We start from the raw sequence: 136,619 nt of genomic DNA on the forward strand, positions 1-136,619 counted from the left end.
CACTCACTTGAAGCTTTCCTTGCAATATTCAATTTCAGTCCATTAGTAGAAAGGCCTCCTATTGGACATACTACCCAATGGGTCCTTGGGTCAAGGAAAACTCACTGTGGCTAACTTGCCAAGCCAACTCACCGTGGGACAATTCACCATGGCCAACTCATTGCAGGGCAACTCACCTCAGGACAAGAGTTACACTAATATTGAAAAAATGGTGGTATAGAATAATAAAGAAAGGATACCAAAAGAGGGACAAAATGAAATGTAAATGACAAAAATTAAAATATTTGTTAAATTATTTTAATTAAATTGCCATGTGACGAGTTGTCCCATAGTGAGTTGGCCATGGCAAGTTGTCTCACAATGGGCTGGGCATAACAAGTTGGCCAATTGACTGCCAAATTGTCTCATTCCATTCTGTATAGAAGCAAAATATCTCTGAATGCTAGATGTTGAAGATGAAAGACAAAAATTGTTGAATGTCAAGCCATGCCATTATGTTATTACAAGTGTAGGTGTGAAGCATGATGTAGGCGGTATGAACACATACATGCAAGAGCAGCATAATGCCCCATTAATTCAGATCAACAGCCCATTCAGTACTGTACAGTTTTTTACCTAGAAACAAGTACCATAGAATACATCAGTGCTTACTCCTGCAAAAATTCAACTTGTAAAATCTTGAGGATTTCTTTAAGTTTATCCAGGTATTCTTCCAAAGGAGTTTCATCATTTAAACTATTAGTGTGAAATAGGAACACCATCAAAGAAAAAGAAATTATTCAGACTGTGTCCCAAAGAACACAGCATTGAATTATGTAATATGTAACATGATTTCTAGGATTGGGCAGTTGTAAATATTGTATTATTAAATAATTGTTTTATTAAATAAATAAATGATGAGATTCACTGCTGCAAAATATTGGATTGGCTGTAACACATGGTATGTAACAGAAATGGCTAAAAGATAGATATATCAATAACTGATAATTATGGATAAAACCCAATATTCAGAAATATAGATATACTATTTCAGCACTTTAAAAGTTTGTAAAGCAACTTATCCACTGTTGAAACTGGCTTTTGGATAAGACTAATTTTGGATTCATCCAGTACTATTATTATGTTTAAATGCAAAAATGGGCTTCTGTTGTCTTCTAGTTCCCAGCAATCCTGAGTAAAATGGTAGAATAATATGAAACAAGAAACCCAGCATCTGGAGGTCCATCACTTCCTCATACTTGATCTAATACAACAACAAAATCTCAAATCACCACTACAGTGTACTGTATATAATGAAAATGTATACTGTAGATTCACATAAAGTTAGAAATAATCATTTAACTCATCAAATCAAATGCAGAAATTCAGATTGAAATATTCTAGATACATAGCTGTTCATCCTCTGCTTAAACACAACCAATAAAAAGGAGCAACCACATGCTTTCTTTTGAACTACATCACACTGCTTGTTTGTATTCCATATGCAATAAATGTTTCCAGATCTTCTAACAGGTATTCTTTCCAAGGAATTCTTCATACTTGGTATATCAATAATTATTTTAATGCGTGGACAAGGAGGTGTACTGAGGAAGAAGAGATGGGATGTGAGAGGGCTGCAAATATACACAAATTGGAAGGTACCAGTGGCAATTGTAATCTGTTTAATCACTATTTCTGTGAATGAGACACAGCCTTACTATATCCCTGCCCATTCTCTATTAGCAATCATTCAAGATCCCTCTTGGCATGCTGGAATTATCCATGGAGCTAATAACAAAATACATGGGTTGATTCTGGACTGTATACCTATAGCAGGTTATCAGTGCTGGAATCATTAATATGGACAAGACCATTATTTGCAGACCTTAGCTATGTCTGCTTCTTCCCTTGAGATTACAATCAGTATAGTGCATTAGTTTATCTGATTCTAAAAACACAGGAGCGTGTGGAAAAGGAGAATTGGGCTGGATTCAGCCGGTTCGGACCAATTCGGGCAAACCAGACGCTAATTTTACATCTGATTTGCCGAATTGGTAGTTGCAAGGACTGGCTGGCCCCGCCCACCTTGCCCCCCTCAGGAGTCTCCACATGGCCTGTTTTGGATGCCAGGTAAGTGCAGGTTCCCCGCACAGACACTCTGGGAAGGTGAAAAATGGGCGTTCCAGAAGTTCCCGACATCTGGAAACTGGCCTGTTTCCAACCTCTGAAGGGCCTCCGGAACCCAGGGGAGGCAGTTTTTGCCCTCCCGTGAGCTCAAGGTAAGCCTCCAGAGCTTGGGGAGGGCGAAAATGTCCTCCCGCCACCATGGTGCAGGAGACTGAGTAGGCCATGCCCACCATGGCCATGCCTGCCCAGCAACCGAGCAGAGAACTGTTTGCTAAAATTTTTGAATCCCAACCCTAGAGAGAATACTATGTAGTTCAAAAATAAATGATATGATTTGAACAATTTATTATCTTTGTGATTGCTTTAAGCATTACTTAAGATCTACATTTACTCTATCCCAGTTAATTCCCACCCTAGATATGTTTGTGTCTTCAAATGTTGTGTACTTTCTTTTGGTACTTTGGCAGGATTTTCAGTTGGGCATATTTAGAATCCATGCAATGTGCTAAAAGAGACGGAATCATTTCAAACTTGAAAGGAATTGAATTGAATTACAAATTCAGCATTGCTGACTTTATTCAATTCCTCTTAGAAATAATAGAACTGTGGTTTTCTATGAAGCACGGATTGGCCACAGTTTGAAAAAGAATGTACAACTATATTTTCCATGCTGAATTTAAGACTAGACTATATTATAATTGAGTCATCGTAAGATATACATGTCTCACATGCTGAAAACAGAGATAACCAAGTTTTGTATCTTTAAGTTTTATTCTCTAATTGCTGTACTTTTCAGAGTATAAAATGCACTTTCCCCCCCCCCATCGCAGTGCATCTTGTACACTGAATGTTGCCGAAGCCCCGCCCACCCACCGGCCCCCACCCTTTAGCCATTTTTAACTTCCGCATATCGCATTTTTGGCCTCCGCATGCCCCATTTTAGACCCATTCCAGGCTGCATGGATTGCCACAGCACATCGCCGCCAATCACCTCCTCCAAGTGTCATGTTTTTAGCCTCTGTGCGTCACATTTTTGGCTGGTTCCAGGTGGTGGGGATTGGCAGCCATCCCCATATGGAGGCCAAAAATGGGGTGTGCGGAGGCCAAAAACATGATGCATGGAGGCCAAAAATGGGCTCTGGCGATCCCTGAATCCTGGAACAGCTGATTAGCAGTATTCCATGAGGCCAATCCAACTGCCAATCAGCTGCTCATGCTGAATCAGGCTGCACTAATGTGCTGAAGTTTACCAGGCTGTTTGCTATTTGCTGCAAGGACGCTACCCAGATGAATGGATGCTGGTAGGCAGAGGCAGAATTTTTTTTCTTGTTTTCCTCCCCAAAAACTAATGTACATCTTATAAACTAGAGTGTTTTATACCCCCAAAAATATGGTGGTATTTCTCAAACTTCCTATTTAGAGAAAAACCAATTCAGAAGAATATGTATTGAGGAACTAATGATGGTCTATCATGGCATCTCTATGAAGACAATGGGGTGCAAATTAATTGCACATGGAACAAATGCTAGGCCTGTTGGACTTCATTATTGTCTCACATATCCTGATAACATATCCAATAGTATTTTCTGTACATTGTAGAGTCAGCTGGATAGTTTGGGGCCATCTGAGTTTCAGAAGAGTTTATCCATAATTACTAAACCAGCAGTTTGAAATTAGTATACTTTCCCACATAAACATATTTATTAGTAACCATAATAAAATGTAAATAATGCATATTATGTCTTTGTCACACACAGTTACTATGACCAGTATTATGATCATCACAATGTAAGAAGGACAATATTGAATCAAAGGGAAAAAATCCATCTTATCTATCCTTTCACAATGGTCAGTGGCTGCTATAAGATGCCTACAAGGAAAAACTCAGTACAGTACTAGCTGATACCCACCAACTGGCATTCACTGACATATTGCTCTAAAAGTGGAAGAGATATATAGTCATCACAAATAGTAGTTATTAATATTCATGTGAATTTGCCCTTTTCAAATCTTCCAAATTGATGGCCCTGAGTATATCTTGTGATTGGCTAATTCTGTGCTGTGTGCGGATGTATTTCCTCCTTCTCACCTTTAAATTCATTGGATAACCTAGGTTGTAATATATTCTCTTTGATCCATTTTAACTTATGCATAATTTAGAACAACTCTCCATCATTTTTAAAGCTGAAAGATTGTAACAATTCCTGATAGAGGAATAATTCCAATTCCTGATAGTGGAGTTGTTTCATTAAATTTGATGGTAGTTTTATATCTGTTTCTTTTTTCTAAGAACACTTGACATTGATTGATTGGTTGGTTGATTGGTTGGTTGGTTGGTGGGTTGGTTGGTTGGTTGGTTGATTGAAAAAGACTTGTATCACTGTCGATATTGTAACCACAACCCAACTCATAAAACAGTAAAATACAGCCATTCCCAAACAATCAAAATGAAAACTCAATAAAAATTCATCGTACCTTGGGGCAGCACTCTCCCACACATTTACATACTACCCTGCTGGGCACTAGCCTTATCCTAACCCAATGTTTGTGGGAAGAACCTTCTCTTCAAGGCCTGGAAAGTAAAGAGGATGAGACTCTCCTATATATCTGCAGGATGGGTGCTCCATAGAACAGGGACATCTCTGAAGAAGATTTGCTTCTTACGTCCTACTATATGACAATATTGAAATGGAAGAGACCTGGAACATACCCATCCCAGCTGACCTGGTGGGATGGGCAGATAGCCTCAAGGGGAAGTGATGGCATAAATAACTAGGCATATTGGGTTTTATCTATGAGAGCTAGCACAAGAATTAGCCTTTTTTGCAGTCGTTATTGTATTATAATATTTATTGACCTAGTCCATCAACCGTTGCTTTATGAATGCAGTTAAGATTTTACATCAGTATTAATATTTTATATGTGCTTCATTGAATAGCATTTGCAGAGCTAAGTAGTTCCCCAACTTGGAGAATTTTACCAATTTCACCATCTTTTATTATTGTTATTGTTAGAACAGCTCCAAATAATTTAATTGCAGCAGCAAAGTTTGTGCCTTTATTCCTCCCTATCAATTATAGATAATTCATTGACTAGTTAGAAAAATACAGTTCTATTGCTTATATCTTCTGTTCATAATATTCACCATTGATTCCTATTTTCTACTTCCTATTTTTTAACCAGTCACCAGAATATAAATACCTTTCTGTCAGGGGTGAAATGCTACCGGTTCGGACTGGTTCAGCCAAACCGGTAGCGGCGGCCAGTGGTTCGGAGAACCGGTAGCGGCAGCAGCACGAGGCTCCGCTCACCCACCTAGACATCATTACTTCCTGGTTTTAACCAGGAAGTAACCTGTTTTTTACCCTCTGCGCATGCACAGAGGGTCCAAGCGCACACTTCCGAACTGGTAGGGAAGGTAAGTAGATTTCACCCTTGCTTTCTGTTTATATCTCATGACTGCTAAGGTGTTCAGGAGTTTTCAGTAAACAGAAGAATTATGCTGACTTGTCTTCTTCTTTTGCTAATCCCTTCACTTTCTATGACATTTTTCTCACATGTGATGTAGTTAAGACTTGATCTCAGGCTGTCATCCACAAACAAATTACATTCGAGTCATCCTACTGGCATCAACGTGCATCAACAAATAGTTTCCAGTGTAATAACTTCAAAATATGCCTTCACGATAACAGATTGCAAATGTGCCTTAAACTATTTTAAGTCTGCCTTAAAATAAATGGTTTCTAATGACAAGCCAATTTTTTTTAACATGAAGATAATTGAAGTTGCAATCCCAATGTCATGTCAAAACCCACATAGGTTCACAATGTGGTAGGGATGTTACTACACTGCTATAGAAATGATGGCAGAAAGGTTGGATCTGTTACATGTGATATACAGATACTCTTGTGACACAGCAATAAACAATAGGAGAAACAACCAATTCTTTGTAATGCTCTACAAGATGAGAATTGCACTGTGTACTTGTTTACTTTTGCAAAAGATGTGCAAAAACTAATAGGAGTTGCCAACTTCTTTTATGTGTCTGCAAGGGGTTCCCTTGCTTTATCGAATAGTTAAATGAATATTTTTAGAAGCCATCCCTCAGAAAAACCTGATCACTATTTTTTTCATATATTGCATTGAAAAGCAATATATTGCTTACTGTATGTGCTGCTTTTGGTGCTACTTAGAGAGAAGTAATTTGCTTTATCATATTCTTTCTAGACAAAAAGAAGTGTGTTCCCCCCCCAAAATATGTGATGAGTCCGTTTCCAGAACAGGCTCTTTATTTATGTTTCTTCTCCCCCACCAACCCCACTGGGTCATATTGGAGATCCAATGTCTTTGTTCTACTGGCATATAACCAGGGGTGGGCTGCTGGGGGTTTGCAGGGGTTCGGGAGAACTTCTAGCTAAGTTCAGAGAACCCACAAATCCCACTCCTGGCTGGCCCCTCCCATTGCACCCTGCACCCTTCCAGCAGTCCCCACGCAGCCTGTTTTGGAGGCAGGTAAGTGCAGGGTGCTTGCAGAGGCTCAGGGAGGGCGAAAAATGGGCCTACCAGAAGTTCAGGAAGAGGACCTCCAGAGGGTCACCAGAGCCATTTTCGCCCTCCCAGAGGCTGGAGGAAAGCTTCCGGAACCCAGAGAGGGCAAAAACACACCACCACCACCACCATGGTGCAGGAAGCCAACTAGGCCAACCATACCATGGCCATGCCCACCCAGCAACTGGGCGGATAACCCCTTAGTAAAACTTTTTGAAGCCCACCCCTGCATATAACTATGTCCCAGATGACTTTGCCACATTTTCCTGCCATGTCTCTATGATATACTCTTCCTCTTGTCACCAGTTCATGAATGAGACATGCTTAAGGTATTCTTAACCATATGCAAGTTTATGTAACATTATTTGTTCCCTTATTCTGGTTGAATCCAAGGGTAGCATTGAGGGATGTAAAATATCTCTTAAAAAGCTTTGTCCCACCATAACTTGGAAGCAAGTCAGATGACTGGTAGTGACTGGAACAAAACAGAAGCAGAACAGGTATTTCCAACTGAGACAGTACATTTCATTCTGGTGTAATTTTTTGCTACCTCCAGGATAGAACAATGGATATTATTTTAATCAGTAATAGGGAAAGATCCAATGTTTCATTTTTCTCATGGTCTCCTTTCACCCTTGATTATTATTTTTTTGTCTTTACTACTGTTCACTCAAAACCCTCCAAAAATAACAACAACAACAACAACAACAAAACAACAACAACAATAATAATAATAAAGCTTTCTGAGTACTTGAGAGGCCACATTGAAATGAAGAGTAGAAGAGATAGATGACAAGGCAAAGTATTACATTGCCAGTGCATTAAAAAAACAGCAAAGAAGATAGCAACAAGAATAGAAACATGTTTCAAACAAACAGCTAGCACATGTATTAAAAGATGCCAGTACTGTAATATAGAATATACACACCACTTCACCACAAGAAACAAACCAACTAATATAAACCACAGCTGCAGTTATAACTGAATATTTTGTATGCAATCAACAAACAAGATAAGAAGCCAAACAGCGCACCACCAAAATGGAAGATCAGATTAGAAAATAAGATTAGCAGGTTAAGATCAGATGCAAGTAAGTTAGAAAAGATGAAAGAAAAGAAGCTAACGAACAAGAATAGCTGATAAAAATATCACAAAAAAATAAGAAAGATTAAGGAAATACTGGACATAATAAAGCAGCAAATAACAACTATAGCCAAGATCATTTGCAGATATAAAGCACACTATTGGTAGAATCTCCAATGTCAGTCAAATCAGAAAGTTTCTACCAATCCATCGATGGAGAGACTGCAGTGAACTAGTCAGCACCTGACAAAGAAGAAACAGTGCAGTTCTGGGACAATTGGAAGAAATAAAAGAATGCAACTTGAATAAAGGTGGTAAATAAGAATAAAAAATAAGCTAAAATGAAATAACATAAAAGCAGCTGAAATGGTGGAGAAAAGGGCAAGGAAAATCAATTATTAGTCAGAATCAGGTGATGAACTGTATGGTTTCTGATTGAAACATCTGACCCATCTACATACACTCATTGCCAAGCAATTTAACAACATCCTGCAAGGAGGTGAAGTTGAAGATTTGTTAACACATGTTAAACCTACTTGGTAATGAAAATCCAACAAAGGGGCGAATTACATGCTTATCAACAAATTTCTAATTGCTATCTGGTGTGGTAGCTGATGCAGTCCAACACCATCTAGTTGAAGACAAGTTCTTTCCACCTGAGCAAAAAAAGAAAAACTGATCAAACACCAGAGGAATAAAAGATCAGCTCTTAATTGACAACATGATTTTGGAAAACTTCAAGAGAAGAAAGACCTATATAAATGTAGCATGGATTGATTACAAGAAGGCACTTGCTTCCTTGCTACATGATTGGATAATCAAGTGCCTAGAAATAACAGGAGTCAGTATAAACATCATAAGCGTTGTGCAAAGATCAATGGCACATACTGTAAGAAGATATAGTTGTTGGTCAATGGTGACTAGAAGAGGTCAATATCAAGAGAGAAATTTTTCAAGGAGACTCACTATCACTAGTATTGTTTGTCATTGCATTGATTCCTCTGTTAACAATACTGAACAAGTCAGGCCATGGCAATCAAACTTCCAAAACGTCTGACAGGCTATCCTTTCTCCTTTACATTGACAATCTGAAGTTGTATGGAAAAACACCATCTGAAATAGAATTGATACTATCCTTATATACAACCAAGATATTGCAGTGGAGTTTGGACTGCACAAATGTGCACTCCTCATCATCATCAACAACAACAACAGGAGAAAAATAGTGAAAACTGAAGGATTCAAGATGCCCTGTAGAAATAACATCAATCATACCTGGGCATCCTTCAAGATGATAACATAAGGCACACTAGTCAAGAAGGTTAGAAATGAATACATAAAGTGAAGAAAATATGAAAGTCCACATTCAGTGAAGAAATACCATCAAGGCAATTAACAACTGGGCAATTTCAGCACTTAATACACAGCTGGAAGAGTGGACTGGATTCAAGCAGAATTAAAAGCCCTGACTAGGTAGACCAGAAAAATAATGATGATGAATTGTGCCCTTCAACCACACAGCAATGTTGATAGACTCTACTTACCAAAGAAAATAGGTGATTATGGGATTTTGCACGTACACCAGACAGTCAAAGAAGAAAAAGGGGCATTGGAAAAATACTTGAAAGGCAATGAATAAGGATGCACTGAAGTGAGCATACCGTGAAGGCTCGCTGAATACTGGAGAGGCCAAACTGGCTTACAAGAAATACCAAATGAAGAACAAAAATACAGACATAACAAGGAAAAGCATTACATAGCCACTACATAAAAAATAGCAGGCAAAGCAGATAACAACAAGATCTGGCAATGGCTCAGAGCAGGAAAATTGAAGAAAGAGTCTGGCGGATAAGACCAAGCCTTAAGAACAAATGCACACAAAAAAGGCAGCAACAGATAGCAAATACCATCTCTGCAAAGAAGCTGACCATCTAGTGAGCAACCTAGTAAGAGACTGTAAGAAAGTCACTCAGACTGACTACAAACTATGGCATGGCAAAGTGGCAACACGAGTTTATTTGAACATGTGCAAGAAATATAAATTGCCTGCAAGCAAAAAAACTGGTGAGACTACAAAATAAAGTAGTAGAAAATTAAGAAGATAAAGTGCTCTGGGACTTTGAACATTTGAAACCATCAGCATTTACAAAAATCTCCATTGGTCAATTGCAAAAGGCAGGTTTACTTGGAACAACTTACATCCTGTGATGATACCTTTAACAATAAGATCTGCCTATCTCAGTTCTTTGGGAAGGACTCAATGGGTGGATAAAAATGTCAAATCAAGTCTCAACATCTGGCTGACTGTGCAAGCAACCATAATAATACTGATTCTCTGTGTCCTGTAAGTTTATTGTTTAAAAGGTTTTTTTATTATTATTATTATTTACTTTATTCATGAAACATGAAACTCAGTCAACTGAACATTCAAAAATGCATCACAAATACCATTGACTGGTGCTAATGGTTGATTCGGGTTGCTGCCGGTGTCCTAGATATCAGCCAAGCACCTCCTTAAGATGTACGATGTTCCAAGTAGCACAGTTTTTTGCAGTTCCGCTGGTGTTATTGCAGGAAGCTGCAATTTGTTGATGTATCTTATAAAATTTTTGGACATGATACCAAGTGCCCCGATGACAATGGGTATCACTGTTACATGTTTCATCCATAGCCGTGTAGTTTCGATGGCCAGGTCGTGGTATTTCATGATTTTTTCCAGTTCTTTTTCTTCAACTCTGGCATCTCCTGGTCCTGCAATTTCAATAAAATTGTACATTTTGGTTTTCGACAACTGTGATATCTGGCATATTGTGTTCCAAATGACAATCTGTCTGTATTCTAAAGTCCCACAAGATCTTCACCTTCTCATTTTCATTAACTTTTTCCACTTTATGTTCCCATGACTTTTTGGTTACAGGTAAGTCATATTTTTTATGTAATGACCAGTGGATTAATTTAGCAACTAGGTCGTGTCTAGCTTTGTAATTAGTTTGTGCGATTTTGCTGCACTCACATATTAAATGTGAAACAGTTTCAGCTTTGTTGTTGCAAAGTTGGCAGTTTGGATGGTGATGATGATGATGATGATGATGATTACATAATAAAAAAGAAACTGGGCCAAGAAGAGGAAGTATCCTCATTATTGTCACTAAGGCCATCCTATCAAAATGGTGCTTACCAGAAAGGAAGCAGGAGTAATTACTTTCTCCATTCTCCCTCTGGAAAAAAAGAAGTATTTTCCCCACAAAAAAACTGTGGCAAGACTTTTTCCAGAACAAGCATTTCATTCATATTTCTTTCCCTCCCCATCAAATCGCACAAACACAAAGACACATATTTGTTGTTTTTTGAAGCCTTCTTCAGACATTCTTCTCCTGAGTGGACTGTTAAAACTTAAATAGAAAGCCTGTGATACTTTATCTTCTGGGATTGCAGAGTTTATATAGAAAGAGAGAGACACAATTGTTAATATCAGCACTAAAGTCTATGGATTCGGGGGGAAAAACTTCATTATTTTGGTGGGGTTGCCAACAGCTCCACCCTAATTCCCTAAGAGAGACTCTAACAATAATAAACTTATGTGGTATGTGTATACACATGCATACATATACACACATTATACTTAATGTAAATTGTGTGTGTGCGTACACATATATGATCATCTGGACATGTGTCTTCCATGCATGAACATCAGGTAACCTACTTTGGCTGTACATCTATCCGGCTGAAAATGTCTCTAAGAGAGAAGTAACAAATAAGTTTTCTAGAAGGTTTAATGGTGCAAAAAGCATCACTGGCAGTTTGCATTTAATTGACCCCATTTAGATGAAAGGCAGATCCCACTGATTCCTGGATCAACTCTCAAAGGGTTAGGCATGGAGCATTATATTGTGCATTGTTGGCTGTGATTTTAAAGGCCCCATGATGCCTCTGGAAGGAAAAAATGGAGTGGGTATTAAGAAAGGGCTTGCATGACTTAGAATTGTACTGTTAAAGTTAATTGATCCTAAACTTTTTGAGGCATAAATGAGAAACTGCATGACATTATCCTGAGCTTCCTGAAGCAAAAGTATATGAGGATCCACTGCATTCCATAACAATAAACCTGAATTTGTCAGTTGTAGTTAATCCCCTATTTCTGAGAAATGTACCAAGTTTCAGGTTCCTGCGTCTCTCCCTCTGCTAAGAAACGAAGAAGAGCACTGCCCCTAGTCAGTTAGACAAAGCTGCACAGGGGAATCCGTTACTTCTCACTAGCGACATCCTGGAGGAGAGTGGCAAAGAGCAGAATAACAATAGCATCGTTGCAGTGTTGTGACATAAGCTCCACCCCTTTTCGATATGCTTTGTGACATCACTTCTACAGACGTCTATGCTTCTCACATGCTCTCTCACATTAGCTTGCCAGCTGTATACTGTAGAAATCTGAAATAATATAACAAAGGAATGTAATTAAACGTTACCACCAAATACATACAATATGTATATTTAAAAGGTGCAGGATAAGGAAATTTTCTACATTTCATAACTATACATATTTGTTATTTCTACCTTTGAAGAAGTAACCACTTTTGCCTAGTTACAACCCTGTGAAGTTGCAAACAGAAGTAAGTGCCAAAAGAAATAACTTATAAAAACGTTGGCAGCATCAGACGACATATAAAAGAGACACTGTGCCAAATATCTGAAATGAGATGAAACTTTGCCAATCCTAAGACTGAATAAAGATTTCAGCTGCTGTCAGAAAGTTGCCAGTTCTACTCACTCAGTACAAGGATACGAGTCATTCATGTTTTTTTCTGTCTTATAAAATGGAATAATATTGTATTGTATGTCTACTATTCTGAATAGTTTCTAGAATATCTTTAGCAATTACCTATATGATCACCTATCTTATGCAAGGTAAGGCAACTCACACTTAATATTAAACAAAAACAAACAGAATGAATAAAATAGTCCAAAATGAACAAGAACACCAAATATCCTAATCACAAGGCCACAGCATCATATAAATTCTGCATATTCTTCCAGTTGCTGGGTTCACTTTTATCATAGCCAAAAGCCTGGGCAAAAAGCCAAGTCTACACAATCCTCTGGAAGTCTAAGAATTTGCCTAAAAATGATCATAAGGCAGCACTTCATGCATGGTGTATGGATTAGCAAACTTTACAATATCTTGTAGAGTAAAACAATACAATGGTAATAATATAAGGATGTGTTCTTTTGTACCTTCAGAGTATATAGTCAATCTGTTTTCAGGAGAATATTCAGTCAACCGTCTTTTACTGTTTCTACTTTTCATCTGTATGGTTCTATTGGACAATCTCTTCAACTTCATATTATGGGATACTTTAGACTTTTTTGGGGGGAGGGGGCTTTTTTAAAAAAATCATTTAGTACATTTATATCACTGCCTGTCTCTGATATATTTCCAAAGACTTGAAATCGATCATTCCAGTTTGCAGACAGTTTAATTCTGGTTGCATTTCTAAGCTTCCATTTTTGACAAAGACAGCCAAATATCTGCCCTATCACAAGATGGGCTATGTTGGCTTTCTAGAACAGATCATCAGTTCTTCTTGGTTTTCATTCCTGAACCATGATATTATGACATTTCTAGGTGCTAATATGTGGTTTGGCTTTTCTCCCATTGGCTAGGTGAAGAGTTTGATCACCTGACTGAGCAATTATTTCCCAATCATTTCCCAATTATCTGTCCCCACTGCAAACCAGGGGCAGGGGTAACAAGGTCTACAAGTCATGATGGGGATTATACCACTGCCTTTGTAGCTCCACCCTTTTTGTGCATACACCAACGTGATCTGCACATACAAAAGGGTGGGTCTTTGAATATGCTGCCATGACCCCTGTCTAGACCTTTTTATCCCACACCAAAGACACCATTGGGCAGTTCCACAATCAAATGCAATTGGAAAACAGAAAAAAATGGATTAACAGAGTTGGAAAGGACCTTATAGATTATCTAGTCCAACACCTCCTCAGGCAGGAGACCCTACACCATTTCTGACAAATGGCAGACCAATCTTTTCTTGAAAGTCTCAAGTGATGAAGCTTCCACCACTTCCAAAGGCAAGCTGTTCCATTGGTTGATTATTCTCACTGTCAGAAAGTTCCTCCTCATTTCTAGGTTGAATCTCTCCTTGGTCAGTTTCCATCCATTATTCCTTGTATGGCCTTCAGGTGCTTTGGAAAACAGCTTGATCCCTTCCTCTCTGTAGCAGCCCCTCAAGTATTGGAAGATGGCTATCATGTCTCCCCTGGTCCTTCTCTTCACTAGACTAGCCATGCCCAGTTCATATAACCATTCTTCATATGTTTTAGTCTCCAGTCCCCTAAGCATCCTGGTTGCTCTCCTCTGCACTTTTTCTAGAGTCTCAACATCTTTTTTATAGTGTGGTGACCAAAACTGGATGCAGTACTCTAGGTGTGGTCTTACGAAGGCTTTATAGAGTGGTATTAGTATCTCACTGGATCTTGATTGTATCCTTCTGTTAATGCAATTTAGGATTGCATTGGCTTTTTTTAAGCTGCCGCTGCACACTGCTGGTTCATATTTAGATGATTGTCCACTAAAACTCCAAGATCCCTCTCACAGTCACTGCTATTAAGACTGGTTTCCCCCAGTTTATATGTGTGCTTTTGGTTTTTCTTACCTAATTGTAAGAGTTTACTTTTCTCTACATTGAATTTCATTTTGTTAGATAGGGCCCAGTGCTCAAGTTCTAGGATGTTAGCTATTCCTGCCAGCTTAGTATTATCTGCAAATTTGGTGAGTTCCCCTTCTATTCCCTCATCTAAGTTGTTTATGAAGATATTGAAGAGTACTGGGACTAAGGCAGAACCTTGTGGCACCCCACTGCTTACTTCTCTCCATGTAGACTTAGACCCATTAAGTATTACTCATTGAGTATGGTTTGTCAGCCAGCTGTGAATCCATCTGGTGGTGAAGCTATCTATCCCACTTTTTTCTAGCTTACAAAGAAGTAGGTTGTGGTCTACTTTGTTGAATGCCTTGCTGAAGTCTAAGTATATTATGTCCACAGTATTTCGCTGGTCTACTAATTTAGTCACTATGTTGAAGAATGAAATAAGATTGGCTTGGCATGATCTGTTTTTAACAAACCTGTGCTGACTGCTAGGTATTACTTTACTCGTTTCTAGGTGTTGGCAGATCTGTTTTTTTTAATTATCTTTTCCAGTCTCTTCCTGGGTATTGGTGTGTTAGGCTGATTGGTCTGTAGTTTCCTGGGTCTGGTTTTCCCCCCCCCTATTTTAAAGATGGGAACCACATCAGCTCTTTTCCAGTCCTCTTTTAGTTCCACAGGTGTTCCAGGATTTTTGAAAGATGTGGTGCAATGGTTCTGAGATGACATCTACCAGCTCCTTTAGAACTCTGGGATGTAATCCATCAGGTCCTAGTGATTTGAATTCATCAAGATCAGACAGGTGTTCTCTTACTATTTTTTTGCTTATTTTAACTTTTATTTCCAGTCTGTTTTTTACAGTTATATTTCTGGTAGGTTGGGCTATAGTTTCTTTTTCTGTGAAGACTGATGCAAAGAAAGCAGCTCTGCTTTCTCTCTGCTGCCTGTTATTTCCTTGCCATCTTCTCTCTTTAGTGGACTGACTTTTTCCTTGATTTTTTTCTTGTTATTTATATTTATTTATTTATTTATTAAATTTTTATACCGCCCTTCTCCTGAAGGACTCAGGGCGGTGTACAGCCAAAAATAAAATACAGAATATGTACAGTTAAAAACGAATTAAAATATAGCAAAATTACGAAAACGGCTGATAATTAAAATTTAAATTTAAAATATTTAAAATATTAATAAAACCCCAATTTAAAATCAAACTATTATGCCAGTCCCGCTTGAATAAATAAGTATGTTTTTAGCTCACGACGGAAGGTCCGAAGATCAGGCACTTGACGTAGGCCAGGGGGGAGTTCATTCCAGAGCATCGATGCTCCCACAGAGAAGGCCCTACTCCTGGGGGCCGCCAGCTGACATTGGGGGCCGCCAGCCGACATTGTTTGGCGGACGGCACCCTGAGGAGACCCTTTCTGTGAGAGCGTACGGGTCGGTGGGAGGCATAGGGTAACAGCAGGTGGTCTCGTAAGTACCCGGGTCCTAAGCCATGGAAGAAACTTTGTTAACTTTGACTTTTGTTGCAAGTCTTTGTTCATTCTGAGCCTTTGCTTTCCTGACTTAGTCTTTGCAGATTCTGGCTGTCTGCTGATATCCTGCCTTAGTTATGTGTCCCTCTTTCCATTTTTTGTACTTGTCCTTTTTGTCTTTCTATTTGTCAGAGAGATCTTTGTGCAGCTATGTTGGTTTCTTCTTGGATTTCTTGTTTTTCTTTCTCAGCGGTATTGCACTTTTATGATTGTATTTTTCAGAGTTTCCCAAGACTCTTGAGTTGTTCTCCCCTTTAGGATTTTCATCCAAGGAATCTTTCCCAAGTTCTGAGTTTATTAAAATCAGCTCTTTTAAAATCTAGGACTCTGGTATCATTTTGATCTGCTGCTTGTGTTTGCGTTATGTTGAATTCTAGTTTGACATGGTCAAACCTAAGGTTCCTGCAGTTTCAACTCCCTCTATCAGTTCTTCTCTGTTTGTAAGTATTAAGTCCAGTATGGCTCTCCCTCTGGTTCCCTCCTCTACCTTTTGGTCAACAAAGTTGTCAGCTAGGTTGGTTAGGAACCTATTTGATTTTTCACTTGGTACAGAATTACTTTTCCAATTGATATCAGGGTAATTGAAGTCCCACATACTATTGTAGTGTGCTTCCTACATATGTTTGTTAGTTGGTTGACAAAAAGATATGTTTGATGCTCAGATTTTGTGCATTTGTATATAGGCACTTGAGGTATTTATGCCTGACTCTGGGTATGCTTCCTATGTCTCCTATTTGGTATTTGAATTTGTCTTCCTTCCCATCCCTCCTTACTTCGTTATTTGCCTTCCTTTCTAGAGGTTTTTGTTTGGAATTAGGTCCTGGAGATCCTATGGACTGATCACCCTCCCCCCTCAATTTTAGTTTAAAGCCCTCCTGATAAGTTGAGCTAGTCATTTTCCAAAAACATTCTTCCCAGTCTTTGTGAGGTGCAACCCATCCCTTGCCAAAAGCCCATCTTGGAGGTAGTATAGACCATGGTCCAGAAATCCAAAGTTTTTTCGGATAGTAGACAAATTATTAGTCCTGATCAGGGATGAAATCCAGCAGGTTCTGACAGGTTCTAGAAAACTGGTAGCGGAAATTTTGAGTAGTTTGGAGAACCAGCAAATGCCACCTCTAGCTGGCCACAGAATGGAGATTTTGCAATATCCTTTCCCCAGGAGTGGGGTGGGAATGGAGATTTTGTAGTATCCTTCCCCTGCCATACCCACCAAGCCATGCCTACCAAGCCACACCCCATCCACCAAGCCATGCCCATAGAACCAGTAGTAAAAAAAAATTGGATTTCACCATTGGTCCTGATGATGTATTGTCTGCGCAATTCATATATAGAGTTAGAACAAATACATATGGGGAATATGATGTATGACAGAACAAAAGAAAGACTTCATATGCACAAGCCATCATAAAGTCTCACAAAAATATAGTCAAGGGTTAATTCCAATAAATTACTTATATAAATTAAATTATTTTAGGTCAGCGGAATCCAATTAAGCAAGAAGCTTCTCAGTAAAAGAGAAGTGAGACTCTCATTTAGGACAGTGCATCTATAGATTCCACTAAATCATTTCTGCTTCTTTCTTTCTGCCTTTACATTCAAACATGGGAGAGAAACACTATGTTGTTTTCAGTGTTGTACTAGGGCACAATTTCTCCAGCTGGGTGCTTAACCTATATCCTATGGTGTCTCATTTATTCTGACATTCAAGTCAAATGATTAAGAAACCTAGAAATTAGGCTTCAATCTTTTTCATATGCTAGCCATTTTAGATCTTTCCCTGATCATGTAAGTTGTGGAAAAGAAGAACATAGGTTTTGTCCAGTCCTCGGAGTGGTGGGAGACAATTTTATGTCACTAGTAATGTATGGATTGGTTTAGAATTCAGAACACCTTTTTTAATGATGCAAGAATTATTAAAACAATTGTTCATTTATCAATAATCAGCCCAAAGGCTGGTGAACTTTATCTGTTATCATTATTTATTTATTTGCCACTGGGAAGGAGAGAAATTTATGCAATGGTAATTAAAGCAGAAGCTATTTACACCTTGAAATTAATGAATAATGCATGATTTACAGGGCTGATAACAGATAATTAGATGGACCATAAAAAAAAGAAATCTGAAAAGGGGCTGAGAACCCAAGCATCGCATATAGTGTGTGGGCATCTTAGAAATGCTTATAAAGTTGACATTAACTATTTCTGGGTCATGAAGATGATTAAGATAAATGTGGGTGTCATATATAGAATGCACACATAGAAACCAATCTAAGCAAGGAATTGTTCCCCTAGATTGGCTAGTTTATTATAGAAGTTCAAAACACAATTGGCAGACGCCCACAGTGGACATGATTGCCCTTTCATGCGTCTGCTATTGATTTTGGTAAGATGCCAGAGTTAAAATGATGTCTTTAGCTCATTGGTTGACAAGTTCCTGTCTGGAAATCTATCATGGCAATAAATGCCAAACTATCTGCTGAAGTTCTAAGAATTTGCTGTGAACACGGATAGTCAAAAAGTACACCATTCCATGGACAGAAACAAAATTGGGTGGGGGATGGGATTTTATCAAACTGGGCCAGACTCAGGCTTTCCAACAAATGGAGTTTGAGAAGAAGTATAACCATCAACATTCCCAAAGTGTTGTATTAGCACAATAGTTCACCTACAGAGTTTCATTGGCCCTAGGCATATTCAAAGAGCTATGGAAAAATATTTAAAGGGACATCCATGAGTTAGTAGTAAGGATTCATTAATAACGTTCTCATCATGGGCAAAAGGTTATGAGGAATAACTTTCCACACTAAAGAAAGTGCTTTGAAGACTAGAAGAGTTTTTTTTATTATTATTATTTAACAGGCCAGAAGTACAAGAAAGAAAGCTGATAAAGAGGAGACTAGGACAAAGTTGTACCTAGTAAAAAAAAGTTCATTGACACAGAATCCCATGGTTCATATTTATTAGGGTTGTTAAATTGTTGTCATTTGGGGCAAATCAATCCTTTGACAACTTTTGCACTACATGCTTTTAAAAAAGCTAGCATGGCAATGAGATTGAGACACAAGAAAAGGCTTTCTGGGATTATAAAAGGCTCCTCAAATTCTCAGAATTCATGCTTCACTTTAATTTTAGCAAAGAATTAACCACATTTCTGCACTCAAACCCCACAGAAAGCATCTCTAGGAGTGGAAAATATTCTTGCAAAGAAATCAGGATAGGAAGGCAGTGTCTATTCTGACCAAGGATTTGTATGGAATCTTACATGGGTGCTCACAAAAGAATTATGAAACTGAGTATCCCCCCCCCCTTTTTTTTTTTTTTTTTGTATCCAACTGACCAAACCACATGAAGATTTTATATTGTGGGGCATGTGAGTGGTGGATCCTCCTCAAGACATCAGAAATTTCCATTGCAATTATAGGAAGAATATGCTTGAATTTAGCACAGTCATATGTGGCAGCCAAGTCTGGAAGGAGACTAGGGCAGGATGGTCAAGTATTCCCCATTGGTTTGGGGAGAGATAATTTATCTTTTGATTGAATTACCAGAATATCTATACGGTTATGCATCTAGATAAAAATTGTGTCATGCGTCAAATAAAATTCCACATTTTTCCCAGCACTTTCCTAACTGTTTGTATATGAGAGCTCTAGTGATAATAACATGGGAAAACTGTATAATATGTTACAGAAGACTGTAATAAAGACTGCTAGACTAATCAACCCAAATGTTGAGGCTTGAGGGAACAGAGCAGGACTGTTGACCAAGTTGTACAATCCAGGTTAAGATATTTGGTGTTGAGCTACTAAATGGTACAATGATACACTGTACTCTGATACCTTTGATTTGCAGAAAGTCCATTGCTGTTTGGCAAGATGTCTTAGGTCTATAGGTCATGGAGTTTAACTTGGAACAAGGAATGAGCTTTCTAAAAGTAACAGATTCAAATGCAGATGATTTCTGCAGAAAGTTTTTCTATTCTGTACTCAAGGTTGATTCAGCCTTCCATCCTTCCGAGGTGGGTAAAATGAGGATCCAGATTGTTGGGGGCAATATGCTGACTCTAAACCAGTTAGAGAAGGCTGTAAAGCACTGTGAAGCCGTATATAAGTTTAAGTGCTATTGCTATTGCTATTGCTATTGCTATTGCTATTGCTATACAGGACAAAAGAAAGTGACCTAAATGTCCAAATCACTAATGCCATTCTAATGTTGGAAGACACATATCTCAATCAACAAACTATATAACACACTTAATTATATATATGCAGAATATATGTCTGTTTGATTAGTGACTCATTTTTAGCTATCAAACAAGACCCAAAGCACCTAGTTACAGGATGCATTTCATATCACAATAACCATTAGAATAGCAGTATAAGTCAAGTATGTATCAAAACATAGTCATTAAGAAAGTGCCATTTCAATGGTTCCATACAACTCAATACATTGGGAATTTCTTCTATGCCAGAAGTGCATATTTTTTCTTAAGTGAACATATCCTTTGAAAGTTTGGACAAGAATGGGTCAGAGTTGAAGTACAGAGCCCCGGTGGCACAGTATTGCAGGCAAACTTTGCCCATAACCTAGATTTGATCCTGACAGGCTTAGCCTTCCATCCTTCTGAAGTCAGTAAAATGAGGATCCAGATTGTTGGGGACAATATGCTGACATTGTACACAACCCAAAGAGTGCTGTAAAGCACTATGGGATGGTATAGAAGCCTAAGTGCTATTGCTATGCTATTGCCACAGACCAGTGATGGTTAACCTTTTTGGTGCCAAGTGCCCAAAGTGCCCAAACCCCCAAAATGCATGTGCCCCACACCCCTGCACATATGCTGCACCCACCCCCCACGCCCTGTTTTGGCTTCCAGGTTGATGCAGGCGGCTTTCCAGGCACAAAATGGGGGGCCCTCACATGGCGCCCTTGCACCCTGTTTTGGCTTCCAGTTTGGTGCAGGAGGCCTTCCCAAAATGGGGCATGGGGGGGCACACACAAACCCCCCAAATGCAATGTGAGCATCCCACACGTATGTGCACATGCATCCCTGCACATGCACACGTGCATCCCCGTATGGACACACACACACATATACACACTGTGCATGCGCAGCAGAGACCTGAAGACCAGCTGGCCGGAGGGAGGCACACCCGCAGAAACGGTGGAGCTGGCCTGGGGCAATAGCACACGTGCCATAGGTTTGCCATCACAGCTATTAGGCTCCCATTTCCTCTTTCATTTCTGAGTATTATTTAATGCCTACTTTTTACCTGATTCACCTTTTGTAATGGTATGTGACCTTGAAGGCAGGGCAAAAAGATGCTGCCAAGGGACTAGTCAGAAAAGAGATAGCATAGTCCACAGCTAGATAGTGGATGGGGCAAGAGGTTCAGAAAAGACACGTCCTAGTTTCTCAGGCTGAAAAGGAGACCGGGGGTGTGAAGACGAATTGTACTTTCATACTTGTGACATTGATGTTAGTCTTATATGAGATAAACCAGATAGGAATCACAACCAAATGAGCTACTTTTACTTTATTGTAAAGCTACAGTGAACCTTTAAAAAAAATCCACATCTTTCCCTCTCCCATAATAATACAGCACTTCATAATATACTGTCTAAAGTGAATCATGTCACCCTGCTGACTGATCTACCTCCATAATGGCTTTTAATTCTGGCTTTGATGTTACTTCAAATGAAAAAAAAATCATTTTGCTGTTATAAAGAGATTGTCAATGTTACTTGTCTGTATTGATTCTATTGACATTACCTAGCCACGATGAACAGGCATAGCTGTAGAATATTTCTTCCACTTGGTGCCAAAATTATTTGGCTGATCTTGGATAATACCTCACAATGAGATTATATTGGTTTTTCAAGTTCTGATTCTGACATTAAGTAAGACTTGCTGCTGTATTTGATAGGAACAGGATAATGGTTTAGATAACCCTTGACTCTGTTCCTATGGAATATTATGAACTTTACCCCTAATTTACTTGATGGGAAAATACAAGGGTAATAATTTAGAAACAGCAGGAAGGGAAAGGGAAATAATTTAGAAAGCAGGAATCTTTCACCGATCTGTGGAAGACAGCATTTTTGGCAATCCAATCTCTGGTGATTTATGAGTCTTCAAGGCTTCTGAATATCAAATCATCTGCATTTTTATGAGTCAGAGCCTTTTGCTGGTTTGCAATAAATACCAACAGTTATCCAGCAGCCCATTGGCTCATTTCAAGTAGCAGTGCAGCTGCTGAAGCTGAGGTCTTCACCCATATTCTCACAAGCTTTCTTTAAAACACGCACACACAATCACACCTGTTAAATATTTTCCTTTGGTTGGTATTTAATTTTAGGCTCTAATAATACAATTATTGAATGCATAATGTATAATGAACTAAGTGTTAGTAAGATGCAAATTAGGCTGATTTCAACACTTCAACGCTCTGATGCAAATGTGGGCAGAGCTGGTAAATGATACAACTCCCATCCCAGAATTCAATATGTTAATTTACAAACGCTAATAGAAAAGCATTTTAGAAAACTGAATGTTTCCAGCATCATTCTTCATTGCCTGGCTAGTTTGGAACTGCTGGGTATTGAAAAGTCTGTGGAAGTCAAAGGTTCCCCATCTTACCTGGGCTATTGGATGGTCTTGTTTTGGTCAAGAGATGGATCTCTTCTGCAATTTAACTGGGTATGATTGAAGCAGAAATATGAGCATCCTATGTAAACTATTCCTAACCTCTTCCATCCTTTCCCATCAAATCCTGTTTTAAAGCACTCTGTTTAATTTGAGCATATGTTCAAACAAATGGCAACTTAGGAGCTGGCCAGGAGTGACACAGTAAGCTTTGAGGGGCATCTACGGGATAGGAACAGTGCAGTGGTGGGTTTTACATTTTTATACTACCGGTTCTGTGGGAGTGGCTTGGTGGGTGTGGCAGGGAAAAGATACTGTAAAATCTCCATTCCCTCCCCAATCCAGGGGAAGGTTCCTGCAAAATCCCCATTTCCTACCTATCAGCTGGGACTTGGGAGGCAGAGAATAGATGGGGGCGGGCCAGTCAGAATTTTTACTACCGGTTCTCCAAACTACTCAAAATGTTCACTACCGGTTCTCCGGAACTGGTCAGAACCTACTGAAACCCACCTCTGGAACAGCGGCCATGTAGCCATACTTCAGGATAGAGGTGCACAGCATCCATGAGTTTGGTGGAGCCCATAGCCCATTTTAGGGTGGTGTTTCAGATGTTTTCAGAGATAAATAGGTACTTCTACTAATTGCTTAAGATATTCTTTTGGGGCATATCCCCCCAGCAATTAAAAGAACTTTATCTTATTGAACAAATTAACGGAGATTTAATTTCCACTGTTTTCAATTAAACTTATAACCAGGCAAATGTGTATAGAACCCTTGTTATCTTTCAGATTCACTGTACAGGAAGGAATTCTAACACAATCAAGACCAACAGTGGATAAGATATGTAGCTCAGGTTTAAATTGTTGGGTTCTTGATGTTTTGGGAAATTGTTTTTCCTATGGCAAATGTCTCATCACCCAATTAGATAACATATAGATAGTGAGATTGGTGGTATGTAAATTAAATAAATAAACATCAGTGCATGGGGGAAGTTACGTTTATTGGCTTTTTATATGTGGTAATTTGTAAACCTTGATTGGGGTATTGTTTCTTTCTTGATTGCTGCATCTAGGTTGAACGCTTCTTTTGAGTCACCTTTCTCTGCAGGAACGCTCTTCAGACCTTATGGATTCTAACTTAAAATTAATAAATTGGAAGTTTTCTAATTCTAAGCAGTTTTACATGCCTTAGAATGTAGAGGTGTAAAATAAAAACATGCAACTTTTAACAAACAAAACAACCTATTTCCAAAGTTATCTTGTCAACCACTATCCTAGTAACCTGTTCTAATAGATAATAATTAGATAGTAACTTATCTAATCCAGAAAGGTATTTGAAAAGAAGAAAAAGCTGCCTTTCTGGGATAAAAATACAATATAACAGTAAAATTAGTCATCTTACCTTCTAATTTTTCATGTTTTATCAATTGACCAGACAAATGATTTAAATTTGAGATACATTTTGGGATTATTTGGGCATGCAATCTTTCTCATCTAAATGGCAATAGTATGCTATGTTCTGAGGGGGGTGGAATTTCTCATCCTCAGATCCATAATATTTTAAGTTTAAGTTTGAAATGCTGCAAATGATCTATTCTATTACATCAAATTAAGGTTCATGTATGAAAGGATGTGAGGAGGCATTCTAAACCTCAAGGCAATAGCACAAGATAAATGCAAACTTTTGGCACGCTAGGTAAGTCTAATCAAGTTTAGGATGTTCAAACCATAGGGTCACCACAGCTGACCTGCAAAAATCTGGAAAATCTATAGATGGCCAGCCAATGGATGTAACGAAACCTATCTATTTGCTGCCATCCAGTGGTCATCTTGATTGTTGCAGCTCAAATGTGGTGGGCTAGACATTGAACAATGCCCTGGACCATGGTTCCCCAATCTCTGGGCTGTGGCTCACTACTGGGCCATGAGCCATTCAGAACCAGGCTGAAGAAACAGCAGGAGAGCCTGTGTACATCCCCACTTGCACAAGCAGTGGGTGAACACATGCACACATGCTCCATTTGTGCAAGCAGCATGTGGGCATGCCTGCTGCTGCTGCAAATAGAGCTGGGAATGTGTACTTGCCTGCCACTCACACAAAACCATCTCCTCTCCCCCTCCCCATCAGCCAGCAAAGCCAGAAAGGTTGGGGAACTCTGTCATGAACCATTGAAATAGCTTGATGGCTTGCCATATAATTTACTTGTTATAACAATTCTGAGGAGATTTGTGACTTAGGGGACACCTAGAAAGCTAGAAGGGATGTGGTGGCTCAGTGACTAAGGCGCTGAGCTTGTCAATTGAAAGGTCAGCAGTTCAGCGGTTCTTTTTTTTTTTTTTTGTTTACATTTATACCCCGCCCTTCTCCGAAGACTCAGGGCGGCTTACAGTGTATAAGGCAATAGTCTCATTCTATTTGTATATTTTTACAAAGTCAACTTATTGCCCCCACAACAATCTGGGTCCTCATTTTACCTACCTTATAAAGGATGGAAGGCTGAGTCAACCTTGGGCCGGGCTTGAACCTGCAGTAATTGCAGGCTTTGTGTTCTTAATAACAGGCCTTACCAGCCTGAGCTATCCGGCCCCTCGGATCCCTAGTGCCGCGTAATGGGGTGAGCTCCCATTATTGTCCTAGCTTCTGCCAACCTAGCAGTTCGAAAGCACGTAAAAATGCAAGTAGAAAAATAGGGACCACCTTTGGTAACAGCGTTCTGTGCACCTTTGGCATTTAGTAATGCCGGCCACATGATCATAGAGACATCTTCGGACAGCGCTGGCTATTCAGCTTTGAAACAGAGATGACCAATGCCTCCTAGAGTCAGTAACAACTAGCACATATGTGGGAGGGGAACCTTCACCTTTATCTTTTAGAAAGCTAGAATATATTTACAGGAAAAAGTTAGAGAATTTTTGAGGAAACTGTATATTTGGACTTATATATAATATAGTTCAGGATTCTCTTTTGAAGATACAAAGGATGTTGACTGCCATATAAACATTCCACATATAAATATTCAAGTAATGTTTGTTACATTGTTTTCATACTTTTAACTTCATCCAGTGATATTTTGCCTTTAATAAGGGAGGTCCACAGAGGGGTACAAAGACTCCTGAAAGTACCATCAGATAGCCCTAATTGTGTTTTCAGAAGGCTGTTTTTCCCCCAGGCACTGGGACCCAGATGTTCATGGAGCTCTGTCATGAATGTGCCTCTGTTTGGTATTACAGGTAATCCTGGTTTAGCCACTGCCTCGGTATTTCAGAGGCTGTCACAAAGAAGGGGACAACCTATCCTTCAAAGCACCTGCGAGCAGGACAAGTAATGGATGAAAACTTATCAATGAGAGATCCAACCCAGGACTAAGGAGAAATTTCCTGACAGAGAGAACAGTCAATCATTTGAACGGCTTGCCTTCAGAAGTTGTGGATGCTCCAACACTGAAACATTTTAAGAAAAGACTGAACAGCCATTTGTCCAGAATGGTATAGGAACTCCTGCTTGAGCAGGGGCTTGAACTACAAGATCTCCAAGACCCATAGCCACTGATAGCCACATAGATTTTTAAATTAATGCTAACTTGCCTGTGTTAAGTAATCAATGAAATGAATGATAGCATACAAAAGAATCAAGAAAACCCTTGGCCATATACGTAGCAACAAAAGGCAAGCCTCTGACCACAAGCCGTATGTATTGGCTCAAAAGAATAATGTGGTTTGGATTAGTTTCCATTTGGAATCCAAACATTTAATTTTTAGCAGTGCCCTGATACTCACATTCTAAAAACCCAAATATAGTCTCATTGTTCTTGCAACACTCAGAAGTAGTGAGTGAGGGAAATGCAAGGAGAACCTCTACTATATCTTTCTACTTGCCTATTTGTCTCAAGGGCCTGCAATCCCAATTGAAATGGTTGGGGAGGGGAGAAGATGCAGGCTGGGAGGATCCACCTGAACCCTCATAGAGTTATAAACCACTTTGTCCCCACTGTGAAATGAGATGTTCAGGACTTCAGGCAAAGCTTTGTGGAAAATTAACCTGATTGGGGGAATTCGGAGAATGGTACAGATGGAATGTCACATCAGAGTAGGGGGTCTCCAACCTTGGTCCCTTTAAGACTTGTGGACTTCAATTCCCAGAGTCCCTGAGCCAGCAAAGCTGGCTGAGGAACTCTGGGAGTTGAAGTCCACAAGTCTTAAAGGGACCAAGGTCGGAGACCCCTGCATCAGAGGGATGGGAGGAAGCTGGCGTGTGGAAATATGAGGAAGGCAAGAAAAATTCATTCCTTGCTCTTTTCACCTCTCAAAGAAGGAAGTTTCTTGATTCAATCAGAGAAGCCTAGGAGAAGATTCACTCTATAACTATATGCGGTATATTCATTCAATAATTCTACATACTCATCCAATAAGTCTTTCACCAAGCAAATTTTAGATTCAAATTTAGAAAGGAAAGTGTCTAAAAAGGAAAGGTGATTTCCCCCTCCTTTGTTACACAGCATCTTCAGCTACATTTGGCTCTTTTCTCCTGGTGGTATACTTACTTTCTGCTTGCAACTATAACCTATGATTAGAATTGCTCCTTCCTCTTAACAGAACAATAACAGAATAACAGAGTTGGAAGGAGCCTTATAGGTCGTCTAATCCAAACTCCGCCCAATCATTTCTGACAACTGGCTGTCCAGTCTCTTCTTGAAAGCCTCCAGTGATGAAGCACCCACAACTTCTGAAGGAAAACTGTTCCATTGGTTGATTGTTCTCATTGTCAGAAAATATCTCCTTATTTCTAGATTGAATTTCTCCTTGGTCAGTTTCCATCCATTATTTCTTGTCTGGCCTTCAGGTGCTTTGGAACAGGGGTCTCCAACCGTGACAACTTTAAGCCTGGTGGACTTTAACTCCCAGAATTCCCCAGCTTTGCTGGCTGGGGAATTCTGGGAGTTAAAGTCCGCCAGGCTTCAAGTTGTCAAGGTTGGAGACCCCTGCTTTGGAAAATAGGTTGACCCACTCCTCCGTGTGACAGCTCTTCAAATATTGGAACACTGCTATCATGTCTCCAAAGTGAGAGGATGCAATCCTCTCAAAGGTTTTGGACACCAGATACTTTGTTGTCTTACTAGACACTTGCTTTCTAATGCCACCCAAAGCGCCTGTAAGTAATCTAGTAACACCAGTGAAATTAATTCCAATTCCTGTGAGATATGAGTGCAAGAGTGCAAAGGCATGAGGTGTAACTCTGCCACACACGGATGAAGCTGAGAGGATTCCTCATGTTATGGGAGTCACTATTGCCTGGAACAAATTAATCTTGTATAAACTTTCCTCTTGGTTCTCAGTTGAAAATCTGTATCTACTGCAGCTGCATTTCATTTCACAGAGCTTTTTGATACCACCCCAGTATGGTTTAGGAAATCAAAAATCTATACTATATTAATTAATTGGTTCTCCCAGAAGGTCTTTTTTTTACAATGACATAGATCTGGGGGGGGGAATACAAGCATCAATCTGTTTGCTAATATATTACATTTCAGGAAAGCAAAGCCTTATAGATACAAATATATATATTTGAAAATGTGTACTTGATACCAAGAAAAATTTCAGAAGTTTCGTTTCACACCACCTACCGAGTCTCAGGAATTCCCAGAATAAACAATTGTGAAATGAAACAAATTGATGCATATGTGCTAGTTTGCAAAACACGTTCATGTGCTGCAATTATTATTGGTACAGGTAACAAAATGTCCGAATGGAAAAGATTTTTGTCAGAGACAGCATGCATTTAAACAGCAAAGATTTTACCTTACCACTTAACTTCTGACCACTAATTTTAAAAAAAAGGTTTTATGCAGAAATACGATTGATGCACTCTCAAACAATGTATATAAAGATCTGTCTCATCCAGTAAAACAGAACTTTCAATTTTTCAGTAATGTTGCCACTTTAGCCTGTGGAGGTTTGCTTAGAAATCCCACTGAGCTAAAAATATTTCAACTGATATAACAAATTGTGTGCAATCTGCTAAAATCTATGCAGTTTTAATTTAATTTTACACATGCTAGCACTGCAACCAAGTAACGTTCTGCAAGGAAGATATACCTAAGTAAGCACTGTTATTTTGGTAACATCTTGAATATCAGTTGTTGAAAATAACTGATGATAGCAGGGGCTGTTGTGTTTAACTGTTTTAACTTTCAGCTTTCTGGATTTTACCAGTATGAAGCATTTCATGAATGCTTTGATATACATCCAGATTTTACTTCACTAATGAACTCCCGAAGTATTTAGAAAAGGAGTTTGAATCAGGATCTTGGACATTAGATTTGGCCTTATGTCATGTCTTTCAAAAGGGCAAAATCTCAAATGCCAAAGTCAGAACAGGTACAAGTTTAGGCAAATGATGTCGGCTTATTAACCTGGCAGTAAATTTGAGCAATTACCACCACTTGCTTAACAACTGCAAAGTAAAAGAGTTTACTTTGGGTAGATAGGTATCATCTTATTGCTATGCAAAGCCGGTATTGTGTTTTGGCTCCGTTATTTAATAAGTCTCTAGACAGGGAACTTGTTTCAAATTTCCCACAATAAACAAAATGCTTACCTTTCTTTGATAGATATAAGGATTCCCACAACCACACTTTTAGAATATCTGAATACTAAACTATAGGGACGAGGAGGGGGGAGGAGGAGGTGGAGAACTTTATGGAAAGGGAATAATATTCATGATTCTTTAAGGCTATCAGAAGAGATTCCCCTAATCAAAAACTGATATTGTGCCATAGAGTCACAAAAGAGACCTTAGGGGCCACAGATTAAAAGATGACTCCCCTACAAAAAAAAATTATAGAGATAGTCCACATTTAGTGACTACATGTTTAGCCACTGTTCGCTATTATGATGGTGATAAAAAAGTAACCTTACAACCAATCCATTTACAATCTTCTTAGGCCTATAAAGCAAAGGAAAACTGAAGAAAGCTCATAAGCATAGTTGAGGTTTCACTAGTGACTGCTTCGCTTAACAACCAAGTTGCTGATCTGAAATGTCATTTACCTGTGCCTTTTGTTTTTATCCACTTTGTAAACCAATGGCACATGGATTCCATGAGGAGAGTATGGATCATAATTTTGGCTGATGTGAAAGTCTTTACAGGTAATCCTATTAATATTTACTAAAAGGTAAAATCCAATTCAGTGGGACAATTCACTTAGCAAATGTGATGGAAAGTCTAGCACAGGGGTGTCAAACTCAATGCCCGGGCTACTTAGATATGGCCCATGGGTTCACACTGGAAACAGTGAAGGACCAGCCCATGGTGCCTCTGCCAGCAAAAACAGACCGCCTACGGCATTCCTGAGCTCCATTTTTGCTGGCAGAGGGTTGCAGGAGGCTGTCACAGCTGAAAATAGAGCCCGCAAGGGCTGCACATGGCCCTCCCAAGCTCCGTTTTCACTGGCAGAGGGCTTCAGGAAGCTGTCGCAGCCAAAAACCGAGCTCAGGAGCCCATTTTCGCTGGTGGAGCACTCAGGCTGCCACAGGTGCCACCAACACGAGTGACGTCGAGATGCCCACGGCCACCCTGGCCACACCCACCCTGGCCTCTGAAGTCAAACACAACCCTGATGCGGCCCTCAATGAAATCGAGTTTGACACCCCTGGTCTAGCAGAACCTGGTAACAAGAAGGCAGAAACACTCCAGCCCAAGGCAGAGGAGAAGCAAGAGAAAGAGGCTTAGAATAACTTTGCTTAATTACTCTAGATATAAACTGATCTGGAGAGTTGCTTTAGCAGACTTTTAAGATTCTGTATCTTACCAGCAATAACATTCCAGAAATCCAAGAAGTCTTTCTATCTTGAATTGCCTACCTTGCAGGACTTGACAATAAGTGTAGAGCTCCAGTTTCATGTTTTGAGATGGAAGTGAGTGATTCTAAAATGAAATACATTACATATTATCCAGATGTATGTCATTGTGACAGATAAGAGTGCAGTGGCTTATATGGGTAGAACCCTGGGTAGGAGGTTGGAAGCCTGCGTTAGAGACCCTAGTGCTGCTGCATGGCAGGGCGAGTTCCCATTATTTGCTCCAGCTTCTTGATGGGGACATGAAAGGAGACCCCATGGACCTGCCTTGGGCAACAGTGATGTTACCGGCATATCCGTTCAACTTGGAAGCACCTTAAACAGCGCATCCAACACAAATGGGACAGGATTGTGACACAAATTTTCCCCCTTTTTATAGATGCATGCTGTGTCATAGCATATGTGCAAAAAGGGTAGAGCTTGAATTATAATACATGTGATGTTAATTTTGCCATTTCTCACCCCCTTGTGGACACCTCTGATTCTAGGTGAGATAAAATTTGTGTCATGAGTCAAAGGTGTTATAAATAAGAACTAATGAATATAACCAACTCATGTATAATCCTGAATAAATGTATAGTTTTTTCCCCATTCAAATGTTTGTTAATGAAGAGTAAATTATGGGTTTTTGAAAGTTTGGGGAAAGGGTGGAGAAAGTTTGGAGAAACATTCTCATGGGAGATTTACCTAAATATGCCAATAGCTTGAGAGATTTTGAAAGTTAGAAAATAGAATAGCCAACATTTGTTATGTTGTCACATAAATCTATGGGACATAAATGAATATTGTATACAATTCTGTTTGCTTCATTTAAAATAGGATACAACAGAGCTGGAAAAAGTGTAGAAGGCGGCAACCAAAATATTCAGTAAAAATTAATTTCTTTCTTATAAAAAAAAAGGTAACTGAAAGAAGACATTTTAAAAAAATTATGAATTCATAATCCACTTCAAAAGACTCTAAAAGCTTTAGAGATGCAACAGCTGGATCTAATGCAACAATAAATAACACAATAATAGGGCACAGCGTTAATAATAATTCTATATACATTACCAAGAAGGATCATACATGACTTGCTGTAAAAAGAATGGTTAGAGAAAAGTTTACTAATTTTCTCAAAACACAAATGAACCACATTGGAAACAGATTCAGAATAGTCAAAAGAAAAGTCCTTATTCACACAGCGCATAATCTGGCCCCGGGACATTATTACCATTTGAGATGGTGATGGCCACCAACCAGATGGCTTTAATGAGGACTGGATAAATAAACAGAATGCAGGAAGTCCTCGACCTATGACCACAATTGAGCCCAACATTTCTTATGCTAGGTGAGTTTTGCCCCACGTAAAGATCTTTCTTGCCACAGGTGTCACATGAATCACTGCAGCTGATAAATTAATAACCTGGCTGTTAAGTGAATCTGACTTCCCCATTGGCTTTGCTTGTGCGAAGGTTGCAAAAAGTGATCACATGACCTATAGCAACGGTCATAACTATGAGCCGGTTGCCAAGCATCTGCATTTTGATCACATGATCATGGGGATGCTTCAGAGGTTGTAATTGAAAAACAGCCTGGAATCACGTTTTTTCAGTGCCATTGTAACTTTGAATGGACACTAAATGCACTGTTTTAAGTTGAGGACTACTTCTGCAGGTTTATCAAGGGCTAGCATATACTTGTAATTTGGAGGCACTATGTTCCCATATATCAGTTGCAAGAGAATAAAAATAGAAGAGGGTTTTATTACCATCTCCTGCTTGTGGTTATCAAGTCAAGACTTAACTTACTCCAGCATCTTTCTTACAGATGTTTTAAATCTGTAAGAAAGATGCTGGAGTAAGTTAAGTCTTGACTTGATATGAGAAGCCCATTATTAAGATCTAATGACAATTTTTGAAATAATCTTCACTCATTTTTTTTCATTTTGGTTGATTGATTAGAGTTTAATCATATTTTTACTGAATCTAATTATTCCTGTATTAATCCTTGTTGTGTGACCTTTCCCATTTTGCTCTTACCAGGAATAAGCTCAATAAGCTCAAACTGGTGGCAGCTTCTGTGGTATTCCTCAGAAAATAAGACTTATTATAACTCCTAGAATTTATTTTAATGAAAAACAGGGAAGAAACTCAATTAATCAATATCTTCTTTCTATAGGACAAATAACAGCTTGAAAACAAGGCAGATATTTTATTTTATTTTATTTGCATTTATATCCCGCCCTTCTCCGAAGACTCAGGGCGGCTTACACTAAGACAAGCAATAGTCTTCATCCATTTGTATATTATATACAAAGTCAACTTATTGCCCCCAACAATCTGGGTCCTCGTTTTACCTACCTTAGAAAGGATGGAAGGCTGAGTCAACCTTGGGCCTGGTGGGACTTGAACCTGCAGTAATTGCAAGCAGCTGCTGTTAATAACAGACTGTCTTAGCAGTCTGCGCCACTCAAGGACCCTTGGATATGGATTTCAAACAGCACAAAGGAATGAATTAAAACACACTTATTGCTTAAATTCCTTTCACCAAGATTTAGGACCATGCAATGCTTTCTTTTAATTATGATTTGTGGAAAAAATCTCAATGACTGAGTTCACAAATCACACTTCTCAGAAACCATGGTTTACACAAGTTTCAAAGAATGTACTATCCCCAAATCAAAGGGATTGCCTTTGGCATGAGACAATCCAAATTGTAGCCTAGTACAAACCAATGTTATTTGTTCTTCTATTCACATTAAGCCCAATGGGTGACACAGGGATCACTTCTATACTTTTCTAGCTGTACTGTTTTACCGAATTGCAATGGCAGGTGAACTGATTTCCTGGTACAAAACCCAACAGTGAATCAGAAAATTGGTTTACTTTATTGTAGAATTATATTGCATATTTTCAAAAGTGTGGATTGCACCCAGAGCATATGCACTATATTTTCACTACCAGCAAATTGCAATTTAAAAAGGCAGAATAGGGGTTTTTTTTAAAAAAAATATCCTTCTTGTTTTTGCACTTAACTGAATTAGTAATTTCTATAGATTTTATTGGGGATGGGGAAGGGGGGTGACAGAGGGAAAACATTAGATGAAGGCATGTATCTAGGAAACATACATATGTTTACAATTACATGTAAAATGTGGCAAATAATATTAGAACTGAACTCAGCCAATTAAAAAATATTAATAGAATAAAATACTTTTGTAAAAAATCCAAGTTCATTGACATCATTCCCATTTGTATAATCAGGATTAATTTAGATTTCCTGACAATCAAAAGAAATGGAAACACAGCCCATTTTTTCCCCTCGACCTTTTCTTCTCAGAAAATCAGGCTGGGATCAAATCACATTAACTAAACAGATGGTTAGAAAGCTAGTGAGAAAAAGTTTATCATTTTGTCTTTTCTTTTTCTTAAAAAAAGGTAATAATTCCAGATAGCATTCTTTATGTACATAAAAAGTAATGATGGGTAGGGGAATGAATTTTAACTCATAGTAGCTTTTTCTTGAAATTATATCCTTTTAAAATCACTGGAGGTGGACAAAAAGTGAAAAGGAGAACATTTATGATAGATGATAGCAAGAAAAGATTATCTCTCAAAGAGTAATACATTTAACATATAAAATAACCCCATGTCTGCTACTTCTGCTTTCCAATTAAAAGGAGTACTGAAAACAAGGCTTGGATGAATCTCTGGTATAAAGACTCTAGAATTCTCTGTCCATCCCCCAAATTGTTCTCCACTGGTCTGGAAAAAAAGTATAGTCCCATCAATCTAGAAGCAGTCAAGATGTAAATTAACCTATGGGCTATAGTGATACACACAGAAAACAAATAGATGATACTTTAATACACTATTTCATCTGAAAAGTCATATAACTCCTTCTGTCAATCTATACACATGGAGAGAGAGAGAGAGAGAGAGGGAGAGGGAGAGAGAGGGTGAGAGAGGAAGAGAGAGAGAGAGATTTTGCTATAAGTATAGTAAAATACTTATAGCAGGAAGCTGTAAGTATAAGCTTGATATACTTATATCACCAAGCTGCAGGAAGGATGAGTTGCAATGTCTGATGGGTGACTTCTCTTTAACTCCTATCAAGATGTCTAAGCTTGAAGTCAATCTGTTCAGTCAATAGTTGGTAATGACATACTCATCATTAGCATACTGGTTAATCCAGCATTATCTCTTTGGCACAATGCTGGCCGATCAATTTTGTTTGCTCCGTCAATCTCATTTTCTAAGTTTGCAGAACACATTAAGCTTAGGAACAAACCCCCTGCTTGGCTTGGACATGCTAAGCTAATAAAATAGCTAGCTTGTAATTCAACGTGCCATGCAAATATTAGCCATGTACTAATGAGTTGCCCAATAATCCCTGAATTTCCTTATGACAGAAAAGAATTAAGAAAAGTCATGAGTGCTTGCTTGTTCAGATCTTCCCACATAACTTAATCCAAGCTCCATTTCATTTTCTAGGGGAGCCCTCCCATGTCATTTCAGATACCCTGTGGTTTCAGCTGCGAATATACTATTTAGCCTCAAATCCCATCACATTTCCAACATTTTTTTTAATTTTTCCAGAAACAAAAAGTGTGGGGAAGTGAAGGGGAGAAATCTGTAGTTGTCTTTCATCCTCCTTAACTCTAAAAGGCATCCTTTTGTCCCCAATTCTATGAAGATTTGAGGGATTGCTGGACAAAAGGATTTTAAAAGAGTTGAGAAAGAGCCTGTATACCCAGTTACTCAGCCCAAACTAATAAGACATATTTCAGTACAACGCGTTTGGAAGCTTTTTCTAAGACAGCGTTTCTCCACCATGGCAGGTTTGAAAATATGTGGACCAACTCCCAGAATTCTCCAGCCAGCATGCTGGTTGGGGAAATTCTGGGAGTCCAAGTTCCACACTTTGCCAAGGTTGAGAAGCACTGAACTAATGCTTTGATTTATTTTTAATTTAAAGTTTTCAGTCTAAAATAAATCTTTAGCAACTTGAAAAAAAGAAAAAACCAAGCAAAAGCTCAAAGTTCAGGCCTCAAAGTTCTTTTAAAAACATAAAAACTTGTGCGAGACAGGGAAACCCTCTTCTCCCGGCGTTTAGGGGGAAGCCCAAAACATGCGAAGCGAGAACCGCTGTAGAAGGCACGTGCAAAGGGCGGGGAACCCAGGCTGCCGCCGCTGCGCCGCCGCCTTTTTTTTTTTTTTTTTTTGCTACGCGAGAAAGAGATCAGTGGCGTGGAGGGAATCTGATTGCTCGTGAGCTAACGCAGGGGTGTCTCGTTTATAGGCAGGCGGGGGAATCATCTGACATCCACGTCAAAGCGGAGCACTCGTGTGTGGATTCCCGTACAGCCTCCATTCACGGCTTGGAGAGTTGTGGATTCCAAGCGTAGCTCACTCTAGCGAGCGAGCATGAAATCTCTCCCTCTCGAGCGTGATCAAACGGAGCTACTCCATCGGGGGACGCCACTATGACTTCCACCACCACGCAATTTCCACTATCAATAATTTAACCGGCATTTGCGGCGCAAGCGGAACCAGGGGGGCGGGCGGGGGAGGAAAGGGATGAGGACGCCTCGCGAAAGAGGTTTGGGCAAGAAGGTGGGGAGTTTTGATTTGAAACCCATTCTTTGGCGTTTTAAATGCTATTTTTCATTTCCAACCAACTCCACCACCCAAGCCGGAGGTTGCCATCCAGGCATCTCCCATGCCAGCTCTCGGCGGTGTCTTGCGAGGCTAGGCGCCTAAAAGAGGGGAAAGAGCGAGCGAGCGAGCGCAAGGTGAGTTTGGGGTTGATTCTCTCGACTGTTTTGTTATGTCTGCGAGAAAATCCGCCGACTGGCGGGGACTGTGCACGTTTGCCCGCTGCGTGTTCTCTTCGAAAGTGACTCGTAACGTTATCCGGACCCTTCATTAATAAATCATGCTTGTTATTATCTTGATTGCATTCTTAATAGGCAGACTATGAAGAGGTCAGTCAGAGAGCTATATTTAAATGGATCTGGTTTGTTTAATGTACTAACAAGTAGAAAACTAATCTGCTCCGGCTTTAAGAGATTGCTAGCGTTTCAAGTCGCCACCAAACTCCCCCCCCCCGCCACACTCCCGGTCCGGGATCCAGAGTCCGCAATTTAGAAAACCGCGAGCAAAAAAGGAAAAAAAAAACTTTTTGGGGGCTTCCTTGTTTTCCCTGCTCCGATTTAACCGCTGGGACCCAACCTGTTCCGCGCCAACGACGCTTTCTCCCCGCCTTTGGTTACCCCGGCAGGACTTGCACTAGATCTCGTTGCCTTCTTCTCAGGCTGAAATTTGGGGGAGACGGGAGGAGTGGGGGGCGAGAACGCAAACAGAACTTGGTGCGGGTGTCCTTCTGCCTCCCCACCCACCACGCTCCCCGCGGTAAATTTAATTTCTTGCTTCCTGATCGTAGAGAAAGGGGCACCGAGGATGGAGGAAAGTGGATTCGGACGCAAGTCTTTGGGAGGCCTCCCTTGGGAGAGGTTGGGCCGATCTAGGCAGGGAGCGAACGAGAAACCCAAGTTTCCAAGAAGCTTGGAAAGAGGTTTCTGCAAACGCCGGAGTTTTCCGTGCAGTTGCGGCGGGCTGGATGGGGGGTGAGGGTGGGCAGGGAGCGGGCGGAGCAGGCAATGCGGTTCCTTTAAACCGGGGCGACCCGGTGCTGGTGCCCGTTTGGAAGCCGCTTGACCAATAGCAACCCAAATGGAGATCTAAATAATTCCTGAGTGAGAGGAAGCCAAACGCGAGGAGGGAGGGAGGGAGAAGGAGGGGGCGGTGGTGTGGGGGCACAGCCAGGCTCCTACGACAGCCGGCGGGGGGGAGAGGGAGAGAGAGAGAGAGAGAGAAAGGAAGGGAGAGAAAGAGATCAGAGGCTCCCAACAACTCCGTTGCCTCCCACCCTTCATAAAGCTTTGATGAGACATTTGAGCCGCTTGCCTCCTCCGGTGTTCCTGGAGCTGCAGGAGGCGGCTGGGACTGGACGGCTGGGAGACGATGTGACTCTCCGGAGGGGACCCCAAGCAGGCTTTGTGTGGACGGCAAGGTAGGGGGCAAGGGAGAGGCGAGGCGCGAAGAAGTTGACTCGAACAGCCCTGTCGCAGTCTCCCGGGGAGCCAGCCCAGCAGCCCTGGGACTGCGAGCCAGAGAGGCCCAAGGAGTTGTGGGGCGGGGGGGGCAAAGAGGAGACAGGCAGGCCACGCTGGGAAGAAAGAACTTCTCGGTCGGTGCAGGCTGAGCCCCAGCAGAGCGGTTAGCCCCGCGATTCGGTTGGCCCAGGTTGCCCAAGAGCGCGGGACGATCCCCTCCCGGCAGCTGGATCAGGACCCTGGCGTGAGGAAGCCTTCCCGACAAGGAACGCTCCTTGAGTTCGGGGAGCTGCGCTTTCCAGGTAAAGGGCGCCTGGAGCGGACAGAAAGGGAAGCCCCCGGCCCCCGCCCCGCTCTCCGGAGGCGGACGGCAGGGTGGGTGGGCGAGCGACTCGGCCGCCGCCTTTTTTTTTTTTCTCCCTACCCCGCCAGACACTCGTGTCTGGGCACCAGGCACCTGCTCGGCTCGTGCCTTGGCAAGCGCCCCTGCGCTTGGCAGCTTCGCCTCTCTCCCTCATTCACTCTGCCGCCTTTGCCCAGCCTGTTGTGCTAGCTCTCTCTCACCCTCTTGCTTCGCTCGTCCTCTTCAACTTTCTCAGCCGGACCTCTCGCTTCTTTCCCGCGCGCTTTTTTTTCCCCCGGCGCCCACAGAGGCGGCGTCCCCTTTAAGCCTGGATGCCGGGCAAAGTAAGGGGTTGTTGTGAGGTGGGGGGCGGGAGGACCTTGTCAGAGGAAGGCTCTCTTGGCGAGGAGAGAAGCGCACGGGAGTTGTGGGAAGAACTATCGGGAAGCGGGTTCGTGGGTGGCTGGCGACTACCTGGCTGAGCTTTCCCGCTCTGGCTTGGGAGTGGCCGCGAGCGGGCGGTTTCGGGGCTCGACGGTCCTGGCGCTACGTAGTTGGTGCGGCCCAGGAGAGACTCAGCGCCCCAGCCTGCGAATTCCGCCGCCTGGCCAGACCTCACGCGCCGGATCGGTAGCCGGAGTTTTTGGTGATGCGACTTTGTTTTCGGTGGGAAAGGAGGCCCTCTGCTGGCCCAGAGTGGAGGCGCAAGGAAGCCCCTTCTGCCCAGCGTTTGAGGAAAGTAACTCCCTTGTGCCCCCGACCCTGTTTGCTTTCAGAGATTAAACCGGCTTCAGATCCCGAATAGACGTCCCAACTTCGTTTTGGTATGATCTGTTGGATTTTACGTTCATTGAAAGAGGATTTCTGGGTTGTGAAATAACAGTCCATACTTTAAGGTGACTTCCACACACACCCAAAAAAACCCAAAACCCCATACACATCAGCGCCAGGTGAAACAAAGCAAGCAGGCTCTTATTCGAGACTATCCCCCCCCCAAAGGAATTAGACAATCCCTTTACATTAGTAGAAGACCTCTCCAATTAAACCTCTTAGGGGCTGGAATGCATGTTAACCAATAATGTGTTTAGCATAGATTGAATAGAAATTGGGCTTAAAATGAGCAAGAAGTGTTCAGATGTTTGGGACGCTCAATCGTCACCCAAGGGCGGACCCATGATAAATTAGAGTGGGAAGCTGTGCTGATGAAGCCTTAGGGGTACTGTGGTCCTGAACCACAAACCATTCTTACCCTGGAGCCTTTGGTATGTTTGGGTAAGAAATCCTGCCATTCCCAACTAACAAGGCCAATTGGAGAGTGTTGTGGAGCAAGTCTGCTTGTATATTTTCAATCTATGGTGACAGATTTTCCTTGTGATATTTGGGGAAGAAGAGCAGACTTACTCTGCTAAACTTTTTAAAAGTTATATTTGATTTATAACTACTTAAGGGAACCTCCATGCTTAGAAGCAATATATCTTTGAGCACCAGCTGTTTGCAAAGATACCTGGGAAGTCTGCCACCAATTGTGACTTGCTTCTGAACTTCCAAAGACTTTCGGTAGGTTGGGCACTTTTTGGTGGCACAAAACTCTGTAGATTTTAATCAACTGGAGTAAGATACGTTGTGTATTTAAATTGAATGGGAGTTGTTGAACTTTGCTTGAAAACAAAGCCTCATCCAGAGGTGATTTATCTTTTCTTCAGAGCTGGCTATGGGACTTCAGATGCCTTCCAACATGGATTCAGAACCTGAAGTATTCACATATAGCACAAACACAGCAACCATAAAAAAAATTTCTTTCATTTTTCTCTGTGTGTGTAGTGTTTTTTTTTAATGGACTTGGACAATGTGAAATCCTTATGGAGTGAGAAGAGGATTTTTTAGTAGCAGCAATAGGCATGGCTAACCACATAGGTATGATACACTGCCAAAGGTTATAAATGGAATGTAATAGGAAACAATTTTTTTGGCTACAGTGTAGAATTATGCATCAACTCTACCCAGTGAGGCTCAGTAAGTAAATGGAAAGATACACTTGTTGTAACCTTTCCTGGAATTTCAGGCACGCCAGTTACCATAGCTGAAATTCCAGGGCCATAAAGTTATTTGTCATTTTTGTCCACTTTGCTAGATGGAAGAGTATGTGAAAATGCTTTCAGCAAATTATTAAGTGCTTATGGAGGGTGTGATGATAAAAACATCCACTGCCTTATCTTTGACATTGTTTGGTTGTTTACTGCTTCCACTCAAGATAAGAGGAAATATTCATTGTGTTTTATCAGATAATCCTCTTCAAGTACAGGGGTTTCCTCAGTGGTCTCTATAAATCTTCAACAGTCCTTTCTCTTTTTCATTGTGCATGAAAAAGAGAAGATGTTAGAAAAGTCTCTATTTGCTATGGGAAAGCAGAACTTCAAAACACAGTGTGGAGTCCTTTCAATTCTTTTTTGGATGTGTGCATCTGATTCATTTTATTTGTGGGTTCCTACTAATGGGCACTTACTATCATGTTAGATCTGCATTCCTTTTTCCCATAATATACTTTTAATCCCATTGGAGGATTGTGCCATTCTAGCTACTTAAGAATCAGGTTGTTCAACTAGGCTATCCTGAAAGCATAATATACAAACATCCATTGGCTGAAGTTAAGTTTTCTCATCTAGAGTCAAATTGCTTCTTGCATAACCAATTTCTTAATCACAGCCATGTGCTTCTTGTACCTGGTTACTAAAGCACTCTGTGTAAAAGTGGATGGTGATATTTGTAAATGCAGCCTAGATTCATGTTTGTTTGATTAAGGGCTGGTAGCAATGAATCCTCAGATTCTGACTGCTTACTGCTTTGTAACTAAGGAAGCATAAGCAAGATGCTACAGAAAAAAAAAACCCATTGAACTGTGGTCTCAGTAAAATCTGCAAAATGCAGTTATGTGGTATCAGTTCAGAATATTTTTTGGGGGGTTGGAATAGGGGCAAAACATGTATGACCCTCTGCACTTACAGTAGGTGAACTTCAAATATACTACAGGTAGTCCTTAACTTAACTTACAACAGTTTGTTTAATGATCATTCAAAGTTACAGTAGCACCGAAAAAAAAGTGGCTTATGACCGTTTGCCATGCTTATGACCGTAGCAGCATCCCCAGGGTCATGTGATCAAAATTCAGACGCTTGGCAACTAAATTATATTTATGATGCTTGCAGTATCATCTGATCCCCTTTTGTGATCTTCTGGTAAGCAAAGTCAATGGGGAAGCCAGATTAATTTATCATCCGTGTTACTAGCTTAATAACTGCAGTGCTTCACTTAACAACTGTGGCAATCTACAGGGTTGTAAATTAGGGCAACTGTCTTGCTTAGTAACAGAAATTTTGGGCTCCATCGTGGTCCTAAGTTGAGGACTACAGACAGTCCTTGACTTACAACAGTTCGTTTAGTGACCGTTCAAAGTTACAATGGCACTGAAACCTTAGGACCATTTTTCACACTTATGACGGTTGCAGCATCCCCATGATCATGTGATTTACATTCGAATGCTTGACAACTGGTTCATAGTTATGACCGTTGCAGTGTCCTGGGGTCATGTGACTCTCTTTTGCAACCTTCTGACAAGCAGAGTCCATGGGGGAATCCAGATTCACTTAATAACCATGTTACTAACTAAACAACTTCAGTAAGTCTCTTAACAAATATGACAAGAAAAGTGGTAAAACAGGGCAAAAATTCGCTCAACAAATTTTTCACTTAGCAACATACATTTTGGGCTCAACTGTGGTCATAAATTGAGGACTACCTGTACCTGTACTTTAGGTATGACCAAAATAAATAATGTTTTAAGAATGTGTGTATTATTTTAAACTTATAGCTTTTTCTTGCTTTGTGAATACAGTCTTTTTTCTAATTATGATGGTGTAAGACATAGAGTTATAGGACAATCATATATTGGCTGTATCTCAAAATGTTTACAACTGCAGTGTAAGATTCCTTGGCATTGTTTTCCTCATCTGCCAGTGTTTCAGTAGAGGCTTGTAAGTCTGGTTTGCTTAGCTTTTGTTAAATTAATGGTTGACATTGAACTTTAACAAGTTGGTAATACTAATGCTAAAGACTTTGATTCAGAAGTCTCATGTTACATGGAGATTACTTCTCCAGTAGTAAGATGCCTTAGGACTATCATTGTAGATATTGTTCATAATAGGTTCTTTTGAACTTCGATCAAAGCCATTGGATCTTACTTCCAAGTAGATTTATTTTGGAATCTGGTATAAACAACCTAGATGCAGAGCTTTCGAAAACATTACTTAGTGATTGTTTCTGGATGTCCAAATTACGAATGAAATGTTTGGCAGCTTTGTTGTACACTATTGATTGCTCTATTTCTTCAATTTTTTATAAGATTTTATAAGAGCAATGTGTTACAACCATGTATATTCTTTTTTCCCAGAATTGCCATTAGCATCTTGCCTTGAACATTAACAGGTTTTTTTCCGAAAGTCTTTTTAAAATTTTGTTTGATATACATTTTTTTTGAGGTTATTGCCATTTTGGGATCGATAACTATTACTTATTTATACTTCTAGTAACTGAGTTTTAATGTATGCAGAGAAGCTATCCTAATAGATAGCAAGTAGCAAGTACCTGTGTTATCTTTAATTTATGGGTTGATAAAAATATTTAGAAATTGAACTGGTGTGATATTTATAAATCCATGCATACATCAAGACAAAGGCTCAGGTATATGGCCTGACTAGAAAAAAAGAAGAATACAAAGCATCCCTACAAATGAAAGTTATTCAGATAAGTCACCCAACGAAGTGAGCTCATTGAGTTACTGTATAGAAGCATCATTGAGAACCTTTCAATGCATTCTGTCTGTAAATTCAAGGCAGCAAAGATTTGCCTTAAGCTCTTTTGCTATGATAATTATACCAAAGTTTTTTTAAAAAGCCAAATTGAAAAAGGTAGGGACGACCTATATGAATCTGAAATATTGTTTATTTTTAATGTGATGTTTGTTTTTAAGCATAGTTCATTTCATTCAAAAAATGATTATCTTTCCAGACTTCAAGTGCTAAGGGTGATAATATATTTACTGTACCTTAGATGTGATGTTGATTTCCACTTTTTTTTTAGAATAAGATGTTTGATTGGCAGTTTTACCAATTCAATTTTAAATTCATATTTTTGTTGCTATTAGGTTTGCAATTGAATAATTCTGCTTAGCTTTGACAAAAAAGAGACTGTTAAAAGGTTACTAGTGCCTTAGTTTATTCCAATTCTGATATACAATGTCATACAATGTATAGATGTATATAGAAAATATATATGTACCATTCAATCCTACACACATTGTATATACTTGACATATGCTAAATAAGCAAATAAATTGTATATACTGTATATAGTGTGTGTATATCTCCAGAATCACTTCTTTATGGGATGGGCAGCTATATAAATTGGATGAATGAATGAATGAATGAATGAATCTTTTACTACTATAAAATTCAGTCTATTCCAAATCTCATATGTATGCAATATGATAAAAGGAATGACAAAGGGATAATTGAAAAGATACTACTGTAGATGATATCAATTTGGCACCAGCAATCCTTACTATGTAATGGTATGTAATGTAATGTAAATATTACATTGTGCCTTAGCTGCTTTATACCTCCTTTAGCTGTCATACAATTTGAACAACAGATCTTGTTTAGTCTTCTAAAAGTCCTGGTTTCTAACCACTCCTGCAAAATTGGATAGGGGGGTGTCTTCCTCAGTTGGACTACAATTGAAGTTTTATTCCAAAGGTCTGCCCTGTAGTTGCTCCTTCCTTGGAGTGACTGCCTGTCACACCATAATTTCCAAATCAGTTTCAATTATTTTTCTAACTCAAGGGAAAGCTTACTATTCCTCTGAGGTGCTGTGAAAAGAAAGCTTTGTAGGCTTCTTACTGTACAGGCATTTGTTAATTTTTTTAAAAAATAATCAATCTTTTTGCATACATTCCATTCTGATTCACGAAAAGGAATGCTTTACAAGCCATCAAGCAATGCACACAAATATCTGCAGCAGACACAGAAGAAGTGAGAAGAGAGAAAGTTGGTTTCTCTTTCTTCGAAGGAATCTGCTAATTCATAAAATGCTGGGAATTCTTGAAGATATATTAAACTCACCGATTTGCAAGTCTGAAGCAAAAATGATGTGCTCTCACAGGCTGGCATAGGTTAAACAATGTTGGTCTGAAGGTGCCTTCTGTATGTTCCAGAGTTTACAGAGCATATGGATGAAAATATGGTGGAGAAAATGTGTGATGCCTTTAAACCAGAGGTCTCCAACCTTGGTCCCTTTAAGACTTGTGGACTTCAACTCCCAGAGTCCCTCAGCCAGCAAAGCTGGCTGAGGAACTCTGGGAGTTGAAGTCCACAAGTCTTAAAAGGACCAAGGTTGGAGACCCCTGATCTACAACAACCAAGGAAAGAACTTATATTCTGGAGAAAAGTCTAGAAGCATCTGGCTCTTGGAGTGTTCTTTGATTCGTTGTTGCACTCCAGACTTTGAGCCATATTGATGGCCAGGAGACCAATTTTCATCCATTCCCTTATCCAACAAATGAGGTCTGTCAATCCAGTTGTCACAATTTGTTTTGGTTTTTTTTCCTCTTACATAGATCTTACTTGTTATATTTGGTACAAGGAAAATAGAAAATATTGGTATGTGATGTTATGCCTTAGAAAAAGCATTAAAGATACTTTAAGTTTGAGATGATAAAATTAATGTGTAAGAAATATGCATTCAGGATTTTCACCATTGTTTCCATTTATAAAACACTGGTCATAGGCATTATAACATATTAGTTACATACTATAGTAGTACCATACTTAGAAACCTATTCTACTTCAGAACAGAGAAAAAGCACGTGACAGTAACTGAGTGTATTTACTATTGTACCTGTTATGTGTCTACAGTATATCTGTGTATGACAGAAAAAAGAGAGGAAGCAGCCATATTATGGATCTCTCTACATTATCTATATATTCTGATTTAAATGATCAAGGATGAAGTCATAGAGAGGAGCTCATTCCTAACTATGTGACATGAATAATCCTGAATTACTCTTTATCTATCTTATCCTGCCATATGTTAGCTGTGAATTGTGTTTCAGGAATTTTTGTAAATCCAGTGCAGGGAGGTAACGATTTGTACCCTTTCTCCACATTTGGCAAACCAATTATGAAAACTGATTTCATCAGTCATAAAACAATTATATTGACCCCCCACAAAGGAATCCTTGAAAGATGTATAGAAGATTGGTCCACAAGTACTAATTCTCATCTATTCCTATTGACTGTTGCTGAGACAACTGTTATCAGTATGTTGAAGGATGTCCAGTCACTTACTCATCCTCATGAGTATGAAGGATGGAATTTCAGTGCTTGGAATGTAATAACAGCTTTATCTATATAAACATAATTCTCTCACTTATCCTGGCACACAGAGACTTTCTGTTTCAATGAGAATAACTTCCAAGGTAGATTTGGGCAGAGAATAGTGGATTACCCAGTGAACTTTGTAGTGGAATGGGAATTTTAAGGATTGCCATTCCACTTCTGTAATTATTCTATATGAAATACAGTTTTGTCATGTACCTCCGAAAAAATATACTTGTTTAAGAGCGCCCCCCCATTGTCCAAAAAATATCAAAATGTACAGAACACCTATTTTGTTTTGTATTTGCCCACGTCCTTTGCGCTAAACCTACCTTCCTCTTACATTATAGCTGTTCCTGATAAGAAAGATTAGAGGGCTAATCCAGAAAACGGGGGGAAAAAATACAATTCTCTCCAGCGTTCTGTTTTACTCAGGATTGCAGATAAAACCCACTACTTAACTTCCAATATGAGGCAATTGAAAAAGAGCTGTTCACTATTGTTTATTTAATGAAAAGAGATAAAAAGAAAGACCTTTCTTTGAAACTCAACAACATGGAACAATTTTCCCTCTGTAGTACTGCCACTTAGTGTTCAACTTCACTGAATCACAGCTGGAAAGCCCATTTTAAAAAATTGCACTCGCTGTTAGAGCCCTATTTTTCTTGTTAACCAGGAGGATGTCATCATTCAGAAGCTGTAAATTGTGGATGGCATAACAAGTCAAAAGATTTAAACATTTTATTCTATACTGGATTACTTAATAGAAGACAAAAGCTGGGGGCAATGGGATGAGTCCAATTGTTGTATATATTTAATGTTGTAAACGTTAAATGTATGTTTAATGGTAGTTTGATATGATGATTTTTTTTTTGAAAAAAAATCTGAAAATGAGATCATTTACAACTTTAGGAGTGACCTAATTTAATAACCAGTGTTTTGGATTTAAGATTACAATACTATACTCGTCCTTTACAAAAGGAAGACTCAGAAAAAACAGTTGTGTTTTATGTTTACCTAGGGGCTGGCATGCTAAGATCATGTTGTAGGTCTTTCTTGTTCTGCTCATTTATATCTGCTATAAAAACCAGTATCTTACATAGAAAAAAATGAAATGTTTCAGTAGTTGAAAATGGAGTAATTGCTGATGATTGTTTCCCATAACTATACATACAGTTAGCTCCATGATTAGAAGCAACCTTTTGCTTCAGTGCCAGGAACTAAAATTAAAGGAAGGAAACTCTAGAACAATTATTATTATTCGGTCAAGCTCCTTTCTTGGGACCGGAGCTGAACCAGATGTTATTAGAACAGAAAGTAAAAACTATCTTTAGTAATTGTAAAGCCAATTGTTGTTTAAAGTGAATGCCTCTTTAATATCTACAGATGTTGTTTCTATCCTTTGATTTATGGTTGCATTGAAAATGTGCTTTGTGTACTATGCAGTAGGATGATTGCTATTTAAGCGGATATATCCTTTTTAATAGGTTAATTACTAACCTGCATTGACTTGTCTTCCGTATAACTGTTACGAGCACTCAGCCCAGTTCCCCACTGCAGAGCTATCGTTTAATGGAACAACTTTCATTGCTAAGAGAGGTTTAAATGCTGGCACGCTCAGCCTTTCTCAAGACTGAACTCTTTCTTGGAGTGTTTTGTTCTGAATAACTGAGCTCTGGCTTAGGAAGAACAAATTCTCTTTGTATGTCCCTGAGACAAGGGGTACTGAAATAATATGCCCTTTGCATTTTGCCCTTGGGACAAACTATACAATACTCACTAAGGCAGTAAGGCAATGTGGTATGCCAGTTTTAGTAGTATTATTTTTTATGAAAGGTAGCTTTCAAATGGTGGAACAACATGCAATGTGTAGTTTGCCCTTTATTAATAAGTCTTTGAAAGTCTTAAAAATGCTTCCAAAAGAGGGTTGGTTTTTTTTAATGCTAGAGTCTGAATGTTGAAACAGATAAGTTTTAACTCCTGGTGTTAAAGCCAGTTGACCACAGGCGAAGACTGAAAGTCTTTGTCAATTCACACTAATGACATGGTCTTCTGCTTCTTTTGCTGGTGAATTGTAGTACAGTACAGACAGTCCTTGACTTACAACCGTTTGTTTGTGAATGTTTGACTAGCAATAGCACTTAGACTTATATACTGTTCACAGTGCTTTACAGCCCTCTTTAAGTGGTTTACAGAGTCAGCCTATTGCCCCCAATAATCTGATCTTCATTTTGCCGACCTCAAAAGGATGAGTCAACCTTGAACCTGGTAAGATTCAAACTTCCAAACTACAGGCAGCCGGCAGTCAGCAGAAATAGTCTGCAGTACTGTATTCTAACCACTGCACCACCACGGCTCTTCAGGCTCATAACTCCTGAAGTTACAAAGGCACTAAAAAATGTGACATCGGACCAGTGGTGAAATCCAATTTTTTTTACTACTGGTTCTGTGGGCATGGCTTGGTGGGCATGGCAGGGGAAGGATACTGCAAAATCTCCATTCCCACCCCACTCTGGGGCCAGCCAGAGGTGGTATTTGCCGGTTCTCCGAACTACTCAAAATTTCTGCTATTGGTTCTCTAGAACCTGTCAGAACCTGCTGGATTTCACCCCTGCTTCGGACTGTTTTTCACACTTACTGTATAACTATTGCAGCATCCCATGGTCACGTGATCAAAATTCAGACACTCGGCAACTGGTTCGTATTTATGACAGATGCATGCTCCATGGTCACATGATCGCCTTTTGCAATCTTCTGACAACCAAAATCAGTGGGAAAAGCCAGATTCACTGAACATCCATGTTACTCATTTAACAGCTGCTGAGATTCGCTTAATGACTGTGGCAAGAAAGGTTGTACAATGGAGCAATAGTCATGTAACAGCCGTCTTGCTCAGCAAGGGTCATTTCTGGCTCAATTGTGGTTGTAAATCGAGGACTACCTATATGGTGACATGTTGTTGAGACAAGTGAGATACACCAAAACAATTTGATACTCCTTTGTCTTCTATAAATCTTTTGGTCAAGATGCACAGCAAAAATGTTGAAAAATTAAGTCAGCATTAAGGCCTTTGCAAAATTAGCTCCTTATCCTGTTTCTTGGCACAGTGATGATACTCAGCCTTGATCTAATAGAGAACATCTGACATCTATGGTTGCCCTGTTGTGAGGAATGAATCAAATCAGCTGGAAGAAAAGGGAGTATCTAATTCATTTTGGAATTAATTGCCAAGAGGGGAATTTGAAAAATCCAATTGTTCTAAAAATGAACGGTGGCTTTTCCCCCTATGGAACCATGCTCAGATTCTCAATGGCCAATTGATCATGCCTTTAATATTATATAGAATAAGCCCCTTACTTTACCATAAGTATTAACAATGACTGCTTCATGTCACCAAAGGAGTTGGTGAATTCTCTAATGGAATACCATGCACTAAATCAGGAGGCATTCCTACCTAAGCATATAAAGTTTATGATCTAGTTTCAGTGTTGCCAAAATGTATCTTTGGCCATATAAAGAACTAACAAAAAGAAAGCAAGAAAAATCATTATACTGGGTATGATTACTTTTAAAAACAGTAGTGACAAAAATGAAGTACTGTTATTGCTAAAACAGCCTTGTTTTTCCATTGCTTACATATTTCATATGAGACTATGTGGCGGAAAAGGATAATCTCTTGTTTAGAAGCAGAGCTAGTCATTGTCAACCAGAGGAGCTTAATTCAGCTATGAATTAAGTGCCAACAGTTATTTAACTTGTAATTTATGTACTTTCTTTTAAAAAAATGGAGATGCTAAGTCACAAATCATTTAAAGTAGTAAAGTTTAAAATCTAGAGTTTAATGTTGCGTGTTCTCCTAAGCAGCTAAAACAACATATATAAGTTGTTAAACAGTACCATAAAAGCAGTCTTTGGAACTTGATTTTCCTAAGAAATCCAATGCTTCAATAAACTTTAATTGCTGCAAATTACTGAGTTGGGATCAGAGGAAGTTAGTCATACTTTTATCACATTTAATGTTAGTCATGATTCATTTGGCCACTAATATCAGTAGAACTAAAGAAGTTTATTATGATCAGTGGGACTCTACCCAAGATTTATTACATTGGGTTTTACAGTACATTTAATCGTATAAGAAACTGGAGAAAGCATTAGATACAGATTGTATATAACTAATTGTAATTAAAATAATTATAAAATTGGGATTTCTAAACCTACTTTAGCAAAAAGTAGTATTTTCTTTCTTCTGATTATTTATTTATCCCAAAAGTGCTCTTCTCAAGAGGTAACTGGACTTTCTGTTCTTCCTTGAAGATGTTTCGATTCTCATCCAAGAAGCTTCTTCAGTTCTTGGATGAGAAGCGAAATGTTTTCAAGGAAAAACAAAGAACCACAGCTTATTTGTTTAGTTTTGTTAGACGTAATACTCAGTGCCTTATCAGTTTAGAATAGAATAGAATAGAATTTTATTGGCCAAGTGTGATTGGACACACAAGGAATTTGTCTTGGTGCATATGCTCTCAGTGTACATAAAAGAAAAGATACGTTCATCAAGGTACAACATTTACAACACAATTGATGATCAATATATCAATATAAATCATAAGGATTGCTATATTGATTACCATATTGTACAGTTCCAAGTGGAGTTATACTGTAGTAGGTTTATTTGTTTATTTTGTTTATTTGTTTTCATGATGCTGAATGAAATAATTTATTGTAAACCATCTGTTATAATAAGAAAATATAAGAACCCGAAGTCAAAGAAAAAATAATATCCAAAACAAAAGCTACCAGTCAGGTTTCACCTGAAGCTAAGCCAAATATGTCTGTGTTTGAATTATTTCCCCAAAATAGTGAAGAGTGCCAGAGCAAAAAATTCCATATCTTTATCCCTCCTATCTTTTAATGTTGGGGGAGGAAGATATTTTTATGTGCGTAAAGTTATATTGGACTAACTGTCCTATTTTTGATATAACTAATGAAGTATATATTGTTGACTCTGGGAGAGTTACTGTCCAAGAGATAAATATGATTGCAAATTAGTTTTATCCATCAGAATTGTGTTTGAACATGGAATAATAGCTAGCCCAAATCTTTAAGGCATAAAATATCCTAAAAAAAAATCAATTAAAATACATAAAATGTCCATGCTAAGAGACAAGATTACAAATTCAACCTAATGATCCATAATAATGCCTCAATAATTCATGCATTCATTCAGACTAAATACTGCAAATCAGTCTACAAATGTGGTGTGGAAGAGCACCATTTTGAGTATTTGCCTGAAGGAAATCAAGCTGGGTGTCAGGCCAATATTCATCAGGAGGTTATTTTAAAGAGCAGTCATTGCTAATGAAAAGCAGTCTCTCTGCAGCTCAGCCATTCCATGGAGGCGGAGTTACATGTACTGGAGTACCCTAATACCAGTACTACAGTAGTAGAGAAGAAGGTGGATCTGCTAGTATTCAGGTGCTAAGCCACATAGTAGAGGTCAAATGCAGTACATTGAATTACACCCAGAAGCTTACTGGAACCCAATGCATTGCTTGGAGCAAAGGTGTAACATATTATCAGTGCCAAGTTTCAGTTAATAGGTGGCTTACTGGATTTAGTATCAGCTGCAGCTTCCATAAGGTCTTCAGAGGGAGCCTCATGTAGAACATATTGCACTAGTCCAAGGTAATCATGATAAAAGTATGAGTTACTGTGGCAAGGTCTGCTCATGCCAGATAGAGCTGCAACTGGTACACTAGTAGAGTTAGACAAATGGTCTCCTAACCTAGCAGTTCAGCTAGAAGTAGCCCTGAGTCTAGGAATCGAGTCATAGATTTGCTCCTTCATGGGTAGTGTTTGCCCATCAAGAGAAACAGTGGCTCTGACAGAGAACATTGATAAACAAACAGCAAATCCATCTTGGTTTGATTCAGCTTCAACCTGTTTTTCTCCATTCAACCCAACAGTTTCCATGTACTGAGTCAAGACATTAATAGTATGTTCCATTTAGAGTACAACTGGGTACTACCAATGTACTGACTGTACTGTATCTAACTAATAGCTGACCACTCCTAAAAACCTCATGGAGACCTTTTAAAAATATGTGGGAAAGCCCTGAAGGACCTGAGGTAAATTCTTTTCATCTATGACTATTAGCAGCTCCTTAGGAAGGAATGGTATCACTGCAGTCCAATGATCCCAACCCTCAAGTTATAAGCAGAAATACTTTGGTTGTCCATATTGAAGAACAAAATGTATACTCCTCCCATTTGGGCCCCATAAAACATCCAGAACATGGGCATCCAACCTTTTGGCTTGCCTGGACCATATTGAATGAAGAGAAATAGTCTTGGGCTGCATATACAATATATAATGCAGTTTTATAATGTAAAATCCAGGGGTGGGCTGCTGGGAGTTTGTAGGGGTTCAGGAGAACCCCTAGCTAAGATTCTGTGCAGTTTGGAGAACCCCCAAATCCCACTCCTGGCTGGCTGCACCCACCCCACTCCGCCCCTCCCAGGAGTCCCCACATGGCCCATTTTGGTTGCAGGTAACTGCTGGGCGTGCATGGAGGCTCAGGGAGAGTGAAAAATGAGCCTACCGGAAGTTCAGGAAGGCAGAAGCAATTACATCACAAAGCACAACATGGCTGTTTTTCTGTTGTTGCTTGGTAATACAAGGATCTTTCCACACTTTCACTGAAATCTAACATCCAAACATCAAAGACTAATATTGCTCATGAAGCACTTATTTACATTGTTTACTTTCACCAAAAGGGATAGTATTTATAAATTAAATTTTCTGGGTGTCAAAGACCTAGATTTCATGGTGAAAGCACTATCAGTACAAAAGCTTTTAAAGACTTTGCTTCCTATTTAAATAATTGAAAAGAAATATATGAAAGGAAGCTCAGGAGGATGTTAAAGCGTTTCATACATGTCTTACTTCTAGGCACCACACCTCATTCTCACTCATATTTTACATTCTCCAGAACTTCTGCTCAGTGGAAAATACAGATTCTAATCCTTCTCAAACGCTTGATTTGTCATTCTGCTTTTGTTCTGTTCTCTCTACACCCAAGGTTTGTTGCCCTGGAATTTGTTGCCACTTTTACATTTTTACATTTTACATTTGTTGTCATTTACATAAGAACTTAAAAAACCAAGCTTAGTAAGTTAATAAGACGAAAAAAGAGCTAAGGTTTATGTGCCTTTATAAACCAATTCCCAGTGTCTGTCTTCAGGGTTAGAACCGGCCATTTCAAGACCAATAATACCAAACCTATATTTTCCTATTTTTATTAACTACAATTTAGTCTATAAATATGTTTACTAGTTTTTCAAACTCCTGGGGGTATGAGAAAAGAAGGATGGGGGTGAAGTGCTCATTTTTCATGGAGCATCTGGGTATGGCTCCCCCTCTCCCTGGCCTCAAGTGGAAATCTTTTATTTTGGAAACATATTTTCTCCAAATGGACAAATGCTTATTATGTGGAACAGCAGTATAAAGACCTTTTACAGTCACAAAGTCTAAGCAACACCAAACAAATATAGTTGTGCTCATCCCATCCCCTTTGATATTCCCATGCTCTTCCATCACTAAGTCTAAGCCTTGTCAGTGAAACAATCCCATATTGTTTCTTTATTTACTCTTGTTTCTGCTTCTTCTCTCTTTTCTTGTTGTTTCCACTGAAGTACTGCACCATGAATGCTGATGGCACATCAATATGAATTCCAAATGTAGTTTGTATTTTCTCCAGTTAGTCTTGAACTTTCTACCATGAAAAATAAAAGTCTAACTCTAACATAATATAAAGGAAAAAAAATCTTCACAATGAAGTCAGAAACCATTGTGGTATAGTAGAGCCTAATCAATAAAGTTAATATTTTATTTTTAGACTATCAGATGATGGTGATAATCTTGACACACAAAGATATTATACATCCTACCCAGTAATGGGTTTCACTTAACTTTGTGGTCATGTGGCCGGCATGACTCAATGCCAAAGGCGCATGGAACACTGTTACCTTGAGTGGCTCAGACTGCTAAGACAGTCTGTTATTAACAGCAGCTACTTGCAATTATTGCAGGTTCAAGTCCCATCAGGCCCAAGGTTGACTCAGCCTTCCATCCTTTATAAGGTAGGTAAAATGAGGACCCAGATTGTTGGGGGCAATAAGTTGACTTTGTATATAATATACAAATGGATGAAGACTATTGCTTGACATAGTGTAAGCCGCCCTGAGTCTTCGGAGAAGGGCGGGATATAAATGCAAATAAATAAATAAATAAAACCTTCCCACCAAAGCTGGTCCCTATTTTTCTACTTGCATTTTTTACGTGCTTTCGAACTGCTAGGTTGGCAGAAGCTGGAACAAGTAATGGGAGCTCACCCCGTTATGCAGCACTAGGGATTCGAACTGCTGAACTGCCAACCTTTCGATCGACAAGCTCAGTGTCTTACTCACTAAGCTACCACGTCCCCTTTAATAAATAAAGTTAATTTTTTATTTTTAGACTATCAGATGATGGTGATACTGTTGACACACAAAGATATACATCCTACCAGTAATGGGTTTCACTTAACTTCGCTACCAGTTCAGAAATGTGAGCATGTGTGTGGCACTTCTGTGCATGCACAGAACCTTCTGCACATTTGCAAAGTGTCCATGATAATGTCCGGGCAGGTGGGTGGAGCCTCCCACCGCTGCCGCTACTGGTTCGTCCAAACTGGTAGAAACTCACCCTCAACTACACTATTGTAATCCCATTGAATAGATAAACAGAATCCGACCATGACAAATTTCAACATACCAATTATTGATTTAATAAACCATGGTTTATTAGTAAACCACAGGTTTTGGGGGCAAAGCTTTTAAAAATAAACATCTTACCTAAAACAGCTGAAGCTAAGAATATAAATGCTGTCCTTACAGAAAAAAAAAACCCTTGCAATTTAAAAAGATGGATAACCTTACTACAATTTCTGATTTTTCAGGTTGTGCAATGCCACCAAGCAACCTCTTCTCTAGCTGTCAGGGGTCTTTGAAATTATATGGTTGGAATATAGCCCTGAGCTACCAATGAATAGAGGCATAATTTTCCACCAATTTCGGGCTAAGACAAATAAAGAAACTTGGTTCTAGGAGAGGCTTATTTACAATAAAAAAAACCTTCAATTTTTGAGAACAGATTCAACTTCCCATTCAACCATGGAGTTCAGTGGGTGAGTTTAGGCATTTCGCTGTTTAAATCATAAGTTTAACAAACAATGTCGTCATTTTCAACTCAACCTTCTTAATAGGTGGTTGTTAAGAGGATTATACGAGAGAAGATCCTCGTGTACTGTAGGCTGTTTGGAGTTCACAAATAAAAAGGTGGACCAGAAATGCGGTATTTAGTAGACATCTCCCCAAACTGAAGACCCTTTATGCCATTGCCCATGGCTGCTTAAAAGGTTTTGTATTACTAAAATAGAAAGAGTGTCTAAATCACAGAAGCCTCTTTATTATCTCTGTCTCTTACAAGCTGAATAATTTTGGATCTCTTGAAGACTGTGCATACTATGCAATGTATAATGCACGAATAATGCTTCTCTCAGGAGCAGAATCAAGTGTTAATTTGGAAATAGCTTTAAAAGTCTGTTTACAATCTGGAATCAGAAATATGTAGAGTCCTTATCTTTCCAAGAATTCGCTACTCCACACCCACTATCTCCTCTCCTGCATCAGCTGTTCTTCTAGTTTGTTAGAAAAGAAATTGAGTGAAACTATCACTGTTGTACACATGATCTCCATAAGGGAAACCAAGGGTATAAATATCCTACCTTCTGGAAAGGTAGCATTAACAGGAGAAATATGGCCACACAAAGAGCTTGAGTTTATTGCCAAATCAAAGCTTGATTTTGGACTCTGGTCATTGCAAAAGCAAAATCTATGTGTTGGCGGTAACTTGGAATATCTCCATTCCAGGTGTTGGACTCTACTTCTATCTTTTTTATGCAGAACATCTTTCTTTCCTTTCCCAAATCTCCTTTTTTCTCCCTAGCATAATAGTTGTGACATAAAAAGTGATATGTTGCATCATAATAAAATTCCCAGGATTCTTCAGGATTTTTTCCCTAGTTATCATTGTTAGATTTGTCCTTTATCTATCTTAATCATTGAAGATAAGACTTCAAGACTTATCCACAGGATAAGACTTCTAGAAAATCAAATTAATGCAGGCTCTTCTGAAAGCAACAGCTTGAAGAGATTCTTCAACTGCCTTTTTAACTCTTTCAATATATCACTCATAAACAGACGTTTACATGATGATTGTTGCACTAGATTGCAGAATATAATCACCATAATTTTACAGGGAGGATATTTAATACTTTACTTTTTTTATACTAATGTAAAGATCTGGGTTTAGCATATAGAATCATCCGTTGTAATGTCCTTCCTGTCAATGATTTTTTTAGTTTCAATAACAATATCACAAGAGCTACCAACAGATTTAAACTCAATGTCAACCGCTCCAGTTTAGATTGCAGAAAACACGATTTCTGTAACAGAATTGTATATACTTGGAATGCATTACCTGACTCTGTGGTTTCTTCTCATAACCCCAAAGGCTTTACTCAAAAACTGTCCACGGTTGACCTCACCACTTTCCTAAGAGGACTCTAAGGGGCGTGCATAAGAGCACAAACGTGCCTACCGTTCCTGTCCTACTGTTTCTTCCCCTATGTATATATATGTTTTTAGTACCTCGTTTCTCCTCATATATACGTTCATATATTATATAACCCTTTATGCAACGCTTGTATATATATATTGTTATATTGTTATAACAAATAAATAAAATAAATAAATAAAGTGTCATATAATTAAAGCATTTCTCTTACTCCCACCTTTTTAAGTTTAAAGGAAGAATGCCATCTTACTTCTACATTCTATATAAGCTATCTCCGTTTCCTTGCTCTCCATCAGTAATTTTATGCATTTTTTCTTTTTGTTCGTTTGTTTTTGAGCCTTCCTCTCTGTTGCCTATCTCTTTTCTATTCAGTTTATTTCCTCTCTCCTGCTTTCTGTTACAAAAAGTTCAAGGTGGATACTGCATAGTATGTTTTATGCAATAGGGGAAAGTTTTTAATACATCTCTAATAAATAGTAGACGATATCCGAGAAAAATGAAAGGGGGCAGACATAAATATTATCTATTGACCAGGTATTTATTATTGGAGCAATTGCCTCTAAGAAGTAGAACAGTTGAATCAGTGCTTTCTGGGGCAAAAATGGAATATTGGAATATTATTTTACCAGACTATAGTAAGAATCGTGTTGCAGAGGGTGTAATGTGGGTTCCAAATTGTATGAGAATTCATTCACTTTGAGGCTCTGGAATTGATTGTGGTACATACCAGTGGATGCAGAGAATCAATGAATTTTCTTTTTCTATTCCTGTGGGACGTTAATTTGGTAAATTGATTGAAAAGACAATCCTAATTGTTAATTGATTCAACTTGCCATCGTTTCTTTCAAAAACAAGATAAATCATACTCTGAAACAAATTCTACTAATTCTAATACTAATTCTATTGAAAAAAAAACCTGTGTATGAAACATAATTGTCTTTTTATCTACTTTTTATGTATTTTGTGATAGTGCAATTTTGCTCTTTCAATATGCAATGAGTCATATTTAGATTCTATTACAATGATTATGATGATCTGTATTATGTCATTCCTGGAATTCTTAGCCAAGTTTTTTTGTTAATGTCCCAATGCTGACAATGCTTCATGTCACCATCAGAAGAAAAAAAGAGAGAAGTAAGGATCTAGCCTCATTTTTTGTAAGAATGGACTTTGAAGCGAAGGTCTATTTCCTGAGTCCACATCAGAAAATTCTGGCAGAAGGTGAAGGCAGAACAAATTCAATAAGGGATTGCTATCTAAATTAAAGGCCCATTGTGAAGGATACTACAATCTCTGCAAAGGAGTTGAAATATGCTTTTATTACTCTAGAAATCAAAACCTATGTATGTATCTAATAAGAATCAAATCCATTTGTGTTGAAAAATAAGGCTTATAAAGTATGCAAATCAACCTGTTTCAAAAATGTATTAATTGCCTTTTATCAGAATGACAGTACATTACTGTTCAGTAAAGCAAAATAACATGCTGGATTTCATAGCCAAGCAATACAGACTGTTTGCATATATTCACTCAAAAGTCCCAGTGAGTTGCTTAGGTTTTATTTCCCCTTATGAGTAACTTAGGCTTGCAATGTAATACTTTTTACAATACAGTGTTAGAACTCATTTTATATAATATTTCATATATATTTTAAGGGCCGCGATGGTGCAGTGGTTAGAATGCAGTACTGCAGTTAATTCTACTGATTGTTGGCTGCCAGCAGTTTGGCAGTTCGATCCTGACTGGCTGAAGGTTGACTCAGCCTTCCATCCTTCTGAGGTCAGTAAAATGAGGACCCAGATTGTTGGGGGCAATATGCTGACTCTGTAAACCTCTTAAAGAGGGCTGGAAAGTACTGTGAAGCGGTATGTAAGTTTAAGTACTATTGCTATTGCTATACATAAAAATATTTAAGCAAATCCAACCACCTGTTTCTTTCCCATAAATGGACTTTGACGTGAAATGAGAAATCACAGGGGATTTGTTAAATTGTTTCCCAGCCCACCATATTATGTCCATAAATACCCAACCATCTGCCTCATTAGGGAAAACACATTCAGAGTTATAGTATTGGTAGAAGACAAACTTACCACTTCTTGTATAAGGATTTAAAATTTTTTGGAATGACCAATACTCCATGACACCATCGGGGGTTCTTATTAAGCACACAATTCTTGTTATTTGGGCATTATCACAAGCACTGTTGCCTTTTTATTTTAAGCTGAGTTTGACCCTCAAACTCTGGTCAATTATCAGAAAGCATGTTTTATGTCCTCCAGAAACATATATGTGTACAATAGTTTGTCCTCACGTACATAGTAATTTCCTGTCCTTAATAATAATTTTGCAGTGTATGATGTAACTAGGAGGGAAGCAAGGAGTGAGGGAGGGAACCTGCATTTTAAATCAATTGTGTGGTTGTGTGTGTATGAGGAGCAGGATACCTGCATTTAGAAAGACTATGTATCCCTTTGGCAGTGGAAATGAAACTGAACAAACAACCCTCCTTCTGTTCCAAAGCTAACATAATGGTTTTACTTGCATGCCTATAAATTATAAACTTGAATAGGAAGGGAAGAGTTAAAAATGGGCCATATTGCAATAGCAGGAGGTCTGGCCATTCCACCTTAGGCTCCTGACAACATGCCCTACATTTAACCTACAGTCAGGAACTAATTAACAGCACAGATGGGAATGAGCTAGCATATGTATAAAGGGAAAAAAAATACCTCTAAGATTTTAATCAGTAGGCCTTGCCTACTTCTAGGTTAGAAGCCCAAATATAACCATTAAAGAAAAGCCAATGTGCAAAATATCAATACGATACCTGTGGGAAATCAGTGCCTTGTAATGGTTAAAGCGCAGGGTTCTTTTTCAGGAGTATGGCTGAAGTGTGTCGCTGCACAGATATAGGTACGTCACAAAAATCTACCTAATTGGTTAGAGGGAAAAATGGGATGCCTAAAGAAACCGAATATTGCCCCAGTGGTGAAATTCAAATTTTTTTTACTACCGGTTATGTGGGTGTGGCTTGGTGGGCATGCCTTGATGGGGGTGGCAGGGGAAGGATACCACAAAATCCTGGGGGAATGATATTGCAAAATCTCCATTCCCACCGCACTCTAGGGTCAGGCAGAGGTGGAATTTGCCAGTTCTCCGAACTACTCAAAATTTCCATTACCGGTTCTCTAGAACCTGTCAGAACCTGCTAGATTTCACCCCTGTATTGCCCCCAATAAGCACTATGGGTCTGAAAGTTTATGAGAGGAGATTATGCCACTACATATCTATTAGACCACTATGGTGTAAAGAATTGTGATCATCTTTTTATTTTGGATTTATGAAATAGATGGATGCATACGTTGTTTATATGTCACTAGATGTCTCTTTCCATGTGGTTTTATCCATGGCTGGATAACATGTAAGTCTTAACCTTAAAGATGTGACAGTCACCTGGTTTTTCATGCCTTGTTTGATCTTTTGGTTCAGCTTTTTACAGGCACCGTTCTTTGTTAATATGTTTTCTGAAATTAACACTAATACTACTTTGAAACTGCTGCAGTAATAAAACTTTTCTTCTTTTGAGATCTCAGCTGAATGATCTATGAAAAGAACTTTTTTGCAGGTCCTTCCCTTCCTCCCTATTGGACGTAACAGAATTCTTTTTTTTTTAAAGAAAATCTTTGTTTCATGCAGAGATACTTATATGTTTTGCTGAATAACAAGATATATTTAGGACAGCCATGACAGTATGTCAGCCTTGAAGCTGCAAGTGAAGAAGTCTGCTGGATCAGAGGACTGCTTGTGCCTCAACACATACTCCCACTTCCAAAAAAATAAGCATAAAACAAATTTAGCAACTTTGTGAGGAAGACAAGGTTATATGTTAGGTCAAACAATTGCTAAAGAAGAAGAAAACCAATAGCATCACTTGTATGAAAATAGAAAGCCAGAAGGAGCAAAAGTGCTATCTATGACTGTTTGCCCACTGGGCACAACCCATGAGCCTTGATATAAGTTCCTGACTCTCAGGGAGAAAGTCTGGTCCCTTGAAACCAAGGTGGTGAAGTTAGAGATGTTCTCAGATGAGAGGTTATTATTTAAGAGATGAGGAAGATTATGATGTAGGAAGAATCCATTCCTTAGATGTTAAGAAGGGATGAGGAAGAAGGCCTCTGATTGTGGACAATGGAAAGATTAGAAGCACTAAGACATGAGTATATAGACTTCATAATGGCTTGCCTGCAGGGTGGAAAAGTTGCAGACATTGGTTCCTATAAAATATTGTGCTGGAGATGAAACAATCATTGTGTTATATCTTGGAGCCACAACAGTGGAAATGTAGCTGGCCATACCTAGAAACCAATATAGGCTGCTAGTTAATAGATTGAAATCCAGAACTATTAAGGTAGCACTCTAGAAAAGGCCACTGGCCTGTTCTATGTACATGACTACCTAGACAGATATAGTTCCGTAGTCTCAATGTATGGATAAGACAATAGTGTCAGAAGAAAAAGTGGAGTCAGAATTGGATCCAACTGAATCTCTACCCAAGAAATAGACCCCAACTGAACCAAAGTTGAAGCAGGCTGCTGGCACATTTCATACATTGAAAAAGATAGCAAAATAGCTTTACACTAATCCTTAGGGGTGGAGTGACTAGCATCTGATTTGGAAAGGTATAAATATTTCAGAATTTTTTTTTAAATGCCATGCAGAATGTTTTCATGCAAACAACAAGAAATAAGACATCACATATAGATTCTTCTGTGGTAACACTTACAGTAACAAACCCAAGTGCAATTAGAGTCACTAGTTATGAAAACATATAGTTAGTGTGACAGAAATTCGGTGGAATGAAAGGAATCGGTGAGATAGACAATCCTGCATTCAAACTCCATAGAAAGGACAGGGAAGGAGACGATATTGTACCACATATCAAAGAGGTGTAAGCAAGGCTGTTATTCAGCAGGTTCTGACAGGTTCTGGAAAATCAGTAGCGGAAATTTTGAGTAGTTCGGAGAACCGGCAAATACCACCTCTGGCTGGCCTCATAGTGGGGTGGGAATGGAGATTATGCAATACCCTTGCCCAGGAGTGGGGAGGGAATGGAGATTTTGCTGTATTCTTCTCCTGCCATGCCCACCAAACCACACCCACCAAGCCACACCACACCCACCAAGCCACACCCACAGAACTGGTAGTAAAAGAAATGAATTCCACCACTGGGTGTAAGTTAATACACTAGAAAATATAGGAAGACTAGAGCCCTTCATGATAGGAAAGCAATATCTGATCAGAAATGTAAATTAGATCAAAGGCTATAACTTACCTGATAAAAAAATATGATGGTGATCTTGAGGTATAGATAGGAAAAATATTGTAATGTGTGTGGGGTGGGGAGAATAGGGTCAGTTACCCTCAAAGGATTCAGTTTTTGAGATACCGATGACAATTCTTCAAAACAATTGGCCTTGGAATGACCAGAAGACAGGTGACCCAAGTTTTAATCCTAGATAGTCACTGTGATCTAGTGCAAGATTTTTAAAAATGTGACTACAAAAAAAAAAAAAACTTCTCAAAAATGAGAATTTCAGTGAAAAAAAAGATTGAAAAGAAAAGGCAATAAACATATATTTCTCCATGATGCTTCAGTCCATAATAATTGAGGCTCGGGCAAAATGTATAGTCCACAATATAAGAAAGAAATAACCAAGCTTAAGAACAGACCAACATGATTTTCTAGCAATGTCAAGGCAGTTGTGAAAATGATGAAAGTTCCAGTGAGAACAAAAAGTAGCACAAATTTTGACAGAAAAAGTAACAAGAAATCATCATCATCAAATTAAAATGTCTGTGGAATAAAAGGGAAACCATAAGAAATTATTTAAATACTTATATTTGAAGCAGAAAATAGCCAGAAAGCGTCTGGCTTGAATGAAAAAAAAGAGTGAAAGTAATTGTCAAGGAGGATATTGAAGATTGCTTAGGAATTGACTGAATTATTTACACTCATCTTTCTTAGAGAAAATATAGCTGAGGCCAAGCTGACTTTCTCAGAGACTCAGATAATAAGCAACAATATTCTAGAACATCTTGACAGAATGTATCAATAGTTCCTGATGTCATCCACTCTGCTCAATTTAAGCTTAAGACTTCAGATGTAAAACTAGTAACTTACTCTTCATATCAGGTTCACAGTCAAAGGAATGAAAGATATGATGCCATTAAAAATGATACCATTTTTAAAAAGTGAATCTAGGGGAAATCTAGGAGGGTATAGGGTGCTCAGTTTAACAACTCTTTGGGGGTGAAATTGTGGATACAATTGTACAAAAAGAAATACTAAGCATATAGAGGAATATATGTGTGGATTTTACAATGATAAATCTGCCTTTATCAATCTTCTGGAGTTTTTATTTAACAATATCAGCAAGTACATTGGATAGAGATGACCCTGTCAACACTGTATACTTGGACTTTGAAAGTACTTCCACAAAGTGCTCATCAAAGTTCTTGAGGTTATGGGATAAGAGGAACAGGTTTTTTATGATTAACTAGTTTTTAAACAAACAGAAAGCAAAGAACTGGAATAAATAAAGAACAACAACTAGTTTCCTTCAAGGATATTTCTAAAAACTAGTGCTTTTTAATTTGTTCATAAATTATCTTGATTTACGAGTAAGCATTCAGCTGTCTAAGTCTGCAGATGATATCTTTTCTTTTATGTACACTGAGAGCATATGCACCAAGACAAATTCCTTGTGTGTCCAATTACACTTGGCCAATAAAAAATTCTATTCTATTCTGTATCAAACTCCACAAAGTAGTGAAAACTATTGGGGAGGGTGACACAAAAAAGACTCTTTAAATTGGAAGAATGATCAAGGAAATACAAATGAAATACATTTAAATTGATACATATTGGGACAAAAAAAAACCCATATACAATAGTGAATTAAACTAACACTTTCTGTAACTAACCAGGAGAAAAATATATTGGGCTCATTATGGTTAGCTGAATGATTCAGACACAATAGTTATGAAAAAAAAGGATATTCCATCCTAGATACCATCGAGAAAGAGAATGAAAATAAACCTGCCAACACTGAAATGCTGTCATAAAAACCCATGATATGTCCACAACTACAATATGTACTTGGGAAAATATAATAGAACTGGAAAAATTACAGTGAAAATTATCAGGGACCTTGAAAACCTCCCTTATAAGAAAAGAGGAACATAACTGAGGTATTCATGTATGGCATGAATAAAATAGTAAGGAACTTTCACTTGTCTCTCAATATAGTAGGATCGGAAGCCATCCAATGGAATTGAAAGGAGATTTAAGAGAAATGAAATGTCCTACTTCATATATTCTTTATGAATATTCAACTATGGTAATGGACCCTATCTTGGATGGCTTTAGAAGAAAATTAGATTTCAGAGAAGAGAGCATTTCATTCCAAGGCTTACAACATCAAACAGCAGTTATTGCAACTTACAAATTTCTTCTCTGCCACTAATTTCAGTGCTGTGTTGTCCCTGGTTGCCTTAATGGTAGCATATACCTTCCAGAGGACTCTGTCAAAGGAAAAGAGAGAGGAAGTCCTGGGAATAATGTTTAAATTCATCTTTGAAGTTTCCAGATGAGATTGATAACGCCGAAAGAATATAAATGTTTTGTTGCCATGCATTAACTTAAATAATGCTTTAGGAAAACTGGCTGATTCAAAGGCTTGAATTTTGCAGTGAACATGTAAAGCTGAAAAATGAACTATCTATGTGGTACCCCTTCAATACAGGTAGTCCTCAACTTATGACCGCAATTGAGCCCAAAATTTATGTGACTAAAAAATTTGTTAAGTGAGTTTTGCCCCATTTTTACGACTTTTGTTGCCACATTTGTTAACTGAATCACTGCGGTTGTTAAATTAGAAGCACGGTTGTTAAGTGAATCTGGTTTCCCTATTGACTTTGCTCGTCAGAAGGTTTAAAACGATAATCACATGACCCCAGGAAGCTGCAACCGTCATAAATGTGAGTCAGTTGCCAAGCATCTGAATATAAATCACATGACCATGGAGATGCTGCAATGGCCATAAGTGTGAAAAATGGTCATAAATCATTTTTTTCAGTGCCCTTGTAACTTCAAACGGTCACTAAATGAACTGCTGTAAGTCGAGGACTAACTACAGGTAGTTGAAGTCCACACATCTTAAAGGGACCAAGGTTGGAGACCCCTGATCTAGTGCTCATTTGGATTTTTGCAGTCCAGATTGGGTATACTTAAGGTGATTCACCATCAATTTTCAGCATCTCCTATAGTGCCTACAGGAAATGCCAATTATCTTAGAGAAAACTAAAATAAATTGGGCTTTGCCGACCTGCATGGATTGTTGCAGAAGTGATTTAGTGAATAATAAAAGCTTCCTGTATTTACATTCAATGTGGAAAAACATTTATGGCCAGTGTCATTGATTTATTGTGTGCAAGTTTAGACTAGAAAACTGATTTATAGTATTTTAAAATACTGATTGTTCCACCCAGTGTAGTTTTCTTAAAGACTTCAGCATAAAGGCACTTACATATTTACATTTTGAGGAAAAATAAATATTTATGGCCAGTCTCATTAATTTGTACACTAAACATTTGTTACAGATATTTGATATATGGTCTTTGAAAATACTATTTTCTGCCAAAGCAGCTTTGCAAAATGACATAGCTAGAGAGAAACCTGCATAAAAGAACATAACTTGCATGCTTTTTTCTTGATGCTCTTCATTCAGTCCATCAGATCGTTTCACGCACATTCTACATTTTATTCTGCAATTACATTCTGCAATTAACCTGCAGAAAGTGAAAATATGGTGATACCACCCTGATACAAATCCAGATTACTTTTGCATAGGAAACTTCTATAGATCCTTCCTTCCTTCCTTCCTTCCTTCCCCTCACTCTCTTTCCATTTACTGTTGTGTTTAAAATATAACTGTGTTTCATGATGATGAGCGATCATAATAAGTTGTAAGATTTCTCAATTCAAAAGCTATGAAGTAGTAGTTTTACCTTTTATATTGGCTGAATTTTTGTCACACCGTACCTTTCTACGATTTGTCACAGTAACAAGTTATTACTTTTAATGGAAGGAATGTCAGAAGTGACCACAACCTGCTCTAAATCAAAAGACAAGCCTGAAATAAACCAGGTTTTTCCTTGTGTCAGATGGTTTAAAATGGAAAGTTGAAGATACATAAATTAAGAGTGAAAGGTTCAGTTTCTCCAGCAAGGGGGCAAAATCCTTTTCTATCTGTGGAAAGAGAAACATAGTCTAAAGCCCCATTTAGCTTTGTATAAATAATTTATATAAATGCATATGTGTGTATACAGTTACAAATCTGATAAATGTATAAATCACTTTATATTATTTTTGTCAGGGTATATTTATATACATTTGGGGGGCATGAAGAGGTTGTAGTAAATCCTTCAGCAGAGTTCCTACCCACTGATTATATACTACTGGTGCATTGAGTTCTGTTATTAATTACAATGTTTGAACACTTGTTACTCACTTAAATAACAGTCAGTGCATATGTGTTTGTGTAAATATTCATAATTGGGGAACAAAATCATTCATTTCAAGTGTATCCCACAGCCAAAGGTTTTCAGGGCAATTCTGGTATTGTGGCAACAAAACCATGTAATTAAACAGAGATAGAAGTGAATGTTCAAAATGTACTAGTCAGGGCAGGAATCAGCCATGACTGCCTGCACAGTTTTCATTAAAGCATTACACAGATGCATAGGCTTTGCCTGCTATTCTTGTTGCAAACATTTTCCTGCTGCCTGAGTTTCAGTGTAAGGATTGAGAAGAAGGCCTCCTTGAACCCAGCTGTTAACTAAATAGCTCATTATGGCAAGTCATACATATTGCCCTTTTATGTTGTGGTGGGATTTTAGCCTTCTGCTTCTAACTTTCTTCCTGAGGCCACCCAGCTCAGAACCAGAACGCAAGCTTGATTGAGTAAATAGTCTGGGCATGTGCTAGGAGGAGTTAAAAAAAACCCACAGAGATTGTGGAATGGCTAGCTTGAAATTGATTGACACCTTTGCCAACAAATACAAATAGTTACAAGCAAAATAACAAAGCTTGCTGTTGCTAATGCCCATTGGAGCTGTGCTAACTGGCATTTCCAGTTCAGCAGTGCATGCTTTCAGACTTTTCCATTCCAACCACCAGCTATGGCTAACAGCACATTGACTTGTCTACTCTTTGATACTTTAACCAGGGCCACCCAGCAACAGAAGTTCAGCAAAGGTAGGTAGTGTATTTAGAAAATAAAACTGAGTGGCCACTGATCCTCCTGGTTCTATCACTCTTTTTCTATCAGAAATTTGGCCAGATGTTCCCCATCAGAACTGTGTCCTGAAATGTTGCATTTTCTTATTAACATTTCTTTCCTGCACACGACTTTTCAGGCATGTACTAACAGAACGCTACAAATATTACTTCCGCATGCCCCTTTGGATGGTTGGCAATGAATGATCATGGTGGCAAAAGAAGGGTTGCCTGACTTGTTGCTTGCACAGGACACAATATTTCTAGAGAATGAATATCATTTGTTGCCATGAAATATCCGTCTTAGCAGAATGTTAGATGGCCTTCTATTCACATTCTCATATTTCTTCAGATCATGTGCTTTGGCATCTGGCATGGCAATTGAGAAAATGAGGCTACATCTGAGAGGCCAGATCTAGCCCAGGATCTTTCCCCTACTTTCACTGCTCCAAGTATGAAATGGGGGAACACATGAAGTTCCTTAAAAACTTCTGTTCGTTTAGGATTTTTTTTGTTTTGTTTTGGTCAAATTGGCCATAACAATCTAAAACCAGTAGTGATCCAGTTAGGTTTCACTCACCCATTCCCACTTGTTTAAAAAATTGAACATGGATGGACCTGGAGGCACATGAACAGAGTATTTAAAACTATGCAACTATGGAGCTGTGCTTTTCAGCAAGGCATTATGCTACATAGCAACATGACACCTAAACAAAGGAGACATGGAACAGGACATGAATAGAGATGAACTTAAACTATCTGTAAAGCTGTCTAAAGCGATAATTGAAGGGAATCCTTAAAATGGTAGAAAGGCTGGATCCTTTCTTCTTAAATCCTAACAATTTAGAAATTATCTACCCATCCAGTGGTGGGTTGCTACCAGTTCTCCCCAGTTCGGGAGAGCCGGTAGTGGAGATGTTGAAGTGAAAGCGCATGCGCGAAGCAAACCAGTGATAACACCGGTTAGAACCCACCACTGATCACATCTGCTTAATTTGGATCTTTCCATATGCTGCTCAATGCTTTTTTCTGTTTTCATAGCATAGACTTGTATTTTTAATCCACATGTTATTAAGCTTTTAAAAAATGGGCTCTAAAAATAAGACCTGTCCAATTTAGTATGATTGTCAACCATTATTAATTCAAAATTCAGAGAATGTGTATCACACTTCACAATGCATCTTATTGATTCTTCAGCATCTGATAAAGACTAATGGTGTCCAAGTTTAGCTACAAGCTGAGCATAATCAAAAGCAAAATGTTTTCATAATAGTTCATCATAGAAAAAAGCTGTAAACTTCTGAATTGGCTATTAAGACATCACCTAGTTTAAATTGTTTCTGCTAGAAATATTTTTTTTTATTTTAAAAAAATGTGGTATGCATAGACTATATAGCTATCTTTCATTGTTGATAATCAATTAAGACTAATGAGAACATTGTAGAAAAAGGAAAAATAAGATTTTGGTAAAATTAATATAATTATTGCATCTTCACTGAATAACACTGGTTAACTTTGACTGCTGAGCTATTTGAATTTGGCGACCATGTTTTTCAGGACTATTTACTCCCAAATCAATCTTGGCCACTGAGGAAAATAATTTTTATATACATCTATGTTTTATAATAAACACATTTATTCATTTATTTATGTTTTAAATATATACTCACATGCTCCTGGCAAAGCCAGTTTGCATGAAACAATAATATGCTCATGAAAACAAATAGACCTATCAATAAATAATAAAAACCAATCACATCATAATTAAAAGTAGCATTTGTATAAGCATAAATGAGCTTCAGTAAAGAAATGCCAGGTTCTAAAATCAGGTTTTCAGATAACTTAAAAAGTAAAGCAAAAGGTTAAGACAATGGGGAGTGAAATTCACTGCAGTAGGGCCACTGCAGAGAAGGTCCTAGCCTGAATGTGTTCCAGCTAAGCTTTCTTCCTTAATAGGTCTTTCAAAGGATGGTCAATAGATGAGTGAAATTGCCAATTACTAATATAAAAGGAGAATTTTTCCTCTAAACAGGCAGGTCCTGAACTGTGAAGGGATTTATATGCTAGAACAAGCACACTAAATTTGACTCAGAAAAAATATGACAAAGTGGGTGGTATATGTTTAAAAATAAAATGAAGCTCAATTAGATCCCATTGTTTACATAATCTGTTTAATGATTGCTTATAATTACTAAACAGCATTTTCATCACCGTGAAGGTGATGAGAGCTCTCAAAAGTCTTCTAGGTTACTTAGGCACTGTTCAAATGACATCAGTTAAAGTAACCCATATTTCATCTAATTTTATCCTGAAGGTCATAAGTCCAGCCCTGAGTTAAGGTATTTCAGTCAGCAATTTAAACTGGAATTGGTGTAGAAAAAGTTTGTCACAATGAGGAAGATGTTGTATTTCTGCCAACAGATCTTGAGTGTGACGTACTTCAAATAACACTGATTAGAGGCGTTGTGTGTTGGAAGATACCTACCACAAAGTTTGAATCAGATTAAAGTGTAGATCATTTCAAGATATTTAACAAGAAATTCACAGAAGTTGTGAATGCCCCAACACTGGAAGTTTTTAAGAAGATGTTGGATAACCATTTGTCTGAAGTGGTGTAGGGTTTCCTATCAAAGCAAAGGGTTGGACTAGAAGATCTCCAAGGTCCCTTCCAACTCTCTTATTCTATTCTGTTTTATAACTCAAGGTGCACACTGGTTTAATCTTCTCCCTTTCCTCTCCAGAAATCTGTAAGATTCAAAGATTTCTAATAAAAAAGCCTCAACATTCTTTTCAAATTACAGTTTATAGAATTTGGGCAGAAGCCATGACATTTAAAATAATAAAATAAAACAAAACAAAAGAGATTTCAAAAGGAATTGGACAGACATTTGTCTGGGGTGGTCTGAAAGTTCCTGCCCCTGAGCATGGGAACCTAAAGTCCCTCCCTAACTATATTTCTAGGATGAAACACACTGGGATCTAGTCAGTAGTGGTTTTCACTTACCTACGCTACTGTGTGTGTGTGAGCTTTCCTCACACGTGGCACTTCTGAGCATGTGCATAGCATCCGTGATAACATCCGGGTGGGTGGGCAGAGCCTCCCGCCACCTCCGCTACCAGTTCGCTCGAATTGGGGCGAACTGGTAGAAACCCACCACTGGATCTAGTGCAGGTTGTAGAAACAATAGTCTAAAAGTGAGCAATGACTTACAACTAGTGAAGCAACAGAAGGAACTTCTCTATCAATCACGGTTACATTGCGGTTTGAAATGAATAATAGAGGACGTGATGAAAGTGAATACATTTCTGCATAAAATGAAGAAAGTTGTTAGAAGAATGTTTTCCTCCTCTGTCAAAATATTTGACCCAGAAATACTTTACACTTTTCTTTGTTAAACTATGGAACTCATTTCACAGCAAATTTTTAAAAAGAATTCAGATAGTGTAGGCGATTTAGGCCTAAACTGCAAAAATCTGAATGAACACTAGATGGCAGAAGATACAATTTTCTGAATCATTTTGCTGACAGCTATTGATCAACCAGATTTTTACAGTCCAAATCTGATAACCTTAAAGAAACTCTCAAACTATCATAATGCTAGGTTTACATTATCCCTAATATGAAAAGTAGAATATTTGTTAGAATATACTTTATGCACGTTTGGTTGTTTCACATAATTTGCCATCGTGGTATTAAAATGTTCTTTCTGTGATGCAAAATAGTGTTTCCTACCTCAAGAATGGATGGTAATTTTCAGAATATCAAAGGGAAAAAAAATCTAGAATATGGAGAAAGATAAAGAATGGGCATTCCATTTCTACATGAATGTTGGATCAGCTCTACCTTCATGAACTATTGGCCAACAGAGTGATTAAATCAATGTCTTATCTAATGTTCAAATAGTTTCATGATTGATGCAAAAGCTATTACATTCTTAAACAGAACAAAATAGTTTTTCATGTTGCAACTTTATAGCTTGGTTTCCACATAATCTCTTGTCTGTTTTGAAGTCTCAATCACTGTATTTAATACTGATTGCCATTATCTGTTGTACTATAATGTAGTTGGCTCGCTGTATTAGCTGGGCAAATTATAAACCACTAAACAGGCAAACGAGGGGAGTACTTCTAACATCACTATTTTAGGAGCACTTGAAGTCATTAGTATGTGGTTAGGGTGCGTGTATGGGGTGTTTTCAGTAATTAAAAAAATAATTATACAGTTGGGTGAATATGTATCCTCAAGGATAACTTGTGTGTGCTGAACAGCCAGTGGCACATGCATCTGACTCTAATCCTTGCTCTTCATAGATTCAGTTCTTGCAAATCATGTGCTAACATGCAATCCATTTCAATATCTGTTTACACACCTATGAAAAAAAAAGTAGAAAATGAAGCAATGAAAGTATACATGCAGAGGCACAAAAATAAAAATCTAGTTTTCTAAACATATTCCCCCTGCTGCTACAGTGATTTATCTATCAGTAAACATATTTGTGTATTATTCTTTGTTTCTCAGAAATAATCAGTGGGCATCAGATTGCCATTTCCTTTTGATAATTTTTTTAAAAAATATAACTTCAATATAGAATAGAATAGAATAACAGAGTTGGAAGGGTCCTTGGAGGTCTTTTACTCCAAACCCCTGCTCAGGGAGGAAGCCCTATACCACTTCAGACAAATGGCTGTCCAACATCTTCTTAAAAACTTCCAGTGTTGGAGCATTCTGGAGGCAAATTGTTCCACTGGTTAATTGTTCTAACTGTCAGGAAATTTCTTGTTAGTTCTAGGTTGCTACTCCCCTTGATTAGTTCCCACCCATTGCTTCTTGTCCTGCCCTCAGGTGCTTTGGAGAATAGTTTGACTCCCTCTTCTTTGTGGCAACCCCTGAGATATTGGAACACTGCTATCATGTCTCCCTTCTTTTCATTAACCTAAACATACCCAGTTCCTGCAACCATTCTTCATATGTTTTAGCCTCTAGTCCCCTAATCATCTTTGTGGCTCTTCTCTGCACTCTTTCTAGAGTCTCAACATCTTTTTTACATCGTGGCGATCAAAACTGAATGCAATATTCCAAGTGTGGCCTTACCAAGGCATTATAAAATGGTATTAACACTTCACATGATCTTGATTCTATCCCTCTGTTTATGCAGCCCAGAACTGTGTTGGCTTTTTTGGCAACTGCTGCACACTGCTGGCTCATATCTAAATGGTTGTCCACTAGGACTCCAAGATCGCTCTCACAGGTACTACTATTGAGCCAGGTACCACATATATGGTACCTGTGCATTTGGGGGTTTTTTGCCTAAATGTAGAACCTTACTTTTTTCACTGTTGAATTTCATTTTGTTAGATAGAGCCCAATGTTCAAGTCTGTCAAGATTCTTCTGTATCTTGAGCCTATCTTCTGGAGTGTTGGCTATTCCTGCCAGCTTGGTGTCATCTGCAAATTTGATGAGTTCCCCATCTATCCCCTCGTCCAAGTCATTGATGAAGATTTTGAAGAGTACTGGGCCTAAAACAAAGCCTTGGGGTATTCCACTGCATACTTCCCTCCATGTGGATGTAGTTCCATTGAGGACTATATGTTGAGTGCGGTTGGTCAGCCAGTTACGAATCTATCTGGTGGTGATGCTGTCTAAACCACATTTTTCTACTTTATCTAGTAGTAGATTATGGTCTACTTTATCAAATGTTTTACTGAAGTCCAAATAAATTATATCAACAGCGTTCCCCTGGTCCACTAATTTTGTCACTTTGACAAAGAATGCAATAAGATTAGTCTAGCATGATCTGTTTTTGACAAACCCATGTTGGCTTTTGGTTATTACTTTGTTTGCTTCTAGGCGATTGGTTGCTTGATTATCTTTTCCAGAATCTTCCCTGGTATTGAGGTTAGGCTGATAGGCCTCTAGTTTCCTGGATCTGTTTTTTTTTCCTTTTTTGAAGATGGGAACTACATCAGCTTTTTTCCAGTCCTCTGGCAGTTCCCTTGTGCTCCAGAATTTGGTTGCTTTCATTAGTTATAAAATAACTAATACATAATCTTGGAAATAAAGCTCATTGGCTCAATAATATTTACTTCATAGGTACATAACCATAGATACAAAAACACAGGTAGTGTCAAAGTTTCACAATATACATCAAGATAACATAATGGCAGAATCTCGGATTTTTTATTAAATGTAGTTTTTCATTTCACCTCATTTCACCTTAAAGTTAACAGAGGCCAACAAGAACAATATCCTGCACAGTTAATAATTTACAATGTGAAATTTCAATTTTATTTTTCCTGTGTTATGTTATTAAAGTCTCAGTAATCCTTTTTTCTTTTGATATGGCAAGCTTACTACCATCCCTCTACTATTGACTCATTAAAGTCAATAGTACCTATTATGGTGAATTCACGGAAGGCTTCATTGAAATTAAATATTTTGCCTATTAAACATAATAAATAGCTTTACAAATATTTTGAGTTGCATGTTAGCTCAATGATATTTTATATATGGATCTTGGGACAATTTTTTAATTTTTCATTCTAGTGTGAATTTCAACTATATCATATTATAGATATGGGAAAGAGAAATTTAGTTATTTTGGACTATTTGCTTAAGAAACACAGATGAGAAATAATAATGCATCACGTATGCATGTCTTTGCATGATATATGATATGAAATCTCTTGAGGAGATAAAATTATGCAGCATCTCAATTTTCACTTAAAGTCACTATTTCTTTTTTTTGGGTGGGGGGAAGGTGCCCTCTTTGGGTACTTTCCTGTGTTTTATTAAGAACTGCTGAAAAATGCCTTCTCTCATAGGGGAATGATTGGTGATTGTTTTTCCTATTGGCACATCACATCAGGAGGAATTTACCAATTGTTTTCATTAGAATTTCCTTCATTAAAAGTGTGAGGAGAAAGAATAGGGTCATAAAGGGCAGGGCAAACTATACCCACTAATGGATTGGAGAAAAATACATTAATATATTAATGAAGACGACCCCTTTATGTGTAAATGTCAGGTGTTTCAGGCTATACAGAAGCTATTTACACAATCTTTTTAAAACTAGAATTGCTAGATCATACTGTAAAAATCCAGATGACTTCTAGATGGCAGCAGGAGTTAATTTTCTGTATCTCTTTTCGTCCCACTAGCAGTCATCTGATTTTTTAAATAAATTATGGTAAGCTATATTTTATATAGCTCCTTCCCAATATATTCCCCATCTGGAGTATACAATCTCCGCATTTAGATAGGCCTACCAGATCTACTGTGGGCTGCAAAACTAGACCACTGGGTAGCAGGAAAGAAATATAGAAATGTATTTTAAATGAATTTGGCATGATGATCATTCTGATGTTTGCAGCTCTAGTAATCCTGGGGTTACCAGCAACTGTTTCAGGGACACATTTAGTATTTTCTTGTATCACTTTGTTGCCATCTAGAACTCATTGGGATTTATGCCACACAAATCTAGTATCCTTTGCAAATTAAATTGCTCCCAATCACTTGATTTATGAACCAAGCCATACATAGGAACATTTTGTAAGACATTATTGTTTCAGTAAATTTGGGTTCTCAGCCTACAGTTTGATCTGAACTATTCTGGACGTACCTTAAGCAGCAGGTCCTTCTTCTATATTCCTTGGTCAATTTTTATTCATAAAAATAGGGGAGGCATATCCAGATGATAGCCCTAAACATTTCTGTTATGTGATGCAGCCAATGTAGTCTTGGATGTCTTAGTATTTTATTAATGCTATTGACAAATGATTCCTTCCTCATCTTTGAACTTAAATTTTTAAAAACATAGTTGACAGACAAGGCTGAAAAATACATTTGACCTGGAGGGGAATGGATTTTTAAAAAGGAAGCACAGGCCTGAGGCCTGATATTGGTCTCACCCTTCTCAACTGCAAAAATGAATGAAATTACAGTCATGCCAATCAGCACAAATGGCTATAATCCAGCATTTGTGTGGATCATTTGCTTTTCCTCCAAGAATTTTTAAATGAGAGAAGGAAGACCATAATGAATGTTATCATATTTGGAATTTGCATACCCATTATATACATACAGTGAATTTAACGCAAAAAAACACTGTAGTTTTGGTGCTCAGAATATGCATATTATTTGGAATACCGTGCACAATGAATAGAACTACTGCTAACCCTACTACACGATTTGGATTATGCATTTAACATTCAGGAGCTGAAATTCCCAAACTAAACTTTACATATGCCCAAGGGGTTTGACATACTTGATAGATTTTTTAAAAAAAAACATTTCCTTTTCTTAGATCAGCAGACTGCCATCTGTTTTTGAAAGTATGGGAAATTGATGGGTGAGGGGCTGCTGTTTGACAAACACAAGCCCATATTCCTATGTCAGAGCACAGAATACTTCATACAGTTGTCGGGAATTCAGCCTGCCTAGAGAAGCAGTGCTAGTGAATGCCTTCCTCTCTGGCAACATCCAAAATCTTCAATAAAGGTCAACAGGCAAGCAAGCACCAAACATTTGCCCCTTAACCCAGACGTCTTTCAAACTGCTAGTCGGTCAATCAGTATCGATGTTCATTGATTCCAAAGGAACCTGTACAGATAAATCCTCATTGATAGGTTGCAGCCAGAGCCTACTGGTTTGAAACAGCCAATAGTATATTTTCTGGAATTTTTAAAGCCTGTTGAAAGTAGAGTTAAGCCATTATGCCTAGTGGCCTGGGGAGCTCTTCCATAGCTAGTTTGGGGGCAGCAACAAAGCTGGCAGAATCAGCTCTTAATATTTACCAGCACATTATTGCCACCTATATTAGGATACTTAGACCATACTTATACTTTAATATAAATGCATCTCAAAAACCCTTTTTCCCCCATCCCTTCAGGTCAGCATTGATTCCTGGTAACTGTCTGAGCTAGTCCTTGCAGTTTTCTTGGCCAGGTTTTTTGGAAGTGGTTTGCCATTACCACCATCTTCCTAAGGCTAAGAAAGAGGGAGTTTACTCCACTGGCTTCATGCCTAAGATGGGACTAGAACTCACGTTTCCCCAGGCTGGTGCCTTGACCACAAGCTGGATGTTGAAGAAAAATGCTACTATTTCAAATAATAATAAACGATTTATTACATTGGTTGCTAAGTATTAACAGCAGACACCTTCTAAAGCAGGGGTGTCCAAATTTGGGAACTTTAAGATTTGTGGACTTCAAATCTCAGAATTCTTCAGCCAGCTTTGATGGCTGAGGAATTCTGGCAGTTGAAGTCCACAAGTCTTAAAGTTGCCAAGTTTGGACACCCCTGGTCTAAGGGGTTCTCCTGTGTTAAAGAACTCAGAAGTAATATTTATTAGATGAACGGTTGCCTCTGTTTGAAGAAAGAGGGAGAGATAACAGATAGCTAGGCAACTGAGCTGGTCTTAGTTTCATTGTTCTTATTGTCATCGGACTTTAGTTTGATTACTGGTATTATTGTATACACAAAAAATGTGAAATCACAGCTTCAGTTCTCCATCCGCATCAAGTTCTTCCCAAGAATCAGGATATTATTATTAATTTTAAGGTGCTTTCATTTATTGCTTGCATGGAGTAAAGGCAACTGCCTGGGCCATTGAGAGAAAAAATATGGGATCGATAGAATAAGTAATAAGCAAAGAAATGGTCTGAATACTGTTACGTTACTTAATCTAACACAATAGTATTAAAATGTGTACTGCTAACTGATAGATGACTCTTAGTTCTGTGTGGCCATCCTGTACTGCCTCTTCTTTTTTTGCTAAAAAACAACAACACCCTTTCACATTCTTCTCTGGTATAATATGGTATTTATTTATTTAGTTAGTTAGTTAGTTAGTTAGTTAGTTAGTTAGTTAGTTAGTTAGTTAGTTTTTTATACCGCGCTTCTCCCGAAGGACTCAGGGCAGTGTACAGCCAAATTATAAAACAGTACAATATACAAATTAAAACAAAGACTTAAAATAAACATATTCCATAAATGGCCGAAATTTAAAACCATCAAATTTAAAACCCATAAAATTCATAAATAATAACCCCAATTAAAATTATTTAGGATTTAAAAATTTAGGCCAGTCCCGCTTGAATAAATAAATGCGTTTTCAATTCACGGCGAAAGGTCCGAAGGTCAGGTAATTGACGCAAACCAGGGGGAAGTTCGTTCCAGAGGGTAGGATCTCCAACAGAGAAGGCCCTTCCCCTGGGGGCTGCCAGCCGACATTGCTTGGCGAACGGCACCCTGAGAAGACCCTCTCTGTGTGAGCGTACGGGTCGGTGGGAGGCGTAAGGTAACAGCAGGCAGTCCCGTAAGTACCCGGGCCCTAAGCCATGGAGCGCTTTAAAGGTGGTAACCAAAACCTTAAAGCGCACCCGAAAGACCACAGGTAGCCAGTGCAGTCTGCGCAGGAGCGGTGTTACATGGGAGCAACGTGTGGCTCAATCACCCGCGCAGCTGCATTCTATAAGGATAGAATGTATATACTTACTGTATAAGTATAAGGATTTGAGAGTTGTTTAAGTGCGTTCTCCTTCTGTTGCCTCCCTCCCCTCCTGCTTCTTAACACAATTAGTAAAGTGTAAATATTAATAAATAATTGCAAAACAAAATGGGTGGGTATTAAACATCTGACAGCCATTATGTATGTCATGCTTTACTTATAGTAGTATGGTATGTGATAAAAACACAAGGAGGGGGGCAAAGTGGGGTCCTTAATTGATAGCATAGACAAAATAGTGGAAGAGCCTGTTGAAGCAAACTATATGCTCACTCCAGCAAAACAAATATTTACAAATGTTGTTAATGCCTGTCTTTGCAACATGAAGATACTTGCAGATAACTATGTTCTTGCATGTAAGGAATGACAGACCTAAGTGCTGGCAATAGCATGGAAAGGCATGAGGTCTTGGGTATCTATGGAAGAAATCTCCCTTGGCAACAGCCCAGCCTACTTCACCAAATGAATAATATGATCCCACACATAGTAACACACTTGTTCTTAAAGTGTTCCTGAAGCACTTTAGACAAACTGTGGACTGTTAACAGTGGGGGCTAAAACACATAGGTAGACTAGAGAAGAACAAAATTAATCCTACTTGCATGCACTTGGAATTAAACAGTAGTGTGTTTTATATTCATTGTTTCAGGACAAAAAATGTCCTATATTTTTAATTGCCTGTTCCTAGGACAATACTTCAATCAAACATTCAGCAGAATACAGCATCCATTCTACAACACAAATATTTAAGTCATATTTTTGTTACCAACTTGAAGCATTAGCTGTTTCCCATGCAGTCTGAAGAACCCTCCCATTTTCCACAATGCCAGATGATTAGTCAGCAGCTCAGTAGCAGATATGGCAATTTTAATCAGTGTTTTCATGCAGGTCCCAAGAGGACGCATGAACATTCAACATTCTCCCTCATTACCAGAGAAAACAGCCAAGTCAGACACCCTGTATAATGTGGAGCCCTTTTTCTCCGGAGTTCCATTAATGACTCCTAATAAAATTCAAATCGGCTTTAAAATGTATTTCTTTCGGTTTGACTAACTATATTCAAAGCTACTTTGGGAAGAAGACCTTTAACATATTAAAAATATTTTAAAAACAATATACTTCTTGGATTTCAAATCGCTCATAGTTGATAAAAAATAACAAGGGATAAAAATAAATAATCCAAAGGTCTGAGGTTCTAACTGAAACCCCTAGTTTGTGCTCAGCATTTTTGCTTTCCAGCTATTCTATTTATTATTTTATTTATTTTGTCATAACAATATATGTAGGTATCATACAAAAAGATTATATAATATATAAACACATATATGAGTAAATATAAGGAGGTATAAGCATATATGTATATAGGAAGAAGAAAAGAAAAACAATAGGACAGGAACGGTAGGCACAATTGTGCGCTTATGCATGCCCCTTATGGTCCTCTTAGGAATGGGGTGAGGTCAATAGTATTCTATTCTATAATAGTATTCTATTCTATAATTCTCTGAAGGAATATTTCTCTGCCCTCTTAATTCAGAAGTGTGGGCCACTCCTGGTAATGAACTAACTCCAGAACTCATTCTGCAGTCTCCCAATGCCAATTATCTGCTATGAAAATTCATTAAATAGAGGGCAAGATGGGAATCCAGGTGGTTGGTGGGTGGTGAAGAAGGTATTGGGATGGGGGGAAATGTACTTTACCATTCTCCATTTGCTCACTTGCTATGTTGCCACACATTTATTGAATCCACATGCCAATATCTGGCATTGGACACTGCCATATTGGATCAATTCAAATTAATTTTATGAAAAGTTTAAATGATCTTTTAGACGTCTGAGATGCATTACTGACATAAGCAACTGGAATTCTCCAAATAATCGGGCAACATATTGTTCTTTATTCTGATGATCCCTCATGTTTTATCTTCATCTGAAAATTTGGAATCATCTGAAATTCTGGCATCATTTAAAAAACATTACAGAAGAGGGTACACAGCAGTATATGTATTTTTTATCTCTTTGCTTGGGGAATGAACGGGAACAGAGACATGCAATACAAGTTTAGGAAAGTCCAAGAACTTTGAATAAGATTCAAAGAGACAATATTTACAGTTTCCTTAAGTTCATTTTTTCCCTATGTCCAGCTAGTTGAGCAAGCAAGAAACTCAACAAATTCAGTGACAGGAAAAGGACCTTTTGCATTCTGAAGCTATCTAGTATGAAATCAAAAAGTCAATTCCTACTGAGTTAGTGGTCTTAGACTCTGCAGTTATTTTTCCAAGGAAATGAGGTGAAGATGTAGAGTGGCTGAAAAGTATAAGGTGCTCTAATACAAAGAATGGGAGCGGGCGGTCAACCTATTCTTAAAGAACCTGAAGGCAGAACAAGAAGTAATGAATCAAAATTAATCAAGGAGAAAACCAACCTAAAACTAAGGAGAAATTTCCTTACAGAACAATTAATCAGTAGAACAACTTGCCTCCAGAAGTTGTGGTTGCTCCAAAGCTGGAGGTTTTTAAGAGGAGATTGGACAACCAGTTGTCTGAAATGTTATATGGTTTCCTGTTTGAGCAGCTGGTTGGACTAGAAGACTTCCAAGGTCCATTCCAACTCTGTTTTTATGTTAAAGCTCACTACCAAGCTGCCAAGTCACAGAATGTGCCTGTTCTGGCCCCCCACCTCAGTCCGGGAGGCATGTGAAACAACTCAGTTAGCCGGCAATTTAGTCCATGGCAGCTATCTGCCAAGGTTTTCTTTTATCTTCCTTGATGCTGGCGTGTCAACCAGGAAGTCAGGAACAAACAGCAATCCAAGCCAAATGCTCAGTCAAATAGTTCGGCTCAAGTTTTCTCCAGTCAGTTTGATTTGTCCATCATGAAGTGGTAGAGCAGCCCCTCCTGCTTTTATACCCTGTGGGTGTGGCTCCATGACTCAGCATTTTCTAGGCCTGCTCCACCCCATCTTCTGTTGTCCCCGCCTCTCTTGTCTACGAAACCTGGGATCTAACCAGGACTGATTGTCCACAGCTGGGTCTGGAAGCATTGCCTGGACAGAGGCCTCATTACTTCCTCCACCTGGCCTGCCTCTGGCTCCTGGAGCTGAGCCAGAGAGGCCGGCCCTGTGGAGGGGAGCCCTGATGGCCCTTCCCCCTCACTCTCTGAGTCACTCTCTGGCAGGGGGCCAGGCCCGGGAGGGTGGCTGGAGCCACAACAGTGCCTTCCATACATTAATTGATTACAGCATTCAACCATGCCCTCCATTGTCTATCTGGTTGATGAGATGTCTCATGCTATGCATGGGTTAGGTCAGTACTCTCCTGTGAAAGAGTTCACTGAGATGCTAGGCAGGGTGGCGGTAGAGTTTCACTGAACATGTAAATAAACACAACCTGTGCCATGCTTTCTTCCCATTTCAGAGCTGAAAATCACATGGAGATTAACCAAGCTGTTTATCATAGAGATAGACCAAGCTGTCTATCAAGACAACAGGTCTTTAATAAGCCATTCCAAATTATTTGCTTATGATGGGAGACCATATACATTTAATAAATAAATAAATAAATATGTGTCAGGAATGGGGCCATGCTCGCACAGATGTTTCACACTAGTCTAAAACATATGAAGAACAGTTGCAGGAACTGGTTATGTCTAGTTTAATGAAAAGAAGAACTAGGGGAGACATGATAGCAGTGTTCCAATATCTCAAGGGCCACCACAAACAAGAGGGAGTGAAGCTATTCTCCAAAGCACCTGAGGGCAGACCAAGAAGCAATGGGTGGAAACTAATCAAAGAGAGAAGCAACTTAGAACTAAGGAGAAATTTTTCTGACAGTTAGAACAATTAATCAGTGGAACAACTTGCTTCCAGCAGTTGTGAATGGAAGTTTTTAAGAAGATGTTGGACAACCATTTGTCTGAAGTGGTGTAGGGCTTCCTGCCTAATCAGGGGGTTGGACCAGAAGACCTCAAGGTCCCTTCCAACTCTGTTATACTATTCTATTCACTGTAATGACAACGGTTGGCAATTATCCTTGAGTAAAATTTGAAAATCACCAACCATAAAACCTACATCCAATCACCACACAGAATGTGCCAGGGTGGTGCTTCCAACACTGATGTAGCCCTCAGTTCTAGGCCAACTGGAGCAGGTGATCACTTTTCACCCTGTCTTCTCTTTAATGCACCATGTGTTGTCCAGATTGGTTGTCCAAATGGTTGTCTTCCATTTTTCCAGACCAAACATGCTTTCATGCTGGACTGGCTTTTGCCTACTTTGGTAGTAGGCTAACTATGAGAACAAAGCTCTGTTGGGAGGTCAGGTCTTCTGAAAATATTAAATGGGGTATTTTTATCTACATGCACCCTCCTAGGCTGTGTAGCTGAGCCCTGTGTGCTGTTGTTCATCAAAATAACAAAACATGGCAGGTATCAAACTTTGTAAACCTTTTCCAGTTAGAATTTTATAAGAACTTTTTGGGAGAATTAATAGCTTCCAAGTATTTTCTGTAATCAGATAAGAGTCTTTTTATGTTTATTCTGGATTTTATGTCCACCTTTCTTTGCTAAACTCATCAGAGGAAGAATTGGTTGCCACACAACCCTGAAGCATAATACAGCCATCCCCTGTGCTTAATGGTTGGCAAAATGTTATTTTCTTAATACTTTGGCCTTGTTTCCCCAGATGTATCCCATGGAGTTGTGGCCCAACAGTTTAATTTTGGTTTCATTTTTCTGAAGTATTTTGATCAGTGGTGAAATCCAATTTTTTTACTACCGGTTCTGTGGGCATGGATTGGTGGGCATGGCAGGGGAAGGCTATTGCAAAATCTCCATTCCCACCCCACTCCAGGGGAAGAATACTGCAAAATCTTCATTCCCTCCCCACTCCTGGGGGAAGGATACTGCAAAATCCCCATTCCCACCCCTCTCTGTGGCCAGCCAGAGGTGGCATTTGCCGGTTCTCCAAACTACTCAAAATTTCCACTACTGGTTCTCCAGAACCTGTCAGAACCTGCTGGATTTCATTTTCACCCCTGATTTTGATCCCAAATATTTCCGGTTCTTGTGCTTTTCTTATGCACAATTTAGAGAATGGTTTTTGTGGTGAGGTTTCCTTCTAACAACTCTCCCATGCAGATCATTGTATAAGCAATACTGTTGTGTGGACCTATGGATACTTGCTCGAGTGTCAGGTAAAGTTTTCAGGCAATTGCTTACAGTAATGTATAGGTTCTGTTTTGTAAGTATTTTTAGTTGGGGGTAATTCTACCAGTGATTTTTCTTGATTTTCCAGCTGTTCCATAATCAATGAAAAAATTAAACCTAGAAAGAGGTCAACAAAATCCATCTTGAAGTACTTATAGAAAAAATGAAAATGGTTTTGGAATACCTTCATAGTTTATAGACTTGAAAATTATGTGGAGGCATTCAATGCATATAAGGAAAGCTAAGAATATTTCTGAGCTAGAATGGTTCTGCAAGGAACAGTAGAGAAAAAGTCCAAAAGTAAAAACATCATGGACGGCTGTAAAAAATATTGGAAGTTATTATTTCTGCCAAAAGAAGTGTTACAAAGTATTGAGTGAAAGGGTACCCAAAAATCTGCATTTTTCATATCTATTTACTTTGAATCTGTAAACAACTGTTCAGACATAGTAAGCATGCATTCAAATTAGTAGAAAGGAGTTGTATTTAACTTTGTATAACATAAAAGTGGTATCAGAATAACCTAGAACATGCAGTCTGACCACAGGTATCTTAACTTTGGTATACAACTAGAGATTATTAGCCACTTTGAGTATGCTATAACTAGAAAGGGAAAATTTAAACAAAGAATGATAAATATTTTTTAAAAATAATAACAAAAAAACATTGTGTCACTGCACTGTAATTCCATGAACAACAAACAACACGATTCATTATGCTCAATCTTGATTTATTTCAGGTAAGTTGGTTGAACAAGTCTAAATGGCCTGCTCTGTAATGCAAATCAAGTTTTATACAGGCTGTGGTTTATTTACATGTTAAACTGAATTCTACCAAGGCATACTCCTATCTGCAGGTCTGTTTTCTCACCCAGTATAAACTTAGTTTATGCAAAACTCCTAAGGGGAATTTGTTAATATGCCATGGATTAAGGGCGATGCAGACCTGTACAATGGAACTTCTTGCCCTCCAAAATTGGAAGAGGTACAACTTTATTAGATTCCAATAAATTACTAAAATGCAGAGTTGGCTAACAGAATGTTTGACTTATAATGACACTATCTACTTTATTTTATTATTGGGTATTTGTGTAAAAATGGTCGTTGTGAAAAAAAGATCTTGTCTGAAGATAATGCTTGAAAATTTTCTAGACTCTGATTGACTTACAGGTAGAATCTATATGTAGCTAATGTCCTTCAATGTTTTTGTTTGTTTGCAGATCAGGTGTACTATAGATTATTGGGTCGTCTATTTATAATAGATTTTTCCATTTAAAATGACATAATATTGCTTTTATTTCTGCAGAATTAGTGCATACTCCAAACTGAGATTTTCCTGCAAAAGACAATAATTTTCTGATTTTTTTCCAAAAAAAAACACAGCACAGATGCTTGGTAACCTTTCCAAACATACTGTTAACACTTGTCATACAAATAGAGAATAATTAATTATCATGCCTAAAGTGTGACATTTTCTCCACAAAGGCCTTGGGACTTCTAGGCAAACATTTTTAACTTGTTCCTAGCAGGATACTCCAATCAAGAGCATCTGCTGTAGACAGCTATTTTAAATGACAGCATTTGATATAGGATATAACAAAATAAAACAAGGATACAGTGATTAGAAAAGAGTAGTATTTGGGCGGATTTCAAACACTGCAAGAAGCCACGATCCAGTTTGTTTGGTTTTGGACCCTGTTTTGTGGTTTGTGGTTTGTGAATTATGGCTTATGTCTTAAGTATGTTGAGTGAATCCTAATAACTCTGATTTATTCAACACACCATTGTTGAACAAATCATGGGTGCAATCTAGTTTCTAAATCAGGGCGTAGTTCTATTATCTATGTCGATCCAGAGTTTCCAACCTCTGCGACCAAATATAAATTGCTAGTACTGAAAATCCCTGACCATCTTCCATCCTAATGTAACCCTATGGGAACCAGATCCTGTATAAAACTTCAGGTTGTGTTATCCATGTTCCAATAGCGGATGGAGTTATTATGTATCCTCCCCAATGTGATGCCCTCCTAACGTGTTTGATTGCAACTCATGGAAATTTTGCCAATAAGCATTCTGTCCTGAGTTGGAATTCTGGGAGGTGCAATTCCAATCCATCTTGAAGGTATCAGATCATAGAGAGATGAATAAATGTCTAGCTTTTTCCAACTATTGTGAAAAGTAAACAACTTATATGTATCTTTGTAGCATATGCTTTTTTTAAAAAAAAGAAAAAAATGTATTTGTTTTCAATTTCTTTTCCATTTCTTTTCTTTTCTTGAACAGTTCCACCAAGTGAAAAGAGTGATGACCATCCTTTTCCTTACTATGGTTATTTCATACTTGAGTTGCATGAAAGCTGCCCCCATGAAGGAAGTTAGTATCAGAGGACAAGGCAGCTTGGCTTATCCTGGTCTTCGGACACAGGGAAATCTGGAGACCCTCGGTGGGCCCAATGATGCCACCAGAGGATTAACATCTTTGGCAGACACTTTTGAACATGTCATTGAGGAGCTCCTGGATGAACAACAGGTCATTCAACCCAGCAAGGAAAATAAGGATGCAGACTTGTACTCATCACGGGTGATGCTAAGCAGTCAAGTGCCTTTGGAGCCTCCTCTGCTTTTCCTGCTCGAGGAGTATAAAAACTACTTGGATGCTGCAAACATGTCCATGAGGGTCCGGCGCCATTCTGACCCTGCTCGCCGTGGGGAACTGAGCGTGTGTGACAGTACTAGTGAGTGGGTGACAGCAGCTGAAAAAAAGACTGCAGTAGACATGTCTGGAGCAACGGTTACAGTCCTGGAAAAAGTCCCAGTGCCCAAAGGCCAATTGAAGCAATATTTTTATGAGACCAAGTGCAGCACGAAGGGTTATGCAAAAGAAGGCTGTAGGGGCATAGACAAGAGGTACTGGAATTCCCAGTGCCGAACTACTCAGTCTTACGTCCGCGCTCTCACCATGGATAACAAAAAGAGAGTTGGATGGCGCTTTATAAGAATAGACACTTCCTGTGTTTGTACACTGACCATAAAAAGGGGAAGATAGTGGATTCATGTTGGATAGATTATATTGAGACAAAAATTATCTATTTGTATATATACATAACAGGGTAAATTATTCAGTAAGAAAGAAAAATAATTTTATGGACTGCATGTATAAAGGAAGTTTATACAGTACCGTGGTTCCACACTCTATTTATTGAACATGTCCATGACCTAAAAGGGAACAAAAGGAAAAAAAAATCCATTTGCGCACAACTTTTAAAACAAACAAAATTGCATTACATTCCTCTAACATTGTGATTTGTTGCCGTTGCCAAGAATTGAAAACTTAAAAAAAAATTAAAAAAATAAAATTGCATGCTGCTTCAATTGTGAATTGATGATAAACTGTCCTCTTTTCGAGAAAAAAAAATTGAACCAAAACATTCCGTTTACATTTTAGACAGTAAGTATCTTTATTCCTGTTAGTATTATATCTGTTAACTGCTTTTAAATTCTGGTAGCGTTGGAATTAAAATAATGTCAAGGTGCTGTTGTCATAGTTTTCCTGTTGACCTTTTTTTAAGTTTAAAATTCCCACATGCTTTTGAAAGAGGAGAGACCCTTCTCTCTGCCATTGACATATATGTTCTGGAGAAACAAATTCGGGATATATTTTTTTTGTTTTGTTTTTGTATGTTGTGAAGGTGTTTGCAATATCAAATCAGACTACTGAAAAAAAAATAAAGAAGAGGCAACTAAAAATAGTCAATGTTGATCTTCTGCCCAGTGCTCTTTTCTAGTCTACACTACAAGCTATCCTTCCATTTTGGTTACAGACCATGGGGATTTCTTGAATTTTGCTTGTAACAGCCTTTTCCATCCTTCAGCTAGGTGGAGACTACATCTCCCAGAATCCCCACTTAAAGCTGCTTTCCCAGCACATCTGGAGGTCACCAGGTTGACAAGTGCTGGTTTCTAAGACATTGTTTCATGTCCGGGTTACCTATGGGGTCTTATTATCTTGGGAAGCAAAAGCATCCTAGTCTTTTTCAGATGTAATTTTTTTCCTCTCCCAAGGTGTTGGGAACAAACATTATATTTCAATCAAACATGGAAGAACCACACATGCATTGATATGCATCCATTATTCTTGATGGCAGATAGTATCAAGCTTTAATAGGTGCCTCTATTGATGGGGATGGAGAATAATATCCCCATAGGAAAGTCACTGGCCATGCAGCCAGAGCTTTATCGGGACAACTAATTTATTGTGATTGGAACACCGGTATTGTTAAAGGACATTAGTAAATCCCAACAAGGAAAAATAAACTGAACATCTGATCATATTTGTGCAAAAATGATTAAGATATCATTATTATTGTAATGACAGCCCTATACAGCACTTACTGAGGGTTTATAGCTAATTGGTGTCTGTTCACAATGGCAGGTGTAGTAATCTCAACTGAATAGCACCCATGGAAACTCAATGAAACAGTAAAGGAGATCCATGAGATATTATACACACAGTACAGCCTGATCTTAAAATAAAAGTAATGTCTAGAATATTTTTCAAGTATCGGCTTTCTGTACTGTGAAACCATTCAGGCTGGAAGGAGTGGCTCTGAAATCAGAAAGACGGAGCCTTCTACCTCAAAACCTAACTACCTGTTGCTTTTAAATATGGCTATATGCATCTATGTCTTTCTAAAGGGTAGCACAAAATAGCCTTAACTCCTACAGGGAGCTTTGATTTAAAATCCCTAAACGATGGGATACAGACCTGGCATCGGTTGTATGCACTTTAATTATAGCTAGATTTCAGTGGGATGCACATGCAAGGAGCTGACCACAGAATTAAAGCCTTAGGCCATGGATAATGATAAACAAATCCAACACAACCCAGAACACAAATAGTCAATTAGTCTAATATATATACAAGTATTCTTATTCTTGCAAGAAGTTTGAAGAATTTTTTTCCCAGCCTGTCTCATATGATCCATGTATTAAAATGCACACAGTGTTATTTAGTATCTAGCATTATTTCACAGCAACAAGCCATGCTTTCCAGAATGATTTGTTTTGCTACAAATAGACCCTTGATATGAGAACCATATAAATAGGTGAAGGAGGTTTGGACTGTACCACTTCAGACTGCAGGTGGAATACCTCCCCACACGCCATTCCTGAAGAAAGTCAGCAAGAAGGCTAAGCGAAAGCACTACTCTTTGACTAAGTTGTTTCCTGTGAGGATGAGATAGAGAAGCCTAATACAGTTTTAGACATAGATTTTTTTGGAGGGGGTGTGTTTTTAGTGTTTGGGTGAATGAGGCTAGCGATACTAAGATAATATTTTATTTCTTGACCAAAACCTGCATTTTTAAAAAAAGATTAAAATCTCAGAATGTGTCTTACTTAAAGCAACGGTAATTTAGGTTAGCAGCTACTGTAATTCCAACAATTTTATTTAAACGTGGAAACTAGTCATCCCATATCGTTAACATGCAAGTGTAGAGTTACCAAAAAGAAAATGTGGACACTGACAAAATCTAAGTATATATTCTTTAAAAAGAAAGAAAGAAACTAAAATAGCAAAGCTTTTTACTGGCTTCTAATATTTGAAAAATAGGATTGATTCTGATTAAACTGTACATGCTTTCCCTTAGACATGAGTTTAGTATTAAAGTAAACCAATGCTATTGATCAATGCCACTAAGCAGTAGATACCATTTCATTATTCAACAATATCTGCCTAAAGTCAGGCAGTCAAATGGTTGTTAAAGCAAAATAAATGCAAATGGTTGTTAAAGCAAAACATTATCCTTTGTAAGGGAAGATGGAGCTGGAGCTGGATTATATTTTCCAGCCTCTAACCATCCCTTTCTTTAACTTTCCTTTAGACCAGGGGTCTCCAACCTTGCCAACTTTAAGCCTGGTGGACTTCAACGCCCAGAATTCCCCAGCCAGCTTTGTTGGCTGGGGAATTCTGGGAGTTGAAGTCCTCCAATCTTAAAGTTGGCAAGGTTAGAGACCCCTGCTTTAGACCTATGATAATACCATATTATTACGAAATGGCAAAGCATCTCTGTTATAACAATCCCTATTACATAAATAAGAAGATTGTATAAAACCATTCCATTTAAGAAGGTATTTTTGTTCACACAACTGAGAGCAGAAATAGAAAGGAAGCCTTGTAGTCTCGGAGATCGTTCCATAGCCTGATTTTCTTAAGTCTATTAGCTTAAATTTTCTTTCTGTGTGCTAATGTTACATAATCCTCTTAACTACAGTACACAGATTCAAATAATCATATTCACACAAAAATGTATTTCCCTCCAACTCCGCCATATGAATAATTAGGGATTACTAAAATAAGCCACCCAAATTCCCTTAAGTCATGAGCAACAACTGCAGTCTGAAAGAGTTAAACATAATCAAAACTGTATATCAAATATGCTCTGTTAGTGGGACCTGTGAGGGAGGAATCTAGAACATATTTATTTTATTTATTTATTAAATTTATATGCTTCCCATCTTGCTATCCATGGTGATTTTGGATAGACGTAAACTTACTCTGAATTAAAAGTGTTTAATTTTTAACAGTGAAAAGAAATGAATTGACCAAGAGCAATTAGAAATTTCTAGAATTAGTCTGCATTAAAGAAATATCCCTTTAATAAGAAGAGGGTGATTCTATCCCTCTGTTTATAATAATGAACTATTATCTCACTAATAGTTATGAAATAATAATAGAAACAGTAACAGCAACTTTTTCCTAGTATAAGATGCCTCCTAAGACATTGGAGAGTAGAAAATGAGACCCAGAATGATATAGGTTTATAAACCTTTCAAATTTAACTCTAACTTCCTCACGTTGCTGTTGGGTTCCTATTTTATCCAGCAAGAAGGATGAGGATGAAGAAGAATGAGAACTTAATATGAAGGTGCAGTTCATATAACTAGTAGTAGTAAACATAGACTAATAGCTGCATTTAGAAATGTGCAAATAGTCACGGGTCTTCACTAGAGTACAGAAACATTAAAGAATTTGCTATGCAACAAATTGGCATTTTATGAATTAAGTTTCCTAAACATGGCAATTATTTTTAAGCTTTTCCTCCCCGCCCGGCCCCATCACTATTTTTAACACCCATGGTTATGCTAGGCCAGACCTGCTATTGCAAAATACACTACAACAGGCTTGGCAGTTTTAGTGGAACTGAGATTTCAAAAATGTCAGTCAGTTGACGTTTTGCTGTGTTTTGTCTGTGGCGGAAATATTTCATTGTCATTGGCCCTATTGTTTTGTTTTGGAAAAAAAATAATTGGAAATGTAAGTTAATGTTTGTGGCCTTGTTCTCTCTTATTCTCCATGTATAACAGATATTTATTGTATATTTATATAATTTTATGGGACTTTTTTGGAAAAAAATGAATCTGGCATTAAATCTTACAAGATCTGCATCACATTGTAAATATAATTAAGCTATATTTAAATGTACTGATTAACATATAATATATGTTTAAATATAGATGTTTATGTTTTTAAATATCATATATATATGTATATATATATACACACACATATACATACATATATATGTAGACAAAAATACCCTTGGCTTTTTGGGACCATGTGACTTTTCTCTAATTGTAAACCAAACATGAGTTTTACAAAGAATATGTGTGTTCTTTTTTCCCGAAACAAATCTACTTTTATTTTAACAATAAAATCTTCTTGGTAAGGCAGCTAGGCAGCTGTTTCATATTTGGATAAATTGGCAAATGGGGAGGGTATTTCAAGAGTTTGAAAGGAAAGGAAAGAAAAGAATAATTCCCAGAATTAGGCCTTTTTATTTAGCTGAAAACAATAAAGACTAAGCAACTTTGAATTGGGGCCCAGTAGCTTTTATTCACTTTTAAAATAATGGCTAAACATACATTTACAATTTTCAAATCAAATAATTGAAACACAGCACAAATGAATTTTGTGCAGATGCCCTAATTCCATGTGTGCAGCACGCGTGCAATGTCCTGAAAGCACACATGCTACTTTGTACAATTAAGGGATTCTAACCGCATATGTAAATCCATTCTTTATTGCACAAAGCAGTGCTTATAACTTAAGCAAAAGGAACAATATTTAGCAGACAGATCAGAAACTTGTTTTATCAGAATGGGACATTACAGAAAAATACATAGATTTCTTCTGAAGCGCTATCATTTCAGAATGCAGAAACATCTCTTCGAAAGTTTCTCCTATATCTGAAACTGTCTATAGAAAAGGAATATGTTAGAAACAATGACATGGACTTAGAATTGGGCCATATCCCCACTAGCATTTTACTGTATTTTCATGGTATCACTTCATCATCTTTAAAATGATATAAAGTCTCTCCTCCTTAGTCTTAATTGAGCAATACAAAAGGAAGTTACGACAATTGATCTATTGAATCCATGGGAGTTAAATCATTATTGTGTGCCATTTATTTTAGAGAGATTACTCTATGACAGTGTTTCTCAGCCTTGGCAACCATAAGATATTTGGAGTTTAGTTCCCAGAATTCCCTAATCAACAGGTCTTGACCAAGCCCAGTAGGTCCAAATTTCCCTCCGCCATATGTGTGGCTGCTGATTTGCACACAAGCAATTTTCCAAGCAGCAGTCTGAAGTGGTACAATCTTAAAGATTTAAAGTATGTGTAATTTGGCTCTGCAGTCTAATATTTTCTTTTAAAAAAAAAAAAAGTAGGATGGGAGATACAGTACTTAAATGATATGCTTAGCCTCTACTCAAATAGTAATATAATAATTATATGCTTCACTAAGAAGTACTGGATAAAAATGAAAATATTAAATCAATTTATTAGTCAGTCATTACTGTTACTGTGTAAAAAAAAAACATGGCTATATAAGGACATCCTCTTAATGGATTCCACTATAACTGACATACTTTTAAACAAATTTGCCTTTCCTACAACTGCCAAGCCTTTGTATACTTATGAATACCATTTTCTTATAGCCATCTTGATGAAAACATACTGAAACTAAATTTTAGGAAATGCAAAAACAAAACTTTTCCCACCGACGTAAATGCCAGTAAATTCTTCAATAGTTTCAAGAAATAGTAGTTCTTTCTATTAAAAGTGAACTATTTACTTTAAAAGACATGCTGAGGGGATTCAGTCTTTTTAATAGAAAACGACATGTTGTGTGCGTCTCAGTGGGCAACTCAATATTTAAAAAGATGGCACTCTCACGCTCAGGACTTTTATCCAGACCCATGTAAGACATCTTATTTTCCTTCTAATTTAGTTGATTTAAAGTATTCCTCATTATTAAATAAAATCTTTCAGATCAGTGGTGGGTTTCAAAAAAATTTACTATCAGTTCTGTGGGTGTGGCTTGGTGGGCGTGGCTTAGTGGGCATGGCAGGGGAAGGATATTGTAAAATCTCCATTCCCTCCCCACTCCAGGGGAAGGTTGCTGCAAAATCCCATTTCCTCCCAATCTGCTGGGACTCAGGAGGCAGAGAATAGATGGGGGTGGGGCCAGTCAGAATGTTTACTACCAGTTCTCCGAACGACTCAAAATTTCTGCTACCTGTTCTCAAGAACTGGTCAGAACCTGCTGAAACCCACCTCTGTTTCAGATGTATAACAAAACACATCTCCAAAGTGTACAATTAATTTTGTCCAGCAGACTAAACTCTATGTGTGTACTTTATCAATTTAATTGAGATTGAGTGTACACAGTACATCAACTAAAGTTACAAGGGCTGGTTCAGAATGGGGGGAGTTTGCATCTCAGTCACCCTGCAGTGGCCCCCTTCTATTCTATGGCAGAACAGTTCCTCAGCAGCATGGCATGCATACTACTTCACCAATAATGCTTAAATATGTTGCTGGAGTTGAATAGCCGTTTCAGTTTCCTAGAATTTTCTCCAGCTTGTAGCACCACTCTGAAATGCTGGGGGAAATTATATAGCAATTCCAAGCAATTTCAACTCTGAAATGAGCTCCAGAGTGCAGGGGATTAAGTAGCTAGTACATACTAACAAACACTTCAGAGTACTACTCACATACTTAACACCAATTAGAACCAAAAGTAGTGGCCTCCATTTCAGCTCTGTAGCAAGCCATGCAGTTTCATTCCCTGAGGAAACAAAGCATATCATTCTATATTATATAAGGCCAGATATGTCCTACTTTTGTGAAAAATCATATTATCATTTGTTTTCTCATGATTAATATGTGAATGCTATATATAGATGCTTGGGCAAGGCTAGCTTTACCATTAGACTGAATGTAGCAGTCACTTTAGATTGCACATACCGAAGGGGAGATTCAGTGTTGAGAAATTGGACGCAGAGCAAATTGTGCCCTAAGGTCCAGCCAGTCCTGCATCCAGTAAATTAGACTGTTGCCCCCAGGTGGGGTGAAATACATTTTTTCATCAGAACTGAAATCAAATTTGACGCCTATGGATGAATTGAGGTGTATTTTTCTCCCAGGCAACAAAATGTTTTACTCCCACCCTGTGCTTGGAAACTCCATGCCTGACAGACATGTGTAGGTAGATTTGTATTTTGAGAAAGAAGTTCTCAAGAAGTACAAGAAGTACTATTCATGGAGAAGGTGAAGGATGTGTGTCTATGCCATTGTATCCTCCAACTACATTTAAAGAAGTATTTTACTAGCCTAACATATTTAAAATTAAAACTATGAGATACCTAAAACCCACATCACTGTCTTCCATTGGGTTCTTCATGAGCTGCTTACAGATCACATAAGAAAACTAAGTAATGTAGTTGAGGAATTTAAATTTGAAATATAGAATAGAATAGAATAGAATAGAATAGAATAGAATAGAATAGAATAGAATAGAATAGAATAGAATTCTTTATTGGCCAAGTGTGATTGGACACACAAGGAATTTGTCTTGGTGCATATGCTCTCGGAGTACATAAAAGAAAAGATACGTTCGTCAAGAATCATAAAATACAACACTTAATGATAGTCATAGGGAAACAGTCAATATAAATCTTAAGGATACCAACAAGGTTACAGTCATACAGTTGTAAGTGGGAGGAGATGGGTGATAGGAACGATGAGAAGATTAATAATAGTGCAGACTTAGTAACTAGTTATGTTAATATGATCAGGCAACAACATTTTCATTAAAGGTACCATTCAACTCTGATAGATTAGTGAAGAAACTAATACCCCGTAACTAATTTGGGTTCTACAGTTGATCAGCCCTTACAATTAGTTTATTTTTTTATTGCATTCAAATGGAATTTGTCTGCCAATAACTTTAGTCAACTATTCTGTGTTCTGCAATGTGCGGCACTGAAAAGTAACTTTTGATTTTCTTTAGTGTGTCGTCATCTTTTGGATAAAGGGAGTCCTCTGGTTATGCTCCTCACACTTCTCTGATTCAGTTCTAGTTTGTCTGAGTCCTTCTTCAGATGTGGATCCTAGAATTAAATATAATACATGAGATGGAATCCGATTAATGCAGTACACAGTGAAACTATTATTTAATATAGTTGGTGCCATGTAGCATTCAGAGTTGAAAAATGGGGACAGCAATATCCAGACCACATCAATATATTTAAATTGAACATATGCAACTTTTTGTTCCACTAAGTAAACATAACAGCTTTAATTTTACTAAAGTTGGCTTGCTAAGTCACGCTGTTATTTTTTAAAGAGACATGGTCTTATACAGGCTTCAGAAAAAAAGTAGAAGATCACATATTTGTACATTCCCACAAACAAAAGTTCTCTCTTGTCACTTTCAGGCTTCCTCGGTTAAGCGGAAAATTCAATTCACAAGCACTAGCTTTTCATGACCAAAACCTCTAATTATGGAGAAGATTCTTAAGCTGGCCTCATATACTTATGTTAAATTAAACCCAACTAGATTGTTGGGTTTGAACCTAATTTGCTGTGCAAAACCCGCACAATTATATAATTTGTAAATCTTGTATTCACTTGGCTTAATCAACAAAAATGGCCATGAAAATCATGGCTTATAACAATATGCAAGTTACATCAAGTAGTATGCTTAGATTCTCCTTCAGAACTCCATAATTGAATGAAACTTCATAAATGAATATGGGTGGGGGAATAGGACTGGTACATGCTAAAGCACTAACGATGAGCTGATGAGTACATCTGGGTATTGTGACATTATATATCTTGAACAGACAGCATATAATAAGGCTGGACAAAGTTTTACAGAAATGCTTCCATTTAACAAAGATTCAGCTAAAGCATCCCATCAAAGTAGTAGCAGGTGGTTCTGAAGTGCTCCATGCCTTTTCAAAGGACTTCATGGATGCAATAGAAGCTTTTCTATTGCTTCTGGCAGGGTGGATAAAAATCAATGATTTTTTTAAAAAAAATTAAAAATCTGATTTTTAAAATTTAAATTGGATTTCTTTTTATTAAATTTATTTTAATAAAATGCTTTTGGAGTAAAAAAATCTATCTAAAGATAGTTTTCTATTTAAGATTTATTAATAATTTATTCAAATTATTTTTATTAGTTTATGAAATGGAGCTTAGTTATTTAGCATGAGGCTGTATATTCTGCAATATTGGGACTGTCAGTGAGTCTACAGAAGGTCAGGGGAGAAGCCGCTGCAGGACAGAGATGACAGTTACTCTTTTAAAAATTATGATTTAAATTGACTTGATTGAAATCAAATCCACCCTGGCTTCTGGGGTTATTATATATAATAAACAATGTGGCCATTTGTGTAAGGAGAAGCTAAAGGGAAAGTGAATGATGCGAAGGAGTTATGGACAGTGATATAAATAACCAAGCAATCAATTAAGAGCATCATTAACTCTGCTTAGAGCCAGATCTGTGTAGGCCTCAGGGTAGAAACTGAGAGATTTTTGAATTCTAGTCCTGCCTCAGGCATAAAGCCAGTTGGGTGATCTTAGGCCAGTCACTTTCTCCCAGTCCTAGGAAAGATGCAATAGCAAACCAATTGTGTGGGAGGGGGGAGGGACCCCTTATGGACTTGTCCAGGCATTCTCCAAGAGTTAGGCATTATCAAACAGGGGGGGAAAAACTATATCCTACTAATAACTCTTTGGGATGATGACAAGGATTCACTAATTTTTCAACTTTGCAGTGTAATCACAAGGTTTCCAGTTGGGTTTCTCTTGGTTTCATAATATGTTACACTCTCTGTGGGGTTTCCAGTGATGAATATTTTCTTCCTTTTCCTACCTTCTCTTTCTTTATATCATATTGTTAGCTTTTATCTTCTTCTAAAACTTTTAACAGAATATATGACACACACACACACACACATACAAGAATTTTATATTTCCCTGCATTTATCCTGCCTCTCATCTCATCTCATCTCAACTCAACTCGTAGCACTCTGAATGTTGGCTCAAGATTCCCCTTCCATATAAATATAGAACAATTGGGAGAGGACTATAAATGAATGGTCCTAGCCATTGCTCCAACCTTTTACTGTTCTAAAAATAGATACATGAGGGCAAGACTGCAAAAACCTTTCATTTTTTCTGAGGCAGGTTTTTCCTTATTCTTTGGGTTGATTATCTCCGTGACACTGAACCTCACTTAACCATCCTGCTCTAGCTGCAACCATGAGACAACCAAAATATTACCAATGATGAAGACCCCAGAAGGGAAAAAGCTTGCCAGATATCCAGGTGAGCTCTTCTGGTATCTCTAAAAACCTTTGATCAGAGGCAAGAAAACACGCCTCTCCCCACACCAATTTGGGAAGATGCAGAGCATTCTTTGGTCTATCCTAAGCCTGGAACCTTAGAAAAGAGAGTAGGAAACCTTTATTTTTTAAAAAGCTGTGTGGAGTTCTGTAGTTTTAAATTTTTGTAGAATATTTTATAGTATCAATTCAACCAATGTCATCATAGAATTTTTGCTAACTGTTTAAGTGACATTTTTTGCTTGTGGGAAGCTAGGAGGGAGTGCAACAGATGTGGGTTTCAGCAGGTTCTGACCAGTTCTGGAGAACCGGTAGTGGAAATTTTGAGTAGTTCGGAGAACCGGTAGCAAAAATTCTGAATGGCCCCACCCCCCATCTATTCTCTGCCTCCCAATTCCCAGCTGATTGGGAGGAAATGGGGATTTTTGCAGTAACCTTCCCTTGGAGAGGGGTGGGAATGGAAATTTTATAGTATCCTTCCCCTGCGATGCCCACTAAGCCATGTCCACCAAGCCATGCCACACCCACCAAGCCACACCCACAGAACCAGTACTAAAAAATTTTGAAACCCACCACTGTAGTATAAGCAATCACAAATGAGTTTATACTTCTTGCTGGCTTCCCAACTGACTTGTAGGAAAGGGTCAGGGAGCATTGGAAATGACAATCATGTGGCCACAACAGCATGGTGGTACTGAAGCAGCAGCAGTGTGGCAGCTCTGAAGTGGCAATAACTTTCCAAATTGCATTCCCACAGGAATAATGGGTCTCATCATTCAGCAACTTATCCTATTTGCAATTTCTTGATTCAAAAATTGTTGCCCTATGATACATGCTTACTCAACTGAAACTTACAAACAAGCAAACACAGTAGTACATAGATTGCACTCTCTTAGAATTGCCAGTTTGAATCAAATCAGGGCTGTTTCATATGTTTAAATTGTAGGGGCATTTATTCATTCCCTCTATTTTGAAATTTCAGGTAGAAATTAGACAGAAATTTCTGAAAATTCAATAAATCCATGGAAGGTTACCAATATATGACAATTTGGCTAGATGGACTAAAAGTTCTGATTAATAAATGATTTAGCTCAGGTTGTTATTGTTAGAAAATGGAAAATTCTTTATATTCAGATTTGATTCTTATGATGATACTTATGCATATTTATTTTTCTAGACAGTGATATGGAAATACTTTGCCATTACCTTCTTCCAGGATGTTTTTCTATCCTTCTATACCGCTGGTATTTCCAGTATTTTTTTTAATTGAGAATTGGTCTTTGTAGCCATTAAAAATAGATGTGATAATCATCACTTCACCAAGACAGAAATGTCACATGATGGAAAAACACTGAATCATACACATATTTAGTCCACAGGCAGAAATTTCTCAGTAATTACTAAAATGGCAAAGTGTTGGTCAACCCATATTACTAAAGTTAATTGCCTTATACAATTTTAAAGGAGCAATTGAATACAGCAGTCCATCTCCTCCTGTCTTCTTATAAAGGGGCAATTCCCATCAAAGTGGAGTCATTTTCTCCGAGAGATTGGTATGTCTGAGTAATCTGGTTCCTCTATCAGTTTTCCAGAGAGGAGATCACAATTCAGTGATCCAAGCGAAAGTTTGTCAATCCTGAAATCTTCATAATACAGAACTATAAAACAGTATCGCCCTGAGGGATAACTGGATATCAGTACCAAGACTTGGCCCAATAGTAATTGGCTGTCTGAAGGCATGTCTGTATTAGCAAACAGAAGAGTATTTTTGTGGCCTATTCTAAGCCCTCAAATTCTTAAATGAAAGGACAGTTAGCTTGGCTGGAATCTGTAGCTTTTGTTGCTTTCTTGCTTTTAGAAAACTACACAGACACCAAATAGAGAGGGCTGTTATTTTTAGAAGTAGCTCTTTTATTTAAGCACCCAAGGGTTTCTAGCTTTGTTGGAGCTATAAATAGTAAATCCAGATATTTCCTCACAGCTCTAGAAATAAAAATCTCTTGTCTATGCATTATTTTATGGTAGAGTTCACAGCAACATTTCAGTTCTTACAGCAGTCAATGAGTGTAGTTTTTCAGCTAAGTACTGCCAAATGAAAGTTAACAATTATAAATTAGCTTAGCCTTCTAATTAAGTGCCAGTTCTTCTTAATAACAGTTTTCTCTAAATTAATGCCAGGATATAAATTCTATCAAAGAGAAAAATAAGGGAGGTTTTCAGTAGTAAGTTATAATGGATGGCCCTCTCAAAATTAATTCCTACTAGACAAACTGTGACCCACTGGATCATCATTTCAGAGGTATTTCCTTACCTAAAACAGAAACTAAATAACCATGGATGGGCAAAAAAGCAGCGGCAATGGGAGCAATGTCAACTTCCTCCCAGTTTTCCCAATGATTTCCCTGTAAAAAAAATGGTAAAGCTTGCTTCCTTCCCTCCCTCCCTCCTTCCCCCCTTCCTTCCTTCCTTCCTTCCTTCCTTCCTTTTTCCTTCTGTTGGAAGAAATGTCCATCTGGGTTCAGTTCCAAGTGGGAAGAAAGACACTGGAAACATGTTGACTGCTTGGAAAGATGGTTTAATGATGGTCAAGATCACATGGTTTGAAGTCCTGGGCAAAAAAAGCACATGGGTGAGAGAGGGAGAGAGATTTATACCCTCTCTTGAGGCTTCCTGTTCCTGTGTTCCAGGAAGCCTTGGAACTTTCTGTTCCTGTGTAAGAAATGTACTCTGGTTGTCAGACTCCCATGGGCCCATGTAGGGGTAATTTTGTAGGTGGTCTTGATGAAGGGGCTTTGGGCAATTCCTATTATGGCTTAATAACTTTGTCCTGGTTTGGATCTTGAGTGAGGGCTAATCCTATCATGTATTTGTAGATAAGCTGGCCCAGCCTTTGTCTTGTAGATAGGTTAGCACCAAATATTTGCTGGGGTGTGGGGGGCAGGGAGTTGAGGCTCTGAGTTTGTCTTTAGAAACATGTTTCTCCTTTAGGGAAAATATAATATTTTGTCTTTTTAATATCTCCTAGAATATTTCATTCTTCTAGGAGAGGGATGGGTGCTAATTTTCTACACTTCTTTTCATCCTCCCCTGCTCTCTCCTTTCAGCAAGCAGATAGTAGTTCCTGTCCGCACCCTCTCCCTTTCTTTCTCTTTTTCCTTCCTCCTTCCTTTCTTTCCCTCTCTCTTCCTCCCTGTTCTTTCCTTTCTCCCTTTGTTCCATCCTCCCTGTTCCATCCCTTCACCCATCTTCCCATCCTCCTTTTTGGCACATGGTGGACAGTTACAGCCTATAGTCTGAGGTCCACTTCCCATCTGAACACCTGAGGGCCTCCCCCTGCTTCTCAGGATTCCCCAGGCCTTGGCCTTTTCCCCAAGCCAGCTATTCAGCCAGGCAAGGGAGCCGAAAGTCGGTGAGCAGAAGCAACCGAGACACAGAGGGCAGTCACAGGCTGTAGGTCAAGGCCTACTTCCCATCCAGCCATCCAAGGGACTTGCAGGACTTCACCTGCTTCTCAACCAGCTTCAGGGCCCAGCAGCATCCAGCAAAACCATTTTTGTTTTTTTGCTGAGGACCCCGATTGTTTGTGGAGTTTGTGGAAGCCTCCTTAAAAAATGGAGCCTCCTACAGCCTCGCAAGAATACTGCTTGCTAGAAGAATACTACGAGGTTGCCATGAGCCCAGCAGCCTCTGCAAGAAATCTGAGCATCACATTGCATTGGGTTGCATCGACCAGGCTCCTCTGGGAAAAACAAATGGCTAAATGGGAAGTAGGCCTCGCTCTATGGGCTGTAACTGTCTGGAGAATCCCAGGAAAGAGGGAGCAGAGCACCAGAACAGGTGGGCCTGAGTCTATGCTAGTCATCCAAGGCCTCCCCCACCCCCTAAGACAATCCATGTTCAACTTAACCTGCACATTTAACAATTTCATTGGGGAAAGCAGAGATGGAGGGTCGCTAAGTGAGATGCTTCACTTAAGGACCATTGCAACATGTGACCATAATGGGCAGGCTCTATTATGGTCATAAGTCAAGGACTACCTGTACAGTGTTTTCAAAGTATATGGTGAGAATTTAGGAAGGCTGTAAATTGAAATGAATATTCTTTCATCTTCGGTGGGAATGCAATAAAGTATCAGATTTTTGGAAAAATGAGTTTTACGAAATGTCCTACATAACTAAACAAAGGACTGATTTTTTTTCCCCAAGTCAGTTTTGCTACACATACTTGATGGCCAGAAAAAAGAATTACGAAGTTTTTTTTAAAAAAAACTCCTTAAATTTTTACCTCAGCCAGCCAAGTTAGTCATTACTAAACAATGGAAATATCTAGATAATATCTCAATAAATACTGTAGATGGTATAAAATCTGGCCTATAGCTTAGCTTGAAAAGGACTCTAATAAATACATTGTATGACAAGCCAAAGTAATGAATTTTGTTTTACAAGGAATGGTGGGGTTTCACTGTTTATGTAAGCGATAAGCACCCTGGCAATAGCTTATATCAAAAATTATGGGAATATTAAAATGCACCCGCACTATGTAAGTGAGATTCAGTACTGGGGCTGGGAGACGGCGAGAGAGAAGGAGAGGGAGAGGGAAAGGGAAGGAGGGAGGGAGGGAGAGGGAAAAGGAGAGGGAGAGGGAGAGAGAATCCTATTCTTCTTGTATCTGATTAGATGTCCAAACATTGTTCAGAAATACTCTCTCAACACTATCATCCATGCACTGGGTTTGAACTCTGAGGGAATGTAAAGAGGATTTCTTGCTAGATCCTTTCTAGCAAGTTCTATTTATACAACTCAACGTTCCCTGGAGGATCTAAAGTTCCTAGTGATTATTATTATTTTAGAAAGCCATTGCTAAGGAAGCATTGCCACTAAATTTATTAATTGCTGTTAATAATACCTTGTGCTTTTGGTTGAAATTCTAAGATACAAACTGATTCATTAAAGCTACTTCCAAATTCTCAGTGCCATCATTGGAGTCTGGTTATCAATCTCTGAAAAAGATGGAGAAATGACACCGAGCGATGTTAAGTACATGTAATATTAACAGCATTAATTTTTTAACATCCAAAAAACATACATTTAAAACTTGTCTTTCTTTCTTCAAAGAGTTGCCTTATAGTACAATTGCAACACAGGAAGAACCATATATTGACAATGGTGAGAAACTCTGAAAGAACAGAGGATGGTCTTTACAATAAGCTCTGTTTATTGTGGGTACAAGCATGTCTGAAATGAGTATATTTAAGCTCCGCTGATTTGAAAGAAACATGTGCCTAATTAAAAACAGTCATATTTGCATATGTTTATGATGGCTGAATTGTAGCCATTGATCTTTTTCTCTAGTAAACCTACAGGTTCCTTTCTCAAGTTTATTTCAAGTCAAGATGGTATTCAGTGCATATAGGCCACCAGTTTCTCATTATGCTCTCACAAAGTATAGGAGAGAGGAATAAGCTCTGTTATCACTGTTATGGTGTATACCAGGAGTCACCAACCTTTCAGACCTCAGGGACCACTACATTCATAATTTTAAATCCTACAGACCACTAATATGATCTACCTAATGACTGGCTGGGTGGGCGTGGCTAGGTGGTCAGATGACTGGGTGGGCATGGCCAACTCGATGTCACTCACAATATTTATAACTTGCTTTAATTGTAACATCCTGAGTGGGGAACAAACAAGATCCAAAAATGCATAAAATGCAAACAATAAAAAATAACAACGAAAGTCAATGCATTCAATTAAAAGCCCCATTCACTTACTTTAATAGTCAAACCCTTGTTTGACTATTGGTTTGATACCACTGCTTTGACCTATTACTCACAGAATAGGGACCATCTGTCAGGATCAGTGAATTCAGTAAAATGGAGGAGACCACTGGGAAGACTATTGCCTGGCTAAGAGGGTTGCTTTAAAAATGCCATGTTCCTTTTTAAAAATTTTATTTTCTGTGGGTTGATGGAAGGGATTTGCTACTCTAGACCCAAAGCCATTCAGTATTAATATCTTTCCTACTTGGGCAACTCAGTCATAGTGACCAACCTTATGTTCCTTTACTGCTCTCACAGGGGTAGTAGCAATCTGGCAGTTGAGTCATTCTTGATATAAGAAAGTCCCTGATCCCAAACCTCCCAGGTCAGGATCAAGAATCCATTTGGCAAAAGCGGCAGCACAGAGTCCCTCTTTTAGCACATAGCAATGTTACTAAACCTCGTATTTCAAGCCCAAATCCAAACCTGAAATCTGCTCTAAAGTCTGTCTGAGAAATGATAGCTTCTCACCTTTGTAGAGAAGCAGCAGCAACAACTATCAAACAGCTTGACTTTCCCTCCCCATAACTTGCCTCCTGCCTTCCATTCATTCTTCTCATAGCAACTCTGCCCTATGCTTATCATTTTATCTCTACCAAAAGTTGTTGACTGGCATTCTTCCTTCTACCAAGATAACAGACATCGACTTACAGAGTTGGATGGATGTGATGGCTACCGCTGGCCAAAGCTTTAATCTCGCTTGGTCAGCCTCCCATTCCCGAAGACCCTAATGTGCTAATCCTACTGTTCAGCTGTTTCAGCTGCAGGCTGACAAACCTCTGATCTCATCCATTTGCCTTGCACTGAAGAGCCATATAAAGCAGGGATGGCTGGTGCCTGGGTCACAAATAGGTGTAATTGTGACCCAGGAGCTTGGCAGACAAAATATTTTAGGGTTTAGAGCCTCGTTACATGGGAAGAGTTTTGCATAGCATCCACTCCAATCCATCATGATGCTTGCTTGCTGCACTTCACACAAAAGAAAAAAGAATGATATACCTGATACTAAAACAAAAAAATTCCTAAGGGAATTGTAGCAGGAATGTTCAAAACGCCAGTCACAGATTCAGGAGAAATAGGTTCTTTTGTTGCAGGACAAAGGGCTAAATTAACTTGCTCCTGTCCCAGGATATCAATTGAGATTTGAGTTTCTTCAAGCTGGAGTGTCTGCTGAACAGAGTAAAAAAACAACACCGCCTCAGTATGATGAATGGGACTGCACAATCACAGTCCCACCCAGTAGTGGGTTTCAAATCCCGGCGCTACAGGTTCGCTATCGCATGTGCAGAGCATTTTTGATGACATCTGGGCGGGTGAGCAGAGCCTCCTGCTGCCACCACTGGTTTGCCCAAAATGGGGCGAAACGGGAGCAACCAACCACTGGTCCCACCGTTTTTATAACAGAGCCTCATCTATCCACACAATCCCGTCTGAGGAAGATAGGGTTGAGGGAGTGGCTAGTTTAAGATCATTTAACAGCTTCATGGATAAATTAGGAATTGAATCTGGATCTCCCCAGTATGCTCCAACACACTAGTCATACATTGCGTTGAAGTTTCCAAGCCTGCTACTAAAAACAGAAACTGTAGTGAAATGTGTAACAAAGCTTTTAAAATTTTGTTTTAAAAGCCTGCATTCATTCATTTGGAAATGAAGTAATCGGTTCAGTAACAATGCCAATACAATATAGTCATCGTGATCTTAAATACTCTGGCAGCAAAGAAGGAAGCAAAAAGAAAAAGGGAAAGGGGGAAAAAAGCCACACACAAAGGCTAACATAACAGCACCGACAGCCGCTGCTACAAACCCTTGGCAACTCTATTATGAACCCAACAATAACAATCATTCTTGCCAAGTACAGGACCCATTCAACGTGAGGCAACAGCCTAAAAGCCAGAGAACTCGTCCCACGCAAACTGCACAATGCCTCCTCCCCATCAAAGCCATCCAAAGCTCCAAGGGCAGGAGATAAGACATCTCAATCCCCAAACCATCTCAGCAGTGGTAGTAAATTCTATGGGGCTGCCATCAAAATGCTCATCATTCTGTAGGATCGTTCTGCATTTGTCTGCACAGAAGGGAGTGGGGGTTGCTTATGATTGTGCAAGAGAGAGAATAAAATCTAAATTACACTCAGCTACAGATGAACAGAAAGCTCAGAAGGAACCCAAGACATATATAATTATTTCTTCCACCATTCGGAAGATAAAATCCAACAGTACTGTACCAAAAGTACCTTCTACAAAACAGTAGGCCTGTAAAATATCAGAAAATATAATCCTAGAAAGTGCTTAGTCAGTATAAGGGACTGCAAAGAACTGCAGCATGTAGGCCAGTAAGCTTAGTCGTGTCCCAAATGTTTCTTATTTTGTTTAGTTCTAATTGGTAGATATTTGAGATTAGATGACAACACTTGGCTGATCCTGACAAACCTAAACTGGGTTGGAATTGGTCAGTACTTGGATAAGTGATTACAATAAATTTCTCTGGGCTATATCCTAATTTGGGAGGTCTAAAACATCTCTGAAGAAGGCAGTGATAAAATATTTATTTATTGTTACCAAGCAAATTACATTGATGAGTCTATGAAGTGGTCAGGTGTCAAACTCAAATGGAAGGAGATTTTGCTTTTGATTAATCACAAAGCGAGCCAGCACTCTCATGTTCATTTATAAGGAGCTTTTTGAAAACTGTCCCTAAACTACATTAAAAAATGAAAATTGTAGCTAGCTTCAGTGCAAGACTTAGTTTGGAATAAGCCTTGGAATTAGTTTGGAATTATCCTTTCTGGATAAGCTAATTTATCCAGAAAGTAGACAAAGCTAAGCAGAATTAATAAAGATATTTCTTCTGGATTCATAGGAGGAAGTTAAAAAAATGTAGCAAATAGTCAAATAAAGTAATATTTTGCAAATGATTATGTTCCCACAACAGCCACTGTATGAATAGATAAGCCTCAGTAACAGCTATTTTGAAATAATACCTGTAATATGTTTTTAAAATCCCCAATGTGTCCATCAGCTTCAGATGGCCAAAAATCTGTATTTTAAGCAATAAAATAACTGGTACTAATGGTATGATGGCTTCTATGTGCAAGAGTTATGTAGTAGAAATGTCCCTCTTGGTTTACACACAATGGTCTCATCTCTTTCTTTGGGTAGTTGCTTGGCAGTTACTGCTGCCACCACCTACTGTATCTTCCAAGGAGACATCATCTTTTTTTTCTTTTTCTTTTTTTTTTTCATAAAAAGTTTTATTTTTACAATCATATCAAATAATTCATCCAATGTACAGTTATATACAATTAGTCGGGCTTGCCCAGTCACCACCCCCCTTTTTAACACTCTTCCCTCTTCTACTTTCTTTTACTTTCCAAACCTTCCTCTCCTTCTCTTATCTACATCCGCTCCTCCCTCCACCCTACACCTTCCTTCTCCCTCTACTACCCCTCTTCCTTCCTCTTCTCCTCTTTCCTACCTCCTACTCTCTCTTTTCTCCCTCCTCACCGTTCTAAAATGGTAACTATGCAGACCCGATCCTACATTAATTATATTTCTTCAATAATCCCTGTACATTAACCATCACTCCATCTCTACCAAACCCCCAATTCCCTCCCCTTACCCCCACCCCCACCCCGACTTCCCAGAACAAAATGCAGGGTATCAAAACTAACAATCATAATCCAAAATAATTCCTAAATTATAATCTCTAGTCACACCACACTTAGTCACACTCTCAATTCCCCTCTCCTTCAAAAATATATCTAATACAAAATATTTCCTAAATTTACTCATATGCTATTCAATATTTTTTTTATCTGATACTTATTTTAAATATAATCAATCCACATTTTCCATTCTAGAATATATTTTTCTAGTGTATAGTCTTTCAAGTAAGCGGAGATTTTTGTCATCTCTGCCAGATTTGATACTTTGAGTGTCCATTCTTCGATTGTAGGTAATTCTTCTTTCTTCCAATACTGAGCAATCAAAAGTCTTGCGACTGTTATTAAGTTCAAAATCAATTTAGTCTCTATAGCTGTGTAGTCCATAATTATTCCTAGTAGAAGGAACTGGAGTAAACTTAATCTTCTTTTCTAAAATATTCTGCATGATCCACCATACTTTAATCCAAAATGCTTTAACTTTTTTACAAGTCCACCATATATGGTAATAAGTAGCATCTTCACAATCGCATCTCCAACATTTAGCAAGATCTAATATGTGTTTCTTGTAAACAGGTAATGTCATTTTAAATTGTTTCAAATAATGAAATACTTTCCTTCTCTTCTACGGTGAGTTCAGGCCATTAACATTCCAAGATAGGAAACTTTTGGAACACCAGCCGCAGATCACATTTTACTTTAGGCCTTGCTCCTCCCACTGTTTCCGTTGTAGTAGTTGCCAGTTGTTGTTGTGCCTTCATCTCTTGTTCCTTGCGTTTAGCAGCAGCTCTTGTCAACCTTTGTTCTTTTGAATCTAAACCCGTCGTAGGTATTTCCAACACTTGTAATAAATCTTCTTCCATCACAATCTGTTCTTGTACCTGCTTCACTTCCCTTCCTTCACTTCAGCCTCCTTCCTCTAGCTTCCAATGGGGAAGACTTCCAACTTAATACCTCAACATAAAATTCTCTTGCTTTTCCAACCGTATTGAAACGATATACTTTCCTGCATAATATACTATTATACCAGTTGGAATATCCCATCTATATTCAATCTGATGTTTTTTAAGTTCATTCACCAGGAAGGCAAATTCCTTCCTAGCCCTTAACATTTTTGGTGGAATTTCCTTTAATATCAAAATATCTTGACCAGCAATCTGAATCTTCTCCCCCTTATATGAAGCTTGCAAAATCTGATTTCTCACTGTTCTGTTTGTAAAATAAATAACAACATCCCTTGGCAACTTTTTTGCCTTGCTATTCAAGAATTCACACGATATATTTTATCAATTTGATAAGCCACATCTGCTCGACGAGCTGCTAATATCTCAGCAAATACTTCAGAAAATTTTTTCCTTAAATTCTCTTCCTTATTTTCTTTCAAACCTCGAATTCTAAGAGCAAATTCCATATTTCTATATTGTATCAAAACTATATCATCCTCTGTTTTTTCCATTTTACTTTGAAATTCATCCATTTTATTTTCTAATTTTAAATTATGTTGCTTAATTTCTTCAACCTCCTCCTCCAATAAAATCACATTCGTTGACAAACTTTGTACTGCCATTACAAATCCTTCTTTAACTTCTTTATTTCCCACTTGAATTTCTGATATCTGCTCTTTCATTTCAGACATCTCATCAGTTATTACTTTAAATTTTTCTTCTATAAAGCCTTTTAAGTTCTCTTGTAACGCCTCTAAATTCAATGTTCTAGTCTCTGCTGTATGAGCTGGAGAGGCACCAGCTGATAAAGTTCCAGAGCTCTTTGTTACAGTAGACTTTAATTGTTTGGCTGCCATCTTCTATAAAATTATATATTTATTTATTTCCAACTTAATATTCACTTTAAATCTTCTTAACCTCTAAAAAACACAGTCTTTTAAAGCAGTATTTAAAAATCTCCCCTAGATTCTATCAGCAGGCAGCAAAGAGTTAAAGAGTAAAAGCAGCAAGTAACATGCAAATTACCAACTGCAGAACGCTGAAAGTATCGCTTTCGCTTTCCACTCGTTAACTTGTTAACAATTCGCCTCCATTTTTTTACTGTTTTCAAGCTTGTTACAAAGTATCGGGGAATCGGCTTGGCTACTTGCATAAAGTTCTCCCACTTTCGTTCTGTCCGGTATAATCCTTTATTGTCCAAAATAAATCTCGGTGTTTGGTCGTGGTGATTGGTTCCGCCAAAGCAGAAGAATCCTCGGATCTGGAGCACTTCGGGTTACTGGAGGGAACTTAACCCTTCAAACCCCTTTTTTCTCAGGGGCTTTAGGGAAATTCAACCTCTGCCCTCAGCTCACCACCTTCTCCTTCTCCCGAAGAAGGGGTTTTCCGAACCGCTGGACAGCAGATTTAAGCTGTCCTAGCGATTCCACATAATCCAGAGGTTGGTGATCGTAAAGATCACCGCCATCACCTACGGTGCAAAACCGGAAGTCCTGAGGAGACATCATCTTGACCCTCTTGGGTGTGAAAGAGCTTAAGGGGCACGGTGGCTCAGTGGCTAAGATGCTGAGCTTGTCGATCAAAAGATCAGCAGTTCAGCTGTTCATCCCTAGTGCTGCGTAACAGGGTGAGTTCCTGTTACTTGTCCCAGCTTCTGCCAACCTAGCAGTTCGAAAGCACATAAAAAATGCAAGTAGAAAAATAGGGACCACCTTTGGTGGGAAGGTAACAGGGTTCCGTGTGCCTTTGGCATTTAGTCATGCCGGCCACATGACCACGGAGATGTCTTCAGACAGCGCTGGCTCTTCGGCTTTGAAACAGAGATGAGCACCACCACCTAGAGTTGGGAACGACTAGCACATATGTGCGAAGGAACCTTTACCTTTACCTAATCAAGGGGAGGGGAGTTTGGGGGGTTGGCTAGACTTGCTTATCTATTCCTTAGAAACAAATGGATTCCAAAACTAAAATTCCAATGAATTTTCCATCATCTTCAAGATCCCAACCTTTAATCGGAGTCTCAGGGAAACCAAGTTAGGTGTTTCCTTTTCCTATTTCTGATATGCAGCTTGTGCCTGGGGAAAATCTGATTTACGCATCTAAGACGAGGCAACTCTCCTTCACAGAGATGTAGAATCCATATTTGTGATGAGTGAATACATTATGTACCCTATTTGTAAGGAGGCTGAGAAAGAACTGGGAGAAATGCTAGACATAAACACTGCACAGATGGGAGATGAGTTTGTTAGCCATTTGTCTCATAAATGGCAGGTCAGTCCAACTTGCAAATAGCCTGGGGAGAAGAGGGTCAAAATGTTCAAAGGAACTCTGTCCTGAAGAAAAAGACCTAGAGGATCTTAATGCAGTTTCCAAGCTTCTTTACTTTATCCCTAACCTTTGCATTAAAACACCTTATTGAAGTCTGTGTAATTCTTGCTTCCATGACAATGCCCTGCTGTGAGGTCTTGATGCTGTGTCTGGCATAAGGATTTGACAATCTGTAGTCCTGATCATGAAAGATGGCTTCACTAAATTTCCAGTTTCCAAAATCCAAAAATGTTTCCATCGCTCTCTGAATAAAATATGTATTTTTTCATGTACATTACTTATATTTCTTTCTTCAAACTGATATCTGTTTTGTTATATTTTGCATTTAACGCTAAAATCCCATTCCCTGGTTGGGAAATGAAAAGGAAGGAAAGGAAGCTGTTATCTAATACGTTTTAAACTTATCCCATTTTGTGTGTATAATGTTACATGCGACAGTGATCTGAGGGATTAATTAATTCCAATTAGCTTCAGTTAATTATTATAAGATTTTAAGTAGAGAGTGGATGGCCACTTATCAGGAATGTTGTAGTATTGACAGGAAGTTAGTCTAGATTTTTTTCCAAGTTTCCTTCTTCTTTTAAAACTGTATAATTCTATATACATCCCACTAATAAGATTTGACAGGGAGAAGGGATACCCAAGAAAACCCAATTACCCAATTATATTTAATTAATAAAGTTTATGCAAGGTACTTAAGTTATAAACTAGTAAATTGGCTGGATTCAGAACAGATAATCCATGATGAACAGGTCAACTTTACACTAAGAAGATCTTTAGACCATGTCTTTATTTTACCCATCTTGCCATAGGCAAGATCTGTATGCAGCCTTTGTTGACCTTAAATCTTTTTTTTTTAATTTGCATTTATATCCCGCCCTTCTCCGAAGACTCAGGGCGGCTTACACTATGTAAGGTGGGACTAGAACCTGCAGTAATTGCAGGCAGCTGCTGTTAATAACAGACTGCATTAGCAGTCTGAGCCACAGAGGCCCCTCTGAATCTATGAAATTCATGGTAGAGAAATTTAAAAGAACTCTTATAATGACTAATTATATCCTGTGGATAGGACAGAGGAGAACCCCTAAGACCCTGATGGCAAACCTATGGCACACGTGCCAGAGGTGGCCCACACCACCCTCTCTGGGGGCACACGGGCCATCACCCCAGTTCAGTTCTGCCATGCATGCGTGCGCACCTCCTGCTGGCCAGCTGGTGTTTGGGTCTCTGCCACATATGTGGGGGGAGGGGCATATGTAGGGGGTCCACGTGCACATGTTTGGGGGTGGGGTGCATGTGGGGGGACACACATGCATGCACGGGGGTGGGGGCATGTGGGAGGCAGGGGGAGCATGCATGGGGGGTGGGGTGCATACGCAGGGGGCGGGCACGCATGTGCGCGCTTTGGGCACTTGGTCTGGAAAAAGTTAGCCATCACTGCTCTAAGCCATGTTTTATTACTACAAAGATATTAAGAACAGTTATATTATTCCACTTTTAGACAACTTCCCACGACATTTTATGTCCAATTATGTGACCAATCAGTATGATCTTACTTTTCTGACAGAACAAAAAAAATTGTTTTTCTGCTTTTAAAATCAGAAACCAAATTCTGATCCAGCAACAGAATCATTTTTTCCTTGGGTTTAAAAAAGATACTAATTGCTTCCTGATGGTTTTTATTTTGGTCAGATTTTAAACAATAACACAAAAAGATTATTTTTGCTTTTTTTTTCTCTATATATTTAGGTCTATGACCATAAATAGAATAAAATGAAATGAAAATTCCCTGACAGTGACTGTAAGTGTGTTGTACACTTGTTCTCCCAAGTACAAAGTTAACCTAACCTCCTGGAATATCATTGTCTCAAAATCAGATTCTAATAAAGAGTTTATTAAAAGATTTCTAGCACTTTAGAAGCACAACAGTTATATAAATCTGTAGTAAAAATGCAGAGAGAGAAGAGACGGTGGGTTTATTTTAGATAATCTAATTTGATTGATACAATATGGCTGAAGATAAGAACAGCTAGATAGGTACGTAGAAAAAAGTACACTTTGCAGTTCAAAGTGTATCTTCTGTCCATTTGCAAATTAAGGCACTCTTTTTAACAATTATTTCCAACCTGGTCCATGTAATTGAATGTACATGGGAGTGTTCGGTGATTAACTTCATGAAAAAAAAACCTGGTCATTAAAGTTAACAGAATAATAAAGGCTCTTCTGAACCCTCCTGGATTCAAGTTCAATCAATTTATGGGCAGTTTCATATCCATTCAGGCATGATAATCAGAGATGGGTTTCAGCAGGTTCTGACCAATTCTGGAGAACTGGTAGCGGAAATGTTGAGTAGTTCAGAGAACCGGTAAATACCACCTCTTACTGGCCCCACCCCCATCTAGTCTCTGCCTCCCGAGTCCTAGCTGATTGGGAGGAAAAGGGGATTTTGCAGTATCCTTCCCCTGCCACGCCACCAAGCCATGCCATGCCACACCCACCAAGCCATGCCCACCAAGCCACCATCACAGAACCGGTAATAAAAAAATTTGAATTTCACCACTGATGATAATGTATAGTTATATATCTGCAATTCTGGAGTACAGAACTGCCTGCCAATCAGCACTTGCCCTTTTCACTAATAGCTCAGCAGAAGAAACTATCAACACAAAAACACTATCAACCAATTACTGCTCACTTGCAATGAATAACTGTACCTGCTTACGTATACTATCCTTCCCTCCCCTTCACAAAAATGGAAGAAGACAATTTGTTAACGCCTCTTCACTTATGCTGATCATGGTGGCAACCTTCACACTGTCCCACGCTCCTAGTGTGTTAGCAGTTCTGTATTTAGGTTCTTTTTTTGCAAATGTGTCAGCATGCTGCTACTATATTATCTCAAAATGGGGGGGGAGAGAGTCCCCTCCAATAAGAAAACAAAGTGCCCCTTTTAACACAAAGTGGCAATATACTACCATTTTATGTTAGCTTTGAAATAGCATTTCCCCATTCATAGATGCCACTAGTATAGTGTTCTGTCTAAAATCCATGATTGCCATTGTACAGAAATAAGGGTAGAATTAAACAAGTTGGAATGGTGTAAAGTCGGGGCTGCTCGGTAACCACTCCTGAAGGGAAAGGGTAAGGAAAGAGGAGTAAAGAATGAAGAAAGTAGGTAGGTAGGTAGGTAGGTAGGTAGGAAAGAAGGGAGGGAGAAGAAAGGATAGGAGGAGAAGGAGGAGGAGAAGATAGAGGGTTAGAAAGGATGGTAGTGAGAAGTGGGAAAGAGGAGGGGAAGTAGGAAAGCGAGGAGAAGGAGGAGAAGGGTAGAAAGGATTAAGGGAGGGAGTGACGGTCGAGTAGCGATCGAGTGGCGGTCGATTGAGCATAATTTGAGTATAGGATCGATTGTTGTATAAGTGATTGTATTGTACACTGGTCAAATTGTGGGAATTATTATGGAAAAAAAATAAAAAAAATTGCCCTATAAAATCCATGGCCACGGTACTTTTTTTTTCTTTCAGTATTCACTCATTATCAAGATGGCACTTTCCTGTAGAAGCCCCCTCACCCTCACCCCCTGGATCCATGCCCAATAATGTCCTTTGTTTGAATTTTTCATATCCCATTTTTTTCCAAGCTTCTTCCAGTGTTTTTATCATGGAGAAATTTAAGTCAGTGTAAGTGTCTTGATGATATGACTCTACTTCATGATGTCTCATAGGCAATATTATTTTTCATTTTTTCTGAAAATCAAGAAAATAAAGAGAGACCAATAGAACTGAATTAAATCATGAAATGGCAAAACTGACAGTTACAGTAGAACCTCTGGTCACGAATCAGGCTCTGATCAAAAAATGCACAAAATTTTTGAATCTGGTCACAAACACATATTCGGGTTGGTGATCAAACATGGCCGCAGCTGATTTCCCCTTCCGCGCCATTTTTTTTGCAAGCGCCAAACAACAGTGACCTCATGTGGCTGCTCCATTAATTTTGCATTAATTTTGTTTAGGTTTGGGTCACAGCCAAATCAGATTGCAACAAAAGTTATGGAACGAATTATGGTCGTGACTAGAGGCTCTACTGTAATTTCAAAATTTGAATACGTTTTTCAGGGAAACAAGCATTTTAGATGAACCATGGTGGCACAATGGTTAAAGTGCAGTACTGCAGGCTACTTCTGCTGACTGCTGGCTGCCTGCAATTTGGCAGTTCAAATCTCACCAGGCTCAAGGTTGACTCAGCCTTCCATCCTTCTGAGGTGGGTAAAATGAGGACCCAAATTGTTGGGGACAATATGCTGACTCTGTAAACCACTTAGAGTGAGCTATACAAGCACTGTAAAGCGGTATCTAAGTCTAAGTGCTATTGCTATTGCTATAACAATTTGGTAACAGGACAAAAATTCCATTAAGAGTGTATTCTTATGTATCCAGCAACTGAAACACTTATTTACATGTGTAAGTTAAAGTATTGTTTTTATAATTCAAATCAAACTTTTTTTTCCCAGTGACATTTTCACAAAGCAGTTCCAAATTTCATTTGGAAACTAATTTAGTTCAAACCGTCTCTTGGTTTTCCTATTATTAGTACAAAAGTACTTAAAATAATTGCTTGCTTAGATTCATAATATATAACTATGAATTCTTCTCATTTCAGAGGGAACCATGAAAAATGGAAACAATGATTAATCAATGTGAATCAAGAAGAACTGGCGTAAACAAACAAATCCAGACAAGCAGAAACATGTTTGTTTCTAATCCCCAAATTATACAAGGACCAGAAGGGTTAACCTGTCCTAACTCTTCAATCATCAGTGGTGATATTTAGTTCTCCAATTTACAATCTGAGCTGACTATTCCCTCATGACTCCCTTGTCTTGTTCCAGAGATACTCTGGAGCCATTCTTTGTTTTTGTCCAAATTAATAGAGCATAGGAAATTAAGAGGCACACCACCCACATACTATGGCACAATCAGATTCATGTGCCTGAGAACCTTAGCCCTTCACAACCAGGCTCCAGAGAGGGAGGGTGTGGCCAGTCTGTGGATACATCAGTAAAGCTAATTATTTCATATTGTCTTGATTGACTGCCTCTCCCCATTCTTTAATACAAGAAAGGGAAAATGATACAATAATTTGGAAACATTTTCTCCAAACTAACAACCTAATCAGTATATTTGCACAACACACCAGACCACAAACTAAGCCATGCACTAAAGGTAAAGGTAAAGGTTCCCCTCATACATAGGTGCTAGTCGTTCCCGACTCTAGTGGGTGGTGCTCATCTCTGTTTCAAAGCCAAAGAGCCAGCACTGTCTGAAGACATCTGCATGGTCATGTGGCCAGCATGACTAAAGACCAAAGGCACACAGAACGCTGTTACCTTCCCACTAAAAGTGGTCCCTATTTTTCTACTTGCATTTTTACGTGCTTTCGAACTGCTAGGTTGGCAGAAGGTGGGACAAGTTACGGGAGCTCACCCTGATACATGGCACTAGGGATTCGAACCACTGAACTGCCGACCTTTTAATCAACAAGCCACTGAGCCACCGCGCCCCATAGCCATGCACTAGTCTAATCTAAACCAGCCATTTTTACCAATTTAACAGTCAGTGTGCTGTGAAAATCCATCAGATTGGATGAGTGGACCAAAAAAAAAGGTTAACTAATCCAGAGGTAATTATGCCATACAAACAGAGCTGCTGAGTGATTGAACAGTAGACAACCCTAACAAATCCTATATTCTCCACCTCTAATTACCATAGTACTCAGTGTGCCAATTAATCTTTTACTGATTAGCTCCAAGCATACTCACACTTGTCAATACTGGATTTTATCATGGGTCTGGCCAGCTGCGAGTGTCTGTTATGATTAGTTTCATTTATATTGCCACACAAATCAGTTTCACATTTGTTTAGAATCACAGTTGAGAAGAGATGTGGGTTTTTTCTCTCTCTCAAGGGCCAAGGTCCTTGGTTCTTACCACCCAAGTGGTAGTTCACCTGTTAAAGCAAGAAAACCTATATTATGTAGCATATTATTTGTTGGTTTAAAAAATTCATATGCCCTAATTAGTGGAGTTCTGGGCAACCATCAAAACATCAAAACAAAATAGACAAAATCAATTTTTAAAAACCCAAGCTGAGGCCCTGTCATCTTATTAACAAGGCAAACCCATACTGTAAATATCATGGCATCATTAATTTCCCAGTCCCAATGCCTAGGGGAAGAGACAGGTCTTCACAGCTCTGAAAAGCCACCAGAGTTGAGGCCCTCCAAAATCTTGGGGCCAAGATTGTTCCACAGGACAAGTGTTGTAAAGCAGCATTCCCCACCCTTTCCGGCTTTGCACACACACCTGCCGCTTGCACAAATGGAACTACATGAGTGTCACGCTTACACGCTGCTTCCACAGCCCAGTTCTCAATGAGCATAGCCCATGGGTTGGGGACCCCTGTTTTAAAGAGAAGCCACAATTCCTAGGGCCCACCAAGTGACATCACTTTACCAAGGGAACCTGGAGTATGTCCGCTCTGCCAGATTTCTCAATTGTACATCTAGGAAGAACAGTAAGGTATAATTTTTCCCTTCGTTTTAAATGAGAAAAGCATAATATGAAGGGCATGCATAGTAAGTCTTCCCTAAAGCTATTTTTTTAGATCCTTTCCCGGAATAATACAATTACCTAAAATATACAAAAAATATTTCTATCACTGAATTAGAATTAGAATTTAGATTTTTTTTTATTTGATTTTTATTTGATTGGGCACACAAGGAATTTGTCTTGGTGCATATGTTCTCAGTGTACATAAAAGAAAAGATACTTTACAACACTTAATGATAGTCATAAGCTATAAATAAGCAATCAGGAAACAATATCAGTATAAATCGTAAGGATACAAGCAACAAAGTTACAGTCATAAGTGGAAGGAGATGGGTGATGGGAATGATGAGAAGATTAATAGTAGTGCGGATTTAGTAAATAGTTTGACAGTACTGAGGGAATTATTTGTTTAGCAGAGTGATGGGAAAAGTGATAGCAGTTTTTTGGGAAAAAACTGTTCTTGTGTCTAGTTGCTCTGTGTGCAGTGCTCTATAGCGTCGTTTTGAGGGTAAGAGTTGTAGCCAACATAAAGAGCAATAGTAGTCCAACAGCTGAAAACAGTATAGACTGAAATAGCTGCAGAGTTCTATGATGACAGTTCTGCATGGATGGCCCATTAAGCTATTTTGGAGATAATAACCTTAGCAGCTTGGGGCTGGATAATCTAATAAAGCTGCCTTCATCCATGTGAACCTCCTCAGTCCTTCCTTGTTTTCCATTGAGAGATTTTGCTAACTGTGCTACTGTTTAGTGATGTCATTTGGTACTGACAGCCATAATATAGATTAATCTAGGCAGATTCCCAGGATGTAATCCTCAATTAAAATTTATCTATTTGTCCATCCTTTTGCCTGTTTTCCTTGACAATTTAATTACTGTATACTCTAATAATTGTTGATGTATTATGTTAACTTTTTTATAGATTTTGTTTTATTCATTGTATTATTTATGCCCTTGTGATCTTTTTAAATTACAGACATCATAAAACAGCATGATATTTGTGCTAAAATAGAAATTATTGTCAAAAAAGTCAAAAGATAAATAAAGACAATGAATAACTCTGCAATAATATTGGGAGATCAAGATGGTTTAATTATCTTGTTTTAAATTGCACTAGGTTGAACTTAGATCATTATAGTGTTGGAACATGACTTATAGGAAAATGCAAAGTCTTCTTTTTTTTTTTGGCATGGAACAACTTATCAAGGGACAATCAACATATTAGTATGGGTTGCTCAAATCAGATTCACTAGTTCTTCCTAACAATGCCCACAGCTAACAAATCAAAACAACTCCATCCACTGTATAATTTATTTATTTATTTATTTATTTATTTATTTATTTATTTATTTATTTATTTATTTATTTTGTCACAACACTATATATAAGTATCATACAAAAAAAAGAGATTATATAGTATATAAACATATATATGAGTAAATATTAGGAGGTATAAGCATATATATATATAAGAAGAAGAAAACAATAGGACAGGAACGGTAGGCACGTTTGTGATCTTATGCATGCCCCTTATGGTCCTCTTAGGAATGGGGTGAGGTCAATATTAGAAAGTTTTTGGTTAAAGCTTTTGGGATTATGGGAAGAGACCACAGAGTTAGGTAAAGTATTCCAAGCACTGATGATTCTGTTACAGAAGTCATATTTTCTGCAATCTAGATTAAAGCGGTTGACATTAAGTTTAAATCTATTGGTTGCTCTTGTATTATTGCAATTAAAGCTGAAGTAGTCTTTAACAGGAAGGACATTACAATAGATGATTCTATGAGTTAAACTTAGGTCTTGTCGGCGACGGAATTCCAAATTTTCTAAGCCTAGGATTTCAAGTTTGGTGGGATAAGGTATTTTGTTGTTTTCAGAGGAATGAAGAACTCTTCTTGTAAAATATTTCTGGACATGTTCAATTGTATTGATGTCAGAAATGTGGTGAGGATTCCATACAGGTGAGCTGTATTCTATATATAATAATTCTGTAACTATTGTATCACAGTAATGAGAAATCCTAGCCGGTTTTGTTACTCTGGTTTTTCTGATTTTTACACCATAAGAGACAAACCATGGACAGAATGATACCAGTTTATTCATTCTACTGCCTCGAATGCCTGGTCTTCTTAATGACTGCATATCATCTATCAACATACTTCCTACCTACTGCTAAGTAAAAATTCTGACCTACTAATCTGAGATAGGGTTTGGAGACCTCCAGCAAAAGAAAGACATAGCTTCCTTTTTATCCTCATGTCCTTCATCTGGCAGCCATACCATTAGAGTCAAATATAATCAATATTTGACTATATGGCTTTTCTCTACCGCACCATGCTTCCCTAATAAGTGCTAACCACACGTTAACAAGAAACTACTCAGTGGTTTTAATTAATTGACTAGCATCCTCCCACAGGCTTGTGCTGCTGCCTGAAACTGATAAGACGTTAATCAGTTACATGCTAAAGATTTTTGCCTCCTAAACAGGCTCTAACACATTCCTGTAACTGAAGAGCACCATCATATTTGCTCTCAGTCTTTTCTTCTCAAGGCTAAACAGGCCCAGTTTCTCTTATCTCTTTTCATAGAATATAATTTCTAATCATTCAATCATCTTCATTGCCCTCCTCTGATCCTATTCCAGCTCCTCCAAAATACTCAAGGTGAGGTCTGCTCAGTGTGGAGGAAACAGAACTACTAAAAATTTCCCATGATTTGGAAATGGAAACTGTATTTATATAACCTCAAATTACTTTTATCTGTTTATAGACTGAGCCATATTCAATTCCTAATTAATTACTATTCCAAGACCTTTGTACAAGTACTGTTGCTAAGTTCTCATCCTATCCATTTGATTTTTGTTTTTTAAGTGAAAATACGTGGACTTCAATTCCCAGAATTCTCCATCCACTTTATCAGCAAACCCATGCATCATTTATTTATTTATTTATTTATTTATTTATTTATTTATTTATTTATTTTGTCACAATATATATATAAGTATCATACAAAAAAAGATTATATAGTATCTAAACATATATATGAGTAAATATTAGGAGGTATAAGCATATATATATATAAGAAGAAGAAAACAATAGGACAGGAACGGTAGGCACGTTTGTGCTCTTATGCATGCCCCTTATGGTCCTCTTAGGAATGGGGTGAGGTCAATATTAGAAAGTTTTTGGTTAAAGCTTTTGGGATTATGGGAAGAGACCACAGAGTCAGGTAAAGTATTCCAAGCACTGATGATTCTGTTACAGAAGTCATATTTTCTGCAATCTAGATTAAAGCGGTTGACATTAAGTTTAAATCTATTGGTTGCTCTTGTATTATTGCAATTAAAGCTGAAGTAGTCTTTAACAGGAAGGACATTACAATAGATGATTCTATGAGTTAAACTTAGGTCTTGTCGAAGGCGACGGAATTCCAAATTTTCTAAGCCTAGGATTTCAAGTTTGGTGGGATAAGGTATTTTGTTGTTTTCAGAGGAATGAAGAACTCTTCTTGTAAAATATTTCTGGACATGTTCAATTGTATTGATGTCAGAAATGTGGTGAGGATTCCATACAGGTGAGCTGTATTCTATATATAATAATTCTGTAACTATTGTATCACAGTAATGAGAAATCCTAGCCGGTTTTGTTACTCTGGTTTTTCTGATTTTTACACCATAAGAGACAAACCATGGACAGAATGATACCAGTTTATTCATTCTACTGCCTCGAATGCCTGGTCTTCTTAATGACTGCATATCATCTATCAACATACTTCCTACCTACTGCTAAGTAAAAATTCTGACCTACTAATCTGAGATAGGGTTTGGAGACCTCCAGCAAAAGAAAGACATAGCTTCCTTTTTATCCTCATGTCCTTCATCTGGCAGCCATACCATTAGAGTCAAATATAATCAATATTTGACTATATGGCTTTTCTCTACCGCACCATGCTTCCCTAATAAGTGCTAACCACATGTTAACAAGAAACTACTCAGTGGTTTTAATTAATTGACTAGCATCCTCCCACAGGCTTGTGCTGCTGCCTGAAACTGATAAGACGTTAATCAGTTACATGCTAAAGATTTTTGCCTCCTAAACAGGCTCTAACACATTCCTGTAACTGAAGAGCACCATCATATTTGCTCTCAGTCTTTTTTTCTCAAGGCTAAACAGGCCCAGTTTCTCTTATCTCTTTTCATAGAATATAATTTCTAATCATTCAATCATCTTCATTGCCCTCCTCTGATCCTATTCCAGCTCCTCCAAAATACTCAAGGTGAGGTCTGCTCAGTGTGGAGGAAACAGAACTACTAAAAATTTCCCATGATTTGGAAATGGAAACTGTATTTATATAACCTCAAATTACTTTTATCTGTTTATAGACTGAGCCATATTCAATTCCTAATTAATTACTATTCCAAGACCTTTGTACAAGTACTGTTGCTAAGTTCTCATCCTATCCATTTGATTTTTGTTTTTTAAGTGAAAATACGTGGACTTCAATTCCCAGAATTCTCCATCCACTTTATCAGCAAACCCATGCATCATTTATTTATTTATTTATTTATTATTCATATTTGTATACCGCCCTATCTCCCGAAGGACTCAGGGCGGTTCACAGGCAGCTAAAAAACATATATATACAAATTAAGAAAACCATTAAGAAACTTATTCAAAAGCCAAATTAATTAAAAATAGTATAAATATTAAAACCAATTAAAACCCCTATAAAATTTAAAAAACTAGTCCAGTCCCGCGCAGATAAATAGGTGTGTTTTAAGCTCGCGACGGAAGGTTCGGAGGTCTGGAAGTTGATGGAGTCCTGGGGGGAGTTCGTTCCAGAGGGTGGGAGCCCCCACAGAGAAGGCCCTTCCCCTGGGCGTCGCCAGACGACACTGCCTAGCTGACGGCACCCTGAGGAGTCCCTCTCTGTGAGAGCGCACGGGCCGGTGAGAGGTATTCAGTAGCAGTAGACGGTCCCGTAAGTAGCCCGGCCCTATGCCATGGGCGCTTTAAAGATGGTTACCAAAACCTTGAAGCGCACCCGAAGGCCACAGGTAGCCAGTGCAGTCTGCGAGGATAGGTGTCATCACGGAGCCACGAGGGAGCCTTCTATAACCCGCGCAGCCGCATTCTGAACTAACTGCAGTCTCCGGATGCCCTTCAAGGGGAGCCCCATGTAGAGAGCATTGCAATAATCCAGGCGAGACGTCACGAGGGCGTGAGTGACCGTGCATAGGGCATCCCGGTCTAGAAAGGGGCGCAACTGGCGCACCAGGCGAACCTGGTAAAAAGCTCTCCTGGAGACGGCCGTCAAATGATCTTCAAAAGACAGCCGTTCATCCAGGAGGACGCCCAAGTTGCGCACCCTCTCCATCGGGGCCAGTGACTCGCCCCCGACAGTCAGCCGTGGACTCAGCTGACTGTACCGGGATGCCGGCATCCACAGCCACTCTGTCTTGGAGGGATTGAGCTTGAGCCTGTTTCTCCCCATCCAGACCCGTACGGCCTCCAAACACCGGGACAGCACTTCGATAGCTTCGTTGGGGTGGCCCGGTGTGGAAAAGTACAGCTGGGTGTCATCAGCGTACAGCTGGTACCTCACACCGAAGCCACTGATGATCTCACCCAGCGGCTTCATATAGATGTTGAACAGAAGGGGCGAGAGGATCGACCCCTGCGGCACCCCACAAGTGAGGCGCCTCGGAGCCGACCTCTGCCCCCCTGTCAACACCGTCTGCGACCGATCGGAGAGATAGGAGGAGAACCACCGATAAACGGTGCCTCCCACTCCCAATCCCCCCAACCGGCGCAGCAGGATACCATGGTCGATGGTATCGAAAGCCGCTGAGAGGTCTAATAGGACCAGGGCAGAGGAACAACCTCTATCCCTGGCCCTCCAGAGATCATCCACCAACGCGACCAAAGCCGTCTCAGTGCTGTAGCCGGGCCGGAAACCGGACTGGAACGGGTCTAGATAGACAGTTTCCTCCAGGTGCAAGGGAAACTGATATGCCACCATACTCTCTACAACCTTCGCCGCGAAGCGAAGGTTGGAGACCGGACGATAGTTACCTAAAGCAGCCGGGTCCAGGGAAGGCTTCTTGAGGAGGGGTCTCACCACCGCCTCTTTCAAGGCGGCCGGGAAGACTCCCTCCACCAAGGAAGCGCTCGTAATTGCCTGGAGCCAGCCTCGTGTCACCTCCTGAGTGGCCAGCACCAACCAGGAGGGGCACGGGTCCAGTAAACACGTGGTGGCATTCAGCCTACCCAACAACCTGTCCATGTCCTCGGGAGCCACAGGGTCAAACTCATCCCACAAAATGTCACCAAGACCACCCTCAGACGCCTCACCTGAGTCGCCGCAATTTTGGTCCAGCCCATCCCGAAGCTGAACGATTTTATCGTATAGATAACCATTAAACTCCTCAGCACGTCCCTGCAACGGGTCATCCCGTTCCCCCTGGTGAAGGAGGGAACGAGTCACCCGAAACAGGGCGGCTGGGCGGTTATCTGCCGATGCAATGAGGGAGGAGGCGTAGCTATGCCTCGCTTCCCTCAATGCCACTAGGTAAGCCCTATTATAGGACTTCACTAGTGTCCGATCAGCCTCCGAACGGCTAGACCTCCAGGAACTCTCTAGGCGTCTTCTCCGGCGCTTCATCCCTCTCAGCTCCTCGGAGAACCAAGGAGCCGGTTGGGACCTGCGCCGGGTCAGAGGCCGCAAAGGCACGACACGGTCTAGGGCCCCCGCCGCGGCCTGTTCCCAGGCCGCAACAAGTTCCTCAGCCGTGCCATAAAGTTGCCAGAGTTGAGAAACTACACCCTGTTTTCCCCAAAATAAGACATCCCCCGATAATAAGCCCAATCGGGCTTTTGAGCGCATGGCAACAAGGCCAAGCGCTTATTTCAGGGTTAAAGGAGTCAGGCCTGAAGCTTGTGGCCATTCTGCTTGATACCTGCTCTGGTTTGATGAGGACTTCAGATTTGAAAACCATCTAATTCAAGCACTGGTTTGTATGAAGCCTGGTAGTCATGATTTGGTAATGAAAAGCAAGATCCTCAGAATAAGGACTGAGACAATCTAAAAATATAATTGCAGACTTTATTGTCCCCAAAACTAGCATAAAAGATTGGAATGAATTGTTTGCATGGAGTATTCTAATTTTCTGGTAATTCTTTATTAAAGGAAAAAAATATCCTGAACATCTTGGATGTAATGCAACGAACATGTTTATATATAGAATACAATTCTTTTTCATACCAAGGGCTATATAAGCAATACCCTATTTAAATTAAAAGTTATAATTTATGGCAACTTTTTTTCTGGAGTCCGCACACTAGTTTTTAAGGAGATGTTTAAGATGTAAGGCCAGTCCTAGAAGCTAAGCACCAAGAAATTCACAAGTAGCTTTAACTGCAGATCTACTAAAAATAACCTTTCTCATTGAGCTATAGTGCAAATGAATGGAGAGAATGAACAGCAGTGTTAACTATGTTAAATCTTAATTATGACTCATGTATCTGTTTAGAGACATGCAATGAAGCTGTAGGAAGTTAGCACCCACCCCTCTCCTAGAAGAATGAAATATTCTAGGAAATATTAAAGAGGTAGAATATTATATTTCCCTGGATGAGAAAAGGAGAAACATGTTTTTAAAGACAAAGCAGCTTCCTCCAGCTCCCTGCCCCTCTCCCTTCAGCTCCAGGGTGATGGGATTAAGACATGGCCCTCAGGACATGATCGGATTAGCCCTCTACCCATCTCACCACATGGCACCTGGGAATATTACATCACCCAGCAAGGCTCAATGAAACCTGGGACACAGCCTACAAAGTTAGCTAAGACCCCCGCCCCTGGGGGTCTGACAGCCAATGGGATACATTTCTTGTACAGGAACAGGAAACTCTAAGGCAGGGCCAAAGAAATTGTATAAATATATCCCTCTCTCCACTCCATGGGCCTTTTTGCCCATGATCTCAAACATGTGGTCCTGTCCACCATTAAAAAAACCATCTTTCCAAACAGCCACCATGTTTCCAGTGTCTTTCTCCCCAATTGGAACTGAACCCAGATGGACATTTATTCCAACAAAGCAAGGCAAATTTCCCCAATATGGCACCTTCTAGATCAGGCCTGTCAAACTGGTGGCCCATGGGCCAGATGCATCAAGCAGAAGCCACACCCAACAGGGCTCCACAAAGGCAAAATACCTCACAATACATCACGATATGTCATGTAACGCGATTGAGTTTGACATCCATGTTCTAGATGTATTAGATTACAAGGTCCATAAGTCCACTGGGGATATAATGGGAATCAGTCTACTGGGGGATTTGGAATTCTGGGAGACTGCTGTAATGGGACATTTTTATATTTGGAGTAGACTTATATAACTAAGTTTCTTACACCAAAGAAAATCCACAGACTATAGGCTATGTTTGACTTAATGGGCCAGAGACTGAACCAGCTTCATGTGGACAATATCCTCTACCAGGCATGTGTTAACAGATCCCGCAGTGTCCAATCCTCTAGTGTGCAAAGGTGACATTTGGCTGTGGCTCTTTGTTAGTTCTCACACATGTTGCAACTCTCAGATTACAGCCCAGACAAATGGTGGCACGAAGTCTGCATTCCAGAATGCTTTTGTATTCATATTTCTTTCTGCAAGCTGCATCACAGTTCCAGTAAAGAATGTTCAACAGAGATGATTTTTTAAAAGAATAAAACAAAAGCTTATTTCTGCCCCGATTGCTCCTGACATTATTTTGCAAGCTTCTGAAGATCAAATAAGAAACAAATTGGCTTGGAAATCATGTGGTGGCAGAACACAGTTCAGAGAAAGATGTTCATAAACAAATGTTGGTTAGCAGAAGCATGATAGCAGTGCTCCAGTATTGGAGGGGCTGCCACAAAGAGGAGGGATTTATTTTCCAAGGCACCAGAAGGGCAAGACAAGAAATAATGGATGCAAACTAATCAAGGAGAGAAGCAACCTGGAATTAAAGAGAAACTTCTTAACAGTGAGGACAATTAATCACTGGAGCAGCTTGCCTTCAGAAGTTGTGGGTGCTTCATCACTGGCAGTTTTTAAGAAGAAACTGGACAGTCATTTGCCTGAAACAGCATAGGGTTTTCTGCTTGAGCAGTGGGTTGGACTAGACCTTCAAGGTCCCTTCCAGCTGTATTCTGATCGATTCTGATCGGCCCTGCTGAAGTGTGGGACAGAGTTTGCCCATTATGCTAAAATTACAGCCTCATCCCAAATGTTTGGAACAAACATTATTGTATATAAATGAAGTGATTACTCTGACAATCAGCCGTGTTCAGTTGCTTGTCGCATCTTCTGTTGTTTCTAAAGTAGCAATTATTTGCAAACTTTATTTTAATTCTAGTAAGAGTCTATAGTGTCTCAGTGTTTAAAAGAGGAATCCCTCATGCTATGTAACAGTAGGGTAACTTACTCAGAAAACCACCAGAAGGGTTTTACAAAAAGAAAAAGGGGGAAAAAATGGGCTCAGGTCAGAATATTTATGAAAAACCAGTGACCCTATAATAAAGATTTTTGTGGATGAAATTATGAAATTACTATGGTTTATTCATTCATAGTTTGCAATAGTCCACTAACAATGTATAATTCACCTGAGGAAAACCCTGCATGTATTTTAGAAAGTTCCCACTTTTATTCACACCAAGATGATTGCAAATAGGCAGCTATCAATTAATTTATTCCTGCAGCTAAGTAGTCACCTCAAATAGATTTTTTTCCCCCTTCACTTCTTCATTGAAGGAGAACATTTTTCTGAGTCATTTTTCCTCTGCTTCTCCTTTGGAGAGGCTAACTCTCCACCACTAAAAGTGGTTTGCAATTCACTTTTGGTGAGAATAATTGGGTTGGTATTGATTTGGTAATCCAACAGAGGGCAGTAGGACTCAACATCATCCATTTGTAATCCCCCCATATTGTGCCTAATCCCTCCAAACATCCCCCCCCAAAAAAAAACCTTCCACCTGTATTTTATGTAATTATTGCTAAGCATGGAAGAGTAAAATCATCTCACATTGCAAACATGACCTTACATTATAAGTGTTTCATATATGACTCCAGATGATGAAACCAATATGAGAGAGAGAGAGACAAAGACTTATTTCAAATTCAAAGTTTGCCATGCAATGTTCTCTCAAAGTTTAACTTGCTTCATTGGGCTCTTGTGAGGGTAGATGGAAAGTTGATTCCACAATTCTACATTTAAAAGAAAAAAGAAAAGAAGAAGGAAAAAAACAGGACTTTTTTATACTTGTACCAGATTTTTGCAAACATTTTAATTTTGTGGGATTTGAGTTCTGTATAATAAAAGAGAAACCCTATGCTATTTGGAAATTTTTCTATTTTTCTGTCTATTAAAAAAAAGAATGAAAACCATATAATCAATTCAGCATTCTTTCACCAAAAGTGAATTTTGATAGCAGGATCTTGAGGAGCTCTGACAGTGAAATAGGCCTGCTTTTGTGAGGTAGTACATCAGATAGTTGGGGTATATGTAAACTCATAAATGCCATCCTACCTCCTTGAAATGTGGAAGAGAGGGAGGGAGGGAGGATAGATAGATAGATAGATAGATGATAGATAGATAGATAGATAGATAGATAGATAGATAGATAGATAGATAGATAGATAGATAGATAGATAGGTAGATAGGTAGATAGATAGTCACAGAATGACTCCACCTTCCATCCTTTATAAGGTAGATAAAATGAGGACCCAGATTGTTGGGGGCAATAAGTTGACTTTGTATATAACATACAAATGGATGACGACTATTGCTTAACATAGTGTAAGCCGCCCTGAGTCTTCTGAGAAGGGTGGGATATTTATTTATTTATTTATTTATTATTTAAACTTATATACCGCCCTATCTCCCAAAGGACTCAGGGCGGTTTACAGGCATATAAAAAACATCAATATACAAATTAAAATGCAAATATAAATGCAAATTAAAAAAAAATTAGATGTACCGGATATTACATATAATTATAGTTGCCTTCTAGTTGGTAGGCCTGACCCTCTAAACATTTACAATTTGCTGAAGTACTTTGGAAATCTTGTTTCAGAACTAGCCCCACATTTGAAGGCTATGCGACTGTTCAGCAATTAGACTCATTTACTGAATGCGCTGAGTGAACAAGCTATAAAGTCCCAGGGGAGGGAGAAGGAGGAACAGCTGCAGGTATATGTCTGCCCTTTTGTCCCTCTTCTTTCAAAGCCATTTTTATTGGGGGCCCTTTCTTCTTTAGGCAAATTCTTTGATCAGGAGCCAAAGCTTTTGAGTCAGAGAAGAATGCCTGCCTACCTCCCCATGAGTCGGATCACGCCCTTGAGAAAGCAGTGGCGTTTAGCGGGGAGTGAATGGTAACAAATCCAAAACACAGAGCCTCCTATTACGGAACTCTGGAGAAGCATCTCAGAGGAATTAAGTTCTTCTTCTTTCTGATTTAAAACAGGGTTTGGGACATATTCATTTGGGAGACCTAGCCTCAGGCTGATATTATGCATGCTTTTAAGGCTAGGGTGTACACAGTACGATTGTGGCAGAAAACACACGCAATCTTTGGCAAAGACCCCATTCTTTTCTTCACAGCATGGCCAGGCTTGCCTCAAACATAAGAAGCCTGTTTTGTACATCTTCTTATGACCAGCAGGTGTTCTACTGCTTTTTGCATGTCTAGAAAGTATAATGTGCTACGTGAACCACATCCAGCAAAGCAACCTTTCCCAACTGGAGCCCTCCAGGTACATTTGAGACTACTTTTCCAGAATTTCAGCCACCGTTGTACTAAAGCAGTCTTGCAAAGTCTAGCATCTTTTAAATTTGTTAGGACAATCACTCAGACAACTACCAGTAGTAAAGCATACCACCTGGATGTTCTTTGTGTTAGAGCCTGAGATGTTTGGAAAATATCAGGCTGGAAAGGTTGCAGAAAAGGATATTCAAGCTATTTAATTTCGGCAAACTAAAAAGTGAAAATAAGATTAAGCAGTAATCTCTTTGACAAGAATCCTAATAAAACTTCCTAAAATATGTCTAGTGGTATCTCTCATGTATGCTGTTTTCCAGTTTCAGCAGTTCAGAAAATTTTACTATTATAAGCAAAATTTGATTATAATCAAATGCACATGTTCTGTGCGGAATATATATATGTATTTGATTATAATAGTAAAAACGAATACAATCTAGCCCTTAAAAAAAGAAAAGATAATAGAAATAAGTAAAAAATTGCAAAGAACGAAAGGAATAAAGAAAGAAAGAGAGAATAAGAGAATAAGGGAAAAAGAAAGATATAAATAAATTATTTCCAACCTTGATCACAACAAATTTAGTAACTCTTCGCCCTTTATAAGGTTAAACAGGGATCTCTTCCTCCTATAACCTACTTTTTATTTATAAGCAAATCCATAAAACATTATCTTTTCAGTTTTGGTGTCAGCACAAAATCTATAAAGTATATCAGAAATAACTTATTTTAACCCCAATCAAATAAACCAACTTTACATTCCTTCCTTTTATGTCTAATGCCTTAATTTTTAGTTTATTCAAAAACAGGATTTTGTTTTTCTTCATTTTTACTTTGTCCCATCATACAATTATTCAAGGATCTAAAATGTCTCTTTTGTAAATCTAGTAGGAAAAAAATATCCATGTCACTCTTTTGGTTTGTCATTTGTATTTCCCTTTTAAATTTTAAAACTTCAGCTAGTTTCTATTGTAGATCCAGTGAAACATCCTTTTCTAAACCATTCTCAGGGCCTGTCATTTGTAAATCCACTTTCAATACCATCTTTATCTTGTTATCAGGCTTGTCAAATTTGCAGCCCATAGGCCGGAAGCATAACATGCAGGCCATGCCCACCCCGGCTCCACAAAGGCAAAAAAATGTCGTGATACATCATGGTATGTTATGTGACGCGATCAAGTTTCACACCCGTGTGTTAGATAAAATTTATTCTACACCTGACATTTTTAAATAACATCTTTTGGACATAGTCTGTCCAGAGAAAAAAACCATCATTACTGAAATGAAATTGATATTGTGGCTATGATTTTATAATTATTCTTCAAAGGTTTCTCCAGTATTTTTATTGTCATAACATTTTGCACCATCCTATATATCTTTGCTCTACCTAAAATCTTTAGTCCCCTCTAGTGTCCAGTTTTTGAAATCATAAAATTATTTATTTATGTTGTATCTTGTAAAAATCAAAACAGGATCTATTTTCCATTAAAAACTATTTATTTTATTCACAAACCTGAATGTAAAAATCTCAATATTCCAATTTTATTTGTATCTTTAGTCCATTTATAATTTTCTAAGATCAAAATATTATTTAGCCTTTTGCTGTTTATTTCAGATTCTTTAAATTCTTAAATTTCTTATTAATTTTTTTTTGTTCTTCAGGACTGAAGGCAGACTTATCTCGAGTTTTCCAACTTGTCATTCCAAAGGTGTTTTATAGCTTAGAAAAGTAGCTAGTGATGAATTAAAAGGGATTAAAAAGTGAGATTTGCAAACTGAGTGCCCTCTAGAAGTCACAGCCACAGTTGCAAGCAAGATGGCTAATTCTGCCATCTTCTGGTGCTCCAACCTATGGAAAGTAGCCATCTGGAGCACATGTCATCAATTCCTCATCCTTTCCTTATCAGGAGTGGTTCCAAGGAACCAGTCTACTCACCAGTACCTTGTCTTTGCCATGGTCATCGAATCTGCTTTCGCAGAACTGTATTCAGTTTAGCACAGTGGTGAAATCTGAACCGGTTTACTACCAGTTTGGTGGCTGTGCATGTGCTCTGCACGTTAAACACACGCTGTGCACGTGCATACGTAGTGTACACCATGTACCAAAGGCGGCATGGGAAGGAAGTTTAGTAGAACAGCGCACGCAGGGGGGATGATCAGCTGTGGCACGCGATCTTCGGAGGCTTTTTTTTCCTTTTTTTAAAGCATTTTTTTACTACCTATTTACGACTAGGTAGTAAAAAATGCTTTAAAAAGTAAAAAAAGAAGAAGGGGAGGATTATAATTTGTGTTAGGGAAAATTTAGCGAATGATTGTTTTTTCCCTTGAACTATACCTTGTGTTTGTTCTGGGGGGGGAGGGAGGAGGGTGGTTTTGGAGGGAGGGGGGAGGGGATGGTGTGGGGGGGAGGGGGGAAAAAGGGAGGTGAAAATTTTTGTAAAAACTTTTTCTATTAAAAAAAAAAGTAAAAAAAGGTTCTGACGATCCTGTGCCATAGCTGAGATCGTCGAAGCCTCTTTTTTACTTTTTCAAATGCATTTTTTTACTACCTATTCGGGCAAATAGGTTGTAAAAAATGCTTTTAAAAATAAAAAAAAAAGGCTCTGATGATCGTGCAGTTCAGCTGTGATCAGCCTTTTTTTTATGTTTGAAAAGCATTTTTTACAACCTATTCCTACCATTTGGGCGGGAAATACGAGTGAGCCGGAAAGAAGCTGCAAGCGGTCAAGCGGGTGATTGTGTGGGCATGGGCAGGGGGGCAGGAATTTTTGCTACCAGTTCTCCAAACCACCCACCGCCATCATTACCAGATCAGCCGATCTGGTCTGAATCGGGAGCATTTCACCCTTGGTTTAGCGTATCTCCCCGGAAGCAAAGCTATTATGGATCTATACTCTGCACCAGACCTAAATCTTTCCTCAGAAACTTGAGCCAAAAAGCAACAAATTCTTTCTATTTTAAGAGAAACCACTGTGCAGAATATTGACTGGCCAGCTCTTAGAACAGAGGCCAGTCAGATAATCATATTTAAAGAAAAAATAACTTTCAGTAATTAAGAAAAATATGACACTTATTTGGCAAAACAATGTCTCCACAAACAATTTAACAGTAGTGGATAGGTGAATTCATGCCTAGAACTGTTTTACAACTTGCATTATTAAATCAGGAACTATTGAATGACTTAAATTACCATTCATTATTGGAGAACTGTTTTTTAAAGATTTTAGACAAAATAAAGAACAGGTATACAAATTTAAATTGCTCAAGTGGTACCAATCTCTTAAAGATTATTTATAGTCTTTTACATCCCACTGAGATAAGTGTTCATATAATTTTTGTTTTCATACAATGCAAAACAGCCTATTTGATAGAAACATAAAGGACTACCCATTACATACCATTTATGCATTTGTGGTAATTTACAGGTGGGAGATCTGATCTATTATTTATTACATTGAAATTATATCAATTTTATTATGCCTTCATCAGGGGTGGGTTCCAAAAAATTTTACTACCACTTCTGTGGGCGTGGCTTATTTGGTGGGCGTGTGGCTTGGTGGTCACGTGGCTGAATGGGCGTGGCCAACTTGAAGTCACTCAGGGCAAGGTGGGGCGGCACCTTGCTGTGAGTGACATCAAGTTGGCCACGCCCACTCAGTCACATGACCAATGCTGCAGAGACAGGGCGATTTCTCCCAGGGGACAGCCAGAGCGTCGCCGCTTCCTTTTTTCCTCAGAGGAGCTGCCTCTAAGTCCTTGCGAAGGGACACACAACACAGACACACACAACACAACACAACACAATTGACTCATACACAATGTAAAAGCAGCTGCACTTCACCCAAAATGGCCACTGCAACAAGCAGGAACCTCACACAGCCACAAAAAGCTCGAAAACCAACTTTTACACTTTACACACACACACACAACACAACACAACACAACTGACCCTCTCTCACACACACACAAAATGCCACATACAGCTTTGTGACATTTTGTGTGTTTGTGTAGTTAGAGTGAAACACTACAGAAACACACCAAATCTCAGAAAGCTGCACAAATATTTTATTTTATTATTTTATTTTATTTATATTTTTTAGATCAGGGGTCTCCAACCTTAGTAACTTTAAGGTTTGTGGACTTCAATTCCCAAGGGTCCTCAGCCAGCAAAGCAGTTGTTCACTGAGGAGATGGATTCCAGGCAGGCAGATTCAGTTGCTAGCTGATGCAACTGATGTAAAGCATGGCTTTGCCAGCCCGAAAGAAGCTGTAATGAGGTAAGTGAGGAGGGCGATTGGGTGGGCCAGAGGAAAAAAAGATTTTAAAAGGCTCCTCTGACAATCCCAGCTGAAGTTACCTAATAGCAGCCCAGAACCTCTTAACTCAGCTGGGATCACCAGAGGAGCCTTTTAAAACCTTTTGTTTTAACAACCTCTTCGGCCGAAGGGTTTGTAAAAAAAAAAACTTTTAAAGGATTCTGATGATCCCTGCTGAGCTGCGCGATCATCAGAGGGTTTTTGGTTTTTTTTGGCTGAAGAAAAGATGCTTTTAAAAGTAAAAACAAACAAACCTCTGATGATCAGGAAACCGGTTCGGGGGCGTGGCCAGCCAGCCATTACTACCGGTTCTCCAAACGCCAGAAGATTTTTACTACCGGCTCTAAAGAACCAGAGCGAACCGGGAGCAACCCACCACTGGCCTTCATTAATCCAACTAAATCAGTTCAGCACAGAAGAAAAACAAAATCTATTTCCTGCTGATTGATTCGCAAAATGATTTAATAATATAAATTATATTGTTGGATTTCCAGGCAAGCAATGGCAAATTGAAGATGGATTCACCAACAGTGAAACTGATGACTGCGTGGAGTGAGGAGCTGGTAAATGGACTGGCTTCTCAGAATTCCTGTGATGAAATGCGCACGTGGAAGAGCCATAGAGAAAAGTTTTAGTAACACAGAGCTTTCCCAAAAAGGGTTCCAGATTAAGAGAATGCAGCCCTGAGCTGGATGGGAGAGGGAAGAAAAGGTCAGAATAACAGAGTTAGAAGGAGGTTGGAGGTCTTCTAGTCCAACCCTCTGCACAAGTAGGAGACCGTATATCAGTGATGGTGAACCTTTTTCCCCTCAGGTGTCAAGTGCACGTGTGGGCACACAAGAGCACGCACACAAGTGCTGACACCCATAATGCAATGCCCCCCACAGGCCCCGCCCCCACGCATGCACCCACGACCACCACCCCCTGCGCTCTCCCCACCCCTGCGCATGGGCACGTGACTGTTTTGGTGCTAGCAGGCCTCCCTGAAGCCTCCTAGAACCAAAAATGGGGCATGGGGGGCACTGCACCCCCACCCATGCATGCACGACCCCTCACTCCCACAAACGTGCACGACCCCACCCCCTGTGAAGTCATTGGGTCTCCCGGCAGAGACCCAAAAATCAGCTGGCCAGCGGGAGGCACATGGGCATGCATTGTGGAGCTGACCTGGGCGTCAGCTCGTGTGCCCAGAGATGGCTCCGTGTGCCACCTGTGGCATGCATGCCATAGGTTCGCCATCATGGCCATATATTATTCCAGATAAATGGCTGTCCAGTCTCTTTTTAAAGCCTCCAGTCATGGAGCACCCACAACTTCTGAGGGCAAGCTATTCCATTAGTTAATTGTTTTCACTGTTAGGAAATTTTCCTTGGTTCTAGGTTGTTTCTCTCCTTGAATAGTTTTCCATCCATTGTTTCTTGTTTTGCCTTCTGGTGCTTTGGAAAATAGGTTGACCCCCTTTTCTTTGTGGCAGCCCCTCAAATACTGGAACACTACTATCATGTCACCCCTAGTCCTTCTTTTCACTACACTAGATAAACCCAGTTCCTGCAACCATTCTTCATATGCTTTAGCCTCCAGTCCCCTAATCATCTTTGTTGCTCTTTTCTGCAGTCTTTCCAGAGTCTCTACATCTTTTTTACAATATGGTGATTAAACCTGGATGCAGTATTTCTAAATATGGTCTTACTAAGGCTTTATAAAGTGGTACTAATACTTCATATGATCTTGATTCTATCCCTCTATTAATGTAACCTAGGATTGTGTTGGCTTTTTTGGCTGCTGCCACACACTGCTGGCTCCTATGTAAGTGATTATCCACTAGGACTCCAAGATCCCTCTCATAGTTAATGCTATTGAGCTAGGATTCACCTAATCTGTACCCGTACATTTGGTTTTTCTTGCCTAAGTGAAAACCAACTTTTCTCTACACTGAATTTCATTTTCTTAGATAGGGCCCAATGTTCATGTTTGTCAAGATCCATCTGGATCTTGAGCCAACAAATACCAACAAATAGCTCAGACTGGCTAGGTCCAGAGTAGTCACATCCTAGGAACTTTCAGAATACATCTAATACTTTGGCAAGATTCTGTCCTTTAGATGTCAATAGTAAAGGACTGGAATCAATTGGATTTTGCTGTATTGTCTCTGGCTTTAGGCCTGATAATTTCTCTTTGGGTTTGGAGAGGACTTGAAATCACCCACATATGGTCCAGACAATAGCTCCTGTGAGAAGACCATAAGGCAGAGTTCTCCAGCAGATTAGAGCTCTGGGAATCGAGGGATTGCCATCTTTGCCTACGGTCAGAATGATTAAGGGTATTTTATTTAACATGTTTTGGAGATTTAAAAAAATAAGAAAAAATTGGCTTAGGCCCTAAGTTGTTTCTCCTTTAATACAAAATTATATTTTTAACAATCACCTTCCATCTGCAACTCTCAAAATCACATGATCCATTTTTAAGAGTCTTCCAATTCCTCACCAGACTTTAATAAATCCAAAGAGCAGCAACTAAGGGAAAAAACCAATTTTATTAATTTCTGTTGAGCGCATAGAAGGAAAATAGTATTCATACCATTTGTATTTCATTAATTAGATGGCTGGAGAAAATAAATAATTGGAAAGAGTTAAAATAATATTGACTTTACTGAACATTGTATTGGGCACTTAAAGTGACTTAAATTTTTGGAAGATTTCTCCCCTTGAAGAATATTTTAGCAATAGTATTCCATTTATAAGAACCTTGGCAAAAAATGGGGAGGGGGTTTCTGGCAGTCAGATTTTTGCCAGAGAATAAAGGAAGTCAGATTTATTTTCCATTGATAAAATAATGGTTAATAGCTGCAATAAAAGAAACAGTTTGATATATCAGTTTTGGAAGAGTTGCTAATACAGCATAGATTAAATTTTGATATACCATAAAGGTGCAGTTTTTCTCGATTACTTTTTCCTATTACTTTACTATTCTATACCTGATCTCAGACTGACAAAGAGGACTCTACAATGTTTTGTGCAATCAAGATTACAGTCCAAAGCAATCAAGACTATATTACATAGTAATATGTCATATCCTGTGAACCTTTCTGTTGTGTCCTATCTGCAAACTCACTTATCTACTCCATGGAGTTGGAGAATAGCACCATGGTTCAAGCAGGTGCAACATGACCATAAGTACATATGGAGAGATATATCAGTGGTTATCATTTCGAAGGATCAGAAGTACATTGAAACAACTTGAAAAATAATATCAAAGAAGGAAAGATAGGATATAAAAATAATGATCTAGGTTTAAGTTATATTGCTTCAGTGTAGTAGAAGGAATTGGCTTAGATTTTCCATTGGCAGACTTTCAGTTCTATAAATAAAAGAGTTAACAAACTGCACATTTGAAAGTCAAAGTTAACTGGCATTAACTCTCAAATTTTCTTTGAACCTCTTTCAAGAAATAAGCAAATTCTTCGGCGTGAGGATTACCGTACTATCACATTTATCGTATCAATCATATTTTTAATGTGCACAGAAGGGAGAAAAGCATCATAATGACATAAATCCCAACAGCTGATGCACAAAAAGCTCCTTCCATATGTCCACTGTGCACACCCACACTTGCCAGAAGAGAAGATGAAAACTCTTTAAATGAGCTTCTGCCAGTCAATCTCAGCATAAAGTTAATCAAGACAAGCATTCTTTGACATATAGCAAAATGCTGGGTTCCTTTTCCATGCAAATCAATTGGCGCATGTAATGAATCATAAGGCATTTCTGTAATACATATCAGTGCACAAATCTGCCACATGACGTGAGACCAGGTGCCTTCGTTAACATATGCATGACAAATCCTGGAATAATATTTAGGAAGAATCTTCACAAAGCATGAACAAAACAGTGGCCTTTAAGAGTTTCTAAGGAAGACAAATCCTGAACTTAGTTTTTATCAACAAGTAAAATAGTGAAAATTTTGTTCACCATCTTGAATATACTAGTTTAATAACAATTGATTTCTCAAATTGAGGATAATATTTCACATAGATCAAATGCTTCAAAAAAATTGGGTTGCATCCTTGGTATACTGTATGCTGAACTACTGGTAAGTTTAAACACAGTTTAATTTAAGTTTAAATTAAAACACAGAATTGCATTGAAATCACTGAAGCAGTAGCATGGCAAGTATGTAACAAAAGATGTCACCTAAAACTGGAAACAGACAATATCACTTCTCTTAAAACAAAGGAGACATATATGCTGATAATCTGATCTAGAACATGCAGCTGATAAAAGTAATTGTGCTTCAAAATACTTTGGAAACCAATCCAGTTCTTACATGAATAATGTAATGTGATTATTTAAGGTAGCATCAAAATTAAATGGCGATTCTTCCAATTATGACATAAATTGATAATTTTTACACTATCTATAGATGCCCCCAATGATTTACAAACAATACCCAGTACTAAACCCATAGAAATAAACCGCTTTTACACATTCAAAAGAGACAATTAAAAAACTAAGAAGGAACCAAAAGACCAGAACCTCTTCAGCAACCTACACACAGATAAGCAGGAATTAACACCAGACAAACAATCAAGCAGATAATAATATTCCTAATCAAGGAACTTCCAAGGAGAAAACTACACCCACATCAACATTGGTAGAGCTAGCTGCTATATATAAATAGGAATCAAACTCCATATTTACTAACATAATGATGGTACCTAATGGTACCTAATGATCAGTGGTGGGATTCAGCCAGTTCGCACCACTTCGGGAGAACCGGTTGTTAGTTTTCTGAGCAGTTTGGTGAACTAGTTGTTGGAAGAAATCATTAGGGCAGAGAACTGGTTGTTAAATTATTTGAATCCCACCACTGCTAATGATGGTACCTAATGAGGCATCTGCAAGCAAATAACCCAAATCAGAGAGTAGCAAGGATTCCACAGTTCAACCCTGAGTTACATATATTCTCTTCTATGTGTTTATATGGATCAATTCTATATACATTTTCATGTTAATAGAAGACACGGTGGTCTTAGGAAATTGCCTTACTGCAATCAATCCATGGCCATAAGAAACTGATTATGTAGATGATATTTAGATATGCCAGAAAAATGAAAACATTTGCGTTCTTGTAGTCAAGTACCAACAGAGAATCAACACTGAATGCAGACCAAACTGGCAGAGGAACACATCAACTTGCAAATGATTGATGCAGGAAAAGTTGAAATGCTGAAGTGCCTGTGAGAATAAACTCCTTAGTCATGAATTGGCCCTATTGTAGATTGTACTGTAAAGTAATCTGTGGGAAAGTACTTTGGTGGTTTGTGAACGGCATCCAAAGACTTAATTTTCAGGTCCATATTGCCAGCTAATTGTTATGTTTAAGTGTCAGTTGCAGGTTCCCGAAAATGACA

The 136,619-nt window shown here is 38.7% G+C and overlaps 1 protein-coding gene and 2 long non-coding RNA genes across 8 annotated transcripts; 1 reads left to right on the forward strand and 2 right to left on the reverse strand.

The window, feature by feature from the left end:
• Positions 1-9,838: 9,838 nt before the first annotated feature.
• LOC131186977 (uncharacterized) lies at positions 9,839-38,485 on the reverse strand. 2 transcript variants are annotated; one of them, XR_009152465.1, is made up of 4 exons: positions 38,106-38,485; positions 30,446-30,509; positions 11,889-12,162; positions 9,839-10,488 (listed from the first exon to the last, which is right to left on the reverse strand). It is a non-coding gene; the product is annotated as an uncharacterized LOC131186977 (long non-coding RNA). The 2 variants fall into 2 exon arrangements; XR_009152464.1 differs by lacking the exon at positions 30,446-30,509 and having other exon boundaries at positions 9,841-10,488; positions 38,106-38,468.
• Positions 35,200-89,754, forward strand: BDNF (brain derived neurotrophic factor). Of its 5 annotated transcripts, none has more exons than XM_058160960.1 (2): positions 35,200-36,218; positions 84,314-89,754. In XM_058160960.1, exons 1-2 carry the CDS (start codon positions 36,081-36,083, stop codon positions 85,073-85,075), a joined length of 900 nt encoding a protein of 299 aa, XP_058016943.1. In that variant the 5' UTR covers positions 35,200-36,080; the 3' UTR covers positions 85,076-89,754. The 5 variants fall into 5 exon arrangements, with proteins under 5 accessions (XP_058016943.1, XP_058016952.1, XP_058016979.1 ...); XM_058160969.1 differs by lacking the exon at positions 35,200-36,218 and adding an exon at positions 37,269-37,498; XM_058160996.1 differs by lacking the exon at positions 35,200-36,218 and adding an exon at positions 37,524-37,843.
• On the reverse strand, positions 70,545-92,285 carry LOC131186983 (uncharacterized). The gene is made up of 3 exons (XR_009152466.1): positions 92,092-92,285; positions 85,208-85,245; positions 70,545-70,694 (listed from the first exon to the last, which is right to left on the reverse strand). It is a non-coding gene; the product is annotated as an uncharacterized LOC131186983 (long non-coding RNA).
• Positions 92,286-136,619: the final 44,334 nt, after the last annotated feature.

This window comes from Ahaetulla prasina, chromosome 1, assembly GCF_028640845.1.
Source record: "Ahaetulla prasina isolate Xishuangbanna chromosome 1, ASM2864084v1, whole genome shotgun sequence".
NCBI classification, from domain to species: Eukaryota; Metazoa; Chordata; class Lepidosauria; order Squamata; family Colubridae; genus Ahaetulla; species Ahaetulla prasina.

What these genes read in the sequence shown, in the direction of transcription:
- BDNF (XM_058160960.1), top strand. Translation starts at nt 36,081, where the DNA reads ATGCTATTTTTCATTTCCAACCAACTCCACCACCCAAGCCGGAGGTTG. An exon ending in AGCGAGCGAGCGAGCGCAAG is followed by an intron (nt 36,219 to 84,313) that starts GTGAGTTTGGGG and finishes TTTCTTGAACAG; the next exon opens with TTCCACCAAGTGAAAAGAGT.